Consider the following 144,179-nt stretch of genomic DNA (forward strand, 5'->3'; position numbering starts at 1 on the left):
GCATGACTTGAACAATTCTTTCCCTTCTTTGGGCTTTTGGCTTTCTCATCTGTACAATGGAGCTAGGAATTGGTGACTCATTCAGTTAGTAAATATTTCCTGAGCCCTGAGTCCATGCCATGCATTGGGGATGGAAGAGACCAGCATGGCCTTGGACCATAGGGAGGTTTAGTCAATGGCCACCTGAGCTACCCCTGTCCCTCCCCTCACAGTCTAGTCTCTAGGTGTGGTAGAAAGAAATCGTGGTAGATAGAATTGTCAGGTCACCAAGATGCCTGCCACCCTTGGTGTATAAGTCCATGCAGACCCCTCCTCTTGAATATGAATATAATGGGATTTTACTTTCCTGGACAGGCTAGTTCTATGGCAAAGGGGGAGAGATTTTGCAGATGTTGCTGAAGTTTGTCAAAGGGGAGCTTATCCTGAGAGGGCCTGAGCTAGTCAGGTAAGTGAGCCCTTTCAAGGGGGTCTGGAAGTCAAAGACAGGCAGCAGTGTCTTTCCTGTTGGCTTTGAAGAAGCAAACCGACATGTTGTAGAGGGGTCAGTGGCAGGGGTAGCGGGAACCCTCTGGAATCTGAGTGTGCCAGGCCTACAACCAGAAGACCCAGAGTCTCAGAAGAGATCCTAGGTCTGGCTGACACTGATCACAGTCTTGTCACACTTTGAGCGGGGGGCCACCTGCACTGCAAGCGTATGCTGTTTAATGCTGCTGAATTTGTGGTAACTTGTTACACAGCTATAGAAACCTGACACACAAGCCTTGCCTGTGAGTGTGCGTGAGGCATTGTGTCAACCCCTTCCTGAGGGCCCAGCCACCCTCTTAGTCTCAGCTCAAAGCCACTGGTGCTCCAGTGAATCTCTCGCAGACAATGCTCCCATCAGCCATGGCAAATGATTGTGTCATAGCTGCCAACCTGCTTCCAAAGTTGGTCGTCAAAGAAGGTTCTATTTGGCCTACTTTTAATATAATTATCAGCATCGTTTGCACGACACCGAGTCAGGGCTCAGCCTGTCACAGGCCCCCTATTATCCTGAGCTGCTTTTCTGGGAACGGCTGTATCTGTGCCTCACACAGGCTGCCTCCTCCCACATGAATTATCTGTAATTTCCACACCTCCGAGCTTGCTGAGGGCCTGTGTTAAAGCCAGGACTTGGGTAGGGCTGGGACACATGGTTATTTTCAAGCATCCCAGTCAGGCTCTGAGGAAGCTGGAGTGATGGCAAATGTTTGACTATGGGCCTGAAAGGGGAAAGGGAGGGCAGACAGAGGGGGTTCAGGTGTCCACCCCAAAAGGGGCTGGACCAGGTTAAGAGTAGCCACCAGCCCCTACTATAGGAGAGCAGGTATGAGTACTATGGCTCTTGAACACACACAATATGTCTTGTTTGCAGGAAGCACAGGAGAAGAACACAACATGCCCACTCCAGAGTGTACCCAAGGTGGGGCACAAGAAGGCGGGTGTGATTAGAAAAGAAAACCCTGTGGATAGAGGAGAGTTGTGGATGAGAATAAAAGCTGTGCATTCTCCTTTAACCGGAGGCCCTTGCAGGGTGTTCAGTTCCCCTGGGTAAACAGCTGAGTCCCGGGGAGGGGACTACGGAAGGTGAATGGGAAATGTCACTGTCTGATGAGAACTGCCTGACAGTAATGAAGTTCTGTGTCTGCAGAGCCTGCTGCCTGCATGCAATGCTGCAGGAGAGAAAACAGCTCCGTCTTGGTAGAGAAGATGCGCTTTCACATTGCAGATCTGTGGGTGGTGAGTGTGTATGCACGCTTGGGCCCTGTGTTTTGCACGCTCCTCTGGGCATACGTACTGGATGGAAATACACATGGGTATGGGCACAGCATACAGCATTGTGTGTACCTGGGCACATGCTGATCTGCACAGAGGCTGCCTTTGAGTGTTTATGTACCTGGGGCATGGAGTCTGGGACATTTGCCTTTCACTTTTACTCTGGGCTTCAAGGCTGTTCCCACTCCACTCCCAATGCATAGCATATTCCAACCTCCTAAAGTGTGACTTCGCGTCTAAGAGTTATCTTGATTCAGGGGTGAAGGCACAGCACTATAAGTCTGGAAACCTGATATATGGCCCCAGCTCTGCCACTGCTTAGCCTCGTCATTTTGAGCCACTCATTTCAGTTCTATGAGTCTCATTTGCTTCACCTGTGAGATGGGGTGCTAAGCAGTCAAGCCCACAGTTCAGGGGTTAGAATTTAGGGTTAAGTGCTAGGTCCCACCTCCCACTACTCTTGTACCCCCTCTGCCTGCCCTCTCTTCCCCTTTGCAGGTGCCATGGTCAAGGACTTGTTGCTCTAGCTCCCTCGGAGCCTTGGCAAGGCCTCTTTGCTCATCCTTACCCATCACCTTGCCCATCACCACATGGGGGCAGACAGGAAGGACGCAGGACCCCTCTGGGGAGCTCCTAGTTAGTTCTGAAGAGGATCTCCCTTCCTCCTATGCTTCTGGTGAGGCAGTGTCAATGATTTCTAGTGCCCCTGGAAACAGTTTGTAAAACATGGGTTTGGCGATCAAAAGCTCATTGCCTTGGTTTCTCAGAGAACACCAGGGGTCCTGAGGACCAGGGTCCCTGGGGTGCATGGGGCTGGAGATGGCTCTGGTTCATGTGATGAGGAAGTTACTTCTGGAGGGGCGGGGTGGGGGGGAGGGATAAGAGTGGCTTTGACCTTCAGTGCCTGTTCCTGGAACAGTGCTCTCCCAGGGAACCCAGGGGCGAGGGAACTCCTATGGGCCAAGGGCATGGCTTACATACTTTTTAGGGGGCTGTGCATTCCCAAGCCTCCCTGCTGTCTGCCCTACCTGGTTTCCAGGTCTTCGGGTGGGCACTGCCTGAGGCACTAGGGGCTTCTCCGACTCTCACTAGCCATCTGATCCCACTGCAGATGCAGAAAGTGACCAAAGAACTTTCTGAACCAAACTTTTCCCAGAGGGGCACAATCTAGGCCTCTGAGTCCCAAGGGGTCAAGTGGGAAGTGACCTGGGATTTGTATTTTGCTCCTTCACAGAGAGCAACTCCATGACTGGCCATTCAAAGCCATGACATTCCCTACAGCTGACATTCCATCCCTAAATGGGCGGATGCATGCAGGGCAGTTACTTCCCACACTTTCATGTCTTAGCACATGTAGAAAACAAAAACATTTATATATCTCCTGGGGGAGACGGAGCATTCTGCTCATGGCCACCCAGGGGCAGCATCTCAAGGTACTTCTACCCCGGCTGAACGTGCAGCATGCCACCTTAGGATGCTCATGTCATCATTTAGTGGCGGGCCCAAGAGGGCACTTCTGAACCTTGGCTGCTCAATCCCCTGAGGAGCCTTAAAGGAAATACTTCAGCCTGACTCTTACCACCGACCATTGTCTAAGGATCATTGGGTATACCCAAGCATGGGTATATTTTAAAAGCTCCCCAAGGTTTCTCTAGCACCAGAGGGTTGAGAATCACTGGCCCAAGACAAGGTAAGCATTCTGCAAATATCAGTCATCCATAATAAAAGCCAGGTTCCTGCTCATGTTTTTGTCTGAGCACAGTAAGGCTTGGGGTGGGTGGGGCAGGACATGGGGTGGGAGTCTGGGAGAGATCTGCTGCTCAGGAGAGATGGATGCTGGGTAGGGCAGCCTGGCATCCATCTCCCTCAGCCATGTCTCAGAAAATTGAATTAAAATCCATATTTTTCAGCTCTGCCCGCCTGGCTGGCTGGCTTGTGGCAGGGAGCTGAGGCGGTGAGCACCTTAGGGTAGGGAAAAGCTGTTGACAAGACTCCCCACCTCCTTCCTTAAGATGGAGAAGGCATTTCAAGGGATCTGCTGGGAGAAGACCACTCCTAAGGATGGACTCTTGGCTTCCAGCCTTCCTGAAGCCAAGCAGGTAGCGGGAGAGAAGGTCGTGGTGGAGACCTTGAGGTGAAGTTTATTTCTTAGGCATTGATACCACATTTGGGGGGAGATTTGGTGGGGGCAAAGAAGATGGAGACCCTGCCCCTGCTCTCAAGAAGTCTCGTCCGGGAAAACAGAACTGGCATAGCTCCTGCCCAAGGAGAATCAAGATTGTTTGGAGGGAGCACAGTCATATACCTCGGACAGGACAGTCCAAGCGAAGCGAGCAGGCGCCAGGTAGAACAACACTAAGTTGGTCCCCAGGACACAGGTATCTGATAAGAAAGTTACCTATGAGACTTTTGACAAGCCCTGTGGCCCCTCTGGTTCAGGTATCCCCCTCACAGAGAAGGGAAGGATACAACCCCCTTGGGGCCCTACTCTTGTACGCCCTCTGCTTGCCCTCTCTTCCCCCTTGCAGGTGCATGGTCAGTTCTGATTTTAACTTCCATGAGTTCCCCAGCCCAGTGTTACCAGGTGTGGTTGAGATTTGAATCCTCCTGCTTGCTTGTACAGCAACTTGGAGCGAATTCAAGAGGCGCCCCCTACAGGACCAAATAGGAAAAAATGCCCCTTTTGTGGACTCAGCCTATGCCTGGATTGGTGGGCAGTGGGAAGAGCAAGAACTGGGGTTCCAACCCATGCTCCCCTTGGCCAGATCCACTGTGCGTTGGTACACTCTGTGTGCATAATGCTACTGCAGCCCTCCCTGCCTGACCCTAGCAGTAGTCATCCTGGCGTTCACCTTCTGGACAGGGACTTTGTGTGTGTTCAAGTTGTGTACCATGCCAGCCTGCTCATAGCTCATGCCAGGATATATAGTAGGGGACACAGAACAGAGAGCAAGGGACCCAGGACCCAGAATAGGACCTGGAGAACAAAGAACATGAAACATGGAATAAACATGGAACCGAATGCAAAATCTCAGAATTGAGACCACCTCTTCTGAGGGGTCTGACCATGAGCATTTCCAGGGTGAACTGGTGCCTCAGGTAACTCTGGTTTCCACTCTCCCTCACACGCTTGGGCCCCCAGCATCCCATACTCCATGCTTCCCTCCTGACTCTGAGACTTCTGGCAGCCTTTCCTTTCCTCTCACGCTGTGTCACAGATTGCAGAGCACTTTCGCACACAGCATCTCATTTGATTTTCATCATACCCAGGGTGCAGGTCGATGAGGGCTTAGGGCAACAAACTAGGGACTGGTCTAGACAGGTTCAGAGAGATGTCCTGACTGGCTGGCTGTCTGACTCTCGCACAGCACTTGACCCTTCTCTCCAGAGGTGTCTCATTCTTCATTGATACAGAGAAGGCATGATGTTTTCCTCCTTTAGGAAATTTTCCTGGACTGAAAGGCATGTGAGTTCTGCAGACCAACTGTGGTGTGCCAGTGTGGGTGTGTGTCTGTGTGCCTGTGGTGGTGGTGGTGTGGTCTGTGTGTCTGTGGTGGTGGTCCCTGTGAAGTAGGAACTACAGAACTACTCACATCTTTCTGGGGTCTCAGATGCCTTCTTTCAAGTTTCCGTTGTGGATTCCTGCTCCTTCCTCCAGTCTCCTCAGTAAGAAAGAGGTCCTCCAGGAAAGGTTCAAGGGTCTTCCTCCTCCTTGAGGCTTCCTTAACAAGCTGGTCCCTACCAAGCTTTGGGTCCATAGGAAGGCTGGCCAAAAGCTTACTGAATGGGGAAAGCTTACTGAATGGCAGAAATGTGGATGGGGTATGGAGAGGTCTCTGGGGGTGCCAAAGCCTGGGGTAGCAGAAACAACTTTGGCAGAAAGCAGTAGTTACAAGATGGGGAAAGAGGTGGGCTGAGGCCTGGGGAGTGAGCAACCAGCTGTCTCAGTTCTTTAGTTCTCTTCATTAAGTCTCATTTTACCCATCTGTACTAGCAAAAGTTTGGTCTGGACTACAGTAACAGTGGCAACAGTAATTTATTCATCAGCAAATAAATAAAATCAGTGAAAACCTTCTATGGAGGCATGTGTATCTTTCCTAGTCAATGCTGCTGTCAAGACTCCAGGGGTAGATACTAGAATTCCCATGTACAAGTGAAGAATGGAGACTCAGAGAGGCCAAGTCACTTGCCCAAGCTCATAGAGTTGGCACAGCTGGGATGGGAGCCAACGCACTCTGGCTCCAGAACCTATGGTTTTAAGCTGCCTCTGTCCTGGAAGTCTTCCTCCCCTTTTCTGGCCATCGAGATGTTATCCAGGAGATTATATTTGAGCCTATCAGGGCAGGCACCCCAACACTAGCTGACCCCCCAGGTTCTGGCTGTGAGGGCAGGGAAGAACTCAAACCTGGGACTTGTCCAGGAAGGAGGGCTTCCTGGAGGAAGCGGTGAAACAGGCTTTGACAGAAGGAGTCTTGAGTTCCTAGGAGGGAGAAGGAAGAGGGCTTTGGAGAGGGTGGGAAGCGGGGGTGGTGAGCTCAGGGGCAGATCCAGTCAGCCCAGGCAGACGGGCCATCCGCGGGGCTGTGGTGTCCACCTCCTGCACCCTGGGGACTCACCAGCCTTCCACTTCAGTTGAAGCCTACCTAGATTCAAGACCAGCGCGGCGGGGCGGGGTCGCGCTCCCCCCAAGCACCCGGCCTAACCCCTCCCCCCGGCGCCCATTGGCCTGCACCCCCAGGCTGCGAAGTGCGTGGAGCGGGAGGCGGTGGTCGGTCGCCTCCCTCCTGCCCCCGACCTGGCTTCGCTGCGGAGGCGGCGCCTCTGGGGCCGGACGGACCCCGCTGGGCTGGCGCGCGGCGCTGGGCGGGCGAGGGCCGGCGCGGGGCGCCGCACTCGGGCCCCGGGCGGTGACTGGCGGCGGCTCCGGGCGAGCGCGGTCCCCGCGTGCGCACACGCACACGCCGCCGCGCAGGGACCCGCGGCCGCCCGCGGCCAGCGGAGACACCGGCCCCGCGCGCGCCTCGGCGCACACGCGCTCTGCTGCCCGCGGCGGGGCGCGACTCTCCGCCGCGCGCTCCCCGCGGAGCCCGTCCCGGGCTGACCCGCAGCCCGCGCCGAGCAGGTAAGGGCCGCTGCCCCTGCCCCCCCGCGCTGGCGCCCCCTCCCCCGACTCCAGAACCTTCGTCCCTCCGGGAGCGCGGCCCCCGCCTCCGGGTCCGCGGTCTCCGCCAGCCGCGTCCTGCGTCGACGGAGAGCGGGCCGGGCCGGCGCGGGGCAAACCTCCGATTCCGAAATGCAGCCTCCTCCCGCCGTTGCTCGCTTCCTGCGCGGCGGTCTGATTGCCCACAGCCCCCTCCCCCGCCCGGTCTCGGGCTAGTGCCTGGGGCATCAGATCCTCGCAGCTCCCAGGGGGTGGGGTCAGCCGTGTTCTCTCGAGCCCCTCTTGTTTTGGAGATCAGGCGAGGAAGGCACTGCGGCTGGAGGACCTGCGGGACCTGTCTCCCGACTCCGGTGGCGGAGGGACTCGCCTACGCGGATCAGAAAGGCGGTGCTGGCGGGGGGGGGGGGGGAACTCGGGGGGGGGACTCGGGGGGACGGGGGTGGGGGCTGGGGTACCGCAGACCTCGCGGGTTTGAGGGGTGGACAAACGATGCGTTCGGTTGGGGGTGGGGTAGGGGCCAGCAGAGAATGCCCTCCTACGGTGACATGTTGTGGATTGTTCAAAAGAGCGTGGTTTTTCTGTTTCCCGCGGTGCGGAGGGGTCAGGATGCCTGGGCTTCAGTGGTCCCCCGAGGAAACCCTCTCCAAGGGCTTATAGGAAAGGGGCATCGGTCTGTTTGGGCTGAACTCGGCCTGCCTAAGACACCTCGCTGGCCACCCTAAAGGCACAGGCTTCTGCAGCAGCTGCAGGAGGCGGGGGCTACATCCTGTGCCAGCCCTTGGCGGGTTGGGTTGTGGGGTCAGAAGGGAGCGAGAGCCAATGCGTGGATCTGGGCAGCCCAGCCAGAAGCTTACTGCCTTTCAGGTGGAGCTGATGAGGGAGTCTTAGCGCTGGAAGGAGCTCAGCCCGCCACCACCTTGAAGATCCTGGGGGAGGGGTAGTGGACCTTGCTAATTGTCCAGATCATTTCTACGCTTTTCGTACAGATGTGTCAGATCCCCTTCCTTAGCCTCCAGCAGCCTTTTACAAACCAGCTCTTGCTTACCAAAAAGAAAGGACACAACATTTGGCTTTTGCTGTGAGCAGCCCTGTTTGGGAGGTGGTGGGGGGATGGTAAGGGGTGAAGAAATCTACTCAGGGTCTGTGGAAGGCAACTTGTTTTGGGACTGGCTTGAGCTGAAGCAGACAAGCTTCTTGAAGGTCAGGCTATATGGCTGTGGGCCTTTGAAGAGGACGAAGAACTTCATTTGAGCATTCAGGGTGGTGGTGGTGAGGGCAACAGTAGCACCCAGACTGTGTCTGGAGACCCCAGTCTAAATCTGTTATTGGGTATAGGGTATAGGTGGAGTGGATGAAGCCCCTCGTTCCAAGCAGAAATTGGGGCTCCTGTTATTCACTGACCTTGGGGAGGACAAGCAGAGAGGCCAATCTGGACACAAGCTGAAATTTGAACATCCAAATTAGAGATGGAACACACTGAGGCTGGCCCATCAACAAGTGTGTATGGGTGACAGGGAGGAGGACCCGGTCCCTTGGCTCCCCTGCCATGGGTAATTCATTGGTGACTCTGTCTCAGACAAGATTCCATGTGGTGAGTCCGGAGTATCTGTGGAAATCCTCGCTAAGAACCCTTTACCTGCATACAAAGAACTAATCAGGGTAATGTACCCATTAAGGTCGTATTTTGTGTAAGGTTTAGGCTGGCAGGGGGTTGATTGGAGAAACACTCTGGGACTGGTCCTTTTTTTATGCAGTCACTTCTCCCTGCCATGCTCCTACTTTGGGAGAATTCCTCAATTTGTGTTGAATAAATAAACACTAAAATGGGTGTTTGCAGATCAGTGATGCAACCAAGAAGCCGGGAATCTCAGGAGCTAAGGCCACAGGTGGCCTTTTTCCTGGGGACATAGCTGCAGCTTGAGTGTCCCAGCTCTCGGGTCTCCCAGGGAGGAAGGTTTCATTGTCCGAGGCTGCTGCTGATTGATTGGAGGACATCTTGCGCCATCTGCCAGAGGGCAGAATCAAGGTGTGCCTAGCACAGAGCATGAATCCAGCTCAGTGACAGAAGGCCTTGCTTCCCTGAGAGCCACGTCGCATGGAACCGAGGCTTGGGGCAACAGTGTGTTTCCTGTGCTGGGGAGGGACATGAGAGCAGAGGTTTGATGCCCCAGATGGGGGCTTGGTACGGTGGTTGAGTGAGAGACCCCAAGAAGCCTTGGCCACCCCTGAACAGAGGGATCCGTGTCCAGGTCTGAATGGACTGGGCTTAGTGGTCCTGCTGCCTGGCAACACAGAGGCTGGAAACTCCTCAGCTGCGACGTGTTTGTATCAAATCCTGGATGCCGTCAGAGGCACATGGTGACAGCCACCCCCACAGTGACACACGCCGAGGGAGTGACACACTGCCGGAGAGGCTTCCTAGGACACCTGCTGGAGCTGGGGCAAAACATGTAACACCAGAAACACAAGTGGATATGGGGGCACTTGCTTTTGCCCAAGGAGGATCACAGAATCTTCCTTAACAGAGGTCCAGATGTGCACTGACGCCAATGCGTGCGGTGCGGCAATGCAAGGAGGGCAAGGGTTGGCAAACTCCTCTCCAGGGCTAGATAGTAAATATTTTAGGCATCGCCAGCCATGTACTCTCACAGCTACTGAATTCTGTTCTTGGGGTGTAAAGGCCACTGTAGATGATTCCATATGTAAACAAGTGAGCATGACTGTGTTCTGATAAATCTTATTTATGAATGCTGAAGTTTGAACTTCATAGTTTTCTTGTCATGAAACTCATCTTTTTTTTCCCTCTGTTCATTTAAAAACGTGAAAACCATTTTGGCCTCACTGCTGTACAAAAATAGGTAGTAGGTTGGATTTGACCTCCCAGAAGTTTTTGCCACCCCCTGGGCTGTAAGGTTAGAGAAGAGCAGTGGTTTCAGAGGCTGGGAAGGTGTGTATGTGTGTGTGTGTGTTGGGGGGGGGGGGCTGGTGCTAAGAGCCCATGCTGCCCTAGTGGACCTTGGAAGTGTCCTTCCACCCTGCCTGGAGCTCAGAGTGCCTGTCTGTTTAATGGGTCATGCCAGGAGAGGTGCCTCGTTGGTCTCAGCACCCCAACCCAGACACGCTTCTGTTCTGTCCAGGTGTCCCATGCTAAGGACACCGGAGGCCACATTCATGACTGCAAAATAAAACGTGACATCATTTGCATTCTTTCTCAAACAGTCCTGAACCCCCACTTTCCTGTTGATCCTGTGTGCCCAGATCTGTGCCTGCCTCCACCAGGAAGGAAATTGCAGGGACATCTGAACTTATCCCTTGTTTCTAGACAACATCTGAATCTCATAAGCATGATGAGCATGAGCATGATGGACCCAAAACAACCCAGGCAGGAGTTGAGGGGCTGATGGTTCTCATAGGAAGGTGATATCAGTGGAGGCAGGTACTGTCAGGGCGGACTTCCTGGAGGTGGTGGTAGAAAGTAAGATTGGCCTTGAGGTCTCCTACCTAGATATTCTCATTCTCGATCTATGCATTGCCTTAGCTGTCCTCACTTTCCTGCTCACCCTGACAAATGGCAGCACAGAGGGTTGATTGAGAAAGGTAGACAGCTCCTTTGCAGGCAACTCCAAATTTCCTACCTTCTGACATAAGATTGTGTGGTGAACCAGATTCTGTTTACTGTTTCTTCTATTCCTCCCATGCCCTCTTGCCATTGCTCCAGAATTGGGCAGTGAGGCTTTCCTCTCCCTTTTTCCCCAAATCCCTGGAGTCTGTTCTCTTTCCATTCCAGCTGCCCTTCCCTGTCTGATCTCCCCCCGCACCTCTATTCTAAATTCAGACAACGGCCCGCATGTGGGTTTGCTGCCTGCCCTTTCTGGCTTCACTTAGTTCATCAGCCTCCTGAGGGGTATTCCCTAAATGGGAAGCTGTCACTTCACTCCCCTGCTAAAGCCCCTTAGTGCTCCCTGACCTGTCCCTTCAAACATGTCTGCAGTTTCCCTGACATCCGCAGCCTGGCACCAGTCTTCCACCCTCTGCCCACCCCTACCTCCTGACACCTTGCTGTGCTGTACCCCCAAGTCACCTACCTGAACCCAGCCACCAGGTGCCATCAGAATTTCTGGCCCCCCACCACGTGCCCTGCCTGCATCAGGAGGCAGGGAACAAGGGAAACAGAGCCAAGCCCACCTTCCCTTCCAGTGGCCTGACTTCAGCCACAGGACCCCAGTGACCAGGCAGTGAAAGTGGAAGGCTTGAACACCTGACTCAGACATGGACAAAGAGGAGCATCAACATTCACGATTAATCCTGAAATGGCCAGCTCACCTCTCGCTCAGGCATTGGGCTCTGCTGGATGACCTCTCACTTTATTAAGGAGGAAAGGGATTCTGGAAGGTCTCCTTCCTTTGAGGGATGATGGCGGGGGTAGCAACCCCCTCCTTGTTCCCTGAACTGAAAGAGATATGAGGAAGTGTGGGTGGGTCCTACTGGGGTTTCATTAGTAAAAGGGGAATGTGGAGATCAAAGGGGGCCAGTGCATCATTTTTTTTGGGTCATCATCTGTCTGGTGTCCAGGCTTGGCACTGCCCCTGAACAGGAGGGAGGCTGAGCAGCCAGAGGAGTCCAACAGGAGATGACCCAGAGAGTGCTGGCCCTGTGAGGTGGAAGGAGGACCCTGTGTGACCCAATGGAGGGGAAGGCGAGGTGCTGTCGACTCACTGTAGAGGCTCCCGAGAGGCCAGGCCTGCCTGAAAGGGTGTGGTGAAGATATTACGGTTTCCCCTGAGCACCCTGGCCCAGGGGCTTGAGAGGGATGAGCGCCCCCACCCAGAAACCGGGCCATCCTCTCTATGGTGCTGTCTGCTGGGCTGCGAAGGGCCTGGGGCAGTGGAAGGATGGCTGGAGGGTCTCTGAGCCCCCTCCTACTCGGAGATGCAGAAAGTCTGGAACTCAGTGAGTCACCGCTGGCTCCGGTGTGCTGACTGATGACGCCGTCTTCCGGTGTGCCTGGCGCATTGGCTCACCGGAGGAGGACGCGGCTGCTCTTGTCAGTTCCAGCTCCGGGGTCAGTCGCTGGGCTTTTGGGGCCCGAGGAAGGCAGGTCCTCCACAGTCTGGAAGCGGGAGTGGACTCCCCCCTGTCCAGGTATCTGTCATACATCCATTCCTGCTGGGCCAGACTCCAGGACTCTCCACTATGTGACCTTGGAATTGTTTCCCCCTTTGGCCTCAGTTTCCCCACCAGAAACTCAGTACCCTGGGACCTTTCAAGTCCATCTTAGTTCTGAAATGCTGTGTGTGTAACTCTTCTTAGGGAGGGTGCTTCAGATATAGAAATGTGGGCAGGGGGTAGCAGAGGGCTTGACCAGTCCTCAAGCTCACTCCCTCCCTCCCTCAAGTGAGAGGGATCTTGTATGGGATGCCGGTGGGCTCTGAGCTGACTTTCCTCTTGCCAGTAAGAGGGAGTGCATACCCTTTGCAACCTGGCCGCTTGTATCCACATCCCAGCTTGCCACGTACTTGCTCTGTGACCTCGGGGAAGTTGCTTAGACTCTCTGTGCCTTAGTCATCTCACCTCTAGAATGAGGTTAATGCTAGCAACTACCACATAGATTTTTGGGCAAGTGAAATGAGTTAGTGCATATTTATTGTCTGGAAGCATGCTTGGTACATACTTCGTGTTTAACGAATGTTATTCCTTAGCAAATAGAGGTACAGCAGACCTGACATTCTCATTCTGAACGTGACACATGGCTGTGGGGGTGGAAGTGACAGCAAGATAAGGAAAAAAACTGAACACAAAGTGGCAAGATAATAATAGTTAACACATGTGGAGCCCTTAGGGGAGCCAGGCTCTATAGCTTGCTTACATGTGGTGATAGATATTAACTGTAGTTAACACTGTTAATAAAACTGTATGTAATTACTTAGAGAAATTGGTTGATGCTGTACAGTAGTATCTACGAGATCAATATGGCTATTGTTCCATTTTACAGATAATCAAATTGAGGCACAGAAGAGTTTGACTCACCCAAGTCCTATGGCTAAAACTGTTGCAAATGGGTCCCCCAAATCTATTGTACCAAATGCCAGGATGTAGGGTTAAATTGTCTCCAGTGCAGCTGCAGAAGCCAGTGGCCCAGAGAGAGCACTGGGGAATACTGGTGACCAGTATTTGAGGCACTTGTGTGGCTGGGCTGGATGAATCCAAGTCCATCCTCAGGGAGTGAGGAAGCCAACCTTGGCTGCAGGGGCCAGGCATGAGAGGGTCACTGGAGCTTGGGAAGTCCAGAGGAGGGAGACATCTGGGTTGGGGAGCAGCTGACAAGCCTAGCAGACCCAGAGACCACATCTCAGAGGGCGGGCCTGGGACAGAAGAGTCCTGGGTGTGACCCCGCAGAGCAAGGAGCACCAGGTGTGAAGTAGGGGGACGGTAAACTCAAGAGTGGTGCAGGGTAGCCTTGAGGCAGGGGCAGGTGTGGACCAGAGTGCCAGGAGGGGCTGAGGACATTACCACCCTGGGGAGGTCTCCAGCTGAGGGGAGGAGCAGAAAGGTTAAGGCTGGGACCTCCAGGTTCGCTCTCCACCTGTTTTGCTGTGAATGTGTGTCCAGCCAGGCAGGGGATGGACTGCAGTGGGGAGAGCAGCAGGAATAAACACCCTGGTCAAGTTGCAGAAGAGGCCCATGTTGAGAGTTCCCCCCCCCCACAAGTCACTGTGATGGGGGCACATATGTTCCTGGTTCATATCATTGCCGAAGAGCAGCCTGGTGACAAAGCTGGGGTGGTGGGGTTGGGGGCCCCTGTTTAATCCTCTGTGGCTGTGATTGGGGAGCCTGTTCTGCTGGGAGCAGCAGGGGTGAGTATCCTGCAAGTGTGGGGGCATGTGTGTGTGTGTGTGAGAGAGAGAGAGAGAGAGCGAGCAAGTGCTGTCGTGAGCACATGTGTATGTTTTTGTGTGTGCCCACCCACACTCACATCTGAATCTGCCTTGGCAGAATGCGTGTGCTGGTTTGCATGTCAAGGATCTGGTAAATATGCCTTAATATCTGCATTGCTGAGTGGTTGCATCTACTCTGTGTGTTGCTGTGTTCTGCGAGGGTGCGTCTGTGAAGGAGTGTGTGTGTGGCATTGTCTGTCCATCCCTGAAGGAATCTCCATCTTTGTGTGTTGTGCACGTGGTGTTTGCATTGATGGCTGCAGGAGGGTGCACTGGGGATTCATGTCTCTCTTTCTCCCTATGGGGATCACTTGTCACGATGCTCTTCTCTGTAGACCTGTTTCTGTGTATTTGTGTGTGTGTGTGTGTGTATGTGTGTGTGTGTGTGTGTGTGTGTGTGAGAGAGAGAGAGAGAGAGAGAGAGAGAGAGAGAACAAGAACATGAGAGAGGACATCAGCAATCAGCCAACCCTCAAAACAGTCACACTCACCCTCCTTTTCCAGTGCTAATTACTTAGTCTCTAGAGCAACCAAAGGTGGAAGCTGGAAGCCCTAACTTTTCCTCAACTCTCTTGTTTCTAGTAAAGGTTACAGCAGGTTTTATAGTCCCGTCTCCACAGGAGAACACCTGGAAAGCTCTAAACAACACCAAGGCCAGAGGACTTCCCTCTCAATTGAATGGGGGTAGTTTTCTGAAGCTCCTCGGTAGTTCTTTCGGTAGCTCAGGTTGAGTGCTGGCTATGGGGTCGGAGCACATGTTGGGGCGGGGTCAGGGTCCTGGGAGTAGAAGCAACAAGTTGTCATTTGTGGGAGCCCTGTCTTGAAGGGGTAGTGTTACTGCTATCTCAGGGTGTCCCTGAGCCTGCCAGGCCTCCTTCCTCTAGGAGGTTTGCTTGGTGCCCCAGGGCAAAATCTCTCACTAGAGACAGAAATAGTGACTGGCTAAGGTGTCTTCTGGTGGCTCCTAGCTGGGAGTGCAGGGAAGACCCTGTCTCCCCAGGAAGGAGCCCTGGTTATGTCTACCTGGCAACACAGGTGGACTAACCCACGCATCTATATCCCCCCTCAGATTCTTGTTTGGATTCACTGGCCGGGAGGCAGGCCAAAGAGGAAGCTAAAGTGAGGAGTCATCTTCGTGTCAGCTAAGAAAGCTGAGACACCCAGAGGCAAAGGGTCTAGACTGGGACTGGATTCTGGGATCAGAACCCGGGCCCAGGTTGTGGCTGTCGGCACCTCTGCCAGAAGGACTGAGGGAGGCGCTGGAGCAACGCAGCACTGACTTGGGTGGAGTGTCCCTGACTTCAGACCCTACCAGCCTTTTACGGGAGGTTGTCCTAGTGTCAGCCTCAGATCTTGGAGACTTTCTGCACTGCCGTTGCTTCTCCAAGGCCTCTGCTGACAGAGAGGTGGCCTCCAGCTTCCATGAAGGGCAGCGGGCCAGGCCTTCTCTGTGCCTGCTGGTGGACAGGTCAGGAGTGTCAGCTTTTTGCAGACAGGACCTTGGGATCCTTTGCAAATGGTGAAGGTAACCCAGCTTTGGGGGGACTGCCAGTGTCTGTTCATCCCTGAGGCAGCCTGTGGCCACCAGAGGTGCAAAGACTCTGGGAGAGGCTCTAGAGGCTGAAGGCTGAGGGGTGTAGCAGATGTGTTGGGTGCTTCCCCAGTCTGCCAAGTTCTTCCTAAGACCCACAGGGAAGAGACTGGCCAGGCCCACACTGAATTTCTCAGAGCATCTCTTGGGGATACCCAAGACCTTACTCAGCATCTGAGTCTGTCCTGAGCAGGCATAGCAGCAGGTGGGTAAGATGGGCCCCTTTTGATTGTGCCTACTTGAAGCTGCTTTCCTTTCTGTTTTTGGGGGTGCTTGCTTTTGGCCAGCTCAAGCTTTGAGAGGCAAAAAGAGATGGAGTATGGTATATGGGTAGTCAGAAAGCAGGGGGACACAGAAGACCTGGGGTCACAGCAGCTCTGTCCATGGGCATGGGTGTGCAAGGACTAATAGTTGCCGTGCAAGCCCCCATGGGCCTCCTGAACTGGGCACCTGTGGGTTAGTGGTGATCCTGACATGGGTTTATGTAATCGTTTCAATAATGGTGGTAATAATATCATTTTAAAATTTCTGTGTGGTGTTTCACTGTATGGCTATGCTGGGGCCTATTAGCAGTGCCTTCTTGATGGATGCTTTGCTGCCCCATTTTTTGCTGTTGATGCTATTTTAAATGACGTTGCTGCAGTGAATATCCTTGCATATCCTTCTTTCTATACAAGTGCAAATTTTTCTCTAGGATAGCTACCCAGATGCAGAATTGCTGGGTTGGAGGGAATTTGTGTTAATGATCGATTTTAGAAGCAGGCTGACTCTTCCCCCATAGAACTGTGCCAGGGCTCCCACAGCCTCCTCACTGGACTCCCTGTAACCTGTCTGGTCCCCACAGCCCTCCAGGGCCTAATCTTTTGGAGCTCCTGCAGCTCTGGGACCCCAGCATGCCTTTCCGCAGTGACTTTGTTTTATATGTGGCGGCGTGAAAGGCTTTATCCTGGAGGCCAAGTAGGCTGAGGCAAGATGAAAGGAATCTATGTTTGTGAGGGGCCTGGACTCTGCAGCTGGAACAAAGCTGCCCTCTGTGCTGAGTGTGTCGGATAGAAGTGCACGGCGCTCTCGCTTGCAGCCTGGAGCCAGGTAGATCTGCCACGGATGAGGAGGCTTGGTCCCTGAGTTCACTCAGTGATCTGGGGTCTTTTTGGAGTGCTGCTCCTTACCCCTCAATGCTGGCTGGTCCAGCATTTGGGGAGAGCAGAGTGGAGAGCACCCGGTGCTCTCCAGATCAGTGGAGAAGAACACCTACCCTTAGAGTGAGGCCATGTCCTCTCTAGGGTAAGTATGTGCCAGCTAAAACTGCCACCATGGGGGAGACTTGAGGAGGCTATTATCTGCTACCGAGGAGAACGCCTTGAGTCAGCCTGCTTCTCACTGTGCTCCCAGTGCCTTGCACTGAGTTGGTGCTCAGATGTCTATAGAATAAATAATAGAGAACAACGTACATAGGCAGATGAAGGCATAGAGGGAGGTGAGCGCCTCTCTGGGCCCCACAGTAATTGCCTTTCCTTTCTCTCTAGCCTGTGCACACCTTGGGGCTGACCGGAGGCTGCTCTGAGTGGGAGGAGCGGTGCTGGCCTCCCTCCAGGCCAACGCACCATGGCCAGCGTTGTGCGGGTCTCCTTGACTGCTCTCCTCCTGCTGCCTGTGGTAAGGGCCCCGGACCCACCCCTCTATGACTAGCTCCAGGCTCACTTGAAATTTTATATGTACTTTGTGTGTGTATATAAATGACAGAGTAATTCAGACACCTAATAAAGTGTTATATACGTGTGTTTTGGATAATATTACTATAAACGTGGTAAGAGACCCAGGAAAGGGAGGGAGTCTCTCCAAGGCCTCACAATGTATTGAGAAAAGCCCTCTTGGTATCTGTGACAAAGTGGATATCAGAGCTGGCTCCTGCTGGCCCTGAAATCTGTCACTATCCTCTTCCTGCTTCTGCCTCCGCCCCAGGACCCTGCTCCTTGGGCTTAGCTAGTGCTGCTTAGAATGAACCTCTTGTTGTCCCCTCCTGTCATCTCTGTCACCTGCAGGCTACCGCCATGCATTCTGACTGCCTCTTCAAGAAGGAGCAGGCTGTGTGCCTGCAGAAGATCCAGAGGGCGAATGACCTGCTGGGCTTGAATGACTCCTCCCCAGGTGAGTGAGTGGCAGGGCAGCAGGGCATCCCCAGCGCTTTCAGCTCAGGTTTCCGCACTGCTGTGCCAACCTCTGTCGAGAGAGAGATGGAGGTGTCTTTCCTTGTAGAGAGAGATGTCATCCTTGTAGAGAGAGATGGGGGTGTCTTTCAGGAAGCTCTTGGATATGCTCTGGGCAGTATTCTGTGGCTACCTTATTTAGACTGACCTGCCCTGGATGCCTCATTCTAGAAGGACTGTTCCAGAGGTCAGGATATGACCACCTTCACTCGCATGGGCTGAGATGGAGCTGAGGCCTGGGCTGAACAGCAGCTGTCAGAGGGCTCCTTAGCAGACAGCCTGGTGGCTGCAGGGACACAGCTGTCGCTAGTGACCGAGCTGGCGAGCACCTGGTCAGCACAGAGCAGATGTGGGGTCATTTCCCATCTCTTCTGCTTATTCCTTTGAAGCCAGAAAACAAAACAGCAGCAGGAACCCCATGCCTATAGCCTGTGGGTGCTTCTCCTGGGGCTGCACTTAGCTTTGGGAGGGACTTTTTTGTGCTGGGAGGGACTGTGTGCTGCAGGGCACTTAGCAGCCTTCTCTCTCCCCAGTGTTGCCCATAAAACTCTCCAGGCCCAATGACAACCAGAAACTCCCGTGCAGCATTTCCAAATGTGCCAAGGGAGTGGCATGCCCCTGACTGAAAACCAGTACTCCTTTGTAAGCCCTCTGCTTGCCAGTCCCTGGTTGTGCAGGTGGCAAACTGAGGTCCATAGGGTAAAGGCCCAGTTGGGCCAGGGGAGGTTCTGCATGGGAAGTTGGGGATTTGGGGTGGGGGTATCCCTCAAGGCTTCATCAGACTCAGTCATTGGAAAGTGGGACTCTGCCCAGGCCAGAGGGATCCACTTTTCCCTCTGGATCCTCCCCATTTACTAGAAGCTCTTCTGAGTACCATCTGTTTAAATACTTGATTAATCTGCAGCCCAGTTAAATATAATGGTCCCTCTGGGTCCAGCTCCCCGTCCAGTCAGTGAGCATAAACTGGTAATGGAGCTGCTCTCAGCAGAACTGGCCTTTCCCTGTAGCCGAGCTCTTGCTCAGCCCTAATTAGAGGCTGAAAGTGGATTCTAGGCCCCACCAGCTAGGGAAACTGAGCAAGGGGGCCAGATAGGCCCACGGTTGGAGGAAATCGGAAAGAATATTTAACCCAAGCACCTTGTCTAAGGGATGGGAAAATGGGACATGAGGACAGTGACTTTTAGACCGTGGGGTGGGGGGAATGCAGGTTGACAGGGGTCTGGAACCCAGGTGTCCCTCCTCCCAGCCCAGGACCAATGATCCTGCATCACAGTGGCACATGCATTTGGGATTGAGCTCTGGGAAGCACCCAGGAGAGAAGAATAGAGATGGGAGGTGGGGTCCAGCTGGTGCTGTGGGAATTCAGTGGAGGGAGCAAGTACCTCCTGCTGGCCAGAGTGAGTGTAGGAGGTGGGTCACGGAGGGCTTCAAAGAGAGAGGGGTATTCAGGCTGGGTGTCAGGAGGGCGGGGTGTAAAGCTGTCTCCTGGAGGCCTGGGAAAGGCTTTCCTCTAACCTTGAGGGCCTGGAGCAGAGAGGAGAGACCACGCCCTCCCTCCCAAACTCTGCCTGAGGAAAGGTCATCCTCTCCCTGTTCCAGCATTGAGTTAGAGGATCGGGCACTATAGGACAGAGCAGAGTCAAAAGACGACCTTCAGATGGAAGAGAAGAGGAGATGTGGCCCCAACTGGACCACACCTTCATGGCCCTTTCCTACTCTGGGGTGCAGAATCTCCTCTATTAAAAGGAACAGGGTGGGGGTGGGTGGGGGGTTATGCTAATAGCTTACGTGGATCTACCTTGTGTCAGGCACTCAGAACAGTTCCTTGGTAATGTCTTCTTGTTCAGTGTTATTTTGTTATAATGTTGATGAGAAAAAAGAGAGGCCTGGCATGGACGCTATCTGTGCGTGGGCACATCCTCCTGTCTGGGTTTCCTCCAGGGCCTCCAGAGTCCTGCACATTCCAGAGATGTGCGCAGCTGGCTTCTCGGCATGTCTCCCATGTCCCAGTCCGAGCAAGTACGGGCGTGCATGTGAGAGCACTCTGAGGTCGAAGGGTGTCTTGTCCAAGGGGGTTCCCACTCCTGTCCTGGCATCAGGATAGGCTCCCAGCTGCCTGCCCACCCTGAGCTGGAATAAGCAGGTTGGAAAATGAATGAATGAATATGCAAAAGTGTTTCGGGTCTTTATTTAGAAGTTTGGTGATGTTTTTCTGACCGGAAATTCTCCGTAGGAACTTAACTCTTGTCTCTCTCAGCCTGTGGTAAAATTGGCTTCCTTCTGTGTTTTTCACTTCAAGTCAGTTCCCAAGAAGCAATGGACGGTGTGAAGTGACGACTTACTGTCCTGTGGGGCTTGACCCTCCCACTCCAGCAACCTAGGGGGAGGGCTGTTACCCCCCTATTTTATAGTTGAGGAAACTGAGGCACATGGAAGTTAGATTCCTTGTTTAAAGACAGCCTGATAGGAAGCAGAGGTGGAACTAGTATTTGGTTGGTCTGTGGGCCCAACCACAGGAAGATGCTGCCTCAACAGAATGATAGTGCTGAGCCCTGGCCCCAGCCGCGATTGCTGTTTAACTCCCTTTTCCTTGGAATGCAAGAAGACAAACCCGCCAAACAAGGGGGAAATTGCAAGAAATAGGGGAAAGACAAACTTGTTAATGCTTATCTTAGAGACCAGTCATTTGTAGCTGCATCAGCCCTGCTGTGTGGACTTGTGATGGGACTGAATTCATTTTCTAGTCTGCAAAATGGAGAGCAAAATGAACATCTACCACACAGGATTGTTTCATTAAATGACAAAATCTGAGGGAAGTGCTAAGGATGGTGAGTGGCATTTGCTTAGTACTCAGCAAAGACATTGACATTGCAGTTATTTAGAGTTGTCATCCAACACATATTTGGATGTGCAGAGATTACTCTAGGAAATAAGTCCGTACCATTTGGAACAATCTGGAAAGGCTTTCTAGAAGAGCAGAAGTTGGATTGAGGACCAGATCTGAGCTTCAAAGGGCAGATGTAAAGTCATGAGAAGGTGGCAGAGAAAGTTCCAGAAGAGGCAGAAAGTGTGGTGGGCAGGGTCTTCAGTTGCTGGCACTTAAATATCAGGGACCAGGTTCTGAATCTTTATATATATATATATATACACACACACACACACACACACACACACACACACACACAAATATCATACAGTTTAACTCACTTAAAACTCATCAGCCTACAGCCAGGTGGAGTTGCTCCTTCCATTTTATAGGTGCGGCTGTGGAGACTCAGAGGTGAGTTGCTAGCTGTTACTTTGTAAATCACACAGTCAGAAAGGGTGAGCCAGCATGTGCATCCCAGGGTTTCAGAGTCCTTGTTCTTAATCACTGCACTGCTTTGGGGCTGAGATGAAGAGTTAGGTGACATCCCAACCCTCAGCTTTCCCCCTGTAGGAAGCACAAGGTCACAGGGCAGAGAAAGTTGAAATGGTTGGAGGCTGGAGGGCCACTAGGAGAGGAGGGCCTTCAGTGTGCCCTTAGTGCAGGCCAAGAAAAGGCAAAGGGGTGTTTAGATATCTAAGGGCAAGATAAGGAGTGGTCTCAGCTGTTGGGGACCTGTCTCCCAGGCTCTAGCTCCAGTGCAGTGGAAGGAAAGAAGGCAGAGTCGGGGAGACCAAGGAGTGTCCATCCATCTCACTTCAGACCTGTGGCCAGTAGGCACTTGTCACTGCAAGCTGACTTGGGGCAACCCTTCTCAAAAGGTCTTCAGAGCAGGTGGCCTTTGATATAGAACCGGTGCTAAAGGTCTGGGATTGTTGACCCTGCTTCAGCTTCCAGGGAGATGCACCTGAGCCGCAGACCAGCTCCTTGGTCCATCCTTGGTTGCCATTCCAGCAGATTTGGGCTTCTTGTCTTTAGCTTAAACATGCTTATGAAATATGCCATCTACCTCAAGACATTGCACAGCACATTAGAACCATGGAGAATTTAAAATGCTAATGCCCAGGCCCTGCCCATGCCAACATGACAGCTTTTGGTTGAGGGGATTGTTGATGGTATGTTAAAGCTTCCAGATGATTCTGAAGTGCATCCAAATTGGGGGACCACTGGTTTGGCCAGAGAAGAGCATCCATCAGAATGGACGCTTATGCCATCTGGGGACAGAGAGCAGTCCCCAGGGCACAAGTACCAGAGGCTGACAACCCACTCCCAACCATGAATTCCATTTGAGTGTGATGAATAATTAGCAGTTGTGCTTTATGTTGTCAGTCTGTGCCAGTGGTGAATTGAGAGGGGCCAGCCCTCCTGCAGCACCCTGTCTGTGTCTCCCCTGGCCTTTCTGCCCCTAACCATATGCACTTTGCATGGAAGCACTGTCAAAGGTCAGCCAATGCCACTGAAACACACTTGAAAATGAAAAAAAGACTCCAGTATGTTCCAATGCCCGTGAGCAGGAGCTCACAGGCAGCCTTTCATATCCATATACATACATAGAAAGAGAGATCTTTTAAATCCAATAAAGCAATGCATTGGGATGGGGACACTGATCTATTAGAGGTGAGGTGTGTGCCTGGCACTGGTCATGTTGGGGGCCTGTGGGAGACTCCCAAGAAACCCCCTGCATCCCCTCAAATCTTTGAGACTCTGATCCTGGACATCCACACCAAAGAGAATGTAGGATGGAAATGAATATAGTGACCTTTAGAGTGGAAGCCAAAGGACAGAGACTTGCTGACTGGGGGCGGCACTAAAGCTCAGCAGGCTTCTGGGGTTTGGTGAGGGAGGCCGCTCTGGAGGGAGTAAGCAAGGCTTCTGACTGGGCAGTGTTGTCTGAAATATCTTGGCGCATTTATGGAGGAGAGGGGGAGGTCTGGAGATAGATTCGGTGGTTGTGTTTCTCGTTTCAAACCCCTGAATGCTGAGCAGGACTTGAGACAACACTGAGTCCAGTTATGTCTTGTGACGCACGAGAGGGGTGGCCAGGGGTGGCCGTCACTGGCCGAATCACACGGAGGACTAGAGCCAGCTCTGGGACAAGAACCAGGTCTGCCCTCCCAGCCAGAGAGTGCTCTTTGAGCTTGCAGGGCTCTTGTGCTCAGAAGAGAGAGGAAAGGACTTCTGTGCGTGGGAATTGGCGTCCCGGCTCTTGAGCGTGTCCAGGCCCACACAGGTGCCAGCAGGCAGTGCTGGCCACTTTGTTCTCTCTGCGCGGTCCAGGCGGCCTGCTGCCCAGGGTAAACCAGCAGCACTTCATCTTTTTCCATTGGCCTGAAGGCCTCCCCTGCATTTAAGCAGGCTGGGCAGATGTGGTCCTCCTTGGGGGTCCCCCAGGCTCTGGAGAGGAGGGAAGAGGGAGGCCTGCCACCACCTTGGCAGGCACAGGAGGAAAAAGGCTTGGAGGGAAGACAAGAAAGCCTGCTCATTGTTATTCTGATCCGGCCTTTGAGGCCTGTTCAGGGTGCAGAGTGCCTCGTCCCAGACCCCACCTCCACCCTCACCAGAAGAGGAGAGGCCTGGAGGAGGGGGAACCAGTGCAAGGCTGGGCCCAGGCTCCCTTGGAGCCAGATCAGCTTCTTGTTTGTGCCTCCCAGCTGCCTGGAGACGAAACAGGCACCCGGCATGGGGGAGGGGCGGGGTCTGCAGGAAACCTTTGCTCTGAGGAACTCCCTCCTCAGGTTCCATTTGTGTTTAAACCTGTTTTCCTTTAGCTTGGGAGTTCTTAAATGTGGAACTGCATCTGTACCTTCCGGAAGCCTTGCTAAGGCCCAGATAGTTGGGTCTGGTCCTTGAGATTCTGACTTGGTGGATCCGGGTGAGGCTGGAGCAGCTACATGGCTGGCAAGTTCCCAGTAATGTTCCTGGTCTGGGGTCCACACTTTGAGAGCCACTGACTTCCAGAGGGGAGGGCTGTCATTTTAGTCCTTCCGCCATCCTCCAGCATTGAGCTTGCAACTGGTCCTCATTTTATGGATCAGAAACATTGGCTGTAAAGTACATTTCAGCTTTTAAAGTACATTTCAGGAAATTGAATCATTTTTTTCAATCACTGAATTGCATGATAGAATGAGGGGCTTGTTCTAACAATACCCACACATCCTTAGGCGGCTTCCCAAAGGGAGGACTTGCCTTTGTCTGGATCCCTTTGGTGCCCTGGTTGCACGGGTTTTGAACACTGTGTAGAACTGGACAAAATCATCACCATGACAACCTGAGATTTGCTCCTTATTTCCTTCCAGTCCAGGCTAATAGCTCTTGTGTTCTTTCTCCATTCAACCTCCCCAAGTGGACTTTTTCCCTCCTGCTGTCACAAGGCACTGCCTCTCTTGACTGCTTTGTATGTAATGTCTTGTGGGAGCAGCCCCCAGAGTGCATACTGCATTCTTTTACCAAGCATTACCGCCCCGCCCCCCCCCCCCCTGAATTCCTCTGACCTGGTTGCATAGAGGAGCCAATGTGACAGACTAAGACAGGAGGGCTTAGTGTAAGATTGGGGTGCAACAGGAGAGGTGAATAGGAGATTTGGGGTATCAAAGTAGAGGGACTTCCCAAGGAATAAGATTGGTCCTGGTTTTCAGTCATCTCTGCAAGAAGAAGAGGAGGCGAACTGCTTCAAACTTCTAATAGCATCTGATGCTCTTGACCTTTTCCTTGCAGTTTGCCTTCCCAGCTGCATTCTCACTAACCTCTCTGGCTTTCTTATCTTTCTGGCCACCCTACCTCAGTCTTCTTTGCCAGCTCCTATGTGAATGTCGACATTCCCTCCTTCTATTAGGGCCAGGCCCTCTTCTCATCTCTTTCTCCTTCATCTTTGCTCTCTTAACCAGAAAACCAATCTGGGTCCATGACCCTGAATAGCATCCCTGTGCTGACCACTCCCTGTTCTCTTCTCCAAATCTGACTTCTCTGGACTCCAGACTTTTATCTAACTGCCTATTTGACATGTAGCTCTACTTGACTCTCCAAGCACTATCTCAAAGTAACCATATCCCAAACTAAACTCTTGAGTTTAGTTGCTTAAACTTGCCTGATTCACCTAGTCCTCTCCAATGTGGAAAATGGCTCATCTTGCCAGCCATCCAGAGGTGTAAGCCAGAAACCCGGGTGCTGTCCTTCATACCCTCTCTTTTTCACTACATTGATCAGGGTAGCCTAGATGAGCTGCAGTACACCTCAGAACCTTAGCACAATAACTTTTTTGTTCACATGTATCACAGATCAGTGTGGTCAGCAAAGGTGGCAGATGAGATTCGACTCTGTAAAGTCACACAGGGATCCAGTCTCCTTCCGTCATGGAACATGGCCATTCTCAACATGTGACCTCCAAGGATGCTGCAGGAAGAGAGAGAAAGGATGTGGAATGTTGTAGAGACTGTTGTCACTTCCATCCACTTGCCATTGGCAATAACTCAGTCCTATAAGACTGAGGATTACCAACGGCACTTGGTACATTCGCTGGCCCTGTCCATCAGTCTGTCACTGAGCCCTGTTATCTTACCTTCAGACTCTCCTATAGAGAGCTAACTCCTTTACATCTTAGCTGCCAAGGGTCCAAATCTAGCCCCTCCAACCTTCCCTGGACTACTGCCATGTCCTTACAGACATGTCCTATTCTGCTTTTCTACTCTTGAAATATAGTAACTTCCCACTCAGCCAAATCAAATCTCGTGAGACCTTGTTATAAAACCCATCTGTGGAAGGCAGACTAATACCCTCTTCCCAACGATGCCCACATTCCAACCCCAAAGCCAAGAAAGACCCTTTGCCCTCTGAGGTAGCATATTCACAATTTGGAGGGTGAAGCTGAAAGTTCCAACCCTCTAATCCCAAGGTTCCTCTGGCAACCAGCCCCCACCTTCCAATAGTCACCTCATTAGCATAAACTCAGGTGGGGTTGACAGGTGCTTGTGAATAGCAAAAGACACTCCTTCCGCTCCATCACTGGAAATTCCAGGCATCAGGAAGAAAATGAAACGTGTTTCTTACTATGTTACAATATCGTGTCCCCTAAATTCAGATACTGGCATTTGGACCCTAGTATTATTATGTCTAATTCTAAGCTGTCCACCTGCCTTGGGGTGCAGGAATAGTTCCTAGGACCTTTAGCCTCTGGAGGAGATCCAGGCTGAGGCATAAGGAGCATGAGGGGGGCCGTCCAGTGTATGTCTGTGCTGGGCCATGTGGTGGGGTTGAATGGGTTTGGCAGATGCCCCTTGGGAAGTTTTTGTCTTGGCAGTGGGGGTCAAGGAAGCCCACCCCAGGGTCCCCAACATCCATTCCCAGCCTGTCTTTTGGGTACTAGAGGATCCCAAATGAATCTCTGTTTCAGGTCACTCTGTGTTGGGAGTATCCTCAGAGATACCCAGCCCTCATGTGCACATAGGGAAACTGAGTCAGTGTGTGAGGGGGGCTGTGGGTGGAGGTGAAGACTTGCCAGGGTTCTGCAGTCCTGCAGTCCTTGGCAAGAGACTAGAACACAAGTCTTGTGGCTGCTGTGTAGGTGCTGAGGGACACTCTGCCCTTTCCCTCCCACTACTCTCAAATGCAAGCTTCCCAAATTGTATTCTGCACCCTGTAGCCCTGGGCCTGATGCGCCTGGCACATGGCAGATACGCAGTAAATAGCTGTTAAGAGAATGAGTCATTGGCTCTGCTTTCTTTCCTTTCACCTCCAACCTGGAAGCCCCTCTCTCTGTGTGCCATCATGCCGGAGCCCTGCACCCACCCTGCCTTCAGCCCTCGTGACTGCTCACTCTTTTTAAAGTGCTGTGACCCCAGGATTGTCAGCTGGCAGTAGCAGCTGGTTGTGCCAGGGCTTAATGTTCCCCATTAAGGGAGCATCTGTTGGCTGGGGCTCTCAGGGCATGGACCAGACACAGCCACGCTCTACAGCCGTTCCATGGTCAACACGGCCTGTGGCGGAGACGTGCCCCTGGGTGTCTTTCAGGACATGATGTCATAACCAGCATGTGCTGGCTGGACATCCTGCTGTGGTGGATGGACAAGAATCATCAATAACTGGCCTGTTGCAGTACGACGTGGGATCCAGTTCCCCTCAATTGGGCCCAGTGTCCTAGGCCTGTTGTCCTATGAGCTTTCTGTAGTGTTCCCTCCTCCCACGCCTCATCATTCTGGGAGCAGAACGCTGTAGGCCAATTCCAGAAGAACCAGGTCTGAATTCCAAGAGACAGCATTTTCTGCCTTGGAAGCTGTGGGCACCTACTGGGTCTATACAGCTCCCGAACATTAGTCATGGACCCAAACAGTCTGTGAGCATATGAGGCCTACCCAGTCTCCCTTCCCTGCCTAGCTCCTGCCCAGGCCTCCCCCGCCTTGTCAGCTGCCCTTCAATGACCTTTCTTCATCCCTGCTGGGTTCTGTCTTATCTCCCCACCTGGGCATCTCTCAGGGAATGAGTCCCAGGACACCTGATTGAAAGGATGAGATGAGTGATGGCAACAATGGCCAGCTGCCCTGGCGAGGTGGTGCTCTTCTGGAAGCTTCACATGTACGACTTTATTCATCCTCACAGCTGCCCCCCAAGGTGGGGCCCTGTCGAACGGCCACTGCTGGCTCTCCCTCACTGGCAGAGAAAGCTTCTCCAAAGTGCAGGTTTATATTGCTCAACAGGATGTGGGCCCTCTCCAGAAACTGAGCTCTGCTCTTGGAAACGGCACACTTCTGCCTCCCTCCCCCGCCTTCGCTCCGCCTTCCCTCACCGCATGCGCTTCTTTTGCCCACTCTGTAAATACGAGGGTCCTGGGGTTTCCCTTCTCACTTTGTGTTCTTCTCACTTAGCGCTCTCTCCCTGGGCGAACTCCTATCCCACGGCCTCAGTGTGAAGAGCAAGGCTGGGCTTTAGAGATCATGTTAAGGGGTCAAGGGTGATGGGATCGCTGATGGTTGTGGGCTGTAACCCCCCTGGCCAGAGAACTTTTGAAAAGATAGAGGTCACAGCTGTATGGGGTTGAGGGAGAAGGCCTCAGGGAGGCTGCTGTCACCATGGTCCTGGTGAAAGGGAGCTAACCCTTAACTAGGCGGGGTGAGGGGATGGAGACAAACTTCCACAGCTAATTGGAGGTCAAGCCAGCAGGACATGGTGAGCGATTGGAAATGGAACATGAAGGAGGAGGAGCCAAAACTGGGGTTGAGACAGGAAACCAGATTTTAGTGGAAGATGCTGAGTTGAGTTTTGGACATGCTGCTGCATGTGTTTGGATTGTCTTTGGCCCTCAAGACAGGGGTGTCCAGCTGGCAACTGGCCTTGGGAGGCAGCCCTCGAGTGCAGGAGACGGGATGTGGAGTTGTCCATGTATAGTTCTGTCCTGTGAGCCGGGTGACCCTGCCCAAGGTGAGTGGGACAGGAGGCCAAGGGCAGCAGTTGCCAGCACACTCCAGATGAGTGTAGCCTGGTGGCTGGTGGCCCAGGCACGAGGCATTTCAGTGGAGGCGGGGACAGTCAGATGAAGGAGAGAAGCATGAAGGAGAGGAGAGGAGGTAGGGATCAGGAATGCAGAGAACTTCACGTAGAGCCTGGCAGTGGCCCAGAAAGAGAGTACATGACAGAAAGAGGGGTCACAGTGGTCTCTGTGTTTCCAAGTCCCCAAATCTGGTGGGCAGGCTTGCCATCTTCCTTGCAGTGGCTCGTGGCCAATGAGTCACCAATCTTGAGGCTTCTTCTAGGCTTGTCCTTGCTCTTTCATCCCTCAGCATTCCCTCGATGTGGGGTGGGGCCACAGGAGTGACTTCTGCTGTGGTCTCTGCCTCCCTCCATCTTTTTGAGCTCAGCATCCCTTTATGAGTCTAGGCTTTGACCATGCAGTCCTCTGCCCAGATGACTTTCCTCTTGTTCCATCTGGTCAATATGTGCTCTTCCAGCGCCATGTCATCACAGCTCCAGTATGCTATGACTTGAAAGGCCACTAGGGACCCTGGAGCATCACCCCAAGGCTAGACAGTTCCTGCACCCATTCTCCTAAGAGGAAATGACCAGTGAGGAGATGGATATGACGCAGACCCCACGGTATTGGTAGAGGCTGGGAGGACAGGAGGAGCTAGTGCAGGGTCATGTGGGCGGGGTGTGACAGAGACCTCAGGCTCTCATTCTTAGGGATTCCACCCTGACTGGCTGCTGGTCTGCTACCCTTTCTCCAAAACCCTGCCGGACTGTGGGAGGGCAGGATCCTGTGGGGCTGTGAAAAATCAGATGATGTCTTCCTTCCCACCGCAGGGGGTCCTGAAAGTTGCAGCTCCTCTTTGAGAGTAAGACTTGCCTTCCCTCCCCTTAAACTACTCCCCCTGCAAGGACCTGACTCTAATGCACTTGTGTGTGTGCGTGTGTGTGCACGTGTGTGCTTGCATTTGTGTATGTATGCACATGTGCATGTGTGGGCATGCGTGTGTGTGTATATGTGGGACCAGGGCCCTGCTTACAATGGCTTTTCCCCCACAGGCTGCCCTGGAATGTGGGACAACATCACGTGTTGGAAGCCTGCCCAAGTGGGTGAGATGGTCCTCGTCAGCTGCCCAGACATCTTCCAAATCTTCAATCCGGACCAAGGTGTGTCTCCCTGATGCTCCGCCTCCTGGTCCTCTTCAGACCACGTTTGGTCTAGTCTGCACGCCACACTCAGGCCCCAGGCACCCAGCACGCAGAGCCCCCTGCAGGCAGATGTTTCCTGCTGCAGCCTTCGTGTGCTGGTGGAGGCTGAAACCTAAACTCCTGTGCACTCGGGACAAAAGCACCCCTTGGACAAGGCTCCCAGGTCCACGTGGAGATGTGCATTGTGGGCGGAGCAAGACTGTGCTCTCAAATGTGGACTTGATCACTTACCCAGATGGAGACCTTGGACAAGGCAGTTCCTCCTTCTCTGCCCACTTCCCTAGTCTGGCAATGGGAGTGTGAAGTGGCCACTGTGGGCGCCACGGGCAATGACGCTTGTGGAAGTCACTTTGCACAGAACCGGGTCTATTTTACTGTTTGATGGTGTTAGTTGATGCTATTACCATTGTTACTCACAGAGATGCTCAGAGGCCTGGACACACACACACACATACACACACACACGTGTGCGTGCATGCTTATGCACATGACACGCTCACAGGCAGCTAGACCCCAGACATTGCCCATGTTCACACTCTCCCAACCATTTAGATTTGGGCACAGCGCCCCAGACCAGTGCACTGGAGCACAGCACACTGTGTTCAGCAAAGCAAATTCTTGGTCCTTGCAGCCCTCAGGCAGCTGTGAGGGTTCAGGATAGGAAAAGCTGGGGTCCTACCCCCTCTACTCTGCGGAGACCCTGGGCTGCCTGTGGAGAGGCCGCTGGAGCCATGGAGTGTGGTGGCACCCACCTTGCAAGTGGTCACTTGTGGGGTCAGATAAGCTCAGTTTGGGGGCATGTCTGTGTTTGAGGTCTCAGGCACCATTGAAGTGATGTACAGATATTCAGAGGCCCCAGACTGATTTGGGGATCCTCAGGTGGACAGTGGCTGAGCTTTGTGACTCCAGATGTGGAGAGGAGGGGCAGGGAAGAGGGCATTGTGCTGCCTTGAGAGGCTTTCACTACCGCATCTCCATGAGCGGGCTTGAGAGGAAGGGGTGTCTGTGGAGCTCTCCTGTGGGCGGGAATCTGGTGGGCATTCCAAAATAGTTCCCATCTTTTGACTGAGGCCTTGTGGACCCAGAAAAGTTTTGCATGGGCCAGTCTACACTGACCCTCGGAGAAGCCTAGAACCAGACCCTGGCCCTCCCCCACTTTCCCTCTCTGCCCCCCTCCCCACCCCTTTCCCTGATACCCACTTGGGTATCAGGGGAAGCAGGGCACCATGGCAGGGCTGGCCAGCAGGGGACAGTAGGGCTGTGCTGGAGGTCAATGGTGTACTGTGAACCACTCCCTGACTACTGAGCCCGAGTTGGACTCTTGGTTGCAGAAGCATGGAGGCTGGGGGTCCCTGCAGGGCAGAGGGGTTCGAGTCACGGTGTGACTGTGCACAGGTCCCTGTGGCCTGGACTCAGCTTCCTCCTTCACCTGCTTAAGTCTTCTGAAGATGCCCTTCTAGAAGTGGGAAGTTTCCAGGCTTTGCTCTACTTTTGGGTTCCTGCCTGCCTCTGTACCAGTCCTGTTTGTGAGGGGCAGAAGGCAAATTCCCTTTCAAATCTGAAACCCAGACTTTGACTCTGCTCTGGAGGGGAGGCGCTGGCAGGATGTGGCAGGGGAGATAGTGGGGTGATGTTGGAGTCCCAGGTCTCCAGTTTGGCTCCCACCCCAAGAGCAGAGCAAACAGTGGCTATGATGTGGCCCACCTCATCTCTCTGGTGAGGCTGGGGCAAGTGCCAGTTCAGGAGGAGAACGGCAGTTAATGGCCTCCACTTGACAACTCCTAGGGGGTATGACCCAGAGCAGGACAGGAAGTGAATTTGGGAGGAGACAGATGGGGAAGTTGCTGAAGTGAGAGGTACATGGTAAATGGTGTGTGACAGGCAGCTGGTGAGTCAGCCCTACCTCTAATTCATCCTCTTAGAAACCAACTTCATCACTTCCTCCATTACCTACTCCTTTCTGTCATTTATTTAAGGTTTATTGAACATCTACTGTGGGTCAGGTACCATGGCAAGATTGGATCTTTTCAACTGCAACAAAAAGACAAAATGAATAGCAATAAAATAAGATTTTCTTAAGATAAACTTTGCTTCAGACGCCATCCCTCCCTCTGGCAATTGTACAATAAACGTGTTATTCACATTGGATTCTTAATGGTTCATTAAGACAGGAACTTTTAGCATCTCTATTCACACAGCTAGATTAGTGAGACTTGCCTTAAATACTTAGAAAGTTGAGAATGACATTTCACATTGTATTTCTTGGTTTTCAGGTGTTATGTTTATTGTAATAGCTGTGCTTTGCAGACGGTTGGGCATGCAGACACACTGATCTCTCCTCTTCTCAGATGCCTCTGCTCACTTCTCTTTAACTGTGTCCGATGAAGGTGGAAGAATCTGGTGGCCCACAGACTTCTGGGCCCCCCAGCACAGAATATGTCCATTTTGGGAGTGGGGAGGGGGAGGAGGAGGGAGTAATCAGCAGGGTCTAGTGAAAGCAAACCCCAACTTCAGCCCCCTTGCTCACCTCTGCTTTCTCTCTCTCTCTTTCAGTCTGGGAGACCGGAACCCTCGGTAAGTAGAACCCTGTTAATGACAGACTGCTGATCCTTTGTTTATCTGGCCAACCAGTGGGAGCCCAGCTCTGATTGCTGTGTTGAGTGAGGGTAGAATGGGAGACTCATCAGGGACCATGTTTTTTCTCTCTCCTTCTTAACCACCTGGAGGGAAGGGGAGGGAGAACACACAGGAAGATGGAAGAACAGCCCTTGGTGATCATGTTTGGGACAATCTAATTTATCTCTGGAGGGATGTATTTAGATATATGCAGACCTAAACATGTACTGAGCCCACATAGATAAGTAGACATTTCCAATGACCAAGAAGTTGGAATATACACCAAGTGCAAAAGCAGAAGAGACCTAATTGTGGCAGCCTGGAGACATAAAAATAATGAGGAAGTCAGGGCAGGCTTCCTGGAGGAGGTGGCATGTCCATTGGACCTTGAAAACAGGACTTTGAGAAGTAAAGGGGAAATGGGAGTTTATTGCTCATGGGATTCAGCATAGGAAAAGGGTGCAAATGAGAATAAAGGGTAGGGAGAGAGAGAGAAAACGCATGAGGATGAAGTCTTTGGAGTTCTGAGTTCCTTTGATGAGAGTGGTTTGGGGACTGCAATGAGAATTGAGCATCAAAGAAACACACACCCAGGACCCTTGTCATCATTTTCCATTCCCTTCACTTTCTCTTCTACCCTGGAAACCCTCCTATCTTCCTGACAATGGCCCATTGCCATATCCTGTGATCCAGGAGGAGAATTGAGTCATTGGCCATCACTAACATAACAGATATACAAAGCAAATGAGATTGGCCTTAGAAGATCCAGTGCGCCAGAAAATGTGTAAGGTGCTGCCCCTTAGCTGAGATGGGGTCCCTGTCCTCTAGCCTAGGGGCAGTCTTAGCCTTCCAGGGTGGAGCGTGAACAGTGGATGGCCCTGGAAAGCTGATAACTGGATGTTCCGACTCATTCCCGCATTCTTTGTTTTGCAGGAGATTTTGATGATTTCATTGAAAGTAATTCCTTGGCCCTTTCAGGTAAGGGACAACTGGGGTAGAGGGTGGACTGGCTGGAGGGAGGCATTTATGGATATGGGAGCTTTGTGGCCATTTTTGAAAGTCACAGATCTCCTAAAGCCTTGTCCTGGACTCCAGGCTGGGTGAGATGGACGTGTGATGTTTTGAACTCTGACATGTATAGTGTTCTCAAATTTTAATTATGATCATAGTAGCCCAGTTGGATTGTTAAAGCCCAATAGGTCCCTGGGCCCAACCGCAGAGTCTCTGATTCCATAAACCTGCAATGGGGCCTGAGAACGTGCATTTCTAGCCAGTCTCCCAGGTAATGCTGATGTGCTTGCAACCACTTTGAGAACCACCTCCCTAAGATTCTGTGTTGCTGGGGCAGAGAAACCCAGTGAAATAGGCACAGCCAGTGTGGAGTTTTGACAATCTGCAAAGCTCTCCATCTTCCGGAGATTGCAGTGAGAACAATAGAATGGCAAATTCAGAAAATAGATCTGAACAAAAGGGGTTTATACTTTTCTCAGCCCACACTGTTTTATGGAAAAGAAAAGGAAAGGAGGAAAATAAGAGAAAGGAAATGGCCTCTACCTCTACGACACTTTTTAAGAAATTGTTTTTCAGAGCAGCTCCCTCTCCTTTTCCTACCACTCTGATGTAGGCAAAGCAGAGAAATGAGGCCCGGGAAGGGGAAGAAACTTGGCCACAGCCAGGATCCCCTAGAGTGTGCGTACTTTGGAAAGCAGTGTTCAGAGGGACTTGGAAGGAGCAGCCTGTGATGGCTTTGCCAGAAGAAGGAACAGTTTGTTGGGACGGAGGAGCTCCTCTCTCCGTGGGTCTGCCAGATGCCTTCCTTGTCCTGTGTCGTGGGACGCAGAATTCAGAAGAGACAGAGACCAGCCTCCCCGTCTGGCAGAGAGCTCTCTTATGCAGGGTCGCCCTCCCTCTGCTGCTTCCCACAGCCCAGCAGGCACAATTCTGACTCCCTCGGATAACAAGAATGGGCCTTAGATCTTTCAGCCCAACGGGCGAGGACACAAGGTTGGAAAAGTGGAGGAGGAATTGACCCTCTTAGCTTCCACCTTCACCTCCTTCCTGAGGTGTCCTTGGCCACAGAAGGGATATTTTTCTAGCAATATGGGTGCTGGAGCCCCTTTTCTGCAGATGTCTCTTGTTTTATGCAATTTCCTGGTCCCTGGATCCTATGAAGGGAAGTCCCTGCTTATGTGCCCTGATACACCAGGTGAACCCCAGGGTGTTGTTCTGGGAACAGGGATCCCTCTGGGACCACACTCAGGACCTGGCCTGGAGCCAGATGGGATTGTGGCCTTCTCCCCTCCTCCGGATTTGCGAAGCTCACCCCTGTCATTTGTGGGATTAGGAGGAGGCTGAGGAAGCAGTCAGTAAATACTCCAATAGCCCGAGGCGGGGTGAAAAGCAGCCTGGCCTCCACTCTGCAGCCAGCAAATGACTCCCGCCTCCCCGTGTTCCACAAAATTGCCTTTAAAGTTCATCAAACGAAAATTAAAGTCCATTAGTGACAGGAAATAGACCTCCAAACCTGGAAAGGCGAAATTTTTTTTTTTAAAAAGTCCTAAATATATGTTTTAATAAGATCTAGTGCTACGTTAATGGAGGTCTGGTCCTTGTTAATTAAGCAGGCCTTGTGTCCCCGTGGTGCTGGCTGTTGCAGCTGCTTGGAGGCCCAGAGCTCCGAGTGAAAGCAGCACCTAGAGTGTGTTTCTTGAGGTGTGAAGGGAACTCCTGCCTTGCCATCACCTGAGGGGTGAGGGGATTCCTGAATGGAGAATCTCTGTGTGAGGTGATGGGCTACGTGTACCTCATCAGTAGGGCAGAGCAAGGAGGTCAAGATGCCACCCATTTTGAGTTTAGTCCTCTGGCAGGTGGGTGCGTGGGTGGGTGGGAGACAGAATCTGCATTTGTGGCCGCAGGTACTCTGTATACACGGAAGTCTGACCAGTGCTGACTTGGGCCTACAGAAGGGGCTGAGGCCTCCACATATGACTGCTCCGGAAGGAGAGGTGTAGGGGAGTTGGATTCAGCCCATTCAGGGGCCTTACCCTTAGTTAAGACATGAGCTTGTGCCCTGTGCTCCCCACTTCCACCCCCAGTCTTAGTAAATGCTGAACTTGAGGTCATAGCAATCACTGTTTTCCCTCAGACTGTGGGGAATTTCTTGAATCTTCAGTTGCTGTGTTTCCCAGATGGACATATGGGACTCCTTCTAGGAATTCCCACTTAAGAAGTATTTTTGAATAAGAAATTCAGGGCCCCTGAATCATTCCCATGCCTCACTGAGTTTTCATTTTCACTGCAGACAGGAGGGTGGTGAGCCGGAACTGCACGGAATATGGTTGGTCGGAGCCATTCCCTCATTACTTTGATGCTTGTGGGTTTGAGGAATATGAGTCGGAGCCAGGGGACCAGGTGAGGGTCTGCCCTACCCCTGGAGGCATTGAGGGCCAGGCTGTGGAGGCTAGATGGAGGGGTATTCCCAGCAGGGACCTTGAACAACAGGAAACTCAGGTCCCTAGGTAGATTCAGGAGTGCTGTGCACCCTGGCAGGATGCCAGGACTTTTAGTCACTCACCAGGGCTGAGAAGCAGCTGGTTTGCTGCATGGGTCCTTCAGACTCCCACCATGTGGCCCCTACCTTTCTGGCTACTCTGCCAGGACCCCTAACAGTCTTCTGTTCTAGCGACTGAAGGTTTGGGCCAGCCAGGGGCCTCCTGGACCTCTGTCCAGCCTAAGACTGCTGTCTGTTGTGATGGATCTGCGCTCTGCATTCAGCCAGCGTTGAGTGAGCATCTGCAGAGGGAGGCCACTGCAGAAGGAGAGTGCAGCTCAGCAGGGGCTGGGGTGTGGGTGGGGGGTGGTGCTCATAGTGGTGGTGGTTCAGATGAGGAAGCAGAGGAGGTAAGACCAACAGGAAGAGAAAAGGAAAGAGGCACTGCACTGTAGGCCCAGAGGTGGGCAGGGCCTGGCCTGGAAGATCATGTGGACCAGAGGGGGCTGGGGTTGGAGGCATGACCCTTGTGGAGCCTGCATATTCTGTACCCTGCTCCAGGATTTCTACTACCTGTCGGTGAAGGCTCTCTACACAGTCGGCTACAGCACGTCCCTGGTCACCCTCACTACTGCCATGGTCATCCTGTGTCGCTTCCGGTGAGACCCCCAGCTGCGCTGGTGTGAGCACAGCCCATCCTGGTTCAGAGCCCTTGCTGTGTCCCTCTGACCTCCCCCCCCCACCGACTGGGGCTCCCTTGGAGATCATTGCCCCTACCCTGGGCTAACAGATGGGAAGCTTGACCTCCAAGAGGGCAAGTAGCTTGTCCAGGGCCACACAGCAAGGCAGACCCTGGGCAGGACACCAGCATTCCTCACTTTGATTTTCCTGATCTAGATAGAGAGAGGTCATAGGTAGGAGAAGTGTGACTATGCCAGGTAGGAGTCTAGGTCACAGGGGCCTGAAAATGAGGATTTAGAGAGGTGGGAGGAACGGGGTGGTCTAAGTGGTCTAACTGGGGGATCCTGTTGAGACAAAGCCATGGACTTGGCCCAGAGTACACCTGGGTGGAGGGTTGGAATGCTGTGGGGATCCCTTGCTTCAAAACCTCTTCCTTCCCTGGTTGGCTGATACAGGAAGCTGCACTGTACCCGCAACTTTATCCACATGAATTTGTTCATATCGTTCATGCTGAGGGCCATCTCTGTCTTCATCAAGGACTGGATCCTCTATGCAGAGCAGGACAGTAACCACTGCTCCATCTCCACCGTGAGTGAACTGAGTCTTGCCAGGAATCTCCCCGCCCTACCTTCTAGGACATTCCCTCCCTGCCTGATGCCCCACATTCAAGCGTTTCCTGCACGTGAAGCATTGGCCCCACTGAACGTGGAAATCCAGGCATGACCGTGCAGTGAAGTAATAGCAAGTGATAGCCCTGAGTATCATGACTTCCTGTCAGTTGGCCTGCGCGTGCACTTGGCAGGCTGTTGAGGGGGGTCAGGTGGAAATGCCAATCCAGCTTGACTGAGGAGGAAACTCAGCTCAGAGAGAGGGCGGGCCAGGCCCTGACCATTTAACTAGCGCATGATGGAGCTGAGAGGCTGATTGCCAGGGTTCCTTCTAGGTCCCCTCCCCAATTCTCATACCTCTGTCTCTTGGCCTGTAAGGGCCTGTAAGGTAAGCAGAGGAGGCATTCACTGATGGTGTGGGCAGGAGAGAGCAGTCCAGAGCGTAGGGCCCTGACCCAGGAGAGCACACTTAGAGGGAGGGTCTCTGTGTGATTTCTGGGGTCCCAAGAGTATTTCCCTCAATAGTGTGATGTCTAAAACCTTTATTTTACCAAGCCTCCTGCAGCAACCTCCCTATTCACCTCATCTATGGGGGTTCACTGGGAAAAAGGTAGAAACATGGGGGAGAATGAACCTGTGGAGAGGAGGGTGCTCTGTTCCATCCCACCCCCATTCTCTCCCACATGAGAGGGGTCCCTCCGTGGGCCTCTTCAGCTCAGAATCCTGAGATATTGCAGTATTAATCTCCTCAAATCCAGGAGCATTGAGTCTTTCAGCCATGTGAGATGTTGGAGCCAAGCATGCCAGAGCTGAGGGACCCTCAGGACTCTCCATGGTCTCCAGGATTTTCAGGGCCTGGGGGGCCAGCGGAGACACATGATTCTCTCACCCTCTTGAATCTCCTGGCAGGTGGAATGCAAGGCAGTGATGGTTTTCTTCCACTACTGCGTGGTCTCCAACTACTTCTGGCTGTTCATCGAAGGCCTGTACCTTTTCACCCTACTGGTGGAAACCTTCTTCCCTGAGAGGACATACTTCTACTGGTACACCATTATTGGCTGGGGTAGGTCACTGACTGTGGCCTGGACAGGTTCAGGCCTCACGGCCAGGTATGTCCTTGGTCCCACTGTCAAGGTGTGTCACATCTGAGTGAGGCAGACTGCCATTTCTTGGGCCCTCTCTTGTTGTTCCTTCCCCCAGGAAGCCCGGCGTCTGAGGGACAGGGTGTATTCAGGAGCCCTTCTGATAGACAAGATAGCCCAGGGTCTGGGGAGAAATGCATCCCCAGGAGGCCTGGGTGTCATGGACAGTTAGGGTGCCTGGGACTCCAGGTCTGAGAGGGAAAGGTACCCCATGGTCAGAGCTCCAAGTCTGAGGGGGATACTGAGCTTTAGGTTTTCTTGTTTTCATGGGACTCCTTCTTGTTCTCTCAGGGACACCAACTGTGTGTGTCACGGTGTGGGCTGTGCTGCGTCTCTACTGTGATGACACAGGGTGAGTACAAATGCCTAGACCTGGGGTCAGGGCTTAGTCAGTTCTCATAGATGTAAGAACCTCTACAGTAGGTCTTTACTCTTATGGGTAGGTTCTTGTTTGCTGCCCTGACTTCACATTAACAATCTCAAGCAAGTTATCCAAATTGGGGACCTGTGTGCTCCCCCAGCCCTGGGCACCATCTGAGCTATGGACCCACACAGCCATATCTTTGCCTGAACGCAGAGAGAATTATAGCTTTCAGAGCCATGCTCTGTCCCTGGGCCCAAATATGAGTGTCTTTTTTTTTTAATGGAGGGAAGGAAGAATGTTGAGTCTGAGTTGCACCCCCAAAAGCCTCAGTTCTGATGGGGAACTTGGCCTTTGCCCATTGGTGATCCTCTTCTTGGGCTCCAATGCCTGCCTTGGTAGGGAAGACTCAGATGAAGGGCATTTGAAAATCCAGGGCTGGGCTCCAGTCTGCAGTTCATCTAAGAGCTCTTCTGATACCAGCCTTTCCTCAAGAAATTGCAGGGGAAGAAAGCATCATCCAAGGAACCAGGGTCATTTTCCTGTTGGTCCCCAGGAATAATCTCTTTATTTTCTCTCACTGTCTTTTAGATGCTGGGATATGAATGACAACACAGCTCTGTGGTGGGTGATCAAAGGCCCTGTGGTTGGTTCTATAATGGTGAGTGACCTGGATTGCTCCGTGGGCCCCTCCAGCCTCCATCACATGGTGTCATGGGGGAAAAGGGCAATGGGAAAAGATGGGCCTGGGCAGAAAAGCACAGTAGGAAGGGAAATAAAGCAGTCACTACACAAACCAATCAACTGATTTCCTTTTTCATGACTGTATTATATTCCACAGTGTGGACACACAAGTTATTTAGCTATTATGTTTGTTTTTATATTAGACCACTTTTTTATTACAAAAGATGCCACTTGGAACAATTCTCTGCAAAATTTCGAGTATGTGTGAATATTTCTTTAGAATAATTCCCTAGAAGTAGAGTTCCTGGGTCAAAAAGGATACCTTATACCATTGTCAGTACTTACAATATCTGTTCTATCTCCTGGACATAGTGGCAGTTCATTGTTTTCATGTGCATCTCTCCATATTGCTAATGTAGCAGAACATTTTTTCCAAATATTTATTGATAACTTGGTTTTATTCTGGCTATTTCCTGTTTATTTCTTTTGCTCATTTTTCTAGCCCAATTGTTGCCTTTCTTATTTCCTGAAGAAGCATAACACTTCATCAGTTGGATATATTGTAAATGTTTCCAAGAATGGGTAACTTTATATAGTCAAACTATCAGGTTTTCTCTTCATAAATTCTGAGCCTTATATCTTGTTTTTGTCAAACAAGATTTAAAATAATGTCAAACTAAGATTTAAAATAATTCGTAATTGTCTTAAACATTTCTTGTCGATTGGATTATTATATGTACATCTTTAACAGAGCTGAAATTTTATTTCTTTGATTTGAAATCATAGTTAATCATTTTATTTTAATTTTTTTCCTCAGTGGATAGACATTTCTCCCTTTAAATCACTGTATTGAATAGAACACCCTCTCGGCATTTTGTGGGAATGTTATTTTATCATAAACATTCAGTGTCCTCTACTTGTTGAGCAGCTCCAGACTTCCTGGTCTGTGTGTCTGGTGCCTCTGGCTGTTCCCCAGGCCAATATCTCCAGTGTTCCAGTTGCTGCAGCCTTGAGCAAAATCTGATGTCACGTATGCCCGCTTCTCCTTTATTTATTCTTTTTCTCCTCAAGACTTTCTTGCCAATTAACTTCTTCAGGTGGACTTTTGAATACCTTTGTCAAGTTGTTAAAAAAAAAAAAAAGCATAGTCTGGTTGAGATTTTTATAGGAATTGTGTTGAATTTAAAAAGAAGATTTTTTTTATAAAGGAAAGATTTGATAAAGGAGAATTTTCTTCAAATTTTGTCTTCCTCCCTGAAAACATGGCCTGATTCTCCATTACTCAGTCTTTGTCTTAGTTGTTTTATACCATTATTAGTTGTCTCTCTTATTCTTGTTACGTTTGCGTCTGAGGAAATTTCCAGTTTGTGCTTTTATTGTGTCTAGGAATATTTTTTTATTATGTTTTGAAATGGGCTACTACTGGTGTGTAGAGAAACTATTAGTTTTTGTGTATTTTTTTCTCTTCTCAGTTATTTTTCTAAACTCCTATTTTTACCTCTTGTCAACTGGTACTCATGGATTTTATACATAGATAATTACATAATCTGTAAATGAAAGTTGTTTCTACTCTGCCTTTCTGATATGTGCATCATGCATTCCTTGATTTTGTTGAGGATGATATTTGCTACAGTTTGGGGCAGTTGCCCTTCACTGCATTTGGGAAATATCTATTCCTGGCTTGTTTCACGTGTGTGTGTGTGTGTGTTAATCAGGAAGAGATGGTGATTTTTATCAAATGTGTGTTAGAGACATTTATTGAAGTGATTTTTTTCCCTTAGTGATGAATTCAATAGTATTCCAGGTTTTCTTCTTTATGACTGATACTACAATGAGTGTATTTGTGCACACCTTTGCACGCGCATCAGTATGTCTTTAAAATAAATCTCAAAGAGTAAAATTTCTGTGACAAAGGTAGCATACACCTAACATTTCATGGGTAGCAAATTGCTCTGCAGGAGCAGAATACAAAAGTGCTCACTTCCCATGTCTTTGTTGACATTTCTGTTACTGGACTTTTGGCCAATGTTCGAGAGGGTAATGGTTGTTTATTGGTTTGCTCAATTAATGTAACAAATATTAGCACTTTTTTTTTTTTTGCATTCCTGGCATAAAACATTTATGGTGGTTATCTCTTTATTCTTTTGAATTATGCTAAATTCTATTTTGTTAATATTTTTTCATTGTCTTATATTGGTTTTCATAAGCTGTATGGTTTTAGGGGTGTGTGTATGTGTATGTGTGTGCACATGTGCATTTTGTGCCTTCTCTGATATTTGTAGCAGGGTTGATTAGCCTGAGAGGTAATTTGGGAGCTTTTTTTTTTTTTTTTTTTTTTTTTTTAAAGATTTATTTTATTTATTTATTTATTTATACAAGCACTGGGTACAGTCAGAAGCGCGGGAGGGTGAGAGAATTCACCAGAGCCAGAGTGGGGAGCAGAGCAGGCAGAAGGACCGAAGCACACTGCTGAGGGGAGCGGGCGGCAGGAGAGGTCTGTGCGCCATGTGGGACCCTCCTCCGGTGGCCGGGGAGCAGCCGGGGATCGAACCGGTGCCGCGGAGGCCTCGGGCAGCTTCGCAACCCAGCGCTCAACCGCTGCGCCACCGGGGAGGCCCTAATTTGGGAGCTTTTTAAAAATTTGGTTCTAAACAAATAAGTAGTTATATAAGTTAGATCATCCTTAAGGTCCTATGAAGCTTTGTAAAAATCTCAGCCTGGTGTCTTATATAGAATACAATTTTTAATTAACATTTATATTTCTTCTGAAGTCATTGCTATACTCAGATTTTCTACATCTTCTTGATTAGATCTTGTTATTTTCCCATTGAATAAATTTCCTCCTACCATTTAAAATATTCTATATACCAGTTGTCCTTTTTCCATTCCAACATATTTTTAGTTGCATTTTCTCCTTTTAGATTAGCTATCCATGCAGTTAGCTTGACTATTTACTGAGCAAAATTACAGCACTGATTAGACACTGGGTGTTCAGCAGAGAACGAGACTGACAGAATCCGCCCTACTTGGAGCGTCCTTCACCGTCCAGTTTGACCTGTGAACACAAGCAAAACAAAAAACTAAAGTAAAATTTATCTTTATTGCTCAAATCTACTTCTTTTTCTTGTTTCCCTATGAGGAATTTTTACCTTTATTATAATTTCCTTCTTGTATAAGTTAAATTTGTGGTCTTCTTTCCCTAGGTTTTGATTTAAAAGCTTAATTATTTTATTTTTATGATCTGAAAGTTTGTTTTAGACTCGCCATTCTTTTCTTAAAGTGTCGTTTCAGCTACATCCACATCCAGATGTTGAGTAGTATTACATGTTGAGTAGTTCTCTCTTTGTACCTTCTTTCTATTTACTTGCACCCCTCCCTTTCCCAGGGTACACACAGCTTCCCACTGTGTTTACAGCTTTTATCCTTGATCTTTATCTGAAGGCGAATGCTGCTACTGCTATTCCCAGGCAGCCCTTTAATTAATAGGGCTTATGTTGTCCACTCCAGTTCCCCATATATGATGCTGCTGAACTTGGAATTTCTCCAGAGGACAGCTCTCACCTCTGCAATGGCCTCTTCTCTATTCGTTTCGGGTTGTTATTTTTCCATCACCCTGATCCTATTTACTCTTTCTCTTCCAGAAATTACTAACTTTTCTGGCTCACTTGCAATATTTCTGTTTCCCAGTGCTCCTGTGGAATTGTTTTTCTTTGGTCATTTCAATGATTTTGTGGGATTCTGGGGAGATAAATGAGTGTCCTCATGCTGCCATCTTATATTACATGTCTAGATGGGATACTGCCTGGATAGGGGAGGTCCTGTTGGCCTGTTGGAGAAATAACAGTCTGTGTTATGGAAAGCCCAGTTATTTCCATCTTCTTTTTCTTTACTCTTCAGGTTAACTTTGTGCTGTTTATCGGCATCATTGTCATCCTTGTGCAGAAACTTCAGTCCCCAGACATGGGCGGCAACGAGTCCAGCATTTACTTGTAAGTACCACTGCATGGGTGCCAGTCACCCCCATAGCCGAGGGGGCCCTGCATTCAGGTCATAGCAGGACCTGGTCTGGGCTTGCAGGCAGGGTAACCTGGCATGGGCATTTGCAAGATTTCTTTCTGATCAAAGTTCCTTTAAAATATAGCTGCCCTTCCATCCTTCAGCACTCCAGGAACTCTGTCTGCCTGGTGATTCCATGGAAGGGAAAAGAGAGAGGAGGAGACTGGCAGATGCCATGTCATATCATACTGGGAAAATCGAGTTTTGGAAAACGCCAGACTCCCTAGGGTTTTGATTGTTTAGGAGTTGGGTTTCCTTTGGGAATTTGATGCTGTGGGAAGCTCGTGGATAAGATAAGACATTGCTGCCCGCCATCTCCCCACCCAACCCCGCATGTGCGGGTGCTCCCCCCACCAGGCAGTCAGATAGACGTTCTTGCAGGATTGGCTATTGGCAGGGGGTGCTCGCCCTTCACTCTCAGTATAGCAGTACTGCTGCCTCTGGTTCTCCTTCTGCAGCCCCCTCTTCTTTCATAGAAGAACACTTCATGTATTTGGGGTTGATGGGGCTTCAGGCAGCCTCACACCACTTAGTGTTGGGTGTTCTCCAATTGCACAGCCATTTGCTTTCCTACCAGTGCTTTTGCTGTCATGTCCCTAATAGCCTGTCCCCACTGCTCTGTCCTGTCCCTCTCCAGCCTTCATTCCTTTCTGGAATCACACTAAGCATCTTTTACTTCCCCATTCTTTCCCCTTGAACAAGAGCATGACCAGCGGGGTATGTGGGGTGTGGGGTATGTCTGATGCCAGGGAGGAAGGTCAGTCTCCTGTGGTTGACTGCATGGGCCAGGTGGGTACAGAGAGTCTAAGGGTGGTCTATGGGGTCCACCTTTGGGCAATATAGAAACCAACCAAGCAAGTTGAAGGAACATGTGTTAAGTATTTCTTCCTCTGTCTTTAGGGGAAAGAGCAGCTTAGAAGGAGCAGAGGTATTTTTATGGCATCCTTTGGGGACTTGGTAGTGTTGTCGTCAGAGACCCTACCCTGGGGCTCAGAACTTCTATGGCTGCTGAGTGGATGAGTAGGAGAGCTCCCAGAAAAGGGTTCCCCTCATTCAGCTGTTCTAAAGTGAAGAGGGGAAGCAGTTGCTCAAATACCAATCCGAGTCCTTCCCTCAGACTTCTTGGGGCTTCCCCAGGCCACCTCCCCTTGTGGAATTCCATCTGGGGGTGGGAAATGGGCACAGGGTCTGGCTTGGCCAGCATGTAGGAGATTAGATTACATTGGAAAGGCTTCTCCCAACCTTTGGTTTTGTTTTCTTCTACAATGCATTTACTGTCTTATTTTTTTTCATGTTCTTGCAAGTTTTAATCAACCTATGCTAATGCATGTGTTACATAGTCAAAAATTGCTCATTCACATAAGACGTAAAGTCTCCAAGGTCTGCACTTTTAGGGGGTGCAGTGAGGTTGAGCCCCCTGCAGCTAACTGTGCTAGAGATCATTCCTTCCTTGGTCTCATAGACCCACAAGCCAGGTCTCTGCTGCTCCCACACTAATGGTTCTCTGGACATTGAGCCTGTGGGCAGCTGATTAGCCCCCATTTATCCTTTGAGCTCTGCAGCTTCTGGCCCTCCCCCCAGCCCCTTTCTGGTAAGGTCCTTTCTTATTCTGAGGTCCCTGGGACCCTTTCTCAGCTTCTCACTCTGCCTATTCAGGGACACACAGGGGCTCAGCAAAGCCTAATTAAGGAGACGTTCCTGACCGCGTTCCTGACACACTTTGCCAGCTCAGACATTCTGCCCCAGACAGCAAGAAACCCCAGGATCTGGCGAGGGAACGCATGAGGGTTTCAAGTTTTCCATAGACTGGGAGCTATTGAGTCTCTTCAGACCTTCCTAATGTGGAAGTAAGAACATTTGCAATTGGCACATGGTTTACACATTTAAGTACAAACCCAGGACCTTTCAACAACAGTTAATTGAACCGCTAATTGGTTTACTTCTCTTGTGTAAAATATCCCCTTGCAATCTCAAGAAATGCCTTTTTTAGGGAAAACCAAACCTCTGTAGTTTCAAGCCCAAAGATTAAAACTTGGATGGGTGTGCTCTGCCGGCCAGGTGGGAGGACTGACATGGGACAAGGGACCAACCTGATCCTAAAAGTCAGCAACATGATTGAGTGTTTCTAGGGTCACGGAGACCCTGTTGATCAAAGTGAGCAGTGATCAAAGTGACAGTGCTGCTAAGAACTGCAGGGAATTTAAAACCACTTGCAACTCAGCCCTTGGCCATTCAGTGTTCACAAATACCCAGAGGATCTGGTGGGATAGGTAGCCAGCTGTTAAATAGGAATGCAATGAGATGATGAAATGAATCTGGTGGGAAGCAGTGAAGCCATAACTACGGCGCAGTCAGCCCCAAGCTTCACTCCCATCATTCCTGTCCTCAAAGGAGTGACAGGCGAGAAGATGCTTTCACACAAGTATATAAACAGGGCTTCCTGGAAAAAAGATTTCATTCTTGTGTAGAGCTTCCCCACCTGGAGTGCTTTGAGGTGTCTGCTGTGGGAGAGGGGAGACGGGGAGGAGCTGAGCTGGGTGGTGGGCAGAGGGTTTAAAGGACGGGCATGGAAGAGGGAGATTTCAGGGTTGTGCCCGAGTTCCTTTGGGCCCCCAGAATTATGTGTTGGGCTGACAGACCCCTTCAGATCTGCCCACAATAGCTTTCTGGTTTTTTCCTCTGTTTCCAGAACAAATTTAAACCTGGGAGTCCCCAAGAAAGCCCGAGAGGACCCCCTGCCTGTGCCCTCAGACCAGCATTCACTCCCTTTCCTGTAGGTTGGTTCCAGCTGCTCAGATGATAAGGGTTTGTCCTACGTAGACGGAGACGGCGCTCCCGACCCAGCCTCAGGAGGACCCATTGGGGCTGGGACTCCTACAGGGGGACAGTGGACAGTGGCACTGAGCCACCCACACTGTCTCACCTGATGTTCCTGGTAGAATCAGTGACTGAGTCAGGACTTGGGCAGTGTCCAGGCACGGCATGTGGGTCTGGGTCAGGGCTTGGCGTGTGCTCAGGGTTGACTTGGTCTGGGGCAGGGATCCGGGTTAGCCTGTCTTTTTCTGGGGACTAGAGATTACCCCTGGGAGAAGATGACTGACTCAGAAAGGGTTGGGTGAGATTGGAGGGCTGGCATGGATTGCTGTGGCATCACCGGCTGGCTCTGTATAGAACTGGCTTCATTCCCAGCTGTCACCCTACCTGCACAATCCACACTGAAAGATGCCTCTGGGTTCTGAGGTGGTGCAGGGCAACCCCATCTTTATCCTCCTCAGGTACCCCACAGAGCAGATCTCCATGGCCCCCCAGGATAAAGGAAGGAGAAGGGAGTAGATGCTGAGATGGTGTAGGTTGCCTAGCACAGCTGTGATGTCACCAGTGTCAGAGGATGACACTGACCTCCAAAGATAGGCTCTTCCATGGCTAAGCAGACATGCAGCCTGGAAGCTTCTAGTTCAGGAGCTCAGCCCACAGCCAAAGGGACTCCATCTTCCATTTCCAAAGTGTTCTCTCTCCTCTCTAGGAGTACCCACCCTCACAACAACTTGCAACAGAGAGAGTGGTTACCCCCTTTTTGCAGATGAAGAAACTAAGATCCAGAGAAGGAAAGAGGTACCTCATAAGTTCAACCAGCAAATCACTGACTTCGGGTGGCCTGACTCCTCAGGCTAGGCAGCCCCTGCCTCCAACTCTAACACCCCAAAGCTGAGTCATTCTCAGTGGTGGGGGATGAGGAAGAAGTGGGCAGGGAGACTCCAGGATGAGATGGGCTTCTGGCTGGGGTACCAGTGTGGAGGAAAGAGCATCCCTGAGGACTGGGCTGGGTGTACAATATGGGGTACAAGGTCAGTACAAGATCAAGGGGTGTATAAGATCAGTAGAGGCTTAGTCTCTGTAGAGAACATTCAGACCATGATGTTCCCTGGGCCTGCCAAGTGTCCAACCCTGTGCTAATCACCAGGAGTACAGGGTGACATAGACAGGGGTGCTGGGCCCCCCTGCTGGGTCTCTTGTATTTCCTGGGACTGCAGCCCAGGCAGTCCTGCACACACAAGGCATGAAAGCTTTTATGGGATTTGGCCTGGGGCCAAAGCAGAAGCTGAAGAAGCACATGCTGCATCCCTGGGTGATAGATGGGAATACAGAGACCTGGAAATGGCTTTGACCTTCCTGCAGACACACAGCAAGTCTTGGCAGCTCCAGGCCTGGGAGCCAGGGCTTTCCAACTTCCAGATGTGGCTGTGGGCCTGGCACCTGCTTGGGGACCTCTGGCCTTCTCACTCAGGCTAACACTGCTGCTCAGCAAGAGTCCCCACCCAAAATCCGTATCTCCGTTTCTTCCCCTCCTATAGATCCAAATCAGAATGGAGCTCAGCAGTCACCTGGGTTTAGGTCATCCTCTTGATTAAATTTCCCATTCTTTGCTAGTTGCAGTGACTTTTCAAAATTCTGACATCTTTCTCATGCCCAATTCTGACATTTCCACCACCTTCCTGTGTTTCTTTTCATGGTTCCTTTTGCCCAGGTCCTTGAAGTTTTCTGGGAGGGGGTTGTTGGGAAGAAGGGATCCTTATCTTTGTCCCTAGCTCCTCCTTTGCCCTGCCCCTCACCCTCATATCAGAGCCACACATCTTTATCAGTGGTTGGATTTCCCAGTTAACTTGACACTAAATGGCCTTAAGATGACTTGGAAGAAATCAGAGGAATCTGTGTTTACTGGAGAATGTCCAGGGTCCATGAAGGGCAAGGACAATGTAGGGACAGAGGAAATTCTTTCCATACCCATCTGGGTTCTCTTAGGCTGACAGATTATCAAATAAACATCAGATGGATTGACAAGAGGAACAAAACAAAAAGTTTAATAATAATGTGGACACTTCCTGTACACGCGGCAGAAACCCAGTATGACTGAGTAACTAAGAAAATGGCTTCAGGCACCACTTTAGACATCTTCAGCTGGAGACAAGGGATATTGGGGAGGGAGGGAAGGTGGGCGCTTTGGAAGGTCCCAGGAAAGGCACAGCGAGCACAGTGCAGGAGAAGCCTTTCCAAACGGTGATTTTCCTTTCACATGGCACATTTTACTCCCTACCACAGTTTGGGATTCGAGGAAGAGATGTCTCAGGAGAACAGCAGAAGCTTACGAATTCAGGAGGAGAGTTTATGCCTGACTTGTAGGAGATGACATCTGGAGTCTGGGCCCCTGCGTCCCCAGACCCTGGTTTCTATGGTTCACCCCAGCCCAGGGATCAGGCCACTGGCTGCAGATGAGAGGGGTCAACCTTTTGATCTGGGTAAAGTTAATAGCATGAGTGGATGGCTTCCATTCTGGAATACCTGACTAAGCTTTTTGTTATCAAGAAAAAAAAAGACAATTCTGTGTATCCATCTTTGCATGTATGTGAAACAGAGCCAGCAGGTCTGGGGTTGCATTCTTAAGATGCCCTCAATCAGTGCTGATGCTGCTGGTCTGGAGGCCCAGTCTGGGTAGCAGAGCCTCCTAACATCTCACATCCCTTACCTGTAAAGTGGGTGAGTAGCACCCGCCTCACAGTGTGGTATGAAGTGAAAGATGCAGTTTATTAAATGAGAACCACAAGCCTGGCTGAGGCGGAGGCGCTGAGTGGGCTTTTTCTTGCCCACTCTTTGAAGTGTGTGATTCAGATTCTTGCCTCAGCAAAATGACATGTGATCCCATGTCAAGGACGTTAAGTCTTGAGACTTAACCTTGAAGAGCTGGAATCACAAAGAACACGCGTGAGAGCCGAAGAGTTGGTCTCTTGGTACCTACCTGTTGTCCTCATTGGCATCCTATCCACACTCAAATTGCTCAGTTCACCCACAGATACCAGGAGCTCAGCCCCTGAGGTGCCTGAGGGGGGTCACTGAAGCAGGCACCTCCCTGGCAATCTGTGAGATGACCTGGCTTCTGATCTATCACTTATGCATTTGTCTGAGTAGGAAAGGAAATGTCCACAACTGTGCCAACCTGAGCAAAAGCTGGTGCGTGAAGTTGCCCAGGAGATGGAAGTGCAGTCCCAGACCTGCCACCCTCAGTGGTGGCGGCTCTGAGCGTCACCCTCTAGAAGCAGCTAGGCTTGCAGCCCTGGCCAACCTGTGGTTGCACCTTCAGTGACGTGTTTCTGCAAGTTGTGCCCAAAAGGTGCCCCTCTCAGCCTTCAGTGCCTGCTCCTTGAACTCATATCAAGAAATCTAGCCTGGCGCTGTGCAGTTGAACTCTCAGCACCAATGGAAATGCCCTGATCTGTGTTGACGTGTGAACTACTACTCACTCACGCGCGGCTGCTAAGCCCTTGCCCCAGGGCAGCTGAGGCAGTGCATTTTCAATTTGATTCAGTTTTCATTTAAATAACTGCAGGTCTACACGTGTCAATAGTCTGTTCGCTCCATCCTGACTTGCTCCTCCTGTCAGTCCTGACACTGAGATGCTGGGGCCTCAGAGAGGGGAGGTATGGGCAGGAGAGAGAGAGTTCCGGGGGGACCAGTGGACACCCGAGTTAGTCTTCACCAAGCCCAGAGCTGGCCTGGTCTGCCCTGGCTTGGCGGTGCCAGGTCTGCAATGTGAGCTTTGAGCTGTCCAGCTGGGCAACCTCTGACAAGACTCTGCTCTGATCATGGAGCTAACTCTAGGGACAGCTTCTGGTGCCCTGCATGAGACCCAGCCCGGGCCCCACTTTTTGAACATGCACCTCCCTCTGAACCCTGCACCTGTTGGTGCCAATGTGAGTGCTCGTGTGTGCCTGTGTGTCTGCACACACCTGTGCGTGTCCCGACGTGCGTCTGTGTCCAGAGCTGACCACGTCTTGACCCTTGGCTTCCTTAGTCTCCTCCACATCAGTCACTGCCCCGGCCCTGTCTTCTACATCCTTGGTCCTTCCTCCCTGTGAACCATGTTGCTCTAAGTCCCACCACAGTTTCTTCATTGCCCGATGCCCCCAGCTGACAGAACTGCTGATCTTGTCACACCCAGCAGCTGCGTGCAGAAATGCTACTGCAAGCCACAGCGGGCTCAGCAGCACTCTTGCAAGATGTCAGAACTGTCCACCATTACTCTGTAAGTGTGCGTGGCGTGACTGTGGCCGGGTGTCCCGGAGGGGAGGGCAACGCATGCTGCTGCCGCGCCCGAAGCTTGCGTCTCGTCAGGCTACGCCTTGTTCCAAGCCTGTCCCCTTCCCCAGCTGTTGCATGATGACTGTGTGTCTTGTGAGTTCTTTGCAGCCATGGGACGGCAGGGGTGGTTGCAGGAATGGAGTTGCTCTCATGGTGGAGCATTGGGGCCTGCCTGTGCCAAGGAGGCAGCTCTGAAACCTACCCGCTGCTGGTGCCTCTGACGGCGGGATAGTCTTCCCCAAATCCCCCGTTTCTTTGAGCTTCCGTCTTTGCGACTGCTAAATTACTTCTAAGAGTCTTAGAGCTCGAGTTCATGGAGACCACTCCCCTGTATGAGATGGGAAACTCCACTCATACTTCATGTGCAGAGTGACTTTATCCCCATGACCCCATGAGGTGGGTCCTCTGTTATCCTCATCTTACAGGTGAGAGAACACAGAGAGGGGAAGTGACTTGCTCACTTGGCAGGGCGAGGATTTGAACCCACAGAGTGCTAGCACCAGGCTTTGTGGTGTCTGTGACTGCTGTAGCAGCAGCAACCTCAGTTTGGACCTCCCCTGAGTGGGGGAGCACACTACCATTTGGGTAGCTCTAACTGTTGGCAGCTCTTGGTATTTTTAAAGACTCTTCTAGGGCTCCCCAGTGGTGCAGAAGGTTGAGCACAGTGCTGTGAAGCTGTCTGCAGCCTCTGCAGCATGGGTTCAATTCCTGGCCAGCCAGGGAGCTACCCACATGGCACGGCAGACCTCTCCTGTTTTGCCTGCTGCTCCCCTCAGCAGTGCTTTTGGTCCATCTGCCTATCCTGCTCCCTGCTTTGTCTCTGGTGAATCCTCTCACCCTCTGAGCTTCTGGCCTGTACCCCAGCTCTTGTATTAATAAAATATATCTTAAAGAAAAAATAAAAATAAAGACTCTTTTACCCATTGGAGCTACCTTGGGCAGGAAGACAGACCAAGACCCAGTGTCACTGTTTTTCTGACCTAATTGGAGCCAGAGGTTCCTTCTGCCATATACCCTCTTCCAAGGCTCTGCTCAGCTCTCAAGGACAGGGATCCCAGAATCCTGAGCTACCTCTTCTGTCCCCACTGCCCCATCTGCCAAAGGAATTTCTGAGGTGCCTGGGCCCCTGGCAAATGTCTCTGACAGTTTTGGGATTGCTGCAGGCTGTGGGGGAGGGAGGTGTTACCCTGGGGCTTCACTCTGGGATGCCCCTGCTGTTTGCCACAACCGCAGGGGAGCAAGGAAGGGCGTGAGACTAGGCCTGAAAGGTGCTGTTTCTCAGCTGTTGAGCCTGTGGCGCCGCCGCCATGGCTGGAGAGGCTCGGCCTTCTGGTTTTCAGGGTACTCTTTAATAAAATCACCTGGTCATGTCCTTGGAAATGGGCCTGTTAGTGGGTGAGGAAACCAGGAGGGAGACCAGCAGAGGCTGTTACCCTGCTCCTTTAGAGAATCCAGTAAGGGCCACAGAGGAACCTCTGAGATGCCCAGATACCCACATTTCCAGACCACTTTTCTCCTCATTGGGGGACTTTATTCTTTAGCCACCACTCCCTGCTGCCTTCAGGTGCCAGGATCTCAGAGACGAGCAGATCTGTTCCAGGTCCTGCTCAGCTCAAAGGCTTTCAGGCCAGGCCTGTTCATCCATCATGGACAGGACTTCCCTGGTGTGGGCCTTGTGCTTGGCATGTATGGGCTACTGAAGGCGGAGGAATAAGTGATTGCTATTCTGCTTTCAAGGAGCTGCAGTCTGGGGGAGGACAGCAGCTGAGAGGAAGGGCAAGAGGCTGGACCACTCCAGGTTGGCATCCTGCCTTGGAGAGGGCATGAGCCCTGGGTCCTGCAGAATGTGCTGCCTGTGAGCAGGGAGAATGGGTGGGCACCCCCTTTGAGGAGATTTTTTCCTCTCAGAGCAAATCTTGTTCCACCCAAAGGTCCCCCTGTCCCTTCTCTGTGCCTCCTTTCCTGCTTTCTCTTTCTTCTCTTTCTCTTTCTTTCTTTCTTTCCTTCCTCCCCACCCCCTTCCTTCTCTTTCAGTAAAACTAAGAAGGAAACAAAAGGCCTCACTCAGAATCTGTTGATTCAGCTTTTCCTGAAATCCGGAGCTCTCACATTCAACAGAACATTCTCTTCCAGAAAGGATAGGATGGGAGTGGCCTATGGGGTAATGGCCCCAAATCAAATGGCCACAGGCTGGACCTCCCCCGTGCTGTCCCCCCTGGGCTGAAGGGACAGAAGTACCTGTGGGCCAGGACTGACTCTGCAGAGATCCAGAGCCAGTGCACTGGGGTAGACGGAGGTGGGGAAACCATCTGGATGCACCCCTCAGAGTGGGCCTCCACAGAACAGAGCCCAGCCCACTGCACCAAGGAGCCAGTTGCAGGCACTGAGGACCCAAAAGGGCTGGCCTCAGGAGGCATGGTGTCTGTCTGTGCACCCCACTTCTTTAGCAGATGGCGTCTCCCTTTGAGTGTTTCTTGGTGACAGTTTGCTTCTGCCCAGTTGGTGATCCCCTATGCCCAGAGTCAGAAAGTCCTCCTAGGGTCCCTCCCCAGTCTCACTGTCTATGGGACACCCACAGTGTTCCCCATCCTGCCTCCCTGTTACCAGCGCCTCCCTCCCCATCACTCTCCAAGTGCCCCTGGCTAGCCCAAACTCAGAAAAGCCCACTGTCTGTGGCCCTGTGGGGGCTCCTTTCCGAAGGCACATAAGCTTCGTCAGAGCTGTGTGCCATTTGAGGACCGTCTTGCCCCTCGCATCCTCTGAATTCCATCCTTGTATTTGCTTTGACTTCACTTTTGCAAGGGCTTAGCATGTCTCGCAAAGCATCTGCATACATCTCTCTCTCTCTCTCCCTCACACACACACACACATACATGGTTCTGCAGGATAAGACTGACCTACAGGCGTGGTGCCCTGCAGCCTGGGGCGTGTCCCTCCAGCACGTCCCTGGGAGTTTTGGAAGCTGGGCCCTGTTGCTACTGTCTTTCCTAGACCCCATGCACTGGGAGGGAATCCTGAGGGGGTCTGTGGAGATGTGCCCCTAGCTCTGCGGGAGCTGGGACAGTTCTCTGCCCTTGGCTCTGACCCCAAGCCCTGGCAAGCTCCCGAAACAGATGTCTTGTTCTCTTGACAGACGGCTAGCTCGGTCCACTCTGCTGCTCATCCCGCTATTTGGAATCCACTACACGGTATTCGCCTTCTCCCCGGAGAACGTCAGCAAGAGAGAGAGACTCGTGTTTGAACTGGGGCTGGGCTCCTTCCAGGTACGTGTGGCATGTGCAGAGGGTAAAACCCACTGGGGCCCAGGGGCCTGGGCTCGAACCTGCTGATGGTTCTGGAAACTTCTTTAACCTAGACTAGAAACTTCTGTTTTAGTTTCTGAAATAAGAATTGTAGAAGACAAGGAGCTGGGAAAAACCCCTTCTGCGGGCTACCCTGGGGCTCCTGGGAGAAGACACACTATGTCTGCCTATGGCTGCGTCTGGGAGTCCTGAGCTGGGCCTCCCTTGGGAGAGTCCATCCCTCCCTCACCATCAGCCTGGGATGGGCCAAGTGCCCTCAAGAGACTTCTCTGGCCATCTCCTGATTTCTAGTGTGCTGGCTGGGCCATGCACCCCACAAACGCTGGAGCGCTGGCACAGAACCTGGCCACGAATAGCTCAATAAGCCAGACAGGTGGATGAGCAAACAAAAATAATGCTTCAGGAAGTGAGAGAGTGGGTGTATGGGTGACCCTGATTTTGCAGGAGTGTACATGGGGTTGCAAACAAGAGCAGGAGGTAGGGAATCATTGTGAAGATGCGTGGCCGGTAAATGGGCAGATGGGAGTAGAGGCTGATCAGTGAGGATGGGGGTCCCTTGAGTGTTCCAGGGACAGAGGATCTCCCCTCACCCACCTGTTTAAACAAGATTTGATCTTGATGGTCAGAAAATAACAGTGTATCAGACTTAATCCCCCATTTCAAAGCAAGGTTGTTTTACCTGTTTGGGACCTTAACCTGGTGAGAGTTTCATAGATAAAGTCTCAACTTGGGAGTCATAGCCCAGGTTTCTTGCATCAGAATAAGATTTCTAAATTCAAAGAATATATGTGGAACAGCTGAATGCCTACTCTGTGCCAAGCGCTTACTCAATGTTTTGCATCTGCTGGGTACAGAGCGTCTGTCTCCCTGGGCCCCACACACTGGGAGGGGATCCTGAGGGGGCGGTGGAGAGGTGCCCCCAGCTCTATGAGAGAGTGGAGTGAAGGGTGATGGGAATAAAGACACAGATCAGCCCTGTCCTAGATGCTACCCTCAGAGCACCTCTAGGTGGCTGGGGAACCCAGAGAACATTCTGGAGCATCCAGGGAAGGTTTCTTGTAGAAAGTGGTATAGAGTGGCCTTTGGAATATAAAGATTCAGCCAAGGGAAGGCGAGATCCACGCCAGGGTTGTCAGAGGGAGAGGGGACTCTTCCACTAGCCACCTGGCTGGCTGGATATGGTGGTGCTGATGAGCAGGACTTGTCCCACCTTGCCCTAGGCTCCTGGGCAGGTGCACCTGCCCCATCCAGGTCATTGTATTTTTCTGCTTCCTGGGTCACTCTTCCCCTTACTTCCCGTACACCATGCATAGATCCTTGGCCAGCTTTCTCAGGTTATTTTTCTCTTTTTCCCCAGGGCTTTGTGGTGGCTGTTCTCTACTGCTTTCTGAATGGGGAGGTAAGACCCTGTCCCTCTGGCTTCTTAGCAGCGGAAAAGGGGTTGCCAGCAATTAGGTGGGGGCACAGCCTGCTGCTACACAGGGCTTCCTCTTCAGTGGAGGGCAGTCCCAGGCTTCCAGCATCTAGATGAGGGGATGGCAGCAGTGTTGGGGTCTCCTGATGGACTTCACCCTGTGCTGGAACTTTGCCTGCTGTGCTGCTCAGCCCTGGCCACCGGAGCAGAACCCCTCCAGGAAAGACCTCAGCTGTGGAATGCAGATCTGCCTTTGAGGCACTCACCTTAGAAAATAATTGAAAATGAGGACAAGCAAGGCACAGGGCATGGTCCCTAGGACAGGGAGAGGACCAGGTGGATGGGATGGGCCTGGAGAAGGGGCAAGAGTTGGTGAATCAGTGCCTGAGTCTTAGCTGCATGACCTCATGACCTCAGCAGGTTCCGCTCCTTTTTCACATGTGAAGAGTAAGAAACTTGGACCCAGTGAGTCCACAGAAGGATCAGACTGGGTAGAGAGGGTCTTGCAGGGAGTGGCTGGGAGAGCCAAGAAATAGTAGTCCAGAGCTTGCCAAGAGTCTGCAGTGTTGGTGGAGCTAGAACAGGTGGACGGTTGCGGGTGCCAGCCTGGCTGTGCAGTTTGCGCACTGTATGAAGGTGCGTGGCTGAGGGTGTGTGTGGAGGCTGAAACATGGCCTGCCTCTCACACTCATGCTAAGAGCATAGAGGTATGTTCGTCCAGAGGGGTGCACTATTTAGTGGGTCTCAACGCTGACTGCATGTTGGAATTGCCCAGAAAATCTTAAAACATGGATGCTGCGGCCTAGAGATATTGATGTGATTGTTTGAGGATGTGGTCTGGGTGCTTGAATTTTTTGAAGCTTTTTAGGTTGTTCTAATGTGGAGCTGTTTATGGTCAGCTGAGAAAGTGTCCATCTACCCGAAGGATCTGCTTTTAAAAGATTATTTGCAAGACCTGATAAGCTAGTCTCCATCATGCCTTGGGCATGATGGAACACTAAGAGCCAGCGGCTAAGACCCAAAGACCCCAGAAAGCCATAAGAGGGCCTTGCTCAGACAGTGACTTAGGGAAGGGCTGCAGTTTGGGAATGGATGTGGGGTGGGTGGAACACTCCTGGGTGGCAGTGCCAGCCTGGGACAGGCCTCTGCCGGGCAGGCGGGTGGATGAGGTCACAGAGGATGTTCCCGCTGACGGGACGGCCCTTGTCGCTCCTGCAGGTACAGGCGGAGATCAAGCGTAAGTGGCGGAGCTGGAAGGTGAACCGCTACTTCGCTGTGGACTTCAAGCACCGACACCCGTCCCTGGCCAGCAGTGGGGTGAATGGAGGCACCCAGCTCTCCATCCTGAGCAAGAGCAGCTCCCAGATCCGCATGTCCGGCCTCCCGGCTGACAATCTGGCCACCTGAGCGCCCTCCCCTTTCCTCTCCTCTGTACACAGGCTGGGGCTGTGCCAGGCGGGTGCCAGCCCACGCATGCTGTGCTCTTCTCTCCCCTCGGGCAGGCCCTGGGCTGGAAGCTGGGCTCCCTGAGGGGGGAGGAGGATGCAGGAAGCAGGCGGGTATTTCTCTTTCCCATTTTGGCGCTGTTACCCACCCACCATGGGCCATGGGGCCCTGACCCCAGACGTGTAAATATTCCTCAAATTTGGAAACTTTTCCCCATCCCTATTCCCTGGCCTCCTCTGGCAGCTCCCCAGCTCCACCTCACCCTGTCTCACCAGCCTTGGTGACCACCTGAACACATGTGTGAGGCCTTGGGAGCTGAGACTAAAGACCTTGCTTTGAGGGTGCTGGGGTGTGGCCTGCCTGACAGCCCCCCTCAGTGTATGGCTCTGTCTGGAATGAATGAGTCTGTTTGCCATCCTAGGCCCCTTCCCAGTCCCTGGGCCCAGTCCCTGACACCTGCCGGAGGTCCACTTGGGTGAACCAGAGTGTCCTCCACTGCAGGCTACACTCAAGGCTCCCTCATGCTCACCTAACATCTTGGTGTCTGGGTGCCCAGTTCCTGAATATGAGGCAGTGGGACAGCTCCAGGACTCTTCCAGTCAGACTTCAGTTTGGATGTGGGGCTGAGGGTCAGGGAAGAGTCTCATGCTTTTCATTTGGCCCAAGAAAAATTGCTAAGAGCCAGAAATGTGGATGTGATTTGAGAAGAGATGGAAGGAGTTTGGGGGCACCCATGGAAGAAGATCTTCACCATCTCCCTATTTTATTCCTGTTCAAGTTGGGCTGGGGTCATCCGGTAGCCTCCCTTCTAACCCCTACCCCCAGGCATCAGCTGCCGAAGGTGAGAGACACATGCCTTGGGGAACTGCTTGCCAACCCCTTACCACATAGAGCCCCTAAGCCTTCTGCCTCCCCAGCTCCCCCTGAGTCAAAGCCATGACTAGGATGAACCATCTGCCTTCCTGTGATATTAGTGAATGCTGAAGCACCTCACATCTCCAAGTGCCCAAGGTCAGGGCCACCTCCCCCAACCTCATGGATGAGGAACCCCATCGCCAGCTCCTCTGACCTAGACTCTGCAATTGAAATCTCAGACTCTGCCAAGATTTCCCTCTGTGTACCCTTGACGTTGAATCACCACAGATGCTGGGGTGTCAAAAGGGAAGCCACTGCTCCAGAACACCTTTCCTGGTTCCCCAGCCACACCTTACACGATGATCACAACTTCAGGATTCCAAATGGGCAGAGCCAGTTTGGGGGAAGCTGGAGGAAAGTGCTAGAGTGCCTGAGCATGGGGCTGCTTCATTCCATGTTGACTCTCGGTATTGTTCCCATTCGAGTGTGTGTGCGCAGTTTTGTTTTGTGATGATCATCTAGAATACCTGGGCAGTTTGGGTGAAGAGGGAAGGTTTCTTAGCTTGATTTTATAAAGAGTATGGGTTTGCAGGATCCCAAATCTGGAAATGTTTCTGGAGAGGTCTTTGAAATGACTGAAGAAGGCTACAGTTGCTTGGTTTAGGACTGAGCAATGTGTCCTTGTCCATCGCTGGCCCTGGGTCTTTGGCAAAGCCAAAAGTTGTTCCTTCCTTTCCCTGGCATGTGGGGCCACTCTGGCTTACCATGGATGTGCAGTGACACTCCCTCCTGCCCCTGACCCTGTGATTATCCTCTCCCTGCCCTGGGAGCCCTGTGTCTTACCCAACCTGGTATCCACCGACCCCTGGGGGTCAGACATAGAAACTGCTCCCGTAGGGTTCAGACTGCTGAGACTGAGGACACAGTGCTCCCTGCTGTGGACCTCAGTTTCCTCACTGGTGGGATGAGTCACTTCTACATCTTCTCTAGGCTCTGTTCTCCAACAGTTCACCAGTTCAAAACTAAAAGGGCAGGTCCAATTGTCATGTGTGTCATCTAATGTTGACGTGTGTGTGTTTGTGTTTGTAGAGATGGAAGGGGTATGCTGTATGGTCCCTTTCTTAGAAATGAAACTTCTGTCTCTTCCATTTGGATGCCACAGTGGATGCTGGTGGGCCAGAGGAAAGAATGGGGCCATGGGCAATGGTTAGGTGCCTTGGGCATGGTGGGCAGACTCAGCTGGGTCCCTGGCCAGGCAGGGGGCCAGAAATGGATGGGCAGTGGCCACCGTCAGGTCCCTAAGTATGGACTCCATTTCTCCCCACCCTCACCAGCAATTTTGCCTCACTGAGGAAGAAGAAACTGACTTTTTACTCACATTACAAAACTGCAAAAACAAAATTAAGCCTCAGCTTCGTGCGCCAGGATGCCTCCTGAGCCCTGGGCCCGTGTCTTCATAGTGGTTCCTGGTTCTGCTAGTTTTGTTTTCTCTCTGAACACCTTGCCAGTCTTGGAAGCAGATGTCTTTTGAGTATCCCAAGAGGCCAGGCAGCTGGCCTTCAGGGTCACAGGCAGCAGGGGGCTCACATGAGGTGCCGTAAAAGCCCTCTCTGAAGCTTGGTTTTCAGATCTGTAGAATGGCAGGTTAGAGCTCGGTGGCTCTGGTGGCCCCAGCGCTGCAGGCTTCCTGACTCCCCACCTTGCCTGAGGTCGGGTCACGTGCTCTGTCTCAGTGCACAGCCCCACCAGCCTACTTGACACATGCAGGAGCCTGCCGGGATTCCTTCTCCAGCTTCCACCCTTCCCCAACCCTGCTCCTTCCCTGGGGGAATAGGGCAAGGGAGCTGCAGCTGGACCCAAGACTCGATGCACCCACGTTCATCATCCGCCACCAAAGGCACTGACCCACCAAGTTGACCCCCAGAAGGAAAGCTAGAGGAGGCTGTCTTTGTAATTCCACGTGTGCCCTCGGCTACTCACAAGCATTCCATATGGAATGGAGGACCTTGAGCCTTCCACCTTTGCCACTGACCTGCTCTTTGGCCTTCACCCCTTCTTCATATATCTTTGGGGAGACTCCAAAGCTAGAGCTGGGTGGAAACTTGGAGATCTGCAGATCAAGCTTTCCCGTTGGGCTGATGACACAGGGCTTAGTAGGATGCCTGAACCATGTTGGGATCCAGTATTATTTTCAACCTGAATGAAGAAATGAGCAGGTGTGTGCCCAGCCCTGCATGTGAGCTGGGCTAAGACCCTCAATAAAACTGTACAGAAAACTTCAGTCTTGCCCAGGAGAGGACTCTGGCCGCAGACAATTGGGACTCTGGACTGCAGGAGAAGCAATGGAGTCTGTGTAGTGTGGGAAGACCTGAGTTCTGGCCCAGGCCTCACCATCCACATTGGTGAGATTCTGCGTCTGATTCTATGTCTGATTTCTGGGTCTGTGCTTCCGCCGTCTGAGAAATGGGGGGATGTGATGGGCAGTCTGTCCCATAGACCAGGGATGAGGCTGCAGTGAGGTACCCTTGTGCGTGAAACTGAAGGCTTCACAGGTGTGGGCATCACAGGGGTGATGCCCAGGCAAGGGACCCCGTGCTGTGTATGTGCTGCTGTGAGCCCTCCTGGGTTATCCTTTGCTCCACTTGTAAAACCACCAGCACTGAGGGCAGGGAAGCCTGGGGGGAGGTGCGGGCTCTGATGGACACAAGATTCCAGGTTCTGTCAAGGGATTCATTTTGCCCTTGGGGCTAGGGTGGAAGACTTCGTGTGGGTGATGTCAGCATCTCCATGCTACCCCCATGGGAATCCACAAAGATCCGGAACATTTCCTTTCCCCTGAACTTGAAGTCCTGGGATGTGTCTGTGCTTGATCACGTGTGTCTTGTCCTGTGTTCGTCGTCTGTAGCTTTGCCCCTGTGAGGACTGGAGTGGGGCAGCTCCTGGCATCCCAGACATGGCTTCAGACTCACTTGTGGGAGTGGCTTCTCCTGGATGTCATCTCCCATGATAAAGATAAAACCCACACACCTCACTGCTACCGCTGCTGTCATTAATGCTGTGCTCACAACCTTGTCCGGGATTTTCAAGATGTCAGACTGCTATAGATGACTCAATAAATGTCTTATCATTTTTCCTTGTGGCTGTAACTTGGAAGAAGGGGGGGGCAGGGAGGAGGTGGAATAGGAGGGCTCTCCTTTAACATCTGTTCACCTTGAGTGGACCGACTGCAGACTGTGACCTAGTCTACAAGGGGGAGTCCAAGGGAGAGAGACCAGCACAAGCCTGAGTGTGCTCAGAATGGAATTGGAAAAGTAAAGCCCTGACGCAAGAACCTGCAGGGATCATGCATGTTGAGTGGAGTCAAGGTCACTTGGATATTCTGTATTCCTTAAAATGAAAGCGGCCACCCCACCGACTCCGATGCACCTTGGCCTTCCTATTGTTTTTTAGGCGTGGCTGCCAGACATCCCCAGAGCTTGCCTGCAGTGAGCAATTTATTCCAGGTCACCACAGTTGTCCAGAGTCCCCTCCCCTAATGTGTAAGGATATTCAGGGCATCAGCCCTGGCCAGACCAGATAAACAAATGCAGGAAACCCCTGTTCCCTGGAGGCTCTATTGATTGCCACGGCCTCCAGTGCCCCTCGTTGGTTGCTAGCAACAGAAGATAGTTGTGGCTTATAAATTAGAAAAAGTTTACAAAGAAAATATTGGCAGCCCGTAGAATTCTCATAAAGCTGAAGAAACCAGATAAGCGTGTGGCATGCCTTGGACCTGACGACAAACCTGCTGACACTGCTGCCGCCGATCCAGTGACCTCCCTTCCTTGCCAGGGACCTGACCCCGCAGTGACCCCAGCTGCACTGCACAGCCTCACCAGCAGATCAGCTTCCACAGCCGCATTTTCCTCCAGTGCTCACTTCTGGCTCACGGTCTCACGAGTTTGTTGGATTGTCTGTGTGCTACCGGCGAGGGAGACTGGAAATTTGACTTTTCTATATTTTTTCCGTAGGAGGTCATGCTCTTAAGGCTGGAAATTTTCTAAACTTAGCAACATTATTAAAAATTCCTGGTTTAATAAATGCCTGCCACAGCAACCACTAAGCCAGCTTCCTTGGTGCCTGGGTCGGCCACTCTGACAGAATGGAGTCAACCTAAAGGTGAATCCCAATCAGAAAGGCCACTTGCCAGAAGCACCCAGGTGTCTGGTGGGCATGCTCCCCCACTGGGAGGCTGTCTGGTGCTGCCTCTTAAGGCTCCCCTCTCCTCTCATGGTATCCCCTCCTTTCAATCCTCAAGGAGATCACTAGAGTGCATCATGTGGCCCATTTAGCAGATACCTTGAGTTGCTTCCAAAATCAAACTTACCCTCCAAGGGTGAAACTGAATCTCCCTGGGCATCAGATTGCTAACTACTCCCACTGAAGACCCCTCCACCCCCGGAGTTTTGAAAAATATTCTCACTGGTATGACCACAAGTTTTAGACATAGAGAGGTCACATTCAAGAAGCAAACATAAATAAATTGAGAGGCTTGAATTCCACACTAGACTGGGATTTCTTGGCATCTGTAAAGATTATCAAATTACTTAGTGCACATGAGTACTTATTAAATCCTGATTTCTCTATCCATTCCCCTAAGTTTGTCAACTAGCCCAGTCCTCTTTTCTCCCAAGTGTCTTCAAGGAATGCCTTTGACCCTGATCAGTGCTGACGAGGCTCTTTTCTGCTGGCACTGTAATGCCGCTTGGGTGCCAGTGGTTCTCAAGCATGAGGGTGCATCAGCAGCACCCAGAGTTTTGTTAAAACACATATTGAAGGACCCAGATCTGCAAGTTCTGATCTGGTAGGCCTGAGGTAGGATCTGATAACTTGCTTTCCTCAAAAAATTTATAGGTGCTGTTGCTGGTCTGGAGCTATACACAAGCAACTCTTGCTTGGGGACCGCACAATGAGGCAGATGAGAGCACAGGACATCAGCAACAGGAATTTGACTTTTCTTCCCAGTCTTAGGACAGGAAGCAAAAAGATCCAAGAGGGTATCAGCCCTTAGATGCCTATTTAGTGTCAAAGTAAATATAAGACTGTCCCCAGGCCAATTAGGATTGACTTTATTGGACTATAAAAAGGAAACCATAATAAAATGTGACTTAAAGAAGAAGTTTAAATAATTCACAATAAAGAAGTCGAGATGTAGACACCCAGAATTAGGAGGGTGGCCTCATGCTCTCTCTAAGGCCCCAGGCTGCTCTTTCTCCATCATCCTCAAATTGTCACTTACAGTCTCAGAGTCACTTCATGGTCCAAAGTGACTCCTGGAGTTCTAGATGTCACCAGATTCAGGGAAGTGAGAGAAGGCAAAGGAGCCCTCCTGGTTTATGCATTTTCTTTTACAAAACCTCTTACCCACTTGTATCTCATTGGCCAACATTTAGTCATATAGTCACAACCCACCACGAGGCAGACAGTGTTACACACCCTAATGAAACTGGAAGCAGAGAAGGGACACTGCTGGCAAATAGTAGTTCGTGCCATAGTCACAAACCCCCAGAGCTTGATGGGTGCAGATGGTGGTCACTGAGCTTGTCCAACTTGTGAAAATAGGCCTGATGAAAATAGAGAGGCCTGATGACCACATTTATGACCCATTCTACTAGAGTGGGAGCAAGTTAGGGGATATAGTTTCCATCCTGGACCACAGAATGACAGCAGGTTCTTCTGTCAGGAGAGAGGGCACTTTTCCTCCACCCACTGGAACCTAGTTGGAGTGGAGGTGAAGACATGTCTGCATCACTTTCAGCTTCTTCCTTGCTCTCTAGTGACCACCTTTCCTGAGGGAATTTTTCTCCTTTGTATTTCTACATTCTTTAAATTCCTTTTAATCTGGGGATCATCAGAGTAGTGTTGCAGTTATTAAGTTCACTTCTTTCCAATCTTTTTATTTCTGTCACTTGCCTTTAAGTGAACCCAATTTTGGTGCCACCCAACTTCCTTAGATGGCCTTTAGAGGGAGTGGTCCTTCCATCCTGAACACAGCATAACTTTTCCTGTTCCTGGAATCCAGACTACCAATCTTATGTGTGAAACCCAGTCACTCGGTCACTAAGAGTTCTGCTAACATTTAAGATGGAAATGCTTTTGTAAATGCTCATGCAGTGATAATTTCCCTTGACTTCTGAAATAGTTTGCTCCTGAATTTCTATGAAAGAGCCTCTGGCATGTCAAAATTTTTAGGAAGACAGTGGCCATCCTATGTGCCTTTCATCTATGTATTCAACAAATACTGGTTGATCATATGTCTCTTCATTTATGAAATATTTTATGAGTACCTGCTCTGTATCTAAAACTGTTCTCAGCCACTGTTGAGCATCATGGGTAAGAACCCTGCTCTCAGAAACTTCTAAGTAAAGAAGGAAAGCAAGGCAAGGTTTGAGATAGAGGGGTTCTCACATGAAGATTTGGGTGTGAAACCTCAGTTTTGGTTAGCTTCCTCCAACTCAGTGGGAAGGGCCTTTCTCTGCGCTCTCAGGTCTTTCTCTCCGGCCATCCCTCTGTTACTCTCCTCTTTCGCTCCCTGATTTCTTGCCTCTATTATTTTCTTGCTACTTTTCCTCTCTCATCCCATATTCTTCCTCTCTGCTCTTGATCTAGACTCAGGCATGGCTTGTGCTCAATATTTTCTTTGAGCTGATCTTCTTTTCTTGTTTGTTTGAATGTTTCCCCTGATAGTTGGGAGTCACTGTGGTTTTCTCTTCAACCCTATTGTCTTTAGACCTCTCAGTGGACAGAAACATCCATTCCTATGACACTGACTGTGATCTTCATCTCTGGGCATAATCTATTGGCATGGGCAGTGTTGTTCAGTAAGTACCATGGAGAGAGCCTTGTGATCTTGAGTTCCAGCACCACAGACAGTTCCAAGATAGTGTACCTACTTGTGAGTTGACACTGTGTGGTCAATTTTTCTGACTTGAATAAGGGAAGATCTACATTTTCTACATTTGTAGGCCTGAAACGCATAATTTCTGGAGGGTATTTAGTAAAATACACAAAAATTTAAATTCAGAATTAGGTTTTAAAACAAGTTGTTGTTGTCTTTTAAATTGAGAAAAGTTGACAGCTACTATAGAATCTAGAAATATAACATATTTGTCTTACTTTTTTACTTTTTATTACTGACCATATCTTTTTTGGGCAGAAATTTTAATATCATTTTCTAATCAGATCATTTAAATGCAATCAGTGACATGATTAATCAAAATTTGTGTTTTGTTATTGATAGTTTGGCCAGTACCAATGAAAATAGAACCCTCTACTTAAAACTTAACACATCTGATTTCTCACAGGCTAGCACCTTCCTGTATACTGTCAAACTTTGTTTCTCACAATCCCAGGCACTCACTGTGGGGTATTTTCATATTATGATATTATCTTTGGCCCTCTGCCTTTGTATGTAATGCTGAGTTGACTACAGGAGGATTCCTGAATGGATAATAATAATGTAGCTACACAAGCAAGCAACAATACACCATTTATTTGTAGCCCAGACTGAATGTATCTCTATCTTAACTCCCTCCTTAGATGGATCCTCAAAGTGTTCATGATCAGTTAAAACACTAGCCAACATTTGAGCTGACATTATAGAGGAGGAGTTGGAGGGAGAGACATTCTTTAAAACCAGCTTGGAATGAAAATTCTAGCTTTTCAAATTTCCCAAAGTCATAAGACCCGTGAACACATTTCTGGGATCCAAGCAAGTGAGGGACCCAGCAATTAAACATGAATGGGATCCAGATGTACCTGTTTCTCATCAGTGGAAGAGCTTCTTGCTATAAAGGCCTATAGTGCTGAGAATCAGAAAGTTCTGAGGTGCATATATTAAAAATATGCCTTGTGTTCTCTGAGGCATTCAAGGTGCCCATCAGATTGATGGTAGTAACCCCACCCATCCAAAAATTTCTTTTTGGGATTTCTTTAGCTATGAAGGAACACTTTGGAATCAGGAATGAGACAGAAACATTTTGTACTCACAGTTAAGTACTCTGTGCAGTAGTGCTATAAATAAGGTATTAGGGCCCCCAGAAGTAAATTAGTGAAACAAGTATTTGTGATTGCTACTTCAGCCTCCATTGCTCACTGTTCCCTGCAAGGAAGGGTCCCTTGATTTTGCTTTATGAAAACTTCCCCTTCATTGCCAAATGAGGGTTTGGGTCGAGGTGACCATACCATTGACCCCAGGGCTGGGTCCAGGTTAACAAAGCAGCCCCCTGGCCACCTGACCGAGAACCCACTCCCCTGGCTGTAGATGCTTCAGGGGTAGGATTGCAACCCCTGTGAGAAGATGATTTCAACATTTCTGGGAAAAAGAATTTCTTCTTTGGTGAGGGAACTCATAGAAGAGATCCTCTCCTTTCCCAGTTGATAGTGAGAATGAGAGGCTTGCAAATGTCAAAATGGCTTGGAGCCATCTTTGTCCCTTTGCTCCATAGGGCAGGCTTCAGTGATTATAGAAATCAGAGTGGCTTCCCCATCAGAGTCCAGGACTCACTCTTGCCAGCACAGAGTCCCAGACCTAGGAGTCCCTTGTCAGTAGCAGGACAAGCAGTTGGCTTGAAAGCCTGGTCATCTTGCAGTGCTCAGTTAGGGGTGAGCCCTTAGGAACCATGGCCTCTCTTACCAGAACCAGCTGATCCCAGCATGCCCTCTAGTTCTAGAACTGAGCACAGGCCTCAGAAGGGACTGAGCTGGAAATAACTGGGAGCTGGCTTGGAGGAAGGTGACTCAGTCAAGAGTCTTCTTTTGCCTCCAGGATTGGACAGGCCCCAGTGTTGGTAGAAAACATGGAAAGTTCTGTTGTGACAACCCGATCTGCATCCCTATCTCTTAGAAGAAGGTGGGGTAGGTTTCAGATTTGAGAACCAGGCCCTAGAAATGATGGGGTGGAGGAAGAAAAGCCCTGACTGGTTTAGAGACCCATCATTTTTCAGTTCTTATTTTATTGGCTCTCTTGAAAGGACTTTGCTAGAAAGTGGTCTTTTTTTCTAGAGAGAAAAGGATTCAGTGGAAAGGATTAGATTGAAGATGGAATGAATTCAATCTTTAGGTAAGTAAAAAGAAAAATTGCCCAGCAGGATCCACTCAAACAGTCACAATTCTGGACTCAGCCCCAGCCTTGGAACATCCCCATCCTCAGCCTTGACCCCCAGAATCAGCTGGAGCCAAGCCCCTGAATGGAACCACACACTGAGTCCTGAGTAACAACTAAATGTTCTGTGGGCCTGCATGGGACCCTGCCTGCTCTCACCTGCCATTGACACCAGGAACAACCCAGAAGCACGTGGAATGCGGAACCAGACCTCAAGGGCTCCATGCATGGCCTTGTCTCCTCATTCATTGGCCTCACAAGCAGAGGAATAGTTAAAACATGTCCACACACAACCGGTCACTTCAGCAGCCAGTATAGCCCCAGCCAGCCCTGCCTCCTCCTCCAGGGGGACCAGAGAGATAAATCTCCCCAAGGCAAAATGTCTGTGGACAAGTTCCCCACTCGATTTCTTCAGGAGGAAAATCAGCGTGTGGGTTTGTACTGCCCTCTGCTGGCCACTGGTTACTGACACGCGCAGTTTGGAACCCGCTTCTGCAAATCGCAGTGGCTCTTTCTTCTCAGCACAGATTTTCCTGCCAACCAGGCTTGTTTCCACACAATGACTCATAAATGAGATAATGAGGGGCAAGAGCAAGTTAAAATATTTACTATAATTAACACTAGGAGGAAAAACTTATATCTTAAATCACTTGTGGAAAGAATGTGGCCCTGAGAGGATTCTGCAGCAGGTTTAACCCTTTGCATTTCCTGTCTGTTCTCACACCCGAGTCCCACCCCACCTTCCGCCAGGAGGCAGGGGTGCAGAGAATGCAAATGAAGGAGACACTTATATTTTTTTCCCTGATCATATGGAAAATTTATTTCTGAAGGCCACAGGCATACATAAGCAACATATATGAATACACTTGTCTATTGCTTCCTTCATTCCTTGGGTTTTCTTTGGGATGCTTGCTCTGTCCTCCCTCCCATGTTTTGATGGGTAGGATGGTGAAATAGATAAGAATCCAGATTCAAGGCACTTGTCTCTAAGGGTATTAACAAACACGCTTAAAAAACCACACAGGCACATGTGCCTCAGCAGATGCCGAGGTGCCTGCCCAGCACCCCTTTGCCAGTCAGGCTGCTAGAGGGTGGGACGCCATGAAGTACATGCGCCCCCTCCTCCAGAAATGACCCAGGGATGCCTGAGGAGTCACATTTCCCTCCACACTTGACACCCCTCATGGCCTGGGGCCGGAGCTGATGGATACTGGGGTCCGACAGGACAGCCCGCTGATGATGGGTAGGACATGCATGTAGGGTGACCTGCATGCCTGAGCTCTCTGCAGGGCCAGGAGGAGGCAGGCTGCTGAAATGCCATCTAGCTTCTTCCTCTGCCCCTCCCGGCTTTACTCACATCCTACAGATTCTCTCAAAGGCACCTCCTCCAAGAGCTACTTGCTCAAGATTCTCCATCTCAAGTTCTGCTTCTAGGGAACTGAGACAAAAGCATGTGCTTTTGAAGAGGCCAACAGAGATGGCATCTGGCGTTAGGACCAGGAAAATGTGTCTGGAAGGAAGGTGAGGAAGATTGGAGCATGTTGGAGACATCTATTCATTCCATGGACACCTATTGACCAGTGCCTTCTAGCACCTGCTCACTCCCAGGCCTTGGGGACACAGCAGCAGATAGGACAACACCTTGTTAGCACTTCCGCTCTGGTGGGGAGGGACAGAAACAAGGAACATATAATGGACAATAAAATAAATTATAGTAAAAATGAAATGTGGTTACCAGTGAATTTCACTGGTAACTTTCTTTCCTTGGAGGCAGTTCAGACTTGCTCCCAAGAGTTCCAGTTCCTTCCAACCGGTGATTGGTTCATATTTCAGTCAGCGTCAACTTTCACTGAGTTCCAGCGGTGGAGAGACATTTTATACCTTGCCATGGTCCACCAAATGTTTTTTGAATGATTTCAAAGTCTATATTTGAGATCCCAGAGCAGGTTTTCTGTAAAACATTTATAACCCTGAGGAAGTATTACATTTAGCCTGTGGATTCAGAGCAGGGTCCCTCGAGAGGGACGCAGGGACTCAACAGGTAGGAGACCAGTTCCTGCAGTTGCCAGCAGCCAAGAAATTTGGCCCTGGGGACAAGCGGGCCTCCCGGGAGCCCAAGAGGGAATTCATCCTGCACCATGATCAGTTCCATTCTTCATTCCAGTGTCCCAGAACCACGCCGTCCCTGGATCCAGTGTGTCTTCCCCAGGTGTGCAGTCTTGGGACTAAAACAGCCTCTTCCTGACCTGTATGCTGCCTCTGGCAGGGGCATGTTTTATTCACCTTCTGATGCCCCAGGGGCACAAACAAATTCTATTGCATAGGAATTAACCTGGGATCCTAGTGGAAATAAGTGAATTGCTCTCCGATCCCTCCCTTCCCGCTTGCCCCTCATGATCCTATCAGTCAGGCCAGAGTCCTCTCACCTCCGCAAGCCTCATGCCCTTTTGCAGCCACTGTGCCTTTGCACACTCTTTCCTCCTACTTAGTGGCTGCTGGGCAATTGAAAGAAACCTCTGGGCTTTTGGAAGAGCCAGCATTGTGTCGGCACCCCAATGTGCATGATTCCCACCCAGCAAATGGCACCTACATAAAAATCTTACCTACAGAGTCCAGCTCTGCCTTCATGGAGCAGGCACTCAGCATATTTTAACCTCCAGCTCTCCTACCTCCCATCCAGGCCACTTTTGAAATGTTCCCATCACCAAAGATCATCCCTTCTGGATCTCACCTCCTTCACAAAGCCCCATGGTCACTGTGATAGACAGAACTTAGGGCAAGGCAACTTTTCTTTTATTTGTATGGGAAAAGACCTTCCTAGTGGAGAGCTACAGACGCTATGAATTCAGACATTCCTTTTTCTAATACTCTGTGTTGTTGTGAGGATTTTTTCTCAATAGTGTGATCCTTTTCTTTCTGGAAACAGAGTTAGCTTTCACCCAAGGTCCTGAAGTCAGGCGTGGCCTTGTGCCGTGCACAGCCAACGAGTTGTGAGTGGAAGAGGGCGGGACCACTGTGGCACTGAAGCATTAAGAGCCTTGTAAGATTTGTCAAGCTCTTGTTCCCTCTGCTGGAGCAATGAAGACACGTAATTTGTGCCAGAAATAAACTCCGGTTGTTTTAAATCACACAGATTAGCTCGGAGTTATTAATTTCTGCAGCAGGATGCAGCTCATTATGACTGCAGGGCCTGTTTTAAGACAAAATTCATGGTATATACACGTGTGTATAAAAGTGTGTGGATACACATCTATGTTAAACTTTTAACAAAGCACTGCAATGGCCTAACTGCAATATAAACGAGAAAGAGAGGGGCATTAGAAGGTAATGATATTTATCCAACAAGCAAATGCTCTCAACTGACCACACTAGCAAACAAAGTAGATCCTTATCTCTATAGATCTTATCAACATAAATCCATTTGTTGCAAATGCAGACTCTTAGACACTGCCAGTGACTCAAACACTGTGCTGTTGTCACTGACACAATTTCCTAAAAATAGGAATAATTTTTTGATGAGACTTTAATTCTCCCTTGTTTAACAAAGCAGTTGTTTTCCTGGGAAAATGCAATGTATTTTGACTCTCTGCCCCCAAAACTTTGGGTTTAAGTAGGAGCAGGAGCTGTGTTTTTGGTCCAGACCTAAATGCAAGCTTACATATGGCCGAGACTTAAGTAGAAACTTACATTCTTTTGCCTACACGAGGGTCTGTTAAAATGCTGGGAAGTTGTGAGGTGTGTGGGATGCTTTACACTGTGGACCTGCTCTGTGTGTCACGGGCCATCTGCCATCCCTGGGGCCTGCACAGTGATTGCTCCTTGAACCCCAACTCAAATTGATATGATGATCATAAATATTCCCCCAAATTTCCAGAGTGGCCTCAGAGACTGTATTTTCTTTCCTTGAAAAGACCTGAAGTCCTTCTGAACAAGGACGCTGCACCAGTCTTTAGGAAACCTAGTGCCCCTGGCACTGAGTTGGGTAAAAGTGGCTTCCTGATTCTCTTCTGCTGCTTTCTGCCTCATTAGCCTGTGTTTAACAATTGCTCCTATGGCCTGATCTCCCAGACCCTCTCTGACGGTGCACCAGGGCCTGGAACATAAGACCTCGCAGTGGTGCCCAGACACCCTCTAGGCCAGCACCCTCAAATCCCACGGATATTTCCTGACACAAGGAAAATTCCCTCATTTGATTGTTAGAGCTCATCACATGAGTCTTCTTCCCACCCACCTTCCATGATGATCTTTGGGCTTCTCACCCCAATTCAGGATTCTCGCTTTCAGGAGTCCCAGACTTGGTTCAGGAGACAGCCATACTTGGGCGGGGCTGGTTCAGCTGGGACTTACTGTCCTGGGGCGGAGGGGAGTTCCTGCAGGTGGCTCAGGCTTTTAGCTGCTCAGGCAAGGTTTGTGCTCTCAGATTCCTATGTCCTCTGGGCACTTCTCCTGCCCCAACGCAGCCATTACCATACCTGGCAGATCTCAAGTTTCTCCCTGGAGGGATTTCCCTCTTGTCTTGGTTTCCATGGCTACATCCCTGCACCAGATTCAGGAGGATTCCCCTCTGCCAGCTGCTGTGCTTCAGCAGTCACTTTCTGGGGATATTGTTTTGGGAACCAGGGGCTGGTCTTGGGAATTATCCTTGACTTTCATTTGCCAGTTTTAGGGTGCTCTAAAAGACTGATTGACAATCTGATTCTTTGGGACTCTGCTCTGCCCTCCAGTGTCAGGAGCCATGTTGTATTGCTTCCCTGGACTTGGCGTCCTGCCCCTACAGTTCCTGTCTCCTAGCAGCCCAGCTTGTTCAAGCCATCTAGGCAGCTCTGTTTCTTGAACTCTACTTCCGAGGGTTAAACATAACACTTGTGTTTTGTGGAAGAGGGTAGAACCCATCTGGTCCCTGCCCCCACACTCCATTTCCTGCGGGCACTCCATGGTGAGGTGGGGCACTACCGCTGGCCCTCAGCAGGTTATGGAAAAAGCTGAGGATCTCACTGCCCCTCATTTACTTGATTCTTCTTTGGTCCAAATTTTATTTCCTGCCATGCTTTACTTTCTACCCCTGTTCATATAGGCTTTAGTGACATGCAGATGTTTAGTTTTGGCAGTTCCACATGGTGTTTGAAAATGGTTTGTTAATGGCTTAATGAGAGGTTAAAAATGAAAGTTCATTAAAAAAAAAGAAGCATTTTTTTACAACTCAACAACAAAAAAGCAAACAAACCAATCAAAAAATGGGCAAAGATATAAACAGATATTTCTCCAAAGAAGAATTGCAAATGGCAAATAGGCATGTGAGAAAATGCTCTACATCACTTGCTAGCAGGAAAATGCAAATCAAAACCACTAAGATGTACTACATCACACCTGTGAGAATGACCCATTTTTAAAAAAAAAAAACAAAACGAACAGAAACAACAAGTACTGGTGAGGATGTTGTAAAAAGGAATCTTCTTCCATTCCTGGTGGGAATGTAAACTGGAAAAGTTTCCACACTATGGAAAACTGTGTGGAGGTTCTTGAAAACACTGAAAATGGATCTACCATTTGGACTCAGCAATTCCACTCCTAGGGATCTACCCAAAAGACACAAAAACACTAATTCAACAGGAAACCTGCACCCCTATATTTATTGCAGCACTTCCTTAGAGTAGCCAAGATATGGAAACAACTTAAATGCCCAAAAACAGATGAGTAGATCAAGAATATGTGGTATATATACACAATGGAATATTACTCAGTGATAAAAAAGATAAACTCATGCCATTTGTGGCAACATGGATGGAACTGGAAGGGATTATGTTGCGACAGGAAATTTGTTGCCACTTTGTGGCAGGAACACCATGAGGGACACAGCAGTCGTGGAGCAGATTTGCAAGGCAAGACTCTGCTACTTGAGCAGAAGTTCTTGTGCCATTTATTGAAAGCACACAGGCTAGTAAAAGCTGATCATGCAACAATGGTATGAGGCATAAAGTCCAGAGGGTGGGATTGGAATGAGGGACAAAGTTTTACAAGGAACAGGGAAGGGGACATCGTGACCATGTGTCAAGAGAAGTTTGCGTCAGCAAAGTATTTGATGTTATCACAGGCAGAGTTATCCCGAGACCACCATGGAGAGTCATGTAATCAGGTCAATAGTGCCCTAGGCATGCCTGGGCCTGCCTGGTGATGCGGGCAGGTAGTCAAGGAATGCTCTGCTGTCATTTACAGATAGCAATAGGTCACAGTTGCCCCGAGTGGCCAGCTAGTAGCCAGCTCATAGGAACCCACAGGATTCTACTCAGTGAAATAAGCCATAAGGAGAAAGATAAATACCAGATGGTGTCACTTAGAGAAAAACCAACCCAAGGGCCAGGAAAAAGACAAAACTTGCAAGCTGATCATAGATTTGAGGCACCCAGGTGAGGGGTTGAGGGAGAAATGTAAAAACAGGGATGAGGGAAGAGCACACAGGACTATAGTGATGGATCACAGGGACTATGGTGGGGACCTGACGAGGAAATCAAATACTGTCCAAAAAGAACAGCAATGTAAGATAAAAAGTGCTTCATCTAAAAATAAACAAAACAGAAACAACAAAAAACTGCCCACCTCCCCCAGAGGGCAGAATGAAAAAACAGAAACAAAAAGAGAAGCACAGCTGTAAGCGGCTTTGAGTACATGTGGGTGATATTGAAGAGGATCTATAAGTTCATGCCTTGATAATAACAGTAATAACAATCATAATAAAAGCAATGTGAACCGAAAATGGATCTACCGTTTGGACTCAGAGTTCAGTTTTCCTTATCTTTGTCCAACTTAAACTGTACTAGTTTTATGTAAATGAATAAACCCAATCATTTATGTTTCATCTGTCTTCATTTTATTTTACATTTCAATTTAGCTTTTGTAATTTGCTATTTTAAAAGGCTGTATCAAGTTTTAAGCTGTGAATGTGCTAAAGATTAAGTAATAATCTTACCTTCTGTAAGAAATTGTCAAATTGTTTTGCAAGAAGCTGTTCCATTTTGAATATTCAACAGTAATGTATGAGAATTCCAGTTGCTCCATATTCTCACAGCACTTGATAGTATCATTGGTTTTTTTTAAAAGTTATTCTAACAGGTGTGTGTGTGTGATAGTCATTGTAGCTTTAATTTGCATTTCCCTAATGAGTTGTGCTAGTGAAAAGCTTTTCATGGGTTTATTTGCTGTTGATTTATCTTTGGTTAAATTTCTTCTCATATTTCCTACTCACAAATTCCCTAAAAATTGGGTTATTTGTTTTCTTGTTATTGTATTGTGAGAATTAAAATATATACTTCATAGAAGTCCTTCGTCAGATATGTGATTTATAAATTTTTTCTCCCAGTTTGTGACTTTTCTTCATTTTCTCAATTGTATCTTTTGAAGAACTGCCATTTTAAATTTTTATAAAGTTAATTTTATCAATTTTTAATTTGCCTGGCTAGTTTTGTTTTCAGAAGCATTTTTTTTCTTGATGCTGTAAGAAATAGATTTTGAAGAACTTTGAACAGGGTAGCAACATATTGAAAGAGGCATTGAGAGAAAACTGGCCTGATTATAGGGAATAGTATAAATCAAAGTTAAAAATTAATCTGGAGGAAGAAAAACCAACTGTTCTAATAAATTAGGTGTGAAATAAGTGAGGATTTAAGTTAGCATGCTGACAAACAGAAATTATAATTTATTAAAATTTTATCTCCTTGCTTAACTAGAATATATTAATGATGAGATGGAGCCACTTCTGGCCAGGGTTAGATGACCCCAGAGAGAACTCAGAAGCCCTTTGACTGGCAAACTGAGAAGTTCCAAACCATTAATTCCATCTGATTCATCCTTCAAATGTGCTTTTTTTTTTTGTATCATGGTTTTCTATTCATCTGGGAATATAAATTCTCTGAGATGCCATTTTTAGCCCTAATGCTTCTAATCGGTAGCTACAGCTACATCACAAATCACCCCAAAACTTGAAGATCTGAAGACTGGCATTTGGGCTAGAATCAGCTGGGCGGTCCTTCTGGTTTCTGTGGGGCCCTCCAGGCACAGTGAAGGGCTTTGCTCAGCTCGGCTGGGCTCTCCTGCATGGTGGTGTTTTGCTGACGTGACTTGGCTCTGCTTTATGTGTTCCTGCCTTTTCTACCAGGCTGGCCAGGGATGATTTGCTTCCCGCTGTCAAGAATCCAAGAGTTTGGGTTAAGGTCTCTTGAGGTCACGGTCAAAACTGGTACTGGGTCCTGTTGTATTTTATTGGGCAAAACACATCCAAGTCAGTCTGGACTCAAGGAGTACAAATGGGGGAGTAATTCTGACAATTTTTGCCAATAACCTCTATCAGTGTCTATTTTATGATTTGCTACAAGGTAATTTTATGACATTTCTTGGGGGAAAAAGCATCTTAGAGACTCTTTGGAGTTGATGGCAAAAGAATTGCTTCTAAGACAAACTTTTATTAGATTCATCATTGCAAGATCTGGGACCCCTAAAAATGATCCAGAAATATGATCTCAAGTAGAAATCTGTATTCTTGTTACTGGGCTCCCACAGGGATAAGACGCAGCCACATTATTAAGTGTTGTGCTTTGCTACAAATATTAACTAACAACAATTGACCCTCTCTGGGATTTTCCATTTAGTTATTTACTGGAAGCTGTTCGCGTAATTTTCAAGTGTTGTTATCTATGAGATTATCTTTCTTTTGGCTGTGCTGGGTGTTCAGATGCATTAATACTGCTTAATATCTCTTCCTGTTGTTTTCCTAATTAAAAGCTTGTTGGATTTCCAAATAAGAAATATTATATCCAGGCACTAGTAATATAGACTGCTAATAATCAGCAGAAAAACATCAGCAAGGGACAACATCACCCAGACATGAGGGATCTTCCAATCAGGCAGAGAACAGAAAACAAGGGTCTGGGGAGGATTGTAAGGATGTGGATTGCAAAGATGCGGCTCTGAGAAGCCAGCCTCCCTGGAGAGGGACTTCTGAAAATGCAGAGCTGACTGCAGTAGCCCGAATGTAGTTCAGATGCCCTATTCCAAGCTGAACGCATGGATCCTGGATCCCAGAAGAATACCTTCCTTTTCTCTGGCTGCCTTTGCCACCCCTCCCGCTTTCGCCTGCACAGCGGGAAACCTCTCCACTAGTTACAAGAACGAGCCACTAGGTGGCACCAGCGGCTCGGATGACAGTGCTCTGCAGCCGAGCTCGGCGGGCTCTTTCAGCAGCCGTTTGTGTGTGATTCTGGTGGTAGAGGAAAAACACGTGTGTGTGTGTGTGTGTGTGTGTGTGTGTGTGTGTGTACGCGCGTGTGTGTGTGCGCGTGCGTGTGCGCGCGCGCGCTCAGAGCGGAGCAATGGTGGCGGTGGTCATTTGTGGGTTCCACAGGGATTTTGGATGCTGCCTCCCACCCCAAAGACACAGATTTAACTCCTGGTGAAGGGAAGGCGTTGCAATTGTTTCCTGTTTTTCTATCTCGAGCCCTCGCCTCTGAAGCCTCCCCACTGGCCTGTTCCACAGGGTCCTCAACTACCCTTTCAAGGACTGATGGTCACTTCTCTTACCCTGCTGTATTCTTTTTGCACCCTTATAACCCAACCCAATTGTTTCAGACACCTAAAAGCCTTCCTGTGTTCTCACACAACTTTGGGGAGAGGGAGCGGAGGGGGAGAGAAGCCATAATTCTTTATTTTCTTCAGTTTTATTTTGAAAAAAAATTTTTTTGTTTTTTTTTTAAAGATTTATTTATTCATGCATACAAGAGCTGGGGTACAGGCCAGAGGTGTGGGAGGTTGAGAGGATTCACCAGAGACAGAGTGGGGAGCAGAACAAGCAGATTGACTGAAATGCACTGCTGAAGGCAGCAGCCGGGGAGATAGGAGAGGTCTGCCGCGCCATGTGGGTAGCTCCCTGGCCAGTGGGGATCGAACCCGTGCTGCAGAAGCTGCGGACAGTTTCACAGCGCTGTGCTCAACTGCCTGTGCCACCAGGGAGGCCCTTTATTTTGAAATTTTTGTTTTAATTTTGGGGTTACATTTGCTCTTCCGCGTGTGCACATGTTCCACTCCCCTCCCCCAAACCACTCCTGCCTTTCACCTGCTTCCAGCTAAGGTGGAGTCTTCCTGGCTGCCTCATGAAACCTTCTGTTCCTCTAGATTTGCATTGAATGAAGCTGCTGTGCCTTGGATAGCCTGTTTGTTTGGAGAAGGCAGTGGCAGAGTCTGGGAAGACAACAGCAACACCTCTCCTGAAACCTTAGGGGTGAATTGAAACTAGGAAAATGAAACTAAAGACGACTCCAAAAGGGGTGGCTGTACCCTACAAAAGTCATTTGGCAACGTACTTTGCACATTTTTCTCCTTATTACAACCTGGAGTGGGGGAGGGTGCTACTGGCATCCGGGGGAGGGGCCAGGGATGTGCAAAGCATCTTGCTACTCACAGGACAGCACCTCAGAATGCCAGTAGTACTGAAGTTGAGAAGCCCTTTGATGGATGCAGCACTGGGGGGAGAGATCATGGCTCTTTTAAAGAACTGAAAGAGTTTTATGACTGTGCGTGGAGATGGGGCTGGAGGCCCCAGAAGGCCCAGCTGCACTCAGATTACTCTCTCCTCTGTCAGTGGAGAGCTACTGAAACCACTGGAAGCAACTCTTTGACTCAGAGGGTCACTGAGAACTACTGGTGGTGACAGGGGGAAAGGATCCTGAGCAAACTCCATACAGGCTTTGTGGCCGCCACCCCCACGACACTGGGAACTACAAATCCCATGATCATCAAAGGGAAGGTTGCGAGAACCTAAGGGTGGAGTTAAGCAAGTAGGCGCTTAGTTTGGGTATTTAACTGGCCTTGGCACACGTGGGGGTGGGGGGGGCAGGGAGGAGGGAGGGGATTGTCGCTGGTTTGGCCACGAGGTGTGCTGAGTTTTTGCCAGATCGGCGGGTCATTGGGAGTCCAGGTCAGCGGAACAGGTAGGACGCATTTACGCATTTATCTCCCTCTTTTTCTCCCTGAGTTATTCATTTCACATTTCCCCTTCCCTTGTAAATAAACCTTTTATCAACCTTTTGTGTATGTCTGCAGATTAGCGTTAATAAGTCCCCTTTAAGCACGCGGGTGAGGACCCACAGTCAGGCAACCCCATTTTATATCGGCGTTTGCTCTGTAACAGTGGGAGCTATGGAGGCTGGGAAATTATGTAGTCACAGCCTCAGTCACTGACTTGAATCAGGGCTTCTTGTCCAGAACTCTGTAGTAAAAGATTGGTACTCCATGAGCCTTATACACACAGTCACAGCATCTGCAAATTTTGATTTATTGTAGTGGAAGAAAAAGTATTCAGACCATTTCTCCGTTAATGCAATGGTCTGAGAATTTTTACCATGTGTTTTAGTTTTCTGTACCTATTAATCCCCATAAAAATAATTATTCTTTATATATCAATATTTATTTAGACTCACCTTCATAGTAAATCCTCCTTTGATCTTAATTCTTTTCTGCACTTCCATGATTACTCTGGGATCATTTTCCTTATGGCTTTATAATCCCATTTATTCTCAGTCTGTTGCTGATGAATTATCTCTGTTTTTCATTATCTGATTTTTTTTTTTTTAATTTTTGAAGGGTGTTTTTTTTCTGGGAAGGAATTCAAATTTAGCTGTTCTTTTCTTTCAGTATTTTGAAGATGCTATTCTATTGTCTCAGGATTTCATTATTTTCATTGAGAAATTGCAAACTCTTAATTTGCTTCTTGAAGAAAATGTCTCCTTTTCCTTCTGGTTACTTTCAAAACATATTTCTGTTTATATTCCTTCAGCATTTTTACTTTGATACATCTCGATATGATTTTTTTTTAAGATTTATTTATTTATTTATACAAGCACCAGGTACATTCAGAAGTGCGGGAGGGTGAGAGAATTTACCAGAGCCAGAGCTGGGAGCAGAGCAGGCAGAAGGACCGAAGTACACTGCTGAGGGGAGCAGCGGGCGGCAGGAGAGGTCTGCGCGCCATGTGGGACCCTCCTCCGGAGGCCGGGGAGCAGCTGGGGATCGAACCCATGCCTCAGAGGCTGCGGGCAGCCCCTCAACGCAGCGCTCAACCGCTGCGCCACCAGGGAGGCCCTCGATATGATTTTTTAAAACATGTTTTCCTTCTTGGGGTTTGTAGTATTTCTTAAACTTGTGGTTTGATATCTTTCATCAGTTTTAGAGAATTTCTATCTAGCATCAAATATCATTTCAATTCTATTCATTTTCAGCATTCTCTCTTGGACTGCATTTGTGCATAGTGGACACTTTCGCTCTAATATGTATCTTACTCCCTTCTTCCTTTTTTATGCTTCACTTTAGATATTTTCTTAGGATCTATGTCCAGTTAACTAAATCTTCCCCAGATAGATATAATTCTGTCTTCATATATGTACATATGTGCATATTGCTGTTAGACACATTTGAATTTTTAATTCATTTTTGAATTTTAAACTCATTTTTCCTCTTGTATAAATGAGTTATAAATCTCTCTTATAACTCTAATGAAATCTACCATCTTAGTACTTAATTTCTTGAACCACAATAATAATTTAATTTAAAGAGTATGTCTGATAAAACCAATACTGAATCATCAATGACTCTATGTTTATTAACTGTTTTTCCCCCTCCTGATTTAAGCCATCTGATTTTGGTTTTTGATGTAGTAAGCTTTTACAAAGTCTCTATATTGACTGTAAAAAACAAAGCATTTTAGAGAAACTATCGATGGTTTTATCAATAACTGAAGAGGGCAAATTTTGCCTCTGGTAGGCAGTTAGGGTATGATAGAGTCATTTAAATTCAATCAGAAATTGACTTGACTTGAAACTGGACTGCAGTCTTTGTAAGGGATGGTCCATTTCTGGCCCATCCCTCTTCCTACAGTATATGTCCTTTAGGGCTCTCAGTGAAATCCTGGAGTATTTACTATAGCCCCTACTCCAATTATTTACCCCAAATCTTGTAAGAAGGTAGCAAATCCTTGGCTGGCCTCTCTGTTTCGTAGCTACCACTCATGGATCATCAAAATCCTTTTTAAAATATTATTTATGCATACATGTACTAGGGTACAGGCCAGAGGTATGTGTATGGGGGGGGGGTATGTGAGAGGATTCACCAGAGACAGAGTGAGGAGAACAGGCAGACTGACTGAAATACACTGCTGAGGGGAGCAGTGGGAGAGTCAGGAGAAGTCTACTGCATCATGTGGGTCACTTCCCTGCCTGGGCATCAAGCTCTTGCTGCAGTGACTACAGATAGCTTCATAGTGCTGTGTCTTAACCCCTTGTGCCACCAGGGAGGCCCCTGGATCATCAAATTCCTTGATGAGAAAAGCATCAAGGAACTTGATGTAGGAACTGAGTGCCTCAACCTCTAACTGCCTTTGTAGTCTTCCCATATCTTCAAGTTCACATTAAAAATAAACCTACTCCCAAGCATTTCTAGTTGATTTTAGTGGTAGACATTGTCTAAAACCAGTTACTTTGTATTGCCAGAAGCATATCTAATTAATAATGAAGTACATACAAATTTCCTGGAGAAGGGAAAAAAATTCTTATACAAGAAGTTTCTATAGAAGAATAGTAAAGATTCTGTATCATACTAGGTAAATTTTTTTTCCCTGATTGAGCATTTGGTGTAAAGTGCTTTAACTTTTATTTCTTTGCTATGAGTTGGATAAGCAGATACGTTTTTTTTTTTTTTATCTTTCTGCAACAAAGAAAATGTTTATAGTTTCTATGTTTATATTTTCTACTCTTTTTTTTTTTTTTTAATAGAGGCATTTTATTTATTTGTTTGTTTTGTCCATACAAGCACTGGGTACAGTCAGAAGCGCGGGAGGGTGAAAGAATTCACCAGAGCCAGAGTGGGGAGCAGAGCAGGCAGAAGGACTGAAGTACACTGCTGAGGGGAGCAGCGGGCGGCAGGAGAGGTCTGCGCGCCATGTGGGACCCTCCTCCGGTGGCCAGAGAGCAGCCGGGGATCGAACCGGCGCCACAGAGGCCGCGGGCAGCTTCGCAACCCAGCGCTCTACCGCTGCGCCACCTGGGAGGCCCTATATTTTCTACTCTTACAAAACTTACAAAAACAGGGAGATGAAGGGGAAAATTCTGACTTTGCAATGTTGTCTTCAAAGCAGAAGTCTTGATCTCATTTTTATTTTAGATGAATCATTGGCTATAGTCTGAAAGATTACTTAAAAAAATTGGAATGAACCTTAATGTACATGAATACAGGATAGTTAAATAAATTGTGATAAATTCATATAATAAAATGTCATAACCATTAAAAATAATTAGGTAGCTTTCTATGTAATGACATGGAGCTACTCCAAGAGACATTAAGTGAGAAAAGCAAGGTGTGGAACAATGTGCATGATATTATGCTACCATTTGTGTGAAAAAAATATGTACACATATTTTTAATGAATGCATATATTGTCTTTGAAAGGATATACAAAAGGTAGTAAAGTTACTAATTTTTAGAAAACTTACCCCAAGAAATAGACCAAGGTTACTGGGGTATAGATTCAAGATGGACATTAACTTTTCAGTGCATAGCCTTTGTATCTTTTGGCTGTTGTACTATGGGAATGTATTGCCTATCCAAAAATGTAAATGAGATATTTAGAAAAGGAAAACATTCATTTTACTGTACATTTTCACATGATTATATAACTAGACTACCTATTTCTTTGTGTTGTCTATTACCATGCATAAATATCTATATAATCAAGGAATTTGTTATTTTTTGATAACTTTTTCATATTTTATAGCTTTCAAATTATTATTTTTTAATTTACATAATATTTTATTTAGTCTACATATCATAATTTACATTTCCAATGTTGGCCATTTATATATTTTCTTATAATGTGTTACATGGTAAGTATCTTTATGAATGTATGTGCATTTTGTCCTTATAATTAGTTTTCATACTTTATGGCTATTTATTAAGGCTGAATATACTCTATATAGTATAAATAAAAAAATCAGAAATGATTATAGATGATCCTTTGAGATACCTATGATAAGCATGATGATTTCATTCCTTCTATCATTTGTCTATATGGGTAATACAAACAGAGTTGTTCTCTTTAAATATACATACAGTGAAAATTGAAGTCATAGGAAATAATGCACTTAAAGAATCATTAATTATTACCTAATTACTTGTACCACTGTGGCATGGACAGAAAAGTGTTCTGTGATGATGAAGTTGTCAATTACAGTTGATAATTAAGGGGCCAGGTGCATGTTTAACTTAACAAGATAAATATCTGCCCAGATGTTGTTTGTCTGCTGCTTCATTACCAGATAGGTTAGAAGAATTTCATAAACTAGAAAGACTATTAAATGCATAACCTTGCTACGTCAAGAAATCCTTAACAAATCTGCTACTGTCGCTAATATTCATTTAAGAAGGCTGTTCATCAGGCTTCCTAGAAAGTTAAGTAAATATATATATATATATATATATATATATAATACCATATTTGCAGATTCTCAGTGAAATAGCTATTTTAATATAAAATAAGGTAAAATACACTAGAAATGCAAACTGGAGAGGATGCCTCCACATGCCAGAAACATGGAGGAATTTTGCATAAGATTTAAAATGCCAGAGTTTTCAAGAAGACAAGAAAGAATCAGTCCATGTTTGGAGCAGGATCCCAAGATCTTTGGATGTAAGAGGTGAAGTTTCTAGGAGAGGTAAGGTGAGATATCCCACATTGAAGGAAGAGGCTAAGAAGAAAGACCACAAGAACCATGGGCGTTAGGTCATGCCACTGCTTGTATTTGCTGGAAGTCCATAACAAGATACCACACGCAGACTGAATGTCTCCAACAACAGAAATTTATTTTCTCCAAGGTCTGGAGGCTGAAAGTTCAAAAGTAAGGTGTTCCACATGATCTTTATTAGAATCTCTTGCCCCTCCCTTTTGACTTCAACTGTATCTCTTTCTAACTTGACATGTACTGTGGGAAGCTCATTGTTAAAAAGTTTTTAAAAAGCAAGAAACAGTTATGTTTGGTTATACAACTGTAGCGCCTATAGCAGGGACTGCAAAGCAGTAAATCTTCCTAAAATCAGTAAGTGAAGGAACAGCATTTAAACTGATGGGCCTTTGCTCTCTCTCTCATTGGAGTCTGTTAAAATAAATAAAGTTCATTTGCCAGGGCCAATGTACACTGTTCTGCTGAATTCAAGCCCCAGATTTCAAACTATTAATCATTTATACCAGAATTTAACAAGAATAGTAAGAGTTTAGGAGTTTTTATGTGTTCTCTGAAGAAGCCGAGTTTTTTTTTATATATTGCTGTTTATTTGTTGTCTGTCATAGTCTATTGTCTGTTTCATTTGCACACTTTTCTCTCTTGCCCACTTTAAAGCTTCTTGACTTATTCAGAATTACCTTGCCAAAAATCTCCCCTCCATTCTCATTGATGGACTCTGCCTCGTACCAGCTGTCATTGTAAAATGCACCTTAAGCATCCAGTCCAGCTGGCTGGCCACTTCTCCCAGACTCTTTTCTCTTCTAAAGTCAGAACTTTCTAGGGAAAAGACAAAAACAACATGCCCTGGATTCCCTCCTGTTTTTCTTCTGGGGTCCCTGTCACGCTTCACTTTTCTCCCAGCTGCATGTTGGTCCTCTGTGAAATTGTGTAACTGGGGATAGTGTGTGGGCGGAGGCCTCTGGTAGCTCTTCCTTTGCTTGTGACTCTGCACATGCTATCACAGGTTCACATGGGCACTTCCCGTGCCCCCCTTAGCTCTGGCCCACCCCAGGGAAGGTCAGCTTATGGCACCTGCTCGCCTCTCACTCACACAGTCACTCGCCCAATTTGACCTCAAACCTCCCACTGGCTTGTAGTTTGACCTTGAAAGAGTTGGCAGATGTTGCTTGATCACCTGGGAAATGGTGAATTTCTTTCTGGAAACTTCAGAAAGAGAAGAGTGAGTTGAGAGTTGTGAAATCATAGTTCTTAAAAAAAAAAATCAGCAGCTACAAGAGTTTGTTATGCTAGTGTTTCTCCACCCGTTTTGTTGATGAAAGAGCTTCCAAATCATTACCTGTCAATCTTACCCTTCTGATGAAAGACTCTCCCTTTGAAAGGAATCGTTATATGAAAATGTGAGAGCCAGTATCAATATTTATTAGCGATGCACGCCCCTCCTGTCCCCTTGTATCATGGATTTCTAGTACACCCAGTTACCCTGGGCTCCCTAAGCTATCTCAAAAATAGTGCTAAAATTAAAGCTGTCGGCTATTCCTTGGGAGAATCACAAAGTAGAGCTTTTTGGTAGAGATGACTTGCCTTCAGAAGTATGGAAGGAATTTTAAAAAATCTCTACTTGACACAGTATTTCTTCTTTTATTTCCCCTTCCCCTGAGGTCCATGATGATTGATATCTGAAGGCTAAGTTCCTCTGGGAATGGCTGACATTCCTGTTCTTCTGCAACTAGACAGGTCAGAAAGGAAAAGACACAGGGTGAAACAATGAGGGTAGAAACAGATGGATAAACAATTGCTAGATGCTGGGTCAGAAGTAATAAAAAATGCACAGTTGTAAGAGGAAGAAAAGCAAAACTTCCTATAATTATTTTTGGAGAAAGATTAGGTCAGTCAGGAAAGTTAAAGAAGCTCAGTGCCCAAAGTAAGGAGCAGAAAATGTTCCACGAGTGCATGTGAGTTGAAATTCATGCCACAACATGTTTACAAAGAAGTAGTTTGCTTTTCCCTAGGGGGACATGTGATAATCAGCCAACAGTCAAGTGCACTGAACTGTGTATTAGATGTAATTCTCATTTTCAAATCTCCAAGAATTTTCTAGGAACAAGAGTAGAAACTGCTGCTTGTTGAACAAGTGAGTGAATGCAGAAATGAAGTGAACGAGAATGATGACAACCCTCGGGTCTGGCCCCCTGCACCTGGAATACTGTGCTTACCTAGAAGTGACACTGAGATGGTAAACTGACTGGGAGCCATGGTATTTGAGAAATTTTAAAGAAATGAGCAAGTTAGCTTTTGAGAAGTGATATATGAAAGCCTCCCTGGTGGCGCAAGGGGTTAAGACGCAACCTATGAAACTATCCGCAGCCACTGCAGCACGAGTTTGATCCCCGGACAGGGAGCAACCCATATGGCGCAGCAGACCTCTCTTGACTCGCCCGCTGCTCCCCTCAGCAGTGTATTTCAGTCGATCTGCCTGTTCTGTTCCCCTCTGTCTCTGGTGAATCCTCTCACCCCTCAAGCCTCTGGCCTGTACCCCAGCTCTTGTATACATAAATAAATAAATCTTAAAAAAAAAAAGAAATAATGGAGGTGCCCCATAGCTGCTTCCAAATATTAAAAGACTGACTGAATTAAGCACAATACTGAGCACCAGCCCAGGGCCAGGCTCTGTGCACGGGGCTTGAGATTTGTAGAAGATGTATATGGGTGTGTCCTGCCTTCTGGACACTTCCACGAGGGAGGAAAAATGAGAGAGTCTGCATGTTTTTAAGACGGGAAGGTTTCAATTTATTAAGAGGAAATGGCTGGAGCTCTAGCCTCCAGGCTGTGGTGCCTTGTTTCCTCACACCTCATGTCATTTCTAACCTCCAACCTGCACGCGTGTGCCTGCCAGGAAGGAGACCTGCAAGGATCTTCAAGAATGTGTTTAATTTTGCTGAATGCACACCCAATATTATGAAACTGTGGGAGTGTGAGGGACTGTGGCAAATTATTTAGAGCAGGGATTTTCATGATGAGATCTATGTCTGTGCCTCTGTATGTGCATGTGTCACTCTATGAAAAGATCCTGTAATTTCAATTATTTTCTTAAAGGGATGACCCCTAATCTCACAAAAGTTTAAGAAACACTGATTTAAACTCTTCTACAGCTTCTATGCAGAGAAGAGAATCTGCCCAGATAGAAACTTTCTTTCATATACAGGAATTGCGTAGTTTGAACAGCAACCCCCGTCCCCCACCGCCGCCCCCCAGCAACTGAGGTTATTAAACCAATTCATTCAGATTGCAGAAACCATCTAGTTTTAATCTTCTGGGATGCACTTTCCTAGGTGTTTCTGACTCTGCGGGGAGGCATTCATAGATGTTTCTATTTCCCTGAAGAAAGTTGGGGCACACAGGAAGTGACTCAGTTGGGGAAATGAAGATTACACAGTGGCTTTTCTTAAGCACCCCTCCCCTAGGATTCTGCAATATTCAACAGCAGAGTCTCTGAATGAGCATTTTGTTTCCACAAAACTCCACTTTTTTTCTGCCTTCCCTCCTTGCTTAATACCGGCAAGAATCACAGAACAGCAGAAACACAGACAACAAAATGGAAACCACATAGATCAAAAGCAGTCAGACTTCCAAGTAGAAAGATGCAACTCTGGTGCTGAGCATCCAAAGTTGCTCTCCCCGCCCTTGCTGAGTGCTTTTGATGCCAGATAACTGCAGGAGAACCAAACTCTCCTTGCATAATAACCATATGCTTGTTTGTGCTATCTGTTGAGACTGTTCTTTGGCAGAAAACTTTTGTAAAAGCTATTGGGAGAAGTGAAGTTTTGGTTTTATTAACTGGTCTTATATTAAGCATTTAATGACTACATTTCCATGTTCTTATTAACATTACATATAATACCAATGCCATTTTGTCTTTTTTATTACCAATCCTTTCTCTTGAAGGAAATGACCCAGAAAGAAAAGAAATTAAATTAAATATTTTCAACTAACAAAAAAGATCACTTCTATTCTGACTCAGCATTTTCCCTCCTGCTTAATTCTCATATCCTTCTGGAAGACTGACCCTTTGCCTTGGTGTCCGTCACTGCTCTGTATTAATTTGCTGACATCTCCCTGTGTTAGGTTTCCCAGCTTTGGCAAATTGAGGTTTATTTTTTGTCAGCAGCAATAGTTCTGGATTTTTTAGCCATGAGATTGTTGATCAGTACATATTGATTCTGTTGAACACATTGAAGTCCTAAGAAGGCAAAATGATACAACTGACATGTGAACAGTTTGTTAGTTTATGAACTGATTTCACATTCAGATCTCTTCTAATCCTAATGAAACATAGTTACTCAAAAAATCTTATTTGCTCAGCAAAATGTGCAAAAAATGACCATATTATTAGGAGAATAAATGGATGCTTGTGGGTCCAGGTCCTCCTGGTCTCAGTTCCTCTCAATATGAGTCCATACTCTTGTGCATAAGATGGATACTCAGCAAGTATTTCCAGGTTGTCCCTTAACCTTGTCTAAGCATGCCATGGGACAGACAGGCTGGTGGGGTACATTACCAAGAGCAGCTCTCAAAATAAGTCCCATGAGAAATCGCATGTGGGGAAGGCAGGGGGAGAGAGAGGGAAGGAGTTAAGCCCTGGTGTAAGCAGATAGTCAGCTGAATTGACTGCCAGGAGACCCAGCGGCCAGGGCCTCAGAGAGCTTCTCTTCCCAAGATTGCGCTGCAGAGACCGTTGTTTACCTTCATTGCAACCTGAAGCAGTATTTTTCTTAAGAATGGCATTGTGATTGTGCAGCTTTCACTCTAGAGTTGCAAAACAGCAGAGGAAACAGCAAGAGCAGAGATCTTGTGATGGAGCTGGTGTTGGCATGTAAGAGAACTTGTAAGGAAAGGGGATCTGGATATTTTGAAAGAGAATGAATGGAGAAGGATGCTAAGAAGGGGAGGAATCAAGGGCGGATTGTTAACTGATGTGCTGATACCTGCAGGATTGTACTCACAATGAGAATTTGACTGCATCCTTCGTGGGAACTGGAAACCATTGGCAAGTTTTGAGCGGAAGAGTTACAATATCTGACTTGCATTTTAGTAGATACACTCTTGCCTACTGTGTGAGAAATGGGCCAGAATGGGCCAAGGGGAAGCAAAGAAGCACGAGAGACTGTTGCATCGGCTCTGGAAAGGAACGGCGATCACTCCTAGGTGGTGCAGTGAGTGGTGAGAAGAGGCTGGACTGGGTTTCACTTTGAGAGTAGAGCTGACAGTAGAGTGCAGGGAGCAAAGATGCTCAAAGATTTTGACATGAACAACTGAAAACATGGAGCTGCCATTTACTGAACAAAGGAGCAAAGAGGATGCGTAGATAGTGGAGGAAAGTCAAGAGCCTAACTGTGGGATGCAAAGTGTGTTACACTCTGGCTTCATACTCACCGCAGAATGTTTTTACTTTAATCTGATTTCCACAGATATGAGCCTCTTGGTCCACTGGATGATTGTTTTCTTAGTACTAATGGATCTACTGACATCCCACTGGCTGATATCTGTCCATTCTGAATTAGTGTGCAAGGTACAGCATCTAGGTGAGAGGCCTTCTTGTTACAGGACAGGGAGAGGGGCACCCCAAGCCCCGCAAACCTGCCTATTCTAAATGGGTTCTGCCATCCGCCGCATCAACACAAAACATATGAGACTTTAATGGGAAGGAACTTTAATACAATTAGGAAACAATACAGGTAAGGCAAAGAGTCTAGTTTCTAAATGAAGCACCCAAAGTTACCCGTCTCCTCGTGGGTAAAACTCCATCCAAATGGGATTGGCCCAGAGCAAGGCCCCAAAGCCTGCCACAAGTCTGAAGCACCTTCCAGTGGGGACCCACAGAAAAGGATCAGAAACAACCAGACAAGCCCAGAAGGAAAAGAGCAAAATCAAAATCAAGATAAAAGCTGCCATTGTCACCTCCCCACGGGTCTCTCACCCACATCTGTGTCACCCAGTTGACGATCAAAAGACAAGCACAGTTTCTTCACGTGTCTCTTGGCTCCATGTGCCGCCACCAGGTCTCCTTCTGGCTCTCCATCCTGCTTCCTTCCTTCCTCAGTCTCCTCTGCAGCTTCTTCTCTCCCTGCTCAGCTCCACCCTCCCTTGGGTGGGGCAGGGAACCTGGAACCTCCCCCTTTCCTGGGAACCACCCTGTTACATTCTGACAAAATCAAATTCTGAAAGCATTATTCACAGAGGTGACATTAGCTCCATAGGCCTATAAATTACAGTGGCATTTATCAATATAAATGGCTCTTCTATGTGTGCTCACTTAGAAATGTTTACTGGAACAAAATTTCAGTGACAGTTACATGAAGAGTTCATTAGATAAAGTGAGGATTCAAACCCAGGGGAAGAAACTGGTGGGAAGGAATCCCACCTATTTCTTTCTTTGTTTCTTTTTTTTTAAAGATTTATTTATTTATTTATACAAGCACTGGGTACAGTCAGAAGTGCGGGAGGGTGAGAGAATTCACCAGAGCCAGAGCGGGGAGCAGAACAGGCAGACAGATGAAATACACTACTGAGGGGAGCAGTGGGCGCAGCAGGAGAGGTCTGCGTACCATGTGGGACCCTCGCCTGTGGCTGGGATTGAACCGGCACTGCAGAAGCTGGGGGCAGCTTCGCAGCCCAGCGCTCAACTGCTGCGCCACCTGGGGAGACCCCCAGCTATTTCTTTGGCCCTACCTCACCCCCCACCCACACATCTCCTTCCCACACTCCTCCTGCAGGGTTTGGTTTATAAAGTGATAATATTGGGGGAATTTTCTTAGGAAAAAAGGCAGTTGCATTTGAGACAAGCACATGGCAGAAACAAAGAATTCATTTTCTTAGGCATATGTTAATTTCTAGACAGGGTAACACAAATACCTTAACTTCATTATCTTTGGTGGGAATAATTTGTGTGTGAGAAAAGCAAGAACTAGTAGATAAAAGACTTTATCATAAGGAAATGGCTGTTTGGGTCTGACATCTGCAGGGTAGGGTTGCTAGGTGGGGTGTTGGGGGAGGCTCCAGGCTCTGGCATCACAGCGACTTCTGTGATCTGTGTCCTTGGGCAGGGCTGAGGGCAGGGCACCTTCAAAACAGTTCCTTTGATCCACTGACTTCTTGCTTCCTTCACCAAAAACATACTGATTTTCTTTCACGGAAGTAAATAAAATAAAATAATCATTTTTTTTGATATTTTAGCAGGAGAAGTTCAGGAATGCCAATAGTTTTTGACAATACTTTGCAGTGGCAAAGAGTAAAAGAAAAAGTGACCTTGAAGACTCTTGAAGTAATGACCTTCATTATGTGGTAATATTTTAGTAACCATTGCATTCAGATACATTTTATATGCATATCAGATATACATATCATTTGCATTCACATATGTTTATAATTAAATGTTCTAGGTCTTGGTGTTACTGGAGTCTGGGTTCTTAAACTCGAAGAAATAGAAATAATGGAGACTAATCCCGCAGTCCCTGAGCAAGGTTTTATTAAAGTGTATGCAATTTAGCACGAGGGAGTCAGCATCAGGGACAGGGTCTGTGTGCTGCTGCCTAGAAAAGGGTGGATACTGAATTTTTTTAAAAAGATTTATTTATTTTTATACAAAGGCTGGAGTACAGGCCTGAGGCGCGGGAGGGTGACGGGATTCAGAGAGAGCAGGGAGTAGAACAGCCAGACAACAAAAATACACTGCTGAGGGGAGCAGTGGGCCGCCACAGGAGAAGTCTGTGGCACCACGTGGGATTCTTGCCGGCCGCTGGGATCGAACTTGCACTGCCGAGGCTGCAGACAGCTTCACAACACAGCGCTCAACCCTCTGCGCCACTGTGGAGGCCCTGGATACTGAATGTAAGCAGTTTTTACCCAGAGTAGTTAAGGGGCTGGGACCCTTTCTTTGTTCATTCCATGCGGTCATTCCAGCTCTTGAAACTGTGATCTCCTTGGACCTGTGACCTTTTGTGTCTAGATGGATTCTGTGTCATTAGCCTGGGGGATTTATTAGCAGTGAAGCATTTTTTAGAAACTGGAAGGGATGACTCTATTAGTTCCACACTCCTGTTCCCTCAGCAAAGAGGGATGGCAGGTGTTTTTACCTCCTCTCTCCCTGTCTCTAAAGGAACTGGGTAAAGTCTCTGGGAAGAATTAAGGCTGCAACGTGGATGCCAGTGCTCGCTTGTTACCTGCTCCTGGTAATAGAATTCTCCTCAGCAACAAGTCCTGCTCTTATGCATAAATCTAGTCAGTTTTTCCATTTTTAGGAAAAGCCCAGTGATGAGGTGATGGGAAGGGATCTGCACATATCAAAGGGCCAGAAACGCATCCCAAAGGATAGTGACAAGCTAACCAAATTGTACCAACACCTATCATTGTTCAGAGAGAAAAGCAGCAACAGAGAAATAATACCTTAAAAGAGCAAATAGAACAAGTCTCCTAAATGAAAATGGTTGAATCAGGGAATATGAGAATTTTTTTAAAATCCTGTACTTATTATCCTAGCAGAGGCTTAAGAAGGTGTTGTATCCATAAAATAAGAAGTGTATGCAATGAGAAAAGGAACAATCATAGAATGAGAAAATACTCTTGAAAACTCAGCTTTTATTTCCCACAACTAAAATTTCAAAGAAGAATCAAAAAGGTAAAGTGGAAGAAATTTCCTTCAAAAAGAAAAGATAAAAAGATGCTTATTTTGGAATTTTGAATATTTGACAAATCCATTTCCCATCATACTCTTCTGTAAGTAGATGCTGTGTGTGTGTGTGTGTATGTATATGTGTGTATATATATATACACACAAAGAAATGTTTACTGGAACAAATATATATATATTTATATATATACACATATATACATATATATATTCTTACTAGAAATGAATGAATGCAAATTTATTTGGTCCAAAAGAAATCTTGGGTTTTTTTTTTTTTTGAACTGTGTGAATTCTCTCATCTTTGGGGAATATTGATTTTAGGATCTGATTCACTCTCTCCTTTTGGTCTTCTGAGCCCTCATAAACCTATTCATCTTAACCACTGGCACAGCCAGGATGGATGCTTTGGGGTTTGGACTGGGAGTTCTTTCAGCAGGGAGACCACCAGGGCTGGCACATGTGCTCACCATGCCTGGCAGATCATTCACAGGGACTGGCGTCCACCCTCTACACCTGGCCTGGCCACATTCATACTTCCTTTCCAGAAAATGACCAGCAATTTCCCTTGAATTCTTCCTCCTTCATTAGTATTGTCTCCTGAAAGAAGCCTTCTGATCATTTGAACTGAAGTCAGTCTCTCCTACCCCATCACTCTCTGCCCAACTAGCCAGCTTCCCACTTCTTCACATAACTGTCTGGCAGGATGAAATATATTTTCAGTCTTCCTCAAAGGACTGTATGCTCTGTGAGGCCCAGGAGTTGGTTTTTTTTTTTTTTTTTTTTTTCCCGTCATGGTGTTCCTAGTACTTGGCAGAAGGTAAATGGTCCATAAATGCAAGGATTTTATGCAAGGATGCTGCATGGGAACAGTCATGGTATTTTGACATCCCAGGGAGTGTCTCGTTCTGTACTCCATGTCTGTTTTGGCTCTGTTCCTATTGGGTTCATGGAGGAAACAAGAATGGCTAGTGAGGGCAGCGAAAACACACACAGAGGGCGGAGCTGCCCCAGTTGTGACTGCGGTTCTCTTTTAGGCCCAAATGCTATTCCCATGGAAAGTTTTGTCCTTAGTTCTCCAACACATTCAGACCACATGGCAGTATAAAGTGCCAGAGTTCAAGCTCTTGGGAGTAGAAGTCTTTGAAACTAGGAGAACACTTTTTGGAATTCAGATCATATGCTATTGTTCAGCTTCAGTTACAAATGAGTCAGCAAAACAAAGTTTTAAGTTCCCAACTGAGCATTTAAAACAAAAATAGAATTTTGCAGGGAACATAACACCTTTCCTTGCAAGAAGGTACAAGCAAGTGATGAGCCTTTTCTGAAAAATGGCAGGATCGAGCCATTCCAAATTGATTGCCCACATGACTAGAAATTTATCTGGGGAACTAGAAAATTCTAATTTTCCCAAATCCACTTGTTCTTGCAATACTGAGAGAGGTATGGTTAGATTCGGGGTATGGTTAGATTCTTGGCTTCTGCTGTGTCTGAGGGGTTAGTGGGATGGATTTGTTTAATGGTGGCAATGTCAGCTCCCCTATCTGGATAGTTCATTTCCTTGCACATTTATAAGTTAAAGGGTAACCGTCTGTTTCTGCCCTCTGGCCTAGTTCATCACTGCTCCATAAATGAGTAATTTAAAGAGTGGGCACTGCAAAAAAATCTGTGGATACCCTCCACCATACATTTGGGAGGGACAACAACCAGAGATATCAGGTGTAAAAAGGTGAGAAGCCATAGCTGGACTAAAAATTGTATTCCTTCTGTTCTCAAACTTGCCATATATTGGCACATTCTGGGATGACATTTCCCCCAACCTGGTGAATTAATCTCATTTGGAGGCTAGTCAGGCGTCACCTCTATTGTGCAAACTTCCAGGCCAGCATACCCCCATGGACAGAGGTAGTTGCTATCTTCTCTAAGTTCCCACAGCACTTAATATATATATATATATATATATATATATATATATATATATATATATATATATATTTTAAATTTATTTATTTTTAAACAAGAACTGGGGTATAGGCCACAGGCATGGGAGAGTGAGAGGATTCACCAGATAGAGAGCGGGGAGCAGAACAGGCAGATGGACTGAAGGTACTGCTGAGGGGAGCAGTGGGTGTGACAGGAGGGGTAAGCCACGCCATGTGGGAATCTCCCTGGCTGGCCAGGAATCTAACCCACGCTGTGGAGGCTGCAGAGAGCTTCACAGTGTGCACTTAACCCGATGCGCCACCAGGGAGGCCACCCCTCCCCACAGCCATACACAGGTGGTAGACCTATCACATACTACAAAGAAGTGTATCCATTTGTGTCCTTCACTAGATCATTAAGTCACCAAGGGCAGGGGCCTAAGTCCTCTTCATTTTATGCCTTTAGTGTTTATCACTGTGACAGGTGCAGAAAGTGAACAAATGAATGAGGTAGGTCATCTCTATCTGCATATGTATATTGATCGACCACTCCAATGTCATGGCCAAATTCTCCCATGATGCAATGTGCCAGTCTAGGTCTGATGCTGCCTACCTGCACAAGGGTGAGGTCATGGCAGCAGAAGTCCTTGCCTGCATGTCCCTGGGATAAAATTGCATGGAGCAGCCAAGATGGCAGAGGCCACATTAATTTTGATTAGTACAATTGATTATGGCTATGGGTGCACCGCCTGTGTGTTTCTTTACCAGTTTGGCAACTTCCCAGCAGTCCCCAAATACTTGCTGTCCAACCTGCTCTAGCTGCAGAATCGTGGTTTTACAGGCTGCTCAAATCCATTTCTTGGTGCTCTCTGCCTATTACCCAAGCCACATTCATTCTGCTAATCTTGATCAACAGTAGCATAGAACAGCTCATCCTGCTCCTTTAAATTAATTTTCCCTGCCGTTTTGAGTCTCTGCCTTCTCAAAAGAGTGACCAGATGTCTTTGAGTGCCTCTGGCAGGCTTGGCAACAGAAGACACTGCTCTCTCCCAGCGTACCTCCAACACGATGCCAGGCCAAGATGCTGGAGCAGGCCCTCCTGCCTGCCCTGAGTGTGGGGACTTTTCCAGCACTGTCTGAGCTTCAGATGTCTGTCTAGGGCCTAGTAAATCTGCCCTTGTTTATTTATCATCTACAGCTCTTTAAAATAAACTAACAAAACTAAGATTATCTTGTCACAGAGTAGAGATATAATTATGTCCTTCATTCTTTCAGAACCCCATGTTATAAGTTCACCAGACAGGGGTGGAATGTGTTCACAAGAGGCTGGTGAGATGTCTGGGATCAAAGGGCTCAGGTGCCCTCCCCAGAGTAATGCCAGCCTAATCACCTTCTTCCCTTCACAATTAGTGAGTAGACCCAGTTGTTTACCAACTGCATCAGCAGTCTGGAACCTTCATGGCTAAGCTGGCTTCTGATTTGGTCTTTCTTAATCTGAAAACTATGAGAAATTATTAGCTTATTGGATGAGTTATTAAGAACATTTCTGTGTGCTCCTGAGGTGCTGTGTTGTAGAAACCTCCAGGCCAGTGTTGTACAAATGGCACACAACAGGGCCGTGGGAACTCTGACTTCTAGGCCTGCCTCTGCCAACACCTGTGAGAGTTTGGACCAGTCACCTCAATTTTCTGGGCTTCATACTCCACTAATAAGAGATGAGGGCTCTTTCTGTCTCTGATAAGTCAAGCACAGAGAGATTACTGGGAGAGCCAGAGATTCAATTTTTTACTGCTCAGGAAGGTTCTTCTTCTCACCTGGGGCTTTTTTTAATCTCTCCCTCAACAAAGCTCTGTGGGTCTGACTCTGCTTTGTCCACATCTGTCAAGAAGGCCCAGTACTCCAGGGAGCCCCATTTTCACAAACTTGAATCCCACGGTGCTCCTGGAATAGTGAGACACAAAAGTACATCAAAGTCAGTGATTTGTTCTTGAAAAAATGTATTTTCTATTTCATAGCTGAAATTGTGTATAAATCACAAGCCAAACCATCATTTTGTAAAAAGAAATCTAGATATACCCCCAGTAAATAGTGTGCTCCCTAACAGAGCTGCTTCAGTGTGCACCTCCTCCTCCCAAACACATCACAGGGGTAAAGCACCAAGGTTCAACGAAATTGCTCTATATATTCTTCCAAACTCAGACTGTTAAGGCTGACCATAACTGTTTTAGGGTACAACTGATTGATTTCTTTCTCTGGCCATTGGGAACCAATCCTCTATTTTACCTGTATATGTTCTTACTCTCTTCATTTCTCATATCAGTCTCTCTCTTTTTCTTTTATTCCTTTCTTCAAGCCTTTACCATCTCACAGATGTCTCTGGCATCTTTTGGTTTCCCCAACTCCAGTCCCTTTCCTTTCCAATCCATTTCAGGTGCTACTGCAGTTGAATCTGGTCCAGCCTGGACCCCCGCTGGCCCCACCCTGCCTGGCAGGGGTTACTTGTGACCATGGGCTCTGTTGCCACACTCTATGCTTTAGATCCTGGCTCCTGAGCTTGTTAATTCTGTGTACTTACATAAGAGACATACCTTCTGTAAACTTTCCTTCTTCTGTGCTATGGAATTCATTATTTATTTATTTAGAGGAAACTATATATTTGCTGGCAAATAATAATTGCTAAAAATGTTAGCTTTTTGTTCTTGGTTTTTATGGTTCTCCTTAAGCAGGTTCACACTTCTGACCACAGATGTATGTCACCATCCCCTTATACAACTGGTGTCACTTGGCACTGCTCACTGTTCCTTGCAGTGTACCTAGATGGCCCCACCTTGGGCACACGAAGGCCCTTTCACCTTGTTGTGAATTGACCCATAGTTGTATCAGTCACTCATGAAAACACATTGTGGAAAATTCCACATATAAACCAAAATAGGGAGAAGAATGACATCATCACCCAGCTTTCCCATCTTTAACAGTGACCAATTCACAGCAAATCTTTTTACTCCTGAATCTATTAGTTTTAAACTGATACCACACATCTTACTATTTAATCTACAATTATTCCAGTAAATATCTCTAAAGTTAAGGACTCTTAAAAATACATAACCACAATATTGGAATCATATCTGAAAAATGAAAATCATTTTTTAATAACAACCATCTAGTCAATGTTCAAATTTTCCCCAATGTCTCAGAAATACTAAAAGAAATTTATAGTTGATTATTCAAATCAGGAGCCAAAGTCCACCCATTGTATTTGATATGCCTTTTAAATTGCTTTTAATCTATATATTTCTGCATTGTTCTTTGTTATTTATGAAACTAGATCTTGGCCTTGTAGAATTTCCCTCATTCTGTTTTTTTGTTTTGTTTTTGTTTTTTGCTGATCACACCTCCTAGCATGGTCTAGCATATTCTGTCTTTGGTATTAGCCATGAATGGGTAGACAGTCTATAGGCTTGATCACACTCAGGTTGGAAATTTTAGGCCAAAATACTTCATGAGTGATGTCAAGAACCATTTCTCAGCCACTGGGCCCCAGTGGTTCTGGATACACAGGGGCAAAAGCCATGTCTCCAAATTGGGTTGCAGACCACTTGTCCAGAGTCCACTTCACTTCACTATGATACTTTCTTGTATCAGGGGTTTTTAGGTATGACTTTCCCTTTTCCTTCATTGTAGGTCACCCAAGAAAATGAATTTCATAAGCCTCGTTTTCTTCACCATCCTAAATTGCATTGCCAGGTTCCAATAAGAAAATGATACTATAATATCAGCTATCTTTTTGGAGCGCTTATCCTGTACTAAGCACTGTACTTTGTCCTTAACACGAATCAATCTCACATGATTTCACAAGAACTTATTCCCATTCAAGAGATGATGAAACTGAATCTGAGAGTTCAAAAAGCTCCTCCAACTTTTGATTCTCTGGTGTTGAGTCCTAACCCATTGCAGTGATCCAGCCCTATGGATAACTCTGCTTTCCCTCCCCCTGTTCTCTGAGAAACTCCTTGACTTTTCTTTGTGACCTGGGAGTGCTGGATTATAAAAGCATTATGGAACGTTGCTATTAATGGATGTAGTCTTTGAGGTTGTCAAGTCAGGCTTTAAAAGTGCCTTGACAGTTGCCACTTAGAAAGGATTGTGGGCCTCCCCTGGTGGCGCAGCAGTTGAGCGCTGGGCTGCGAAGCTGCCCGCAGCCTCTGCAGCGCTGGTTTGATCCCCGGCCACCAGCGAGGGTCCCACATGGCACGACAGACCTCTCCTGTCGCGCCCGCTGCTCCCCTAAGCAGCGTATTTCATCACTCTGCCTCTTCTGTTCCCGGCTCTGGCTCTGGTGAATTCTTTCGCCCTCCCGTGCTTCTGACTGTACCCAGTGCTTGTATAAATAAATAAATAAATCTTAAAAACAAAAACAAAAACAAAAAAAAAAAAAGAGAAAGGCTTGCAATATAGTAAATAGAGAAGAAGTTGGGGAGTGGAAACCTAGCTTAGCAACCTGCCTGCTGTGTGACTTTGGACAAGTCACTTAACCTCTCTGTGTCTTAATTGCTTCATAAGAAAACGTGTATGATAAATGAAAGCACTTAGAATAATGCCTCGCATATAATAAGCACTCAGTAAATGTTGACTGTTACTGTTGCTTTTATTATCCAAAGTGTTTGAACAATTATCAGAAAGAAACTAATAAAAAAAACTTACAAATAACTTATTTTGAATCTCTGGCTGTGAAAAGGCCATCACCCCCTTCCTTGAACTATTTCTTTTCTTTCTTACAGAGGAATTAGAAGTACAGAGGTCATCCCCACTCCCCTCCCAGCCACCACATACATTTTAATTAAGGTATCTTTTGAGAATGAATACTTTAATCCAAAGTGATCACTTTGATACTCAAAGAGACACATTTGGAGGCTACTTGGCAAAGGGGAATTAAAGACGGAGAAGCTGAATAAATAGCAAGCAAAATGTTAATGTTTTGGCTTTGTGGTGTCTGCATCTGAGAGCACTCCTAGCAGATTTTTTGGCCAGTTCCAGCTGGAAGCTCGGCGGCTCCTTTTGTGTGGCGCGCGAGCCCTGGCTGCGGATTGCAGCGCCTGCCCCTAGGGGTCAGTCTGATCCAGGGATTGTCTCGAATCCGAACAGCTTTGGATGCGCGAGAGCTGGGCGCCCAGAACCAGGGGTCTTCCCGGTGCCAACCAGACGGAGGTGAGCACCCCCAGCCAAGCGGGGCGCCTGCACCCGAGCCCCCGCCGCTGCACACGCCTGTCCTGCCTTAGCTGCCCTTCCCGCTGTTCTGCTCTTTCTGAATACAGGTTGTGCCACAAAATCAGAGAGGTGGAATCTCTTTACAACTTATAAATGTCTGGAGTTAGCCTCAAATTTTAATGGTGAAAAGAAAAAGAGGAAGCAAAGGTGGGGATAGATGACTTAGTAATGTTTCCTAATAGATGACTTAGTAATGTTTCCTAATAAACTCTAATTTTTACTTATGCAACGTTAATCTTACTGTGTCCAGGAGACAAGATGTTAAGAGTTGGGAGAGGCCTCCCACGCCTTTTATAGCCACTCTTCATTTTACAAAGAAAATGAGAGCCGGAGCAGAACCAGACAGCTCTGGCTATCGCACTTGAAGTCTCATTTGAGGGTTATTTTCTCTCTACATGATATTAGCTATTATTTTTTAATCTTTTGAATGATTACTAGTTTTAAAGACCTTCAATTGATATAAAATGAAGTTGCCAGATGGTTAGATGGCAAACTAGCAAAGTGGTTGAACTGGTGGAATTCAGAGGCAGATTATCTGCAATAATATGGGGTGTCGGGTGGGGAAAAAGGGGTTATCCCTAAAGGTGAGGCCCTTGGTCCTTAACCCTTCTGAGACTCAGCTTCCGAAATTAGAATAAATGGAAAGAATTAAAATTAACACCTTCAGAATAATTCTGTAAACACTCAGTGAACATCGCCTATTGAATATTAGGACTAGAAGCATTACAAGAGAAGTCTGGGCCTTGGAGGAAGGGCAAGGAATGCCTTAGTTCATCCTGGGGAGCCCAGTTTTACTCCTTCCAGTCTGTCCCCTGCATGACTGTCAGAGTGGTCTTTAAATATATTTTTTGAGATTCCTCCCCCATTCCAGTACAAAAACTCAACCGCCAACTCAAGATGAAGAAATGCCACTTAGGGGGTCTGGGAAGGGAGTCAGGAGTGGGTGGCAGGTGATGGGAGGAAGAGTCAGCCCCAGGAGACATTTTCAAGGAAGGATTCCCAGGACTGAATAACTCCCCCGAGCTCAAACCCAAAAGAACAGGATTGTCACTGGACTTTGGTTATTTCACTTCTTGCTGTGTGGTTCAGTCAGATGTGTTCATACTCAGGCCAAGCGAGCACAGCTTCCTAGAGGACAAATTTCATGCCATTCTCGGCTTCAGGTATAGGGTCGTGCTGGTGAAAATGCTTCCTTCTGGAGTTGATGGCTGGACAGGATGCTCGGTGTCTCCCCTTATAGGCTATCTCGGGTACCTTTCTAGGCAGACATTCTGCTTCTACTGGCTTCTTCCATTGACTTTCTCACATCTGTGGTATTTGGAGATCTTGACATGTCTATTTTCTTGCATTAGTGTCTATTTCTTGCATTAGTCTGGACTCTGGCCTTTTCCTTCTGCTAGGTCTGGAGCTATTTGAAGATAGTTACCAAAACTCCTCAAATTCTTTTCTTTAGTAGGTCTCCAGACATTCTTCATGAAGAATGATTCAGATTCACCATTACTCTGATCACCTTTAACTTCTAGAACTTTTCAATCTCTAACTGTTCTCATCACATTATAGATTTGGGTGCCCAGAAGTAACCCAGAACTATGACTAGGATCCTATTAGAGTCCTAGTTATTCCCTGTTTTATTCTGAGCACTACACTGTCATTAACACATTCCAGGAATACACGAGTATCTCTCAGAGCAACATTTTGTTTTGAATTATGGAGCATATTGCAAAATATACACCAAAGACTTTTCACATCAGTGGTGGTAGCACCACATCTCTCCCATCTTGTATTTGACTGGCTCATCATTTTGGATCTAAAAACTGGATTCTGGGCCTCCCCTGGTGGCATAGGTGGTTGAGTGCAGCGCTGTGAACGTGTCCGCAGCCTCTGCAGTGCCGGTTCGATCCCGGCCAGCCAGTGAGGGGCCCACATGGTGTGGCTTACCTCTCCTATCATGCCCGCTGCTCCCCTCAGCAGTGTATTTCGTCAGTCTGCCTGTTCTGTTGCCCGCTCTGTCTTTGGTGAATCCTCTTACCCTCCCACGCATCTGGCCTGTACCCTGTTTCTTGTATAAATAAATAAATCTTCAAAAAAAATTAAACCTGGATTCTGTATTTGTTTCATCAATATGCACTTGTTAATTTTGCTAGCATTAGTTTCTTTTGCTGGATTGTGAATTTCTTGAGGTCAGTGCCTCTCAACTCTTTTTCTAGTGCTCTTCACAGTGTCTGGCATTTCATATGTGCTCAACAAATGTATGTGGAATACAAAATGAGCTTATCGAGAATCTTTGAATCTTTAGTATTTTTATTCAATAATTACTTGCAAAATTACAGGTTTCCCCTGGTATCTGAAAGTAGAACATTCCTATTTGGTATGATTTTGTAGATTATTTTTTTGGTCTGGAAATGCCATTACCATTCATTTTCATAGAAAAATTCCCAGACTCAAAAAGTAACTTACCAAATCACACTAAGAGAAACATTCTACTTTTGGATAGTAGGGGAAAGCTATATTTGTAATATGGAAATATGGTACATATAAAATATTTTAAGTATTCTAAGTTTTCACCATAAGTCAGTAATATTTTGATAAAGATGAAGCATATAGGACCTAACTAGACATTATCTTTCATGAAATAATAATATAATAATAATAATAATGATAGCAACTGACACGCCTTAACCTTGGTTTATCAATGTATCATATATTGATATGATACATATATTGATATGATATATGTGTATCATTTTATTTTCTAATACTTAGGTTAAGTTGTTGGCTCTTGATCATAGGATTTCAGGAAGTTTTGTTGAAGGCCATGTTAAATCAAGATGCATTATATTCATGGCATTCCTGATATTTGAATGTAATAACCAAGCATTGCAAGTGTATAAAACTTGAATTTTAGTGATTTGTTGCTTCCTCAGACATATTACTTACTCTCTCAGTATTCCTGCTGCCTCCTTGGAGAAATAGGAATAAAATAGTGCTACATTATTTGGTTGTTGTGTGTATAGGACAAAGTATTTAGCATAACTGTAGGCATATAGTATATGTTTAAAAATATTAACTACTCTTATTATTACTTTTATTTGACTAGCTATGAACCCACTCAATTGGATCAGCATGAAAGAAATTGTGCATTCATCCAGTTTAGTCGGTTTTGATTTTTTAAATTACGTTAGCCAGTTTGGTATTCTATAGCCAAAAATCATGGTTGGCTCAATTTTTATCATATCAACCTTTTTTGTTTACTTGTTTATTTTGTTTCTTTGCCTGGAAGAGACAAAGACCTGAGTGTGTTTCTTATGAACAGATGCATGTGTTTATTTAAGCTGGTGGCACAGGGCTGGGTAGAAAATGAGGTAGTATGGCCAACAGAGAACCTTGTAAATACAGGCCAGGCCAATGCAAAGAAAGTTTGTTGGCTGGATCATGTGTGTCTCAGTGATTTGTGAAAATGAAATGCAGGGAGTTTCTCCATCTATCAGCAAGGTAGTTTAAGCATATGGCAAATTGTCTAGCATCTGTAATATACTAGAATAAATTAATAAAATCTAAAATCCAGTATCAGTTGAGGTATGGTCCCTTGCCTCTGTGTGGTAGGATCTTCTGAGTTTGGCTGCTTCACTTGTTTGCTTGTCTTGATGCCCTCATCTCTCCTAGGAGATAATTCCAGATAATTGTTAAGATGCACTGATCCTGACCATACTACTGTTTTTGATTTTCCTAAACTGTCTTTATGTTCTTGATATTATTTAATACTTAAAACCTTCTTATGAATTATACATTATTATCTTAAATTTCTAAAGAGGTGGAACCATTTGTCCAAGGTCACAACTAACAAGTGACAAAGCCAGTTCTGTTCAACTCCAAGGGTTATGGTGTTCACCAGGATGCTATCCCAGCTTCTCCATTAATTGCTTCTGTCTTCTAGGAACTTTCTGTGGCCACCTCAGTTCATTCAGAGCTTTGAGTATTCATTATGGCAGTAGGAGCAATGTACATGTTATTAAAAAGAATGAAAGGACTGTATAACTTATTTTAATCTCTGGAAGAAGTAGAACCCAAAGAAAAGTTGGATATATATTATTTATAGATAGCCATTAGTTACCTCCTTTGACTTTTGAAGTGTTTGATGCTCAGTCACTCAATTCTGAATTCATTAGTTAACAATTTAATTAATTCAACAACTGTTAATGAAGCACTCATCATTTGCCTATCATTGTTCCAAGCGCAAATGAACAATGCCTTGAATGTTCAAAGACTGTCTATAGAGGCGGATCTTGGCAGAAACTAAATATTCATTTTTCAGAAAACTTAGATTCTAATCATCCCCGCAACTTAAGTTTGAACTTGATTGAAGCATTCTCTAGCCTTCTTATATAATTTCTATACATGTACACTTACCCCTAAGTCCTGGCCAATCCTGCTCTCTCATTACCACCTAGTCACAACGTATAGTTCCTTCCAAGGCCCAGGGCCCACCTTCCCCTTGAAACCTTCCCTGACCTCAAGGCCACGAGTTGCTCTTTTTCCCTGATTTAGCATCTTCAACAACCTTTTAGCCCTTAAAACAATTCTCATAGTTTAAGGGTTCTTAATCTGGATGAGCCCAGGGAGTTTTATCAAAATTCACGCACCTGGCCTTCATCTCACTGTGTATTTGCTGATTTAATATTTCTGGTGCCAGCACTTGATTAGGTGTCATTTGAAATAGCAGCCTGGGTGATTGCAAAGTTTGAAGTAGGTTAAGAAACCACAGTCTTATATTGTTCAGGCATTAATACTGACCTCCTGTATTTTATACACAATTTTGTAAGCCAAGTATTATTCCTTTCACTAGAACAAAGTGCCTAGAAACATTGTAATTATAATTATAATTTGCTGAACAAATACTGAATAGTTTATCACTGAATGAAGCATCAATTAATGGGATTGATCCTGCTTCCCCTTTCCTCACAATTCAGGTGTGAGTTAGGCCGTCAGATACCTAAGTCTGACACCTTAGAGGCAAACTCCCTGGCCTAGGCCTGTGTGGTAGACATGAGGATGGTTCATCTACATTCTGGTTTCTTTTTTCTGGAAATGGAGAAAAAGCACATTCCCACACCCTGGGGGTTATTTGTGTGGCCATGTGATTCACTTTGTTCTAAGACCCCTGAGTGGAAGTGATGGTGTCTTTCCCAGGCTGGAGAGTTGAATTGCTGGTGCAGTGCCCTTAGGGTTCCCTGCACCTGTGTAGGCAGCCAGCAGTGATGCAGAAATGGAGGCTCCAGCACATGGGGGCCCTGAGTGAGGAGATGGGAAACAGACCCTCCAGCTGATCCAGTTGGGATATGGAGGCTGAGCAAAGAATGAAGCCTGAACAGGGAAGATCAGATTGCTCTTGACTACAAGAACTGGCACGTTGACAATAGAACATTGTAATTACCTTTGTCTTGGTAATCAAAGCAAGGGTAGTGGCCTAAGCAAGCAAGAGCAGTGATTGTGCTTTGGACTGCAAAGGAGCATGAAAAAGTTGGCTAGGACCCTGCTGGTAAATCAGGAAAGTGGACTTGGAGTAGTAGGATTTCAGTGATTTCCAGAGATGGGACTCAGGTGCAAAGATACTGAAATAACTTCCAAAACCAAGATTGTCTTCTTTCTCCCCCATATACCAGCAAGAGTTATAGCCAGGGGGAAAAAAAAAGAAAAGAAAAGAAAAAGAAAAAAAAAACACTTCTAAATTTTGTGATTTGGAGGTATGTTGTATGCAACTGTGCACAAAAAATGGAGTGGGGTATAAATTCAGGGGTGCTGGGGTCTAGTTTGGAGCTACTTAGGATTCTAACAAGGAAGACAGAATAATGGCCACAATCCGAAGTGAGTAAATTTGTATAGAGCTGACTTCCTTGCAGCAGCTAGGACTTCATTTGAGGATGTAGCCTATGGGGACCCCAGAGTGACAGAGAGAACTGGGGGTGGGAACGTAAATATCACTTACTGCATCTTTTCTGAGCTCCTCCTGATGCTCCCCATTAGCCAACGGCACAGGCATTTCCACGTAGTCTAGGGATGTGCTGGGAAGTCAGTGCTCTATCTGGGAACTTCAGGAAATTTGAGTACTTCTAAGTTAGGTTCTACCTGAAGTAAAGAATCCTAGGCCTCAGTTTCTTCAGGGTTTAGGGAACACACAGAGCCCCTCTGAGCACTCTACAGACAAGATTCTACTTGCAATCGGGAAAGATTTTTGAAGTTCAAGAAGAAAGTGAACTTCCCAGGTGTGTGTGTGTGTTTCCAGATGGGAGGATGGGTAAAACAGATAAGGTGATAAAATTTCCATTGTTAGATGCCTCTTGTTTTTCTGTGTGATACTCTTGAAGGAGCTATACTAAGCCATGAATACTGAAAACACTTGAGTGTTTTTCCAAGTGTGAAAACGTTACCCTTTCAAAAATCCTAGGCCCGCCCTGGGCCACACATGTCGAATCCGGAGCTCAGCTGTTAGGCAGCTCTTCACCTGCTCCAACAGCAAAAGCAAAAGTGGTACGACACAGACATTGTTTAAAATGGCTGCGATAAAAATACCACCTCGGTTTCACAGATTTCTGGAACTGTGAGGGGGCATCCTCATTTATGGGCTCTGCTGAAGGTAAGTCTGGGAGAAATGCACAAGCCAGTTAAAAGTGGTTCTCTAATTGGATTATGCAACGACAGATTTTGATTCTCTGTGCTTTAAATTGGAAAGAACCAGCAACTTCTCTGAGCCCAAAGGTATGCCTCAGCAAGAGTTCAAAGCATAGGGAAGGGGACTTGGCAGCCCAGTTGAGCTGTGACTTTGGTTGAGGCTTCATCTCTAAGGTGCAGTAGTAGGACCATAGTAGAAACAGAAGTCTGTTTATTGGGAAGGCTTTCCTAAGTGTCAAGGAAAAAAGAAATGACATGCTTGTTGAAGGGAAGGATGAAAAGATTCCAGAGGAATTTCTGCCTTTGGGGGTCTGTTTCTAGTGTTAAAAAACAAACAAACAGGCTCAAAATGGAGTCATATCAGGACCAAGCAATACTTAATACCTAACCTAACTGCAACTCCAGCCTTTCCCAAAAGTGCAATTTTAAACCATCAATCTGGAACTATCTGATTGCCAGACAGGTGATCTGCATAAGGTCTGATGCTCTCCTGCTAAGGGAAGGTGGCTTTGCCTGAACTAATCTTTCTTTTCTTTTGTTAACAACCTTTTCCCACCCCATTACTGGCGATAAAAACCTTCTATTTTGTGTAACTCTCTGCAGAACCTTTCTACTTTATGCCAGATTCACGAGTTGGATCTCTAAATTTATTAGGATGAATTTTCCCTTTTAATCCTAGTAAAGGGAGCTGATGAAAAAAAATCTTGGTTTAGAAGTGAATGAGCTTTGCTCTCTAGAGCTGAGAACTGCTCTTTTGTAGTCAGTTTCCAAAGAAGCTAATTCATGAACTTGATCTTCTTTTTCAGAATGCATCCATTTTGTTTCCCCAAGTAAATATTTTGTGAGGGACTCATGTTATCTGCAAACTTAGCTGCCTACCAGTCTATCAGCCTGTCCTTTGCTGGACACAAGGTGGACATGACCAGGTTGCATTCCAGTCACATAAGCCTAAAGGAATTGTCAAGGGCTCACAGACCTTCTGAAGAGGGAGATCGTGGCTGTTAACCCAATGGAATATGTGACTTTAAATCAAACTCTGTTGTCTCCACTCTTAATTCCTCCTCCTACTCACATTCCAACTAGTCTTTGAGCAAGAGTCAGAACTGACCATGTTTCTGAAGTTCCTTCCTCCAGGAATGCTAGGAGTTGGGGTTAGTACAAAACAAAATTAATTTAAATTTGAAGATCAGGTTGGTTTATTAAGCAATTTGTGAATTGGGCAGCACTCCATTTATCAATAGAAAGGTGATCCAAAGAACTGTACAAAGAGGAGAAGGCTTTTATAGACAGGAGGGGATGAGAAAGAGAGTAATTTCAAATAAGGTCACCCCCCTGTGAGAATGGGCGGGTGTCTCAAGAAGTTATCTTTAATAGTTCAAATTGCTTTCCTGGGAGAGGTTGAAACTGCGAATAAATTAGATATTAAGTCTTGATTTGATTATATGGCCTTAGCACAAATGACTCCATTTTGAGCTTGTTGTCTCTAACTTTAAGGTTGAGGCTAGAGAAAGATCTGAGTAGGTTGGCCAATGTGGTGGCCCCCATGGGAATAATAACCTCTACTATTTATTCCTCAAAACTAAAACAGTTGGCAAATCACCCAGAAGAGAAAAGATTGTAAAAACAGAAGAAAAAAGAAAAATACTCAACATGTGTTGATTATGAATTTTAATTACTGAGTTATCTGTTCAGTCAAACAGGCTGGGAAAGAAATGTGGGCAGGAAGAGCTCTATGAATGTTACAGATGATACAATTCTGTTTTTAGGAAATGCACAATTAGATTGTGTCTATACAACCCAAAGTAAAAGCAGATGTATCCGTCATCAGGCTATTTTGATTAATGGGGGAATTTGGAGCTTAAATTATCTGGTTCCACCAGCTATGTTGATCAAATGAACTGGATCATTGCCAGATCTCCATCCCTCAGTGGGGTGTAGACACAACTTTTTGGGTGAGGCAGTTTTAGAAAAAGGATTCATTATGCAAAAAAATAGCATCTAAGCAGGAGAGGAAGAAACACCACAAAGTAATTGCAATGACATCCTTACACTTGGCTAACCCATGAGATATGATGTTCTTAGTTTACTTCCAAAAAATACCATCAGCTCAGTAGGCTCTGTAATCTCTTGTATGCAACCATATTCTTCATTCTCTTCCAGGGAGTTGGTTATCCTACTGGGGAAGAGGTCCTTATACTTTTGGTTGGTCTAGGATAAGGGAATTGAGTGACTGGACAGAAGTAGAAGAGGTGCTAGGAACTCTTCATCATTTAGGGCAGATCCCTTTTATATTAACTCATACTAGAGAGGAGACTAGTGCTGTGAAAATGGCCCACTTGTGCCATCTTATTGACTGCACCGAAGTTCTCACTTGAGCTGACAGATTATATCATCTGACTTCCAGATTGTATTCATCTGACTTTGGTTTCATTTTTCCTTCTCTGGAAGATATTTGCTTATTTAGACATAGATCAGTCATTCAGAGATTATGAAATCAATGTATTGTTTTGCACACCTGGGCTGCTTTTCTTTGTTTCTTTCTTTCTTTAAAGATTTATTTTATTTATACAAGAACTGGGGTACAGGCTAGATGCGCAGGAGGGTGAGAGGATTCACCAGAGACAGAGCGGGCAACAGAACAGGCAGACTGATGAAATACACTGCTGAGGGGAGCAGCAGGCGAGACAGGAGAGGTCTGCTTGCCATGTGGGTTGCTCCGAGGCCAGCGGGGATGGAACCGGCACTGCAGAGGCTGTGGACAGCTTCACAGCGCTGCGCTCAACCATCTGCACCACCGGGGAGGCCCCCTGGGCTACTCTTAAAGTACATACCTTAAGCAATACCATTCTCTGACCAAGGAGGATGCATTCAGACACATTGAAAAAATTTCTTAAAAAAATCCCTGTTGGAATATGGGTCCTTTAAAATTAACTCATGTGATCTCAGGTATCTTTTATATGAAGTAAGACAGGCAAATTAACCACAAAAAGGAATAATCACACTGTAAGTCATTAATGATAATGAGTGATTAAGAAGTGGCTTCAGCAACGCAAATATCCATCAATTGATGACTGGATGAACATACGGCTGTGTATACATACAAAGGGCTATTACTCAGCCATAAAAGGGAATGTAGTAGTGAAACTTGTTACAACATAGATGAACCTAAAAACATGCTGAGAAAAAAAAAGCTGGATACAAAGTTTATACATTATATGACTTATTTATATGAAATATCCAGAATAAGTAAATCTATAAAGACAGAAATCATACTGGTGTCTCAAGGGATTGAGGTGGTGGTGATGGTGGTGTATGTCTGCTTAATGGGTATGGTTTTTTTTGGTGCTGAAATGTTATGAAACTGAGTAGAGGTGGTAGTCACACAATATTGTGAATATACTAAGTGGCACTGAATTGTATATTTTTAAATGACTATTTTTGTTATGTAAATTTCACCTATAAAGTAACTAAACAGCGGGCCTCCCCAGTGGCACAATGGGTTGAGCGCAGCGCTGTGAAGCTGCCCTCAGCCTCTGCAGCTCGGGTTCAATTCCCAGCTGGCCAGGTTGAAACCCACATGGCATGGCAGACCTCTCCTACCTCGCCCACTGCTCTCCTCAGCAGTGTCTTCAGTCTGTCTGCCTGTTCTGCTCCCTGCTCTGTCTCTGGTGAATTCTCTCAACCTCCCGCACCTCTGACTGTACCCCAGTTCTTGTATAAATAAATATATCTTTAAAAAAAAATAGTAACTAAAAAGCAAACACATCGAATTCATGCTACTCACACACTCATTCCTTATTCTTTTTTTTAAATGAATTTTATTTTTATATTCCCCATACAATTGCAATACCCGTATTTTGACCCCAATCCCTCCCCTCCCCGCACCCCACCCCCCATATAGTGTCTCTGGTTCATAGTTGTTTGTTGATTTTGATTCTCATAGTTATTCATTTTCCTGGCCCCTTATTAAAGTTTTCTAGATTCCTGCTATGAGTGAGACCATCTGGTATTTTTCTTTTTCTTTCTGGCTTATTTCGCTGGGCATGATCCCTTCCAGCGCCATCCATGTTGCTGCAAATTGCATGTGTTTATCTTTTTTGAATGCTGAGTAATATTCCATGGTACATATGTACCACATCTTCTTGATCCAGTCATCTATTTTTGGGCATCTGGGTTGTTTCCAAAGCTTAGCTATTGTAAATAGTGCTGCTATAAACATAGGGGTGCAGGTGCTCTTTGGAATTGATGTTTCTGTGTCCTTTGGGTAAATACCTAGGAGTGGAATTGCTGGATCATATGGTAGCTCTGTGTTTAATAGGTCCAGAAATCTCCACACAGCTCTCCATAGTGGTTGGACCAGTTTGCACTCCCACCAGCAGTGCAGGAGAGTTCCTTTTTCTCCACATCCTCGCCAACATTTGTTGTTGCTAGTTTTTTAAATATGTGCCATTCTCACTGGTGTAAGATGGTATGTCATGGTAGTTTTGATTTGCATTTCCCTGATTACAAGTGATGTTGAACATTTTTTCATATGCCTGTTGGCCATTTGCATTTCCTCTTCAGAGAAGTTTCTTTTTAGCTCTTCTGCCCATTTTTTGACTGGATTATTTTCTTTGTTTTTGTTGAGTCTCATCAGCTCTTTGCAGATTTTTGTGATCAGTCCTTTATCATTAGTTTGGGTGCAAAAATGTTCTCCCAGTTGGTGGGGTTTCTCTTTGTTTTTGTTATTGTCTCTTTTGCTGTGCAGAAGCTCTTTAATTTGATGTAGTCCCAGCTGTTTATCTTTGCCTTCACTATCACTGCTTTGGGTGATGTGTCTGTAAGATGTCTTTGTTGTGCATATCATTCCTTATTCTTGATGAAGAAATGCAGAGAGTTTTGGAATCATTTTGGAGATGTTTCTGATAGCCAAATAAGGTCAGTACTTCAAAGGACCTTAGAAACTATCTCCTCCCATCCTCTCATATTGCAGATGACAAGTTATTAATAGTTCCACGGAAAGTTATGGAGAGGGCCAGGTATATATCCAAATTGCTTGATTCTTAACTAGATGCCTAATCCAGGGCATCACATTGCATCTGGGATGTAGGTGACACAGCATTCTGAGAGAGCCAACTAAACTGGCTGAAGTTGATTGGTTGAAACCCACCCAAGAAAGTTTCAAGACATTCTTTTCTGCTAATACTTTGGGCCAGTATGGCAATAGTAACAGTGATAAAAACAGCAATAACAATAAGGAACTGATAATAAATCTTTATTGTGCTTTTTTATTAGGTGCTAGATACTAGGTGAAAGAAATACTTACTATGCAATACCGCATTTAATTTTCAAAATTCCTGTGAGGTAAATGACTAAACTGAGGTCCAGAAAGGGCAGTAAATTTCATCTGGAAAAAAGAAACAGAAAAGCATTTGTAGATTTGGGACTGGAACTATCTATTTCCAGGACTTACAGAGCTCTGAACCAATCTACCACACCAGTGGTTTCTAGAACTTTGGATTTCACAAACTAATAAAATTTCCAGAAAACCACCATAAAGTAGTGATATTTTACTTTGCCAAGTATAAATGTTGAGTAACAAACAGTTAAAAAAACAAACCTAGTGTTTCCTACTAACATTATGTACTCAAAATATATTTTTCATACCAAAAAGTAGAAGGAGCTAATCTCAGAATAGAGAATGATCTTATAAAGTGAATCTGTTTGTCTTTATGAAAAGTGCTTTACACATTTTGCTGCCCAGGAATCTGTCATGGCAGAGGCTCATAGTTGGTCTTTTCTGATGCCTGTTTGGACACTCAGCAATTGAAGTAGTGAAATGAGTGTTAGTGAGGAAGTCCATGTTACTGTGCCAATGGATAACCTCCATCTCTGTCACCTTTTCAACTTTGTACATTGGACCATTGAACAAATATTGGGATAATTGGAGAAAGAAGATGACTGATATCCACCACACAGATCACATTGTGCCCCAGATTATTAAGATTCTCTTCTGCTCCGTGGTAGAAATTTGTTATCTGTTACAATTATCCACAAACAGTTTTCCTAGAAATGACCTACTATTTCTGGGTCAGAGCTCACCACTATTTTTCTAATTTTTACCTACTGACTAACTCTTTGGACTTGTGAATCTATGTAGATTCATATCTAAGTGGACATCTCTCCTTGCTTATAAAGGGGGCAACTAGAGATTTGGTCCACAATTTGGCTTACTGGGAGGAATTTTCTCTTTCCTGTCCTTTAGGGCTATGCTTAAATAGGTCGTAGTATAACCAACTTTCATTTTTGGCTGTTGCTGGGGAATTGGAAAACAAACAAACAAACAGTAAAAGAGTCCATGTTCTCTCTTATTCCTTTAGCTAGTAATAGAGAATATTCCAGGATATCATAAGTTTGGGTTAGAAAAGAGATAGCATAGCTATCTCTATCTCCCAGCTAATACCCTGGGAGTCTGAGTCACCTGTGTTTTCACTGTCCCTTGCAGATTTGGTCAGGTTGAGTCTTGACAAATGCGTTATCTGTTTGACATTGGTTTGCTGTGTGTCTTGCAGTTTTCTGATTTGGGTAATTCAACAACACTCTGTTCATGAAAGGTAACTACTTGAAATTCCATGGTTAGGAATTCAGTTTCTACCAGATTTGGTAGCAAGTCTGGATGTGGCTTTCTAATGAGGAATTGTTGCTATGGCCATACTCCAAATTCTTTTTTTTTTTTTTAAAGATTTATTTATTTATTTATGCAAGCACTGGGGTACAGTCAGAAGCACAGGAGGGTGAGAGAATTCACCAGAGCCAGAGCAGAGAGCAGAACAGGCAGACTGACAAAGTACACTGCTGAGGGGAGCAGCGGGCGGCTGGAGAGGTCTGCACGCCATGTGGGACCCTCGCCTGGCGAATGGGGATTGAACCGGCACTGCAGAGGCTGCGGGCAGCTTTGCAACCCAGCGCTCAACCGCTGTGCCACCGGGGAGGCCCCATACTCCAAATTCTAAGGGGGCTTCTTCTACTAGAATTTACTATGAACTTCACTGAATACCCCTTTATGCCATAGATACTTCTAGTCAGCTGGATATTATTTGGTCATCAGTTCAAGTGGCTAAGCAATTTGAATGGCAGCCAGAATTTGGGTCGGAATAGTGTATCTACATTGTTTCTAGAAGTTCATCAAAACATATATTTTTGTGAAAAATGGGTCATTTTTCTCATATTTTAGAAGAGACTGCTATGCTCTCAGACTGTTGGATCCTTGGAAGCTTCAGTGATGTGACAGGACCCCGACATTTTATAGGGGTTTTCTCCTGTGCTTGGGCATGCATACCTCTGCGTAAGATGTCTTGGAGCTCTTGCAGTTCCCTATACTCCCTATCCAACTAGTTTGATGTCAATGATGGACTGGACCAGTGTGATATTTTGCAAGATATCAGGCAATCAAGGTCCCTCTGGGCAGACTTATGACAGGGTAAGAGAGTGAACAGAGCCTGTATGAAGTATATAGTTGTCCCTTATGCTTGAAGACAACATATTTATACTTATTATTATTTTTTTTTGTTGATCTCTTCCCTAGCTTATTGAAGTAATGATTAAGCATGACTATCTGGTTTCTTCCAACCTGAGATTCTATTATTTCCATTGAAGTCAGGAAGTCCAATATCAGTGTCCACCTCTATTTCCCATAAATGTCACCATCTCAAGGCATTTCAAGAATATTGATTCTTGTTTTGCCAATATATTTCTAAATAGCTTGATAAAGCATTGTTCAGGTGCATTATCTTAGGGGAATGGTCAGGGGAGGATGGCAATTTGAATATTCATGATGGTAGCACAGGCCATGAGTGACCAGTATCTTAATCATGGCAAGGAATTGTGCCTTCATGAAATACATGAACAACACATTCTCAGAATCCCATTTGTGGAGTCTTATTTTCTGGAACTACTCTACAGTAATCTATGTTTTGGGAAGAAATCGAAGGTATACTTAAATGTGGTAAAACGAAAGAGTTAAATAAAGAAGGCCATCCTCACCTTTAAACCTGAGTGGACAAGAGGAGAAACCATTTCCAGAACCTAAAAAGTGCTACATCTAAGGGAAGGATGGCGGCAGAAGCTGTGGCCTTAAGTAGAGACAAGACATGGCAGCCTCTTCCAGAACATATTCTGGCAGGGAAGCATAAGGTGGCTCACTCTTTTCCCACATTTTAATCCAGGTCCTTTGGTTAAACCCAACTGGAAGCAGGAGACCAAGCAGAGCTCCTTGAGGTGAGCTTACAGGACAGGGCAGAGAGAAGAGTGGAGGGTGGGGGTAGAGGGGCACATGGAGAAGACCCAGCACTTATGTGCGCTGTAATCCCTGGGAAGTCATGGCAATTTTCTTGAGGAGAAACATAAAATTACTCTGTTTTCAGTTAATGGTGGTGTATGAATTGAAGTTTGGGTAATTCAGAGAAGGGAAATCTACCTGGAGACCAATAATCTGAATATTCATGACATTTAGGTATCACAGTGGGAACAGAGAGGTGGAGGAAGGGACTTAGAAGAAAACATTCCGTGTGTGCTTGTCTTTTATGCCAATAAAGTGATAGAGAGTTGCTGATTGAAGACGGGAGTTTCTATCCAATGCTGTATTAGTGAGCCCAGGCAGGGGGCTGTGAGGGCTGCTCACTGTAACATATTGTTGCCTCAGAGTTCTGCTTTTGAAGTTAGAAAGTCAAGTAAATGTGAAGCACATTTGGTTTATCTTCATTTCTGTGCACATGGAGATTTCTTATTAATATCAAAGAAAGTTGGTTGTGTATGAAAAGAAGTCATTTACTTTGGGGTTTTTGTTTGTCAAACTCCATTAGGATTTTCTACTTCTTGATCATGAAGAATGGCAGAATTCTTTTTAAAAACTTTAACAACGTGATGAAATTTGATGCCAGATTTGCTGCCAATGGTAGCAATAATAATAAGTTAATATTAATTGAGTATTGACGGTGATGCAGGCAACTTGCTTTACAATATTGACTTATTAATCACTGACAGTAGCTGTGTGAAATGGTATTTTTTTTATTATACTGTTAAAGCTGAGGAAAGAGATTTAGACTAGTCTAAGTTTACATAGCGAGGGAGAGACAAAGTCGGTTCTTTAAGGCAGCACAGGTAAAGCTTTAGCAGCCTTGATTTTAACTTTTATTTTCTATTATATATCAGTAGTAAATAACGTCTGGATGAATTTATCTTAATGATTGCCTATTATCTTTCAAATTGTGTGTGTGTATGTGTGTGTGTGTGTGTGTGTGTGTTCGGTGAATTGGAAACTTTGGCTATATCCAAAGTACCCATCATATTTGGGTTTTAAAACAATAATATATATATATATATATATATATATAATTAATTTTCTATTGGATGAAAAACTGATCAGGCTTTGGTTGAACAATTTGGGTCATTGGTAAGAGTGTACACAATAGTTATAGATAATATTTGCCAAGGCCATACTGTGAGTCAGGCACTATTTTAAATGCTTAAAAGATTATCTCATTTTATTCTCATAACAGCTGCAGGAGAGAAATGCTAACAGGGTCATCTGACATTTAGCAATAATTAACAACATGGGAAAATTGCCTTTAGATCGAAAGCATGTCTTTAATGCTTATTTTAACATTTCCATATAAAATGACCCTTAAAAGCAGAATTTTGACAGAATGGTCAATTACCCATCCATATTTTGGTTTTCATTCATTCATTCAGAAAACACTGCCAGCTAATATTTGTTAAGTACTATTCTGGGTGATGGGTCTGTTCTCACACACATGGATGATGTTACCCCTGCTTTTGATGTGCCTATTTTTCAGCCAGGTGTGACTGAGGCCCAGCTTCATGCCACCAACACTCCCAGCCCTGCTGAAAAGTGGGAAATGAACCAGGATAAAACTAACTTTGACTGAGAAGAAGAAAAGTTTCTACATTTAAGATGGAATTATTAATTCGATTTTGTTTGATATAATGGTGCTCTGATTATGCTGCATTGTCCTAGTTAAGTATAGAATTTTACTTTCTCTAATCTCTGAATCTATCAAATTTATGCCTTCCTGCCCTCCTTGGAGGTCCAGAAAAATGAACCCTATTGAAATGTTTCCTTTAAATGGGACTATTTTTTACTAGAAATATGTTCTCTCTCGTTCAGAAGAAAATATAATTTACCCATGTTTATTCTATTATCTAATATGAGAAATATGTGGAATTCCTTTAATAGTCATTAGGGAGCAGTACGTGCTGTTTAGTCACCCTTTGAAGGAGGACAGATAGGTAGCACTATGAAATTTTTCTGAAATTTTCTCCCTTTGTGAAGAGAGAGAAAGGAATTATTTCTACTGTATCAGTGAAAAATCTCTCATACATTCATTTAGTAATCTCCCATGTCAGAGTGTGTGGTATTCATATTGATCATAAAATATCAGTCCCCAACTAGGAACACTTGCTAGATCTGCAGTGGACACTATCAACCATTTGTGCAAGCCTGGCCTTGCATACAGCACCAAACTTATTCAAGGAGAAGAAATCACATTTCATCAGAGAACAGGTTTTCCACCCGATTTGTGCCCAGAACATGTAAAAAACATAGCAGATTGCATGCTGCATTGACTAAGGAACATACATATGCATTTAAATCACTTACGTTTTACTTTTTTATGATACATTGGTGAATTGTATTCCTTTTACATTTGTAATTAGAAGGCAGAACAGATGTGATGGCTTCATTTAAAGTGATATGTCCATTAAAATAACCTATCCTACCAAGTAACTGTTTCCTTTCATGGGGGAATCTGTCCATTGTATGCTGTTTTTGAGCGAGTCAAGTAGATAATGAAAAAAAACATGTGTGTCTTCAGGAAAAGTTGATTGATTATGTTAGTCAGAAATTTTTGTGATGGGATTCAGCTGTTCTTATATATTGCTGCTCATGTGTTTTTCTTGTTTTCTTCTCATTTTTATTTGGAGATGGAACATCATCAAAGAAACATTCTTTCCTTCAACATCATTTTTTGTTTTCAATTTGAGATGAATAATTCAACCTATCTGTATCTCAAAAGAAACCAAGACTTTTTCATTTTAATAAGCATAGTATAATAAAACTGAATATTCAACTATTACTTGGTGGTCAAATGCAGTTGATATTAGCACTGTCTCCTTGTTTGAATCTACATCCAATGTAGATTTTTATTTTGATCAATAACAGCTTTCTGAAGATCTACCTTATGTTTGATCTGACAGCCACCTTAGTGCCCGGAAGACAATTCTTTAATACATGTACCCGACTGACCCAATTGCCCACTCCAGTCCCAATGCAAGTAGCATCTCTGCATTCTTGTCACCATCTTTTTATTGCAACATCAATGCATTTATAATAAAAACCTAATTGAAATTTGCCTTTGTAGAACAGATGGATATTAATTTCTTGTACTGCTATAATGGAACACCTCTGTCTTCGAGTCACCAAGACTTGAACATCCTCAAGTTCAAAGTTGACTCACTTTTTGAAGGGAAATTTAGTATCAGGAACACTACATGGTCTGCACACAGCTTGAAAATATGGTTTTATTCAAATTCATTTAGGTTACATTATTGCCAAAAACAATTTTTTTTTGATACAAAAATATTTCAGAAGGGCTTATATGGGCAGAAAATGTTGGGATTACATTATAATGAGGTGGATACTCAACCCAATATTTTATGCTTTTAGTCTAAAAAGAGGCTGCAGGGATTCCAGCTATATTCTCAGAGGTAAGGTGGGGAGGAAATCCTTTCAAACTATCAGATTTCTGAGATGGTCAACATAGTTACAGAATTAAACACTAGCAGGTGTGTTTGGAGCCTTGCTTCTCTTGGCTTGATGGTTTTGTAGGGGAGGAGTTTTCCTTAACTTTCTTGAGGTCTCTAGTTCATCTGAAAATTAAATTAGCGAACACAGATTAACTGGAGAAAAGCACAGTTTATCTAAAAGCACACACATTTGCATTCACTAGGAAACAAAGCCCAAAGAAACAGACCTGAGAATATTTATGCTAAGTTTGATGAAGAGTAGGCCGTGGTGTAGAAATAGGATAGGTTAGGGAGTACAAAGTCTTTGTAATAAACTGGGGGAAACTTAGCAAGACCTTTTAAGATTCTTCTGGGTCCCTTTTTCTTCAAAAGTAAGGAGGCTCCTTTCTTCCATTTAGTAGGAGGGCATCTCTCACGTGAGGGTTTCCCGACCTCTTTCGGGGGAGCAGGGTTGGGGGACTGTCAGAGCATCCTCCGTGCTTCTACTCAAACCCCTTCAGCTCCAAATATTCAGTAGGCCAATGTGCCATATTTGGGGGTGGTACGTGAGGAACCCTATTGTTTGCACTTACTGAACTATAGAAGAATATCTAGCTTTCTGTTTTGACTGTAGAGGCTTGTCTCCATTTCATGTTTCCCTGAGTTACTGGTCATGCCTCTGATTATCTGTTTCTATAATAAACTTATTGAATGTACACTACATGTTGGTAGTAGCTCTCAAATCTTATTTGGAAGAAGATATACAGACACATTCTGGCCAATGACTGTGGCTTGAGTTCACCAAACAAAACGTTTGATTTTTCCAAGATACTGAGTTTTCATTTGAAAAAGAAAAATAATGATAAATTTTCTTTACCTGCATTATGAGTTCCGTGATTCCTATTGTTTTATCAGGTTTGGGATCTCTACAGTGATTTCACAGAGCAGGAAGATTTCACTTACAATGCAAGTCAACTGCATATATTTACAATATGCATTCATTGGGGAGAATCTACATTACAATAATATGAGCATACAATTCAATTGGCAGCAAAAAGGGGAATTTAATGAACCTCTTGGCAAAGTTCAGGAGACTGGCAACACAGAGTGGGCGGCTCCACAGGGAGAGCCTCTGGTAGCCCGTAGCCCGGATCTCAGCAAGGAGGGGAAGGCAGGCCCACTTCACAGGGTAAAAGACCTGAGATTAAGACAAAATCTGGAGATGACTGCAGGTGTGGAACCATACACACCTCAAATTGCCTCAAATTAGATGCCTATGTTTATGCCACTTTTCAGAAGCATATTATCAGGACCACTTTTAAATTTTTTGTGATTGTTGTTTAAATATATAATTTAATGGCACAAAGTATTTGTACTGTGTTGTGCAACCATCACCACCATCCCTTTCCAGAACTTTTTCATCACCCCAAAAGAAACTCTCTACCCATTAAACAGTTCTTCCTACTTTCTCCTCCCACTAGCCCCTGAGACCGCCATTCCACTTGCTATCTCTAAGAATTTGTCTTTTTTAGGTGTCCTAGGTAAGTGAAAAGTCGTAGTGGGGATCTTTCAGGCAAAGTATCTTAAACAAAAGGTCTTGATCCTACATCAAACAATTAGTAAAATAATTCAAATTTATATGTTTTTTCTTTCAATACAGGATTACAGTATTTTTATATAAGCTCTTCAAGGTTTTAAGTTTTTCTTTTTTATTTAAAAAAAAATTTCCCACCACCATCCTTTATATCCCTTTGACCCTTTTCCTGCCCCTCTCTCTTAATCTCAGAATCCCCACTTGCTTTAAAGTGACCAGTAGTTTTTACAAGTATTTTGCTTCGTTGTGTTGTCCACTTCATAAATGTTCAATATTCCTCTTGTCACTCTTATTTACTTTACTGCACATAGTTTCCTTGAGCTCCTTCCATTTTGCTGTAAATAGCAACATTTTCTCTTTCCTTCTGTCTGAATAATATTCCATAATGTGGACATGCCTTAACTTCTTGATCCAGTTCTCGACCAGTGGGCACTTAAGTTGGTTTGCATGTCCTAGCTACTATAAATAATGCTGCTATGAACTTTGTAGTGCATATAATTTTTTGAGTTGATGGTTTCTTCCAGAGTGGGATTGTTGGGTTACTTAGCACTCCCAATTTTAATTTTTAAAGAGAAATCCAGATCACTTTCCAAAATGGATGCCCAAGTTTACATTCCTGCCACATGTTAATTTTGATTTAGGTGGGGCTTCTCTGCACAGCCACATTTTTACCTGTCCTTGTCTTTTGCGTGTATGCTGATGGCGGTACCACTTTTCCACCAGCCAGAATCAAAAAGAGTAATACATATTATCCCTATAAATGTGTATTTTGTAAATTCTTTAAGGTTTATCAAAATGCCAATTAAGTAGTTGTTGGCAAATGATTGATAGATATTAATAGCAAAGATGCTGCAATAAGATGAACTCATTTTATTAAATTGATATTCTATGGCTCGTTAATTATTTTTGCATATCATATGAACAGACACTCAGGAAGTATGTTGCAGAGCCTCTGTGGAATGGTTTTCAGTATGACAGAAATCCATCTGCTTGAGGTTATTTAGATATAATCCTATTTGAAACTTTGACTTTTAAGAATTGCTGCTAAGGCTTTTATTTGTTTACTTAGACCACTTTCATGTTAAAACTTAACATTTTAAAGAAAGTAAAATAGATGTTATCACTATGATTTTCAAATAAAAGATTGAACTCTTCTAGATTTTTAAGTGAATTTGAAACTAATTGATATTAAGTCTAAATGCTGTTATTCTATTGCAGCTTAATATGCACAGAAGGTTGAGTATTCTGCAAAGTTTACAAATGATAACATACACACTTGTATAAGATATTATTATTCCTGTCAAGTTCAGGGCTTTCAGGAATGAAAGTGAGAGTATAAGGACAGTTATCTAATCAATGAGGAGACTTTTTTGGGCCCATCTTTTGAATGAGCATCACCTGTGTGTCACACTTGAACTCGTGGTGACTCTGCAGGATGGCACAGATTCTGCCCCTCTGCTCACAGCAGAATAGATGGTCGCTGGTCACCAAGTATATCTAAACCTAAGGGCCACAGGGCAGACTTGTCCAGAGCCAGACAGAGAAAAGAGACCATGCAATATTCCAAAGAGTGTAGCTTCTCAGCTTTGAGTTTATATCAATGTTCTATCATGGATGGAATGAACGCATGAAAAGCCAATGTTTAGTAATGTGACTGCCATTGAGTTTCTGGATTTAAATTCTGCCTCTTAGAAGAAAGAGATTATGGATTATTTTGGATCACTTCTAATACCAATACTCTATGAGACTATATTTTAATTTTTTTCTTTACATTTTATGAAAACACATTTATTTTCCCTAAAGGAAATTTTGAGGCAAGTCATGGGTAGCAGCCTTTACGTCATTTGATTGATACTTTTATTTTGATTTATTATAGCTAAGAAGAGATTGAGATTTTTATTTCCTCTTCAGATAATGCAAGTGAAATGGACTTTATTATCTGAAATGGTGAATCTTTTAATCTTTCTGTTGAAAATTTTAATTATTGAAATGTACACACTGAATATGGATTTCTTTCAAAGTGCTGGAACAAGTTCTGTGGTTGAGTAGAGAGTTTTTCTAACAAATAGTAACTCTCCTACCTCTCCAAGGAATGTTTCTCTTCTCTTTTGACTCTTGTTCCCTAAATGCCCCACAGGTCTTTTGCTCAAACTTCGCTTCTATTTTTCTGTTATTTCTTTCAGCAAATTAATCTCCTCTCAGGACCTTAGTGATGACCCAGAATCTGTACCTTCACCTTTACTTCTAAGACTGTGAATGTCCCAAGCATGCATAAGCAAATTTCCCCCAAAACGTTTACATTATTTCCAAACAAAGGTCGTGTGTATATAATGTGTGTGTGCATCTTTAACATATCTACACTTCTGTGTTTCCAACCATGCTTCAATCACAGTCCTCAGCTCTAAAACTACAGTAAGTCCTCACTTAACATCAATGATAGGTTCCTGGAAACTGCAGCTTTCAGGGAAATGACATGTAATAAAACCAATTTTACCATACGCTGATTGACATAAACAAATGTTAAGTTCCTATGACTTATTTCTGCTCACAAAAACACCAAAAACAAGCACACAAAAACACCAAAACAAATACCAAAAACACCAAATGTCAAGCATTTCTTCTATCCAACGATCATTTGTATTCATTCATTTTCAAGTCACCTTTTCTAGTGCAGAGACTCGTGTGGCAAACTTCTTGTGGCAGCTCAGGGTACAAGGTGGGCACCAAGCCTGGCCAGAAGGTGCACACAGACACAAGCAGGCATGCACACACACACAGACACCCATACCGACTGGGACAATTCAGACGCTCCGTACAACCTAAGGTGCACACATTTGGGGTGTGAGGGGAAAGCAGGGAACTGGAGATAACCCTGAGAGAACAGTGCAAACTCCACATGGCTATCCTGGCCGGGACTTGATTTTTTTTCCCCTCATCTACATTATAACAAAATGTTGTTTTTCAAGAACCTCCTGTAGAGTCATGGTCATCCTTCCTAGAGGTTTTGTCCATTCTCTTCCTGTTTCTGTACTCATCATCCCCTCCTCCCACACCACGAAATCAGAACCTCCCAGTTACCTCTCATTTCTTCAGTTTTTTTTTTTTTTCAGTCTCTCACCTCCCATAGCAAAGCTAGCTGCTGAGTTCCAGTGATTTTGCCTCTTCCGTGTCTGTGTTTTTGGAACCTTTTTCTTGCCCTCTCACTCTACTCTTCTGCATTGCCTTGCCAGCTGTTCTTCCCCAACTCAATGTACTTCTCAGTCCCAACCCAACACCATGTGGCTCCAGGTGAGTCCTTTGCCAGCACAGCATGATTTTGTTGCAGTGCAGCCAAGGGAACACAATGTCTCCCCCTGGCCTTCAGCCTGCAATCCAAACTTCTTATCTTGACCTTAACCTATACTTTCCATCTTGTTCTTTTCTCCACTCAGTTGAACAGCCGGCTCGTCTCTGCAGTCACGCTCTTGACATGCTCTTCTCACTGTGAGAAACATCCATCTGCTCTACATGTGACAGTTTTTGCTCCAAAGACCATTACAGAAGCCACCACATAGAGTTTTCTTCAACATGCTCCAACTGAGAGGATGTTTCTTCTCCAAATCTATTTTGTTTTTAATCAATAATATTAGTTTACTAGAGTTGCCATTACAAAGGATCAAAGACTGGGTGACTTAAAGAGGGATTCTCATAATTCTGGAGAATTTGAAGTCAGAGGTCAAGGTGTTCCCAGTATTGCTTTCCTCTGGGGTTTCTCTTTGCTTGCAGGTGGCCACCTTATCCTGGTGTCTTCAGAGCGTCCTGTCTCTGCATGGCTGTGTCCTGTCCCAACTTCCTTTTCTTACAAAGACACCAGCCATATTGGATTAAGGCCCATTCTGATGACCTCATTTAAACTTAATTGTTCTTCAAAGCCTTAACCCCAAATAACAGTCACATTCTGAGTGACTGGGAGTTAGAACTTCAACATGAATTTTAGGGATACGCAATCCAGCCCCTGATACCCATCTTTGCAGCATGTCTTACTTTAGACATTGTGTTCTAGCTCTTCCTTTGTACATAAGTTTCTCACCTTAATGCTAAGTCTGAGAGGACAGTGTCCACATTTTCAACCTGATATATGTAAGTAATCCCTATAAATACTCAATGTAATACCATGATATAGGATATGTACAACACCTTCTTTAATAGGATAAAAGCATAAATTAGAACTTTCTTTAAGGCAGATATGGCAAGTGAACAATAAGGATTCATTCAGACAAAGAGATTTGGATAGGAATCAATTATTTGACTAATACTTGCAAATATATAACTATTAAGATAAATGAAGAATTTTAGCCAGGATTTTGCACATTGTTAGCATTAATTATAATGACTAAAGGCTATGTATTCTGCTAATGGGGTAGGAAGAGCTCCCTAAAGGAGGGTATTCTGTTAGCAAATTAAAAACCCAATAATAGCAAGAGGTTAAGTAGCAGCATTATGAAGCTATTAGCAGCTACTACAGCAAGAGTTCGATCCTGGCAAGGGAACTAACCCACATGATACAGCAGATGTCTCCTGCCTCACCTGCTGCTCCCCTCAGCAGTGTATTTCAGTCAGTCTGCCTGTTCTGCTCCCCACTCTGTCTCTGGTGAATCCTCTCACCCCTAGCACCTCTGGCCTACACGCCATTCTTGTATGCATAAATAAATAATCTTAAAGAAAAAATAAAAACCCAATAATAATAGGAATTAACATTTCCTGCACCCCTGCTATGTAAAAGGCACTGTTTTGAACACTTTAAAAAGTGTTAGCTCAGTTATTAATAAGAGCAACTCTATGCGGTGGAAACTTATTTTCCCAATGTTGGACATGTCAAAACTGAGGTGTATAGAACTGAAGTAGTGTGCCCAAGATCCCAGCAATGCCAGTAAGTGGCAGAGACAGACAGAGAAAGAGAGAAAGAGAGAGAGAGAGAGAGAGAGAGAGAGAGAATCATTTAGAGTCCTGTCACAGAGAAGTTTTAGACATGATGAGCTGACATCAACTTTCAGACTCCTTTCTGCCCTCACACCCTTTCTCTTCTGCTTCAAACAGTGCTGGTGTTATTATTATTTATTATTATTATTATTATTATTGGTATTATTATTTATTATTATTGGTGTCCTTTATTATGAAGGATCTCACTCATCACAGCAGTGAAGATGGCTCCTATGTTCATGCATCCTTATTATGCACCATGTTAAAAGGAGAGAGAACATCTTTCCTCTGACCTCCCATCCATCTCCCTCTTCAGACCCTGGGTAGCCCAGCTCCCTGAAAAGGGCATGGTGGGAGGATGGGCCTCCTGATGACAGTCCCAGCCAGGTGGGAGGAAGTGCAGATTCAAAGAAAAAGAAGTGCAGGTGAGACAAAAGTGTGGCAGATGCCACCTGCAACTGCTGAACTATTTACAAACAAAATCTATTTAACCTTCTTCTTGGGAAAATTCACTTTTCTTTAACTCAAAATACAGCAAAGTAGAAAAGATCATGCTTTGAAAAGATAGAAAGTCTGCAAGAGAGTACAAATTAATACAATACCAAAAGAATGAAATAATGATGGAAGTCCAGGTAGCATTTTGTAGCTAAAGTCAATACACTATAGAACAAAAAAATACGAAGTGTTGCATATACTCTGGCCTTTTGAGGTGAGTCTTCAGAGTGGTCGTGGTAGCCAGATAGAGGAGAACACTCACAAGCTTTGGGGTAAAACAATCTGGATATGTTTTCTGGCTCCAAATCTTGCTCCTGCTGCTTGCTGAATGGAAATTTTCATTTCTTTCTTTTCATTACTTGAGCAAGGGACTTAATCTCTTTGGATTTCTTTATTCACTTGGCAAATGAGGATAATCAGACCTTTCTTGGATGGCTGAGGCAAGGATTAAAAGGGAGGATGCATATAACACGTGTGTGATCTAGTAGATTCTCAGTAAATATGAGTTGTGCCTTGTGTTTGCCCCAACACGGGTTTGAGTCCCCATTTTTTTCCTCTGTCATCTCCCCCCAACTTGACAATACACAGCCAATGTATTTTGTTCAGGGAGTATAGATGGAAGCTAAATTACCCTCACTGTATTCTTGGTAATGGAAAAGGCAAGCATATAAAAACTTAATTACACCTTGTTATATGTCAGAAATCCAGGAGAAAAGAAAGACAGAGCTGGACACCCACAGAGTCGCATCATGGAGTGGCAAGCAATTTGAAAAGAGAGACTCTCATGCGTCACTTTGTCACCCTCCTTCTGTCAGTCACGGGTGACGGTGGCCATGTGAGGCCCAGAGCCACACGCAGCTGCTCAGACCATGGTCCAGCTGAAGAACAGATCATCTCTTACGTTTGATCCATTTAAAATTTTTTAAAATAATATTTCCCTTTAATAGTGGAGAAATGAGTTGAATTCTTAACTTTGTAGCTTCAGATTTGAGGTTTAAATTTAAACATGGCACAACTCCCTGCTCTTTAATTCTCACAAATAGGTTACTAAAAGGCTGTTTTTAGCAAGATCTGAAAAATACTTCCTTCTACTTGCAAAATGGCAAATCTCCCTCGTAAGCCTATGGAAGGAATATTTAAGTGAGGAGGTTCAATAATGTTAGCTTTATGAACTGTCACTCCTTTGGGCTCACAATCAAGATTAGATGACAGGTATGAGATTTTTGTCAGAAAAAATCCCTGGAAGTTTGATGAAAAACAGAAATAAAAGCAGAATTAATTTACACAGCCTAACATATGATCATAATTTTCTTTGGATGTGGCTTATTGTTGGTAAAATTTAGAAAAATGCAATATGTATCATTTAAATCTAAAGTGTATTCTCCTGAAATGTACATGGTTGTGTAGTTAAATGATGATGGGAACTTTTCAGTTTTTGCTGTCTGCCTGCTTTCAAAATATTCAAATATATTTGGCTTTTGTAACTTCGCTAATTAAACCTTCTAAAACAGATGGAATTATAGAAATTACAGGGTTTAAAATATCATTTTAATTGGTTTACAATCTATGTGACACAGTGCCATTCATACTGTATGAAATATATACGGATGGCTTGGAAGAGATAGCATGCCAATTAATTTTTCTTTAACTCTTTCAATTAGATTTTGTTTTCTTTGTTATTTAATCCCCTTTCCATTAGCCTGGCTCCAAATAAGTCTGATCAACCCGAACTGTGAAGATCCAGGTTGTAACCTAAAACCATATTGTATAGTTTCTTTTAAGATGGTGGAGGGGGGGCAGAATCTGAACTTACCTTCTTCCTAAAGAAAATAAATGACCTTAAGAGAGGCCTTTAAACATGTACAGGGCAACCGCTGGGGTGACGCAGGGAAGAATCTCTGTTCATTTAATATGATGGTCTAACGCATGCAGGCAGCCCTATTCCTGGTTTTCTTGAAGAGCCTTGATCTCAAATACTGTATTTTACTGTCCCATGAAGAATACTTGCATTTATCAGGCCTCATGCTCAGATTTTTGCATTGAGAAGGGCAGCTATAATCTCTGTATACTTAGATTTGGGGGAGATTTTTATCAGCTGCTTCAAGTTTGTCTAGGTGCCATAAAACCAAAAATCTGGTTGAAGGTAGCTCACCCCAAACCGCAAAGATTCTAATTTTGAGGCCCCCCAAGGAAGGTCTCAATTAAACAAATCTGCTTCACCCAGCAAAATAACATGCAGTTTTAAAAACGACTATACTACAATTTTTTGGCTACTGTTGGCTAACAAAATTAAACTCCACAGTTTCTTTCAAATATCTCAATTTGCCATTTAGATGTGATTTAAAAACACACTATTCCCCTTTGTTGCCATAGTAACAGATTTGGGCCCTCATGGGTGACAGAAAAGTATCTCAGTACTGGTTCCTGTTAGAACACACATGTTCTCTGGGTCTCGCCTTGCAGCCGGGAGGACAGAGGATCCTGGAATCGGTGCCCTTTCCACAGCAAGGTAAACCCACATATCAAACCGCACCCAGAGCTGGGGAAATCAGCCACAGCAGGGACAGATTACCTCTTGCAGTCACTATGGAGAACCATTCAAATTCTAGCTTTAATGATCCCAGATAGAGCCCTTCTCCTCCCCACCAATGTGACATTTTGCAGACATTTTATATATCAAGGAAATATTTAATTGAAAAGTGCTTCAGAGAATGCCTATCGAGCTGGCTCTAGGCATTTTCCAACGTGGCAGGGGTCAATTAAAACAATAAATCCACTGTTTTTAAAACTTTAAAATATTAAAAAAAAAAAAGGTGGGGGGAAAGAAAGTGGACAAAAAGTAATGTTAAATAGCATGGAGCATGACTAATGGTGCTAGCATGTTAAAATCATTGGGAAAATGTCCTTGGAAGACAAATGAATTTTCAGCAGAATAATTAACTTAATTAACAAATTTGCATGCATATTCATCAGGCTATTGAAGTCTTTCCAGCCCAGCTTGATGAGCGTTGGTGTAATAATTGTCTCATTTACATTCTGCAATCTACTACAATTTAGGGCATACAAAAAAAGCCGACCTCTTCCCTTTGACTTTCTTTAGGGCCCACACCCTCCTCGAAGCAGGCCCAGCACTCCCTCAGTGGCCTGCCTTTCAGACCTTTTGAGAGAACCCCCAGAGACAGTTGACTCTGGTTTCCCCGCCCCCAGCCTTCCCCTTCTTTCTTCTTTTTTTATTTTATTTTTTTTTCCTTTTGGCCCAGGTTCTCTGTTTTTGCCTCTGCTTGCTCTCCTGGGTAAATCTTGGCACCAGTTCTGACTTCAAATCTCTTGGGTCGCCAGACTGCATCATGTAAAAATTGCCATTTTCCTCTATCTCTGCAGGGCAATCTTTAAAGGCAGTAAGGTGTGACGCTCCAGACTGGCAGCTTGGCAAGACGGAGCCCGTGGATACCAGCACACAGGAATCTGGCCCGTTCGCTCTGACAGCAGTCAGCACTGGGAACAAAAGGAATGGGGGGGGAAACGCAAATGTATTTTTACATATCGTAGGCATATGGTCACAAGACCAGCAGAAATATATTTAATTACCAATTGCACGCACTGAAGAGAAAAACCCTGGGAAGGGGGAAAAAAAACTGTGTACACAGCAATATTATTCTACTTTAACTTTTCACCTCAGTTTTTTTTTTTTAATTGAAGATGAAAGGAATGTGGTTTAGAGTGGCAAAGGGTTATCTGCTGGAATCCTACCAGAGGTGATGCCGGTTTCTGACTCCTCTTCCTCAAGAGCAGATGTTTTGTATAAGAAAATATAAAAGTTTTCTTTGGGTTATCTTAATTATAAATAATTTTATTAAGGTATTTTGGGCGAATTTGTGGGGACCTAATTCGAAATATAGCAATTAGGCAATCTTAGTGCCATCTTTAAACTATCCTGATGTTACACACTCATTTAGGTCTTAACAACGAACAGATGACACTTGAAAAATAACACTCTTGCTCCTTCTTATGAAATCAGAATAGTACAATATTTTCTGTTTCCTGCTGTGTCAGGCACTGCGCTGACCAACTGTGAAGGATAGAAGCAGATTCCTGCCCCACACCCAAAGCCAGTGTTCTAAGATGGGAGACAAATGCATATAATATTGTTATATTATTAGCTTATTAAACATACTAAAATTATAACAAAGTTAGAATTAGCATACATCTATTACAATGTTTATAAATGTAATAAGGTCGGTATTTTGACTTGGACTGCAGAGAATGACTCTTAGTGAAGCCTGGGTCAGTCACTCAGGAGGGCAGGAGACTTCCTCTTGGAGGAGTTAATGAGAAGCAGCTTCTGACTGAGCAAGGGGTCCATAGCATCTTCCATCCTGTCGATTCTGTTTCATCAATCATAACCCTGTTGGAAAATTGTATCTGAGTGAACGTGTCAGAGCTTCCCACTCCCTTCACCTCCAGCAGCTGGGGAAGGTGGGCTTGGGCAGAACCTACTGGTTCCCAGCGACCTGTGGGTCTTCTGGTCAGCGGCGGCTGGCAGTGATGGTGGCTGCTATTATTGGAGCCACGTGGAGTTCTGTGCCTGGCGGGGCACAGGCCTCCTCTGAGAAGGGCTGGGAGTGAGAGTTCCAGCAGGAGCATAGGCGGCAGCTCTGGTAGGATCGCAGGAGTTGGCTGCATGACTGAGCCGGAGGACAAAGGCAAGCGGACTCCCAAGGACCAGGTAAAGCTGTCCGACAAGCTGGTGTGTGGGTTTTGGCCTTCCCAGCCCTGACTGATGATACATGGCAGGTGTGCCTTGAAGGTAGCTGTTTCTTAGAATTGTATGGGAGACTCTCTTTTCTTCCTGGTCTCTGTAGGGCTTATTGGAAGAAAAGAGAGAGACAGACAGAGTTCTAACACTGGGGGATAGTGTAGTTGCAATAATCATCAGAAGCTAATGCTACGTTTACTGGAATCAGTTTGGTCTACTTAGGGTTTGGCCTTGGAGAGGCCAACACTCAAGAAAAAGACCCAAGGTCATTTCCAGGACTCAAACAGATCCCACTTTTTGTACATGGATTATATTGACTGAGTTTTTAGCTCATATGTGCTTGGATTGGAGTTGGAAATGTTGAAATTGTCATGAATGAGGAACCTGCTTGTGATTGGTCCTCTATATCTCAAATTGAATGTACTTCTAGAAAGTAAACTGTAAGACTTTCATGGTTCTACATTTACTCACTCATTTATTCATCCTTTTTTTTTTCCAATCAGAATTATCAGGGACCAGATATTTTGCCATCTGTTGGTAATACAACAGTGAATGAAATAGACATAGTGCCTGCCTTTCCAAACTTTACAGTTTGATAGTGGAGAGAAGTGGTTAAGTTAGCAAAGGCAACTAACCATGGGAGAAGTATAACAGATAAGTGGAGCAAATGGTAGGAAGAGCTAACCAAACATAGGGGAAATGGAAAACTTTTCTGGAGAATATTATCTCTAACATCAGGTGTTCTAGCCCAGTAGGGGCTGCAAGGAGTGTACCAGCAACCACTTATTGAGGGCTTCCCTTGTGATCAACACTAGTGACTTGCCCAAAGACACTACTAAATGGTAGTTTGGATTTTTTAAAGTCAAACTCTATGTTCTTAATCACTCTGCCCCATTGTCAATATTGAAATTGCTTTTAAGAGCCCCAAATACTGTCACAAACACACAGTATCAGTCTGGAGATTTGCAGCTTTATTGGCCACATGGGGTTTGGAACTTTAGTTCCAGCCAGTAGAGAAAACCTAATGCCAACCAGTAGGTAGTAGAGTAAGCTAGGTCTCTTACCTCCACAACACAGATGTCTAATCTCTGAATAACATATTCTAGACGTTTTGCCTATTGCCTAAATCAGTCTGCATTACTGTTTTTCAATTTGGTTGAAGCATGCAAGTTTGGTTGATTTCATCAACCTTAAAGTGAAGTTATCTGGTTCTGTAGACACCATATGATGACTTGTAACAGTTTGGAGAATAAAGTAAGGATGATGCTACCACATGTGTAGAAGGATGCCTTGATAAATTAGACATCTATTTTTAAATTTAGAAAATTTGTGGCACTGAATATATGTATTTTTATTATTCTATAGAAACATGAAATTTCTTAAGGAAAGTATTTTGAATTAATACTAAAAAAAGTAATAAAAAGAAGTTCAATTGGAATAGAGAAAATTGTAAAATTTATCTCTGGGTTTCCTAGAAGCCAAAGCAAAAAGGAGACATGGAAAATTGCACAGTACTTCATTATCAAAAAGAATGACGCATATTCTCAAGAAGAAAAAGTATTCTATAAAGACCAAATTCTGAAAGTAATTTAATATATCAATAGCCTTAACCTCTGAAAGAAGGAAGAAACTGTTTAAAGTGTTATAATATTGTAGATTATGGTACAAAAGTAATAACTATAATGAAACACCTTCTTTTTTTTAAACTTAGAATGGAAGAAGCATTCCTACCAAAGCGTTATTAGTGGAAAGTAAAGATCCCCTAGGTTCTGATGCTTAAATCTGGGTTCATAATGCACCACTAATTCTTCTATTTGGTTTTGTATGTATGAGGCAAACATTTGTTGATTATCTGATCTGTGCCATTTACTTTTCTAGAACTGAAATTGAGTGACAAATAAGAAAAAAAAAACCTGCTCACTGTCAAATTAAAATGATTCTAGCACATTAATATAAAATTTTATAGTTTTGTTACAATGATGTGTGATAGATGAATTATGAGTTAATCAACTTACAGAATGCTTAATGGTTTACAAAATGTTTTCATCCATCATTACAACCCAAGTGTCCTTATGGAAGCATTGGGATATTTCAGGTATAGCCTAACATTCAGCTTTGGACTGATGTTCCTGTTTGCAGAATCTTGATATGTCATGCAAGTATTATGTGTGCTTATATTTTTTCATTAGAAAGGATATGCTTGAGAGTCCATTTCAGAAGTTAGTCAGAAAATCAGCTAGTTAATGCCACAAGAGACCTTAACACACCTTGATGTGTTTAAGAGTTGAACATTACACTTAGGGATACTTGGTTTAATGAACATCTTCATTTTCTTCACATTCCATGAAGTACCGCAGGACTTTTGGCAAAATATGAGTTTTTTTGTGCAAGGTACAACTAGGAAATATTAATAACTGTTAAATGATAGCCACTTGTCCCTCTCTCAAGGCAATGATCGCTAGTCATATGGTCCACTTGAGCTCTCAGGCCCTTTATTCTCCTTCCTCAGCATGCCTATTGTGCACAATGGGTGAAGAATTCTGCTTCTTTTCCAGTTAATTAACCAACATGCTAATGATACTGTTCCATCCTTGGTTAATTCAGAGCAACCTCCAGCTGTCTGCCTCCTGTCTGCTCAGAAACTTTTGGTGGTGAAGGTTGAGTTTAAAAGAAGGAAACAATAGCATAGATTCACCAGTACAGGCAGACAATGTGCAGGTGAGGGTAACCATCTCATCCCAGCTTGACCAGGACACTCTTAATTTTAATGCTGAAATCCCCAAGTGTGGGAAAGCTCTTCAATCCTAGGTAAATGGGACCAAGAACGGACCAAGTTACCCCAAGTGCAGGGAACCATCTGTATAATCAAAAAAAAAAAAAAACAACAACAACAAAGGAATATCTCCCTCCCTGAGTAGAATACAAGGGGGAAGGGTAGGTAACATTGGGTTTCTTGATTTGAATTCCTCAGAGAGCAGGCCTTGGTCAAAGAGTCCAGAACAAGTAGTTCACTGAGAGAAAATCTCAGGAAACAGTCGAAGGAGAGTAGGAAAATGAGGCAGGAGATAAAGTTGCTACTGTGAGCACCTGGAACCTAATCCTACTAGAAAGCACTGGGAAATGGTGTAGATGTGCGTTTCAGAGCCATGCCACCCAAGGGGGGCAGGAGTTGGGGTAAGCACCAGTCATCAATTGAAGTTTGTTCCTGGTGGCAGGGGATGAAGTTGCCTAGTAGGTCTGCTAAGCCTGTGGGCAGAGAGGACCTCAGCAGTTGGAAAGCCCTCTGACAGAGAGACAAAGGTACTGCAGGTAGAGGTTATGCCACTAAAGTGCTAAGAGCCAAGGGAGAAATGGGGAGGACACCCACAGTGCTGTTACAGTGGATCTACACTCTTACCTTAGTCAACACATCCCACATTGACCAGCTCACTCTTCCCTGTGTGGGCCCTGATCAGAGACAGATGCTTGGTTGGTACTGGAGGAAATAAATGTACTGGACATGAGGGAAATTCAGGGTGTCAGAGCACACAGGAAATGCAGATGAGCTTGATACTTGAATAATGATAAGTATGTGTTCTTTTCATTGTTAATTATCATATAAACAAATTACAGATATATGCGATTAGTTGGAATCTTCCAAGTGAGCTTCAATAACATTACTTCAGACATTAATTCTGCAATATGAATGATTTTTAGGGTGGAGACTTTTGATTGACCCTAAAGGGCTCACTCCCTGGCTTACCAGGGCTCATTATTATAACTTACCTTTTTTATAAAAATCCCTTTCCCCTAACCATGGAAAACTATCTTGTTATTTCTTTTGGAGATGAGCAAACTTGCCTCATCTCCCATAGAAACACCTAGAACATGATCCTTCTGAAGTGTGTAAGGTGGAACATCAGCAAGATCTGTCCCGAGGCAACCTGGTCAGGTGTCTGCTGTAGGTGATGGTTCTCTGTCAGCGAGTTAGCAGGTCATTAGTCTTCCAGATGACCTGACAATACCTTTGCTGGATGGAGATGCTAGAATTTGGTTAGAAGCAGAAGAGTCCATCAGATCATTGTTTAAGAAATTTGGAAAAAAATCCTGCAGATCCATAATAATCAAAAGGGAGTGAGAGGAGAGTGGGTTGGTAGTGGAGAAGTATGAGAAATCCAGAGCAGCTATGTAGAGCTACATGCCCAAATGGTGGCTCATTGAAAGGGGAAGCAATGTTAGCCTGCAAAGAGAGAAAAGAAGAGACCAGGTGGTTCACCTTGCCTTGTGTCCTGAAAGTCAATCCAGTGTCCATGAGTGTGACTATGAGGCTACCGGGACAGTTTTCTGTTTCTTCAGTTCCCACATACTGCCTTGTAAAACACCATTATGAAATGAACAACGATGTAAAAAATAAAAAAAAATAATATAGAAAAGAAATCTAAATGGAGTGAATAATTTCTGACAGTTTTATGATTTATTATTTTTGTGTTTGCTAATCAATCTACATTATTAATAAATGACTTTCTATCAGGAAAAAAATACCATTATGTGTTGTTACAATACAATGTTACTTCAATCTAAAGATAATATAAAAGCAAATAACAAAATTGGAAAAACAGAGATGACTAATAAAGTAAAAAAAAAATTAATACTATCATTTCTTTAAAAAACAAAACCTGTTAATGGAAGTAACCTGGGTGTCCCCCTTGATCTGAAAGAGTCTATCTCATTTATCTTTTATATATTTGAAATCACTTCTCACTTTTCTCTGATTTTAGCCCAAATTATTTTAAATCTTTTAATTTTTTTTTTTACAGTTTTGTTAAAGAATTCATTAGTCATGTTCTTGTTCATTCAATCAGTTTGCCTTTTACATTGTATATACTTACAGTTTATTAATAGTATTATTTTCAATTTAATTTAGAGTCGTAGATTCAGTTCAGCCTCCTCAAGTCTTCTAAGCATTGAGGGGTTAATAGTGTGAGAATAAAATAGATTTAAATCATAGCCCTGAAATTCACCATCAATAAGCTCATGGCAAGTTTCTTAACTTCCCTGAATCTTAAATGAAGGTAATATTTATTATTAATTATAATTTTATCATTATTATAATTACTACTATTGTTAACTCACAGAAAATAAGACATGCGAAAATATTTCTCTCTGTTCCTGTTTTCAAATTCACACTATGGAAGATTGGGGTTTGTTATATTAAAACATACAATGTAGCAAAAAGAAAGAAAATAAAAAGAAAGAAAATAAGAACAAGAACTAAAAACATGGTAAAGGGGGCAGAGATAAGGTGAGAAAGCCATTGTAATGGAGCTAAGACATCACTAGTCCGCTTACTGAAAACAAAGAAAAACAAAATAGTCCCATCCTACTCTATAAAATAACATAATATTTTATAAAGTAAAAAATATTCTTTGATTTAACTCTATTATGAATTCGTACATGGTGTAGTCCACAGGAGTTACTGAAACACACAGGATAAATTTGATTGTTGACACAGAGAAAGGACCTCTGTATTCTATTTGTTCTATTAACTGTAGATTAAGTTATAACTGCAGGGTTATGTTGAGTGTTCCTTGAAGACATTTCTACAGAGAGCTGAGAGAAAGCAAAGGTGTCTATTTTCTAATAAAATGAGTAAGTTCAGTAATGCAACCAGAAGGAACTGGAGGACTTGTTTAGCTTATGTTCTTTCTGTGATGATTTTCAGATATGAGTTGCATGGTTTACACTGATATCGCATCAGTTTGCTAACTGGTCTCCTTGGCTCCCGTCTTGCCCGCCTCCAGTTCTTTATGCTGTAGCCAGGGCTGTATTTCTAACACATGACTCGTAGTGCCACGTGGATTTTACCATACTTCTACATTCCAGTCCCATGTTTTAGTTTCTCAGATGTGCCGCGGATCTCCCCCTTTGCACTTTCTCCTTTGCCTGTGAGAACCATCTCTTGGCCATCTTCCTCCTCCCCACTCCTCAACAAATCACTAAACTAATGCTCATTTTTAGAAGTCACCTTAGACATCACTATTTCTGGAAATCCCCCCTTGCCTGAATTAGTTTGCCTTCCTCTGCATTCCCTGGGCACTCTACTGCACAGTACTGCTGTTTTTGTATCTACTTGTCTATCTGCCATTAGACTGTGAGCCAGGGATGTCATTGTCTTAGCACATAGTAGGGGCTTAATACTTGTTTCATAAACGAATGAATGGCTTGAAAGGAGCTGGCTTTCAAACCAATAGTCAATGTCATGCTAATAACTAATGGATATTTTTCCCCCAAAGAATGTTTCATCGATTATTCCTTCTGAGAACCATTAATAGGTAGCCTTACTACGGGTCCTCTTGGTCAAGGAACTAGGAAATGCTGCACATTCTGTTAAAAATCACTATTTTGACTAGAATATGTTTTGCATAATTTAGATATTTTTCATAATTTGCTGTGTGTGTGTGTGTGTGTGTGTGTAGTACCTGTTGGAACTAATTCCATAGAAAATGCTTTACTGCAAGTTTTTGCTTTAAGTAATTTGTACCCATGATTATGTACATTATTCTCAAGTCTGAGCCAATGCAGTAAGATCAAAAGGAAAAAGGAGAAAAAGAGAAGCCGCAGCAGTATGAAAAGGAAAAAAATTGCAGATAATATGAATCAACTTTGAGAACGTAAGAAAATCAGCTGGATGATACTGAACTAAAAATAAATAAATATATTGAAAATGGCTATGTATGGCACATAAATAGTAGTGATCTATCTTACAAAATATTATGGGAAAAGAACTCTATTTACTAATAAGATATTATAATTTAAAATAAATCTCACAAGATATATATGAATTAAATAATCCAAATTGAAAAAAAATATATAGACGACTCAGATATTCGATCAACTATATTTCTGAGTGAGGCCATTCAATACTGTAGACTTTGATCAAGATATTGATCAAACATAGTGTTATTCAAAACCCCAATGTGGAAATTGATAAAATCCTTCTAAAATTCAGCTGGAAGATGAATAGGTAAAAGTATCTGGAAAAAGTAAAAAAGAAGAATGATTACAGGAAGCCAGTAATATTGATTGTTTAAAAATATTAAATGCTTGAAGTCTTAAAATCATACTCTCCCATGCAGAAATAATCCAAGAAATACCAGAATATTAAAAGGCATTTTTCTATCTAAGGACTTAATATAAAGGCAGAATTATGTATAACTGTAACAGAGGGTAGATGCTGCTGCAAAAATTGGGTAGCAATTAAAAAATTAAATTTCATTTCTCATTTCTTGCTATATACCATATCCAGGTGGATTAAAGATTTAAATCTAAAAGAAACAAAACATAGGAGAGAGAAAACATAGTTTGTTTGCTTTTAAATTAATAGCTGTGATATTTTAGAGTTACAGAAAAATTGCACATAAAAATACAAAATTTCCATCTGCCTCTCCCCCATCTCTTATATCACTCATTGGTGTGGTACATTAGTTATCACTGATGAACCATTACTAATATTAAGTAACATTTATAGTATATATTAGCATTCACTCTTTCTGATTTATAGTTATGTGGGGTTAGACAAATGACACTGGATTCACAAAAATGTCATCTGTGTTTCACCTGTTCGTCCCTTCTCCCATTCCTCTTGAACCCATGGGTACCACTCATCTTTTTCCTACCTATATAGTTTTGCCTGAATGTCATATACATGGGATCAAGTATATGTAGCTTTTCCGGGCTATCTTCTTTCAATCAGCGATATATTTTTAAGCTTCTTTAAGCTTCCTCCTTGTTTTCTTGTGGCTCATCGCACATATCTTTTCATTTCCAAATAATATTCCATGACATGGATATACCATAGCTTACTCAGCATTCACCCATTGAAAGGCCTGATACTTAAAAACTATCTTGTAATAGTCATTAAAACAAATATACAATTTTTATTGTGGGCCTGCCTTCCTATGAGCTAAGTCCTCTTCTACAATCTTGGGATGTATCTATGAGCAAAATGTACAATAATCTTTGGTCTTGGGAAAATCACCCAAACGTGGGAAGATGGAGAAATACAAAACATAAAAAACAGTAGCAACAATTAGGCAAATTTTTAATATTTGTTACATTTGTAATAATAAAAGAAGGTGGTCATTGCTATGGCCAAGGAAAGGACTGGGAGTGTGGGGGGTGGGTGTGGAGGTGGCAGATGGTGATTCTGAATAGGGAGGCCAGAGGCCTATGAAAAGATGAAACTACAACCAGATTTGGTGGAGGTCAGAACAAACAGATGGCTGCAAAACATAAAATTTAAAAACTTACTACTAATAAAATCAAACAAACATTACAATCAACATTATAATATCGCACTTATTAAAATGGCCTAAACTTCTAAAAATATAGGCTTGGTGATGCTCTGTCACAATATCACACATCAGGAGAAGGTATTAACTTCTCCAGTTGTTCCTGACAACAATGGAATGACATGGAACAAGGAGTCTTAACAATGTTTAAGCACAGTCATTCCACATCTGTGAACATGTGGTTAAAAAAGTCATCAGAATTGTTTACAAAATTTTTGCAGAAGTTATATAATTGTAATTTGGAAATTTGGAAATATCACACATTTCCTATAATGGGGATAAATCAAAAATTAATATGGTACTTTCAAGTAATGTAATGATGTGAAATCTTTAAAAATGATGATTTTTTGAAGAATATTTAATGAGTAGAAAACTTGTTTATATCTAGAAAGTGTTTCAAAAATATACCTATTAAATGTTAGAAGTAGTAACAAACCTCAGGTGGTGGGGTTACGGGTGCTTAAAAGTAATTTCTTATTGATAGGTGTGTGGAACACATTAAACATTCATGCACAATACATATCTTAGTTGCATTGTTAAAAATGACTATCACTTGTGTCTTCCTTGTTCCTTTTCTCCCACTTCTTTCTCCTGCTTCAACTGCTTCTTCTGGTACAGGTAAGTCAAAGGGTAGTTACCGCTTTCACTCCCTGCCAGTTGCACTATAGAGGCCGCTGTAACCTCATCCTGCTCCTCATCCTCACTAGCAATTTACATCTATAATTTAACTTTTCTGTTTTTGATATTTGCATGGGTGAAGAGTAAAGTCCTGTTTTGAATTGCATTTCTGTGACTTCCGGTGAGGTTGAACTTTCTTTATGTTACTCTCAGCCATGTGGGCTTCCTCTTCGGTGAATTCTCTTCACTTATCTTTAGCCCATTTTCTGGTTAGGCATGTTGCTCATTCATTGTGCTGACTTGGAGACATTCCTCATCATTTTGGATGGTTGGCTGTGGTCAGTTTTGCAACTCATGTATCTTCTTTCAACCTGTTTCCTTTCTGTAAACTTTTGATATGTCTTGAATCTTGATCTATCAGCTTTCTGACTCTCCATTGTATTTCCATGTGGGACCTAGATCTTTAGTTACATTTTGTTTTGGGTTTCTATATTCATCATTTTGTTCTCTCCTCATTCCATTTTTGTCTTTTCCCACATTATTCTGTGATTAATTATCAAGTTTGTCCTCCACATTACTTAATCAGTATGTTAAGGTCAATTCTGCTATTTCTGCCATCAAGGCTTAATTCTGTTTTTAAAAATTTTTGTTTCCTTGCAGCATTTCTTCTGTAAACCTTACTTTGTTCTCATTTTATTGCTTATCAGTCTATTTGCTCCCTAACTGTTTTTCTATTCCATCTCATCAACTACTGAAAAACAAACAACCTACAATTTTTTTTCTTTTTCCTTCCTTGAGCAAAAATGTCTAGAATTATTCTTTGTCTGGGTCTTTCAGAAGGTTTGACTTTCCCTGATCCCTCCAAATTTTGGGGTTGTTCCATCCTCACACAGGAAGTTGGTGGGAAGCACCCCAACTTCTCTGTGCTCTGACCACTTCTGTAGTGGCTGAATCTCTTTCCTGAAGTCACAGATGGAAGGTAGGTTGGTGAGCCCAGCGCCTCACACATTTCCTGTCTAGTTCTGCGCCCTCAGACAGAAATGGGATCCACTCCTACGTCCATTGCCGGCTCTCCAGCACATGAAACAGATGGACTGCATGGAAAACTATAGCCCTAGTTTTTACTGCTTCTATTTCTATCTTCTCCCAGGCCCATAGTGTTTTATTTCTGGAGACTACTATGCTGGTAGTCCACAACCTAAGTCTTGCCCAGGTGTTTTCTAAAGAGTTGAAGTCTCTGGATGGAGATGGGGGTGAGATGGGGGTGAGTGAAATAAGAAATTACCATCTGGCTGTCCTATAAAATAAAATGAGCTCAGTGAAGAATTAGCTGGCTAGTTTTCTGGTAGGTAGAGTTCATGTGTTTCTCAGCTATACCTTATACAATGAGAGGAGACAAAGGATTTTTCTTCCTTCAGGTGTCCTTCCTTGGTTTCCCTTTAGAGACAAAATCCCAGGTGTCCTCCATTGTGCCATGGTGCTTCTGAGTGTGGTGGTGGTGGCGTTAACTCCAGGTTCTCCTGGATTGCGGATACAAATGCCTTCTTTTAGCTTTCACCGGTGTTTTCAATGATCATTTTGTGTGTTTGCGAAGCTATTTTAAGGAGACATTGTGAAAGACCAGAAGCCACTTAAAGCTGACCCATTCCTTTAAGGAACCACGGCTTCAGTCCTGGCCATGGTGGAACATTGATCTTTGCAGGTAAAGTTCTTCAAGGACACCTGCAGGTCAAGTCAGGACCCTTCTGGAAAACTAACAGGCTTGACACAGCTCCAAGTATTTGGGCAAGCAATTCTCCTTGAAAGAAAAAAAATTTGCTGGAGTGATTTTAAAGTCTGATATTATTAATGCTCACCTCTACCATATAGAGTTTTGATATAGTTTCTCCTCACCTTATGAGCTTTACAGAAATTGCTTCTTGATTAGCTCACTCTAACTTTATGAAAATAGAAAAAGTAATAAAACTGTCTGGTTGTATAGAATGGCTATACAATGAGAGAAGGGAGAAAGAATGATATAAAATGAGATAAATAATATGTGGTAAGAGCTATATGATTTAGCATGTTGTGCTGCTATGATTTGGTATTACTTCTCTTTCTTTCTTCAGGTCCAAAGGCCAATGAAAAACAAAAGTTGTTAGGTAGCCCTTATTTCAACACAGGGCTATACCAGCTGTATATAAGATTGCCAAATAAAATAGAGCATGTCTAGCTAAATTTGAATGACAAATAAACCATAAACGATTGTTTTATTATGAGTATGTCCAAAATACATAGGACTTGCAAAAGGTGGTGTCTTTTTAGTATTTTTAGTGATGCTTTGACTGCATAAAATAACAGAGGCTGAGGGGGCAGGTGATAGAATTTTGGAGACATTTGCTAGAGTTTTGGTGTCATTCCCACTGTCTCCCATTTCCATGGGTGAGGAAGGGTGTGTTTCCTTCTATAAATGCCTGCTCAGAAAGGACCAAAGCACTTGGCACTAGCAGCCTGGATCTACAGAGAGCTGGTGGGAGTCAGCTGCCTGGTAGTGGGCAAGGCAGAGAGGCTGCACTTGACACCAAGCTAGGCCTCTGCAGAAGGCAAGACAGAGAAGTATGTTTCTCACACATCAGATGTGGTCCCGTGAGAGGGACTGAACCTACATGTTAGTTGCACTCAGGTGGGCTTTCTTCCAGCTTTGAAGTGACTTTGGCGAAAAGAGAGATATCAATTGCAGGTACTAAGAAGGTTGGTGCAAAGTGTTACCTGGAGGGAACTGAGTTTGATGTTCACAGAGAAAAAATTCTGTGGGATTTGTGAAAGTGCCCCAAAGAAGGAAACTTTATAAAGGCCAGGGAACGTCAGATCTTTCATTCATTCATTCACTCATTCATTCCTTAGGAAAGATCTGTACCGTATCCAGCTCTACACTGTTCCCAATGCTTAGGCAACATCAGAGAACACAGCAGACATGGGGACTTGCTCTTAAGGAGTAGAGGAGTGGCAGACAGTAAAATAAATCTGACATTTTGGAAGAAAGCATTTTTTGAAAGTAAACATTTTTATTCTACATTATTAGAACAGAGCCAGTGCTATGGGTGTGCCATGGAAGGGTGGGGGGGCAAGTATTAATTAGAGAAGGGCACACAGCTCAGAGCGCTCAGGGCATCTTAGGAAAGGCTGCACTGACTGTGTGACATCCAGGCCCACTTATCCGGCTCATTTTAAGTCACCTGGAATAAGTGAATGCTTTTCACCAATGGCTCTTTGTTACTCTTAAACATCTTTTCAATTGACCAGGAAAGTAAAATTGTAGCAAACAGGAAAATCCCCAAGTCAGAACTGCTATTTAGCACAGAGAAAGATAACAGAGTTTTAAAAAACAAAATGGGGAAAGCGTTACTGTCAGCCTTATCCCCTCTTGTTCCTCCACCCCCCTGGCTCTCGGCTGAGATAGTGCTAGCAAGGCTGAGGGTGGAGCAGAATAAAAATGGCTGAGACACAAAGCCATTTTCTACTGGAAATGAAAAGAACTAGTGGCGGAAAGAATGACTTGAAATGGGGAACTGTGACAAAAGTCCAAAATTTCTAAAATAAGTTTGGAATGAGAGTTTTAAAAAAGATTTAAACAGAGAAAGGAGTATATTTTAAACTATTTAGATGGCTTTTCCATCATTTTATTTAAAAATAATCTTCCCTGAATATGAGTTTATGCTCAGATTGACTTCAAAGTCAGGTAGTTAACTCAGTTCACTCTAGTTATGAGGGGTCCTCTTCGTGGCAGTGATGCTGGGAGGAGTTGAAAATCACCAGGCAATATGTAAAAAAATGTGGTACATACCATCAGCAATAATGGACTCAGTTTACATGTAGCGACATGGATAATCTCAAAAGATGAGATATGCAAAACATAGAAATTAATGACTAGCATACTACCTATTGTGGCTATAATTTAAAATACAAAACAACTACTCTATAATTTTTTAAAGACTTATTTATTTATGCATACAAGAGCTGGGGAGCCAGAGATGCGGGGGATGAGATGATTCATCAGAGACAGAGTGGGGAACCATATAGATAGACTGACCGAAGTACACCGCTGAGGGGAGCAGTAGGCGAGTCAGGAGAGTTCTGCCGCACCATGTGGGTAGCTTCCTGGCCAGCCGGAAATCGAACTCATGCTGCAGAAGCTGTGGATTGTTTCATAGTGCGGTGCTTAACCCCTCGTGCCGCCAGGGAGCCCCCCCCCCTCTATAATTTTTTTATGCTATATAATGGCTACACTGATAGGTTGAATGTGAACACAAAGGCTAAAAAATAAATGTACTAGAATGGCTGGAAAGGAGGGGAATTAAGAGTAGCAATGGGGAAGAAATAACACTGAACGGTTACTGATATTGCTAAGAGTGTGGTGGAAGTCTCCTGGTTCTCTCTTGTCAGGTAAGGCCGTTGCCTGTGCTCCAGTATTTTGTTAATGTTAGCCTGTCTCTTCTTTTTATGAAAGAATTTGAAACCTAGTGTGCTTGTCACCTCAATGACAGAACAGTGAGGTCTCTGGAAGAAGAACAAATCTCCAGAAGAAGCAGGGTGAATCTAAGAATGTGGCAATAATAGGGAACGTGTATGCTATTGATAAATTCTGATATTCACCCAGGACTTTCTTATGTGCAGCCCCTTTCCTGGTGATCAGGAGAGGCTACAAAGAGAGCATTTGGGCTCTGGAAGGACAGTTGGACCCTAAATACCTGCAATTGATGAAAGTGAAGCCAGGGTGAACATGACCTTGATTTCTTAGGCTACAGAAAATGTGTCGAATTTTTCTCTGAGACTTGCTTTTACAGACACAGAAGAACCTGGATGTTTATTAGCAGATGACGCAATGTGAGCATGCTCAGAGGCAATGACCATCAGCTAATTCCCAAGTTGGGGCTACATGCCCCAACCCACTGTTTAGCCAAAAAATTTTACTTCTTTGTTCTCAACTCTGCTCCCCAGGGCCAATATAAGCCGCTTTCCCTTTCCTAGATGAAAAGAGAGGTTCTTGAGTTTGCCTCCTGTTTCCACACAACTTGACTTGCAATAAAATTCTTGTATCGAAACTTGGCGAGACACTGAACAAAGCAAGCATGAGAATTCTGGGATGTTCTGTCCCTAGTCCTCAGCATAGTATCTGCAAATCTCTCAGATCTTTGGTTAAGGAATCCTTACAGGCCATTGATTCCAGCAGACTGAATAAAGTTTTCTGATTGTTTTAAAAAGAAGCATGAATTTGAGAACCAGTGTGCATTGCAAAAATCCCATATAATGTATCACAATTATAGAAACACCTGCTCTAGGCATGACATTATTTTTTTGTTGTTTTTGATTCAATAGGCTGAGTATATATCAAAACTAACTTCTTCATTTAAAAATAACTTAACAAATAAACTATAATCCTAGCTTTATTTTTTCCTTGAAGTTAAAAAAAAACTTTTAGGTTGAAAAACTCATGAATTTTTGCAGATCTAGAAAAAAAACTCACAGTGAATGCTGACTCATAAACTATTGTAGAAATACCATTTTCTTAAATATTGGATGAGATCATGCAAAATAAGTTTAGATTTGGACTTATGGATCCCAGTTTCTTGTGTGATGCTAAAATTGAACAATTTTATTTCTTAAACTCTGAGAGCACTAGTCAAACTCCATTTGGTAGCCAATAAAAAAACATAGGGTCTCTTTTTAGATCTGATTTGGATCTGCATAAAGGGAATCCCTAGCACGGAGTATAGAGCATTTACTATTCAATGATATTATCTCTTTTACTTTAAATATTTGCCAAGACTAATTTTTAGTCATGATTATGATCTATTTTTCACAAACACCTACAAGGAAAAAAATGAGTGACATTTGAACATTTTCTTTTTTTTTTTTTAAAGATTTATTTATTTATTTCTGCATACAAGAACTGGGGTACAGGCCAGAGGTGCAGGGTGTGAGAGAACACCAGAGACAGTGGGGAGCAGAACAGGCAGATCAGCCGAAATACACTGCTGAGGAAAGCAGCGGGCAAGTCAGGGGAGGTCTGCTGCACCATATAGGTAGCTCCCTGGCCAGGGGATCGAACTTGTGCTGCGGTAGCTGCGGACAGCCTAACTGGGTTGTGTCCTAACCCCTTGCGCCACCAGGGAGGCCCCATTTGAGCATTTTAAAACGTGTATTTCTTTTACTTCTCATTAAGTTGGAGCACTCACATCTTTGATTGAGCAGCACTCTGATTTTCATTATGCTCTACACAGTAGCCACCTGTGTAAAGGGGATGGTGTGAGAAAATACAATGTGGTTTCAACTCTAAAATTCTTCATGGAACCTCAAGGCCAAGGCTATGTAAGTGAAGCAAAGAGCAAGACTCATCAATTATAGGACTTCCCCCCACCCCTCCCCAGCATTTTAGGAAGTCTAGCTAAATATTACAAACAAAATATATGTGCAAGCATTTTCTATGATAGATAAAATCCTATATTCACAAAGTCTTTATCTAACCCTTTAAATAAGAGGATTAGTTGAGGTGTTCAAAACTACTCAGTGGTACTATTCTGCTTTCAGTGTGGAAAGTGAGAGTGGATAGATGTAAAACATACAGGTTCTGCCTAGATTTGATTTGCTTCTCTTTCACTTACTGACTGTATGGAGCTGGGAAATTTATTTAAACTCAACATGCCTTATTTTTCACATTGCAAATAGGGAATGTTAGGAGCTCCTGCTTTGTGAAATGACTGAGAGGATTAAATGAGCCAATATATTGCATTACTTGCTTTCCTAAACTACGAGGCTGAAGTCACATGGTAGAGACAGTGAGTTAATATTCACCAAAAATAGCCATGTAGCCTATACATCCCAGCTTCCTTTGTCATTAGACTGAGCAGTGTGATCAAGTCTGCTCAAGTAATATGAGCAGCAGTGATCTACGTCACTTTCTGGGCCAAAGTGATTAAGGATCAGTGTGCTTTCTCCACCTCTCCCTTCCCTTACTGCCATGATTTTGGAGACCATATGTTCTGGTGATGTAACTTTAACATGGTAAGAGCCTGGGTCTCTCATCAAGAGATTGAAAGAGATACACACAGGATAACTTAGCTGTCCCCGGTGTACTTTGCATTAGTGAGAAATAAACTTCATAAG

The 144,179-nt window shown here is 45.2% G+C and overlaps 1 protein-coding gene across 8 annotated transcripts; it reads left to right on the forward strand.

Annotated features, from left to right (window-relative positions):
• Positions 1–6,866: 6,866 nt before the first annotated feature.
• Positions 6,867–60,216, forward strand: ADCYAP1R1 (ADCYAP receptor type I). Of its 8 annotated transcripts, none has more exons than XM_037509852.2 (18): positions 6,867–6,916; positions 17,008–17,137; positions 17,524–17,629; positions 29,123–29,230; positions 31,826–31,846; positions 32,822–32,866; positions 35,190–35,299; positions 35,940–36,037; positions 36,515–36,647; positions 37,577–37,730; positions 38,101–38,161; positions 38,762–38,831; positions 42,752–42,843; positions 45,600–45,683; positions 49,902–49,985; positions 53,175–53,304; positions 54,701–54,742; positions 55,976–60,216. In XM_037509852.2, exons 2-18 carry the CDS (start codon positions 17,087–17,089, stop codon positions 56,162–56,164), a joined length of 1,578 nt encoding a protein of 525 aa, XP_037365749.1. In that variant the 5' UTR covers positions 6,867–6,916; positions 17,008–17,086; the 3' UTR covers positions 56,165–60,216. The 8 variants fall into 8 exon arrangements, with proteins under 8 accessions (XP_037365749.1, XP_037365760.1, XP_037365755.1 ...); XM_037509863.2 differs by lacking the exon at positions 6,867–6,916 and adding an exon at positions 7,169–7,342; XM_037509858.2 differs by lacking the exon at positions 6,867–6,916 and having other exon boundaries at positions 15,181–17,137.
• The last annotated feature ends 83,963 nt before the right edge of the window (positions 60,217–144,179 follow it).

This window comes from Talpa occidentalis, unplaced genomic scaffold (assembly GCF_014898055.3).
Source record: "Talpa occidentalis isolate TD23 unplaced genomic scaffold, MPIMG_talOcc4v2.1, whole genome shotgun sequence".
Lineage (NCBI taxonomy): Eukaryota > Metazoa > Chordata > Mammalia > Eulipotyphla > Talpidae > Talpa > Talpa occidentalis.

Bases quoted from the DNA above. Each gene is read 5' to 3' on its own strand.
- ADCYAP1R1 (XM_037509852.2), top strand. From the start codon at position 17,087: ATGGCCAGCGTTGTGCGGGTCTCCTTGACTGCTCTCCTCCTGCTGCCT. The intron at 31,847-32,821 runs GTAAGTAGAACC...TTTGTTTTGCAG, and splicing joins CTGGGAGACCGGAACCCTCG to GAGATTTTGATGATTTCATT. The intron at 37,731-38,100 runs GTAGGTCACTGA...TTGTTCTCTCAG, and splicing joins GTACACCATTATTGGCTGGG to GGACACCAACTGTGTGTGTC.